The 121,896-nt window shown below is 40.7% G+C and overlaps 4 protein-coding genes across 14 annotated transcripts in view; 2 read left to right on the plus strand and 2 right to left on the minus strand.

Moving 5' to 3' along the window:
• The window catches only part of atrn (attractin), a 97,980-nt gene extending 61,903 nt beyond the window's left edge, over positions 1–36,077 (minus strand). For both annotated transcript variants that reach the window (XM_077620386.1, XM_077620385.1), the window contains exons 1-11: positions 35,577–36,077; positions 30,684–30,767; positions 21,239–21,352; positions 19,743–19,871; positions 19,306–19,502; positions 17,393–17,561; positions 10,786–10,876; positions 10,430–10,679; positions 6,714–6,897; positions 6,490–6,644; positions 2,337–2,421 (exon numbers count right to left, since the gene is read on the minus strand). In XM_077620386.1, coding sequence (XP_077476512.1) covers positions 2,337–2,421; positions 6,490–6,644; positions 6,714–6,897; positions 10,430–10,679; positions 10,786–10,876; positions 17,393–17,561; positions 19,306–19,502; positions 19,743–19,871; positions 21,239–21,352; positions 30,684–30,767; positions 35,577–35,821 — 1,703 coding nt within the window. In that variant the 5' untranslated portion in view covers positions 35,822–36,077. The remainder of the gene's footprint in view (positions 1–2,336; positions 2,422–6,489; positions 6,645–6,713; positions 6,898–10,429; positions 10,680–10,785; positions 10,877–17,392; positions 17,562–19,305; positions 19,503–19,742; positions 19,872–21,238; positions 21,353–30,683; positions 30,768–35,576) is intronic.
• Positions 36,078–39,485: 3,408 nt separating this feature from the next.
• On the minus strand, positions 39,486–50,870 carry vps29 (VPS29 retromer complex component). 3 transcript variants are annotated; one of them, XM_077620383.1, is made up of 5 exons: positions 50,702–50,779; positions 48,522–48,533; positions 41,297–41,488; positions 39,864–40,099; positions 39,486–39,799 (listed from the first exon to the last, which is right to left on the minus strand). In XM_077620383.1, exons 1-5 carry the CDS (start codon positions 50,702–50,704, stop codon positions 39,682–39,684), a joined length of 561 nt encoding a protein of 186 aa, XP_077476509.1. In that variant the 5' UTR covers positions 50,705–50,779; the 3' UTR covers positions 39,486–39,681. The 3 variants fall into 3 exon arrangements, with proteins under 3 accessions (XP_077476509.1, XP_077476510.1, XP_077476508.1); XM_077620384.1 differs by lacking the exon at positions 48,522–48,533 and having other exon boundaries at positions 50,702–50,870; XM_077620382.1 differs by lacking the exons at positions 48,522–48,533; positions 50,702–50,779 and adding an exon at positions 50,512–50,695.
• A 144-nt stretch (positions 50,871–51,014) lies between these two features.
• On the plus strand, positions 51,015–60,229 carry eif5 (eukaryotic translation initiation factor 5). 2 transcript variants are annotated; one of them, XM_077620381.1, is made up of 12 exons: positions 51,015–51,128; positions 51,575–51,828; positions 52,314–52,413; positions 53,200–53,494; positions 53,579–53,660; positions 54,560–54,732; positions 54,805–55,035; positions 55,110–55,271; positions 57,097–57,258; positions 58,045–58,209; positions 58,282–58,425; positions 59,791–60,229. In XM_077620381.1, the coding sequence occupies exons 4-12, from the start codon at positions 53,423–53,425 to the stop codon at positions 59,878–59,880; spliced, it is 1,281 nt and encodes a 426-aa protein (XP_077476507.1). In that variant the 5' UTR covers positions 51,015–51,128; positions 51,575–51,828; positions 52,314–52,413; positions 53,200–53,422; the 3' UTR covers positions 59,881–60,229. The 2 variants fall into 2 exon arrangements, with proteins under 2 accessions (XP_077476507.1, XP_077476506.1); XM_077620380.1 differs by lacking the exon at positions 52,314–52,413.
• A 2,183-nt stretch (positions 60,230–62,412) lies between these two features.
• On the plus strand, positions 62,413–121,664 carry mark3a (MAP/microtubule affinity-regulating kinase 3a). Of its 7 annotated transcripts, none has more exons than XM_077620441.1 (18): positions 62,413–62,966; positions 70,731–70,916; positions 71,000–71,053; positions 82,661–82,709; positions 89,911–89,976; positions 97,932–98,002; positions 99,013–99,069; positions 101,963–102,199; positions 102,262–102,402; positions 106,106–106,205; positions 107,100–107,212; positions 107,279–107,426; positions 108,185–108,399; positions 109,426–109,529; positions 109,669–109,803; positions 111,262–111,531; positions 112,166–112,192; positions 120,847–121,664. In XM_077620441.1, exons 1-18 carry the CDS (start codon positions 62,916–62,918, stop codon positions 121,193–121,195), a joined length of 2,373 nt encoding a protein of 790 aa, XP_077476567.1. In that variant the 5' UTR covers positions 62,413–62,915; the 3' UTR covers positions 121,196–121,664. The 7 variants fall into 7 exon arrangements, with proteins under 7 accessions (XP_077476567.1, XP_077476568.1, XP_077476569.1 ...); XM_077620442.1 differs by having other exon boundaries at positions 102,262–102,381; XM_077620443.1 differs by lacking the exon at positions 112,166–112,192.
• The last annotated feature ends 232 nt before the right edge of the window (positions 121,665–121,896 follow it).

A 121,896-nucleotide genomic window follows, 5' to 3' on the forward strand; every position in this document is an offset into this window, starting at 1 on the left:
AAGTGACAGGGAAATGGCCAAAATATTTACAAGAAATGGCATGTGGGCTTTACCAGCTATCAGAGCATCTCATACAATTTCTCCAGACATTGCATTTTCTACTTGTATTGTATATTTGAAAAAAAAAATTAATTAGTGGCAAATGAAAACTTATTTTTAGACAGAGTGCTTATACTTGGAAAACAATTTATTGGCATGGCAGCCCGGTGGTTGAGAGATCAAGGTTTCAATCCCAAGTTCTGACCTTCCTGTGTGTATTCTCCGGGTACTCAGATTTCCTCCCACATCCCAAAAACATGCACGGTAGGAACACTCTAAATTTCCCCTAGGTATGAGTGTGAAAGTGAATGGTTGTTTGTCTCCTTGTGCCCTGCGCTTGGCTGGCCATCAATGCCGGGTGTCCCACGCCTAGTGCCCATAGATGGCTAGGATAGACTCCAGCACCCCCTGCGACACTTGTGTGGATAAGTGGTATGGAAAATGAATATTTGAATTTTTTGCACCTCAAGTCTAATTGTAATGTTTTTTTCAGACTATTGATTGAAAAATAATTATAAAAGGTTCACAGAGATCCATAACTATTTAAAATGTGAACATAAAATAATAGTGGTTTGTCCTGGCACAGTTGAAACCCAGGAGGTTTTAAAATTGTAGGATTCAGAAGGGAGAAAAATTAGTAAAAACAGCAGACAACAATTTATTTTTCATGCGACAAGTGTACTAAATTGAAAGTGCTTCAGTGGTTTCAGTGATGACGCCAAGAGATGTGACCCAAAGGACCCCAATAATTGAGTGTTAATTAGCCCACACCTAATCTTGCAAAATATACAGCCAGGAGTCCTTCAAAAGTCATTCACCAGAAAAATTGATGTCATTAAAATAGGATGCGACTCACATTAAAAGTGACTGAGGAAGATGCTATCATGAAAATTGTGTGTTTTTTGTCATTTCAACACTTTTAAAAATTACAAAAGGTCATTGAAGTCTTTTAAAAACATTGTTAGGCTGTTGTGAATCTGAGTATTATTAAGAGTATGCATGCACAAGGGAATCTAATGAAAAGAAATGATTAAAGCGGCAATAGAGGTGACGTCGGCGCCACAGTGTTGTGGCAACATGATGCGTTCGGTACTCAGCTCTCTCAGAGCCATATGCCCACATTAAAAAAAAAACTATATGGCCTGTGAGCCATAGGTACCCCCTACTCCCAGACTCGGGTTGGTTCGTGGGACGCTTTAACGTCAACTTGATTTCACGTGGGCCAGACCATTTTAGATATAATATTTAGATTTTTTTTAATACATGGATTAAAAGAACTGGATTAAAAGCCCTGAATATTCAGTTTTTTATAGATCTAAAACAGTGTTTATTTTAGCTTTTTTTATATTTTTATATTTTCCAAAATTATTTTTGAACTAAAAACACAAAAAAATGATTTAAAAATTACAATTATTGATTTAAAAGGGGGAAAATCAGGACATTTAATATACATCGATACTATTCATTTTAATTTGATCCTAAAACTGAAAGTCGGCACTCATGATTTACTTTCCCGGGCCACACAAAATGATGCGGCGGGCCAGATTTGGCCCCCGGGCTGCCACTTTGACACGTGTCCTAGACTATGAGGGACTTCAGCGCCAGACAACAACAGTAGAAACAATAGTATGCCAACTAGGGTGTTCCACGTCACCGCCATATTGGAAGTGTTTCATTACAGACATCAATAATCAATATTTTTCTTAACACTTAAATGAAAATTTAAAGGCATGAACGAAAACCCTTTGAAATGAATCAACATAAGAATAAATAAAAATGATAATGAATGCGAACAGAAATATAAAAATTAACATCAATCTTAAAACAACTAAAAACTGCATTAATAAGATATTAAATAATATATTTATTTAATTCTGGCATTCCTGGTTTTCCATATTTAAGTTTCTAGTCAAGATATTGAAATTATAATACCAAATGGGAAGATTTTATGTTTCATTATTGTATGACAAAGTTATGAGCAGTTTCAGGATGTTAAAAAAATTGACGTCAGTGTTGAAAATTCAAGATAATTTGATAAATGCAGAGAGACAGCATGATGAATTTGCAAAGCAGTTTGTTGACATTACCCCAGAAAACTGCCAACCACCGCCCCTGTGGTTCCCTGCGGTAAAATATTCATGTACATACAGGACTCTCAACATGTTTTCATGACATGTTCATATGTCTCTTAATGCCACATATGTATTATTCACGCATTGGCCTATTTTTTGGAGAAAAAAATTCTCAACAGTAACATATGCTGCATTAATATTTAATTCAATCGGTTTTAAACGTACCCATCGCTGGCGACCGCCGAGTGGCCGAAGCGGTTTACATCATTCAAGAGTTCTGGTCGGGTGAGCGTTGTCCATTCATCGCATGCTGGAGGAAAAGAAGGGATAAATAAAATAAAATAAATTATTGAAAATAACTTTTTCAGTGCTATTGACGAAGAGTTGAAATGGCATGTTCCAAAGTAAGATTAATAAGAAAGAATGTAAAAAAAATCCATAATGTTTGTTCAACAATTATGTTTCAGTCAATTGCCGCCAATGCCATTGAAGAGTATATGTCAGGGGTGTCAAACATACGGCCCGCGGGCCGGAACCGGCCCCCAAGGAGGTTCGATCAGGCCCGCAGGATAATTTGAAAGTGGAAAAAATGCATAAAAGACATGGAATTAATATTTTTAATTCGCTGCAATTCATGGATTATCCGCTAAGGGGCGCACTCTTTCCATCAGAGTAGAAGACAAGCCGCATCACTGAGACAGACTGAAAACAGCAGACGGTATCAATGCGCCATCTGCTGCTTATTACGACGTTGTTAATACCATAAATTTTCAGTATGTATTGTATGTGTATGTATGTTTCATGTATGAAGTTTACAGATTTACAGGACAGGCGAACACTTTCTTCATTACACATTTAAAATCACTCTCCTTAGTTTGTAAGGTGCACGCAGGGATTACATTTAGATTTTATATGCGTATGTGTAAGTGGTTTAAAAATTCCTTTCTTTAAAAGTCTCATTTAATCTTAAAGTGCATTACTATATTTTTCAGTACCAATTAAAGTGTTGTGCCTTTGTACAATCAGTGGGATCAGTTGCAATGCATATTTGTGAATGATAAAAGTAAATTGCACATTTGTCTAAGGAAATATGAGGTGTTTCATGAAATGTTTTGTAAAAGGATAGTTCATTAAATTTCAATATTTTCCTAATGTTCTTGTGCTTCTTTACACCAAAACAAAGGAAAGACATGATATTTTGGTTATTTATAGCAGAGCATGGTATAATTTTAATGGTCCGGCCCACTTGACATCTCCCTAGGCCGTATGTGGCCCACGATGCGAAATGAGTTTGACACCCCTGGTATATGTGATACTGTATCCACAATCCTCTGCTACATTAGAGTAGCGCCACTTTACTATTTACCTTACAAAGGCAAACTGTGCTATCTGGTGTCCGATGGCGGTACTGCTAGGAGTGGGAGTCCTATTGCGTCACTGTTGCAAAGTCAGGATAGGCCTTCAAATTGCAGCAATGATTGGGAGCGGCTCATCCAGGAATGCCAATTAGTCCGATTTGGCAAGGCAAGCTAATGAAGACAACCCTAGAAACTTTTACTTGTAATCAGTTCAATCAGTAGTTAATAGCTTGGGTTTTTCTGGGACCAAAGGGTCTTCTGCTAAACTCCTGGCTGTGACTGTCCACTGGCGAAGTATTTCTGGGCCAATTACACTGAACGCTAATTTGCCCCCAGTGGATTGATTGGCAGCACCTTGAATGGCGGCAGCATGACTGATGTGTGAATGTGTGCATAAATAGATCAATTCGAAATTTTAAATCACCTTACGATTCTGGTCTGAAAATGCCCCAGTATAAATAAAGAAATATCAAACTAACCACTATTATGATCAATTAATAGTTTCAAGACATTTATTAAATTTGAATTGTACAAAAGGTCAACATTTCAGTCTCTCGACAGGAAACATACTTCAATTTCAGGCCCAGTAAATTGATACTCTGTATTATGTCAGGTCTCGATTATAATTAAATTTTTTAGTTATTGTTATTATTACCGTATTTAGTCGCATATAAGACGCACCCTTAAAATTGCCTTAAAATTGTTGAATTTTACAATTTCTCTCGCATAAGACGCCCCCCGATTCACAATTTTCACCTCCATTTTATGGTTTTAATAGGGAGTACAAATGTGTTACTCTGAAGGGAAAATCTTGAGAAAAATCATCGCACGTGGTATTTCTGGGATACTGTATGAATCAAAAGCACATTATTCGGGTCAATATTATAAGGAAGTTAATATGCCTGTTTTTGTAAATGCAAAATATCAAATTATTCAATTTGAAAAAAAAGTAAGTCTATCTTGATGAGAACCCGATTCTTATTAATGACATAAATTACAATTTTCTTACAAGAAGTTTAAGATGCTACGGCGGCCAAATTGCTTCTAATGTTGAAATATCTCGATTTTTTTCGACCGTTCATAATACTGCAATAGTTGTCACTTTCGAACAAGAAATAAAAGGAAAAAAATCAAAGCGGAATTTTGTTTTATTTCATAATCACAAATGCACAATCCTTTCCTTTCTGTGTTCCGAAAGGGAGGGTGTTGTCTGCACGTAGACAAATTCAAAAAGGAAGTAACTTAAGTACAACCAGGAAATATGCCCATAGCGGTATACGTAGTGTTCACCAAGTCTCTGGGTGCAATAATAGCATACACATTACGCAGGTATCAAGGTTTATATTTTAACGATCGACCGCAAGACCTTCGATCAGCCTTAACTATTGTGATGTGCTGACATGGTAAACACATCGGTCAGAGCACGTTTAGCTACGGTAAGATGGCGGCGCCCTTAGCGAGCAATAGCAGGCACAAGTAAGTGTAATCGCGTCTGGCCAGTCAGAGCACGTTTAACTACGGAAGATGGCGACGCCCTGAGCGAGTAGTGACTGGCAGGTTGTTCAATGTAGGAGCTCTGTTGACTGTACAGGAGTGAGTTTTTTCCATGTTTTATGCAAGTTACGGTTTATTTTTTCCTTGGATTATATTCATATACGTCAAAATACATTTTGTTTAGCGTTTTATCTGTTTATCTTTTCTCTATTTTGAAATAAATGATCGTATCGGCCGCATTGTCTTGCGTCATGACGTCACGGCGCCATTGCGTCATGATGTAATTGTGTCATGGCGTCGTCAAAATGCAGTTTCATGCATGTCGTGTTTTTCGGCGCATAAGCCGTACCCTCGATTCAGTCACCATTTTTTGTCCGACAAAAGCGGCTTATATGCGAGTAAATACCATATGCATGCATGTGCATTTATGTGTGTTTGTATATATGTGCTAATATGTGTATGTGTGTATGTATATGTATATGTACACGTATGTGTATGCGTATGTGTATATATATTTATGTATATATATATATACTTTAGACACGCATATTTATTTATATATTTATTCATGTATTTATTTATTAACTTACTTATTACCTATCTATTTATGTCTAAAATGCCTTTCCTATTCCTGCATCCCCACCCTCTTGCTACAGTGACAACGAAATTTCCCGAATACGGGATGAATAAAGTTATCCAATCCAAATACGGTATTATTACAATTCTAGATTTTACAAATGATAAAACTAAATGAAAATGAAAAAACAAAAATACTATAGTTTATGCCCCACATACACTCGCATATTGATTTTTTTTATCATTAAACTCTTTGCCTGCCATTGATAGATGCCCAATCTTTGTTTCTTCACCCTTCAAAGTAAAATCTGATTTTTCATCTTGTGACATTAAATGGCAACAGTTAAATTAGTGTCCTATAAAGGATTAAGTCCTATTAAGGAGTAAGTCCTCTTCATCGGTAATTAGCACCACATTGCAGTAGCTTGACAAATTGCCGAAATCTCATGTAGTAAAAGTAGGACTAATATTGGTGAGAACTCTAGGGCCATCCCTTATAATAGAAACTAAGTGTAGGCGAAACTCAAAATTTCACAAACTTTATACTCTGACATCAGGAAATTCTCCCTGGAGAAAAACACTTGAAGGAGGGTACGTGTTTGTACTGCGGAAACTATTGCAAATCTTAGTTGAGGGTCTTTTGTGTGTTCTATTAAAGTGAAGGAGACTTTGAGGAGTTCAAGACTTTAAGGATATCTTATGGACTAATTTAAGATTGATTTACTAATTGATGAATCTGCCGATCATTTATTCAATTAATTGAAAAATCATTTAGCCGCTCTCATAAAATGTTTATCCTTATATTAAGTGGCTAGTATGGGAAATCTTCACAACCAACTGATACTTTAAAACAAGGTTGCAGTCTAAAAGTTCCTAGCGGTCATGGCAGTGGAAGTTTGTATGTAATGTGTAGGTGGTGTTCATGTGGGGACTGCTTAGCATGTACCAACCCAGGCTGTAGGCCAAAAAGTCTGAGGAGAAGCACTTCGCGCCGTGACTCATGGAGGTGTCATTGTGAGTGTTTCCCCCAAACACCAGCATGGTGGCACTAAGTATCACTGCTGTGTGGAGGTACCGATAGAAGCCACTGTCCCTCAGGATGGTCCTGCCAAAAACACCAAAACATTAGAGTAAGGACAAGCACCCACCTTTTAGTCAGCTCAGGCACTCTCACCACTTCCTGGTGTCCACGTCCAACCGGTAGAGGTCCCCAGTCAGGCCACACTTGTTGAGGCTGAAGGCCTTGTAACCTCCGTGCACGTAGATGGCTCGGGTGGTAGCGTCAAACACGCTGCTGTGGCCATAGCCACCCTGGATCAGAGCTCCATCTGTGGCCGCCACGCTCCACTGGTTGTGGTCTGCCCAGGGAGCATAGAGTGGCAAAATATTATAAGATGGTAGGGCAATGTTTCAAGAGAGTAAGACTATGTTGCATTATGGTATCCAGAAGTTTTAAGAAGCTATGATCCAGGTCTTGTGACGTTTGAAAACTGTGTTACAGTTTTCAGAATATCACCAAGTCTTGACATGAAACAATAAAATACAGCAACATATAGATGGTATCACCGACTTTCAAGATTGTATATTTGATTTATTCTCACCTTTATATTCGGGCATTTTCCTGAACATTTTAGAGTATTCTGAAGTTTCAAGATGGTATGACTAAAATTCAAGATGGTGTATCCTATCCCAGGGGTGGGTAAACCAGTCTCCAAGCGCCCCTGTGGGTGCAGGTTTTTTTTGAAGTTCCAAGACTGTATACTAAAATTTCAAGACAGTTTTCTGAAGATCTCAGATAGCAGTGGCGGGCCGTCTATTTCACACCTAGGCCTTCAGTAGTGCTACGTCTGAATCAATCCAACCCTCAATAACTATTTTATGGCTATAAAATCTTTACTGCAGCTACAGCTGCGAATCATATAAAAACATCAATAATAACCTCATAAAATAGAAATATTTAGGAATATAGCCACATTTTACTCACCAAAAATCTGTTTTATTTGTACACAAAATCCATCCTCCTTTCTTTCCTCAAGAAGATTTCAATTACTCTGTCGTACAGATTATCCGTGCGTTTCAGTTCCATTAAGAAGTTCTTTTCCATTGCCATCGAAGCTAATGGCGAAAGTCGAGCCTATCCTGTCGTATGTTTGGCATATGTTTTTATTCGATTTAGGCCTGAAAATGTCCGTTCGACAGAAGCAGTGGACACCGCCAAACACAAATGTGTACAGTTGCCCCATGCTCTCACTCAGATTTTTCTGCTGAAGGAAGTCAAGGAGATCAGTGGGAGATTTTCCTGCAAAATCATCCATGGCATAGATTACAGTCAGTTCTGTTCTTAGCCGAGGCAGATCGAAATGTGTTCCGTGCCTCTGCGTTAAGCTGGAGAAGGCATGTCCAGCAGTGCTTTGGTGTCTCGTTGCTGCCTTGGATAGGCAAGTCAAATACAGACGCTCCCCTACTTACGAACATTCAACTTACGAACAACGGTACATACGAACATGTCTGCAAATTGTGTTTAAGTCCAAAAATGTTCGCAAGTCCAATTTTGTATTTTCGGAGTAGTACTTCTTTCCGCCGCTAATACCGACGCCTGGCGCTGTGAGAGCTCAGCTCACCCAGCATCTACCTTCTTCTTCGTTGCAATGCGGAAGTGCGTGAATGTATCTCCAGTGTGCAAAGAACCTTTTTCATTTGTATCATTAAATATCTCATGCATCCAATATTGAATATGGTTGGTAAAAAGCTAAAGGCTTCTATTGAGGGAGTTGCAAGGAAGAGGCAAGCCATTTCATTTGAAACGAGTGGCAATAATAACGAAGCTTGATGCGCGTGAGAGTGGTGAGCGTTTCACGGGCATTGAATCGTTCGACCGTCAGTACCATTTATAAACAGAATGATCGAGCAGCAGGACCCAAATATTGAACGTTGCACAAAGTTTGCAAATCAATTGAATGATGCCATACAGTGCTACCGCATCATTTATGATGAAAAAAAGAAGAAAACTGTGCAATCGTCATTAGGTCGCTTCTTTTGGCCAGTTTCTAATACATAAATCTCTCTCTCTCTCTACAGTACTGTACATATTCTCTCCATTTTATTACATTTTTTTTTTCAGTACAAACCAATGCGTGTTACTTATACAAGCCTTAAACATACAAATGCACGTATATAAACCTTCAATATACTTATATCGGCCTTAAACATAAATTATAATACAAAATATAGCACTGAATCAACTTACAAACAAATTCAACTTATGAACAATCGCTCGGAACCAATTGCGTTCGTAAGTAGGGGAGCGTCTGTATACAAGTCCAGTTTTGCTCCAAACACCATGTCAATCTGTGGCAAATAACAAGCACTCCCAGCAATATAATTTGCAGTGTTCCTCGGAGCCTGTGAGCCAGGGGTACCGCTCGTAGTTAGTGGACTGAAAGTGGCGGAAAAACCTTTTTCCCGGTTTTGACAGGCTTGCTAGCTTCGGAGTTGTCCGACCTTTCTTAATGATGTCCGTTTTTTCTTGAAAAGTCCGTCTTGAAAATGGCTTTGACAGTAAAACCAAATCCTTTTCTCCTCCTTCAGCCATTGTGGGTTGACAAAACCGCTATTAAATCAACACAAAAATATATTTGCTTGTGCAGCTCGCGACAGATATAGTTTGCTAGCTCTGGCTAGTACACTATCACTAGCCAATCATAGTTTGTGAAAACCCTGAGGCTTCCCTACGCCTGCGAGAAGGCCTTGGTGTTGCCTAATCGAAATCTGATTGGTTAAAGCAACAGTTTTATCGACACTTATTTTATGTTACAGGGACCGCAGAACTGATTGTGAAGGCCTCCAGGAAGATTTCTGACCCTGGCAACAAATAATGGCTGAAATGTGATTGGTTAAATACTTAGATATGAAAACACACCGCAACCAGGGGAAAAGGAATGATAGGAAGCTGACAATTCGGAATTATTTAATAAATATTCATGGACAAAACATAATTAACATCAGTCTGTGCTTCAGATATTTTTTAGGCTAGCAGAGAAGGCCTTGCAGGCCCTGATGGTCCACCACTGTCAGATAATAAGACAAACTATGGATTTCAATGTCTGAAAATTAGATCTTTACATTTTTCAGGATTTAATTATGAAGTTTCAAGGTAGTAAAGTCAGGTTTCAAGGCAGTATGCCATCATAGTATGACCAGGTTAGAAGGTGGGACATCTGAACTCAAGATCAAATCCTGAAGTTCTGTTTTCCTAAAATTTGAAGATGGTATTCCAAAGTTTTGAGATACTATGACAAAGTTTCAATATTTTCAATCCCCGAAAACCATCATCGTATGTTTTAAGATGGTATACAGAGATTCCTTGCTACTTCGCGCTTCGCACACAGAGAGACAAACGACCATCCGGACTCCCAATCATACCGCCGCCTCCGGGAAGAGCGCGCAACGAAGTCAGGCGAGTGAACCTCTACACCACGAGGTGGCTCCTATTTTTATTTTTTATTTTTTATTATGATTACCTTTTTTAAGTTCATAAAAATGTGAAAATCCATGCTGAAACTCGCAAGCGGAAGCAACTCCCCTGTCTTACGCTTGCTACTAGGACTCACCACTGAAGATTTTGACCCTACATCGCGAAATTTCACTTTTCACAGGGGGGTCCGACCCCCCATTAACCACAATAATTGAGGTATTACTGTATCCAATCCCAAAATTGCATTTTAAAGTTTCAAGGTGACTTAACATTCAAGACAGTATTCTGAAGTTTCAGGATATGTTTGATCCCAAGACTATATTTGGACATTTTAAGATTTTATCTTAATTTTTCAACATTATAATTTCCAAGACGGCTTGTAAAAGCCTAACCCAAAGAAAGTTTAGGTTACTCACGTATATTGTACTCCTGCACGAGGCTCATATATCCGTAGAGAGGACAGTGGCCAAAAAGAACCAGCATGACGGGATCGTCTCCTTCTCGCAGGGGGGGCACCACATGGGCCGAGTGGCCCACCACAGCATACAGGTCTTTCGCACGTGGACTCAGAAGAACCCATGTCTGGTTCTGAAGATGGAACACCCACAGCTGGCTGGACACATTCCCTGTAGAGTCTATCTTTCCACCATACATGTACACTTTGCCCTATGCAAAAGAAAATATTGCCCCTTGTTAAAACCTACTTCAACTTCACAGTAGAATTGGATCACCTCTATTGCCATTAATAGCAAGAGATGAGGACATAACTTACCTCATAGAGTGCCACTGAGTGTCCGTATCTAGGCGGTACAGTGTTGACGGATGGGTCCAGCATCAGCGACAATTTGCTGCTTAAGTTAAACCTAAAAACCACAAAAACAATATTTAAAAAAAATTGAGCTATGAAATTCATTAATTTGGACTTGTTTTGTATTAACTCAACAATGCCATTATAGAATGATAAACGTTAGTTTTATTAGAATTGGGCTGGCACTGAAACTACTACTACTACAACCACTAACAACGGCCCAAGGCATCGAAATCCACTTATACGAAGAGAGGCTGGCACCAATCATTCCACCAACGGCACTAAAACATGATACAGTGGTACCTCGTCATACGACCGTTCGTCATACGGAATGCTCGTCTTACGGGGGAAATTTCGATCGAATAATTCGCCCGTGATGCGGTCAAAGTTTCGTGATGCGACCAAGCCAGGTTGCCATGGCATTTTTTTTGGCATATCTTTCGTGTATAACAATATTTACGAGCACCGGATGAGCTATTCAGACCAGGAAACGCACAACGCGCATGCACGGTGAAAAGAGGGCTTTCTGGGTAATGAAGTATACTCGTGCTCGCAAAAGTATCCCCGGTAGCAACTCTATCATAGGCGCCGTTCGAGGGATGCGAACACAGATGCTACAAGCTAAAAGGAGCCGCTAGCCAGCTTCCCTGAAGCTCCCATGAGCAGCGGGGCGATCGCTGATAAAAGACTGCTCGTTGGCTGCTCATAAGAACATCGGGGGCACTGGCTCGCAACAGCATCCCCGGTAGCAACTCTATCATAGTCGCCGTTCGAGGGGATGCGAACACAGATGCTACAAGCTAAAATGAGCCGCTAGCTAGCGCCCCTGTAGCTCTCATGAGCAGCGGGGCGATCGCTGATAAGACTGCTTGCTGCTCGTTGGCAAGTGGTCGTGCGTTCTCCGATTGTGAGGACATTTGTGTGCATCATTTTCGGAATATTTTGAAGGGAATAGTACGACAGCAAACAGCCCATCGATAGCGAACGTGAGGGTGGAGTGTTTGTTGTTTACGAGGGCGTTGTGTGGAGGAAAAAAAAAACCGAAGCCCCTCTCCCCTCGGCGAAATCCGGCCAATTTTAGTTAGATTAAACACTTTATTTCTATTAAACCACTCGTTATTTATTACTTTGTCAATATATGGCGAATTATAAGAAATAAAACTTTTTTTTTCAATCCAATATCCTGTTTCTGGTGTTTTTTTCAGAGAGTTGGAACGAATTAATTTGTTTCCCATTCATTTCAATGGGAAACTTTACCTCGAGTTACGAGTAACTTGTCATACGAGCTCAGTCCCGGAACGGATTAAGCTCGTATCTCGAGGTACCACTGTAGTTCTTTCACTGCAAGCTTCTCCCGTTCAAAATTGATTCATGGGCAAAGAAAAAGAATTGGTTTCTATTCAAAATAATATCTTAATTTAAGAAAAAAACATACATTTTATATTATCTTGCTGTTTTGTTGTCATTTTTCTTTTACTGCCAGTTCCTCCCATTCAAAATGAATGTTACGGAACAAGTTCTGGATAATTTCATAAGTAGAGGTACAACTGTATAGTAAATATTTGACCTGGTCCCTGCACTAACAAATGTGGCCCCCACAGTTGGTAAAAGCTGCCTTGGAAGTCAGCATTCGGCAGAACGATGCACTGTGTTCTGCTACCTTCTCAGAGGCATCAGTGTCAAGCACCATCAATATTTCCTTCGCTGTTGACATCATCTAGTCCACATGTGTCAAACCGATTCCGCGAGGGCCGCAGTGGGTCCTGGTCTTTGTTCCAACCGATCCAGTGCCGACATTTTAACCAATCAGGTGTCTTCTAAAATAGGTAGCACCTGACTTTAATTAACTGATTACACTTGCAAAAGGTATCCTCTTGTTGAGTTGGAATGAAAACCTGCACCCACTGCGGCCCTTTGAGGACCGGTTTGACACCCCTGATCTAGTCGGTCCTGGGTCGTGGAGGTCTAAAGTCTGCTTTTCATAAATTTTAACATGGAGAAGGTCCTTTTACATTCCACCTGTGTTAAGACAAGGTCAGTAAGAATTTATATGAAAGACCTCTCAGGGTGTTTTCTATGCCTGTTATTCAGCACTGGGTCATTCGTAGATCCATGCTAGTGTCTGAAGATATTTGGAGACAGGGTTCATTTTCTGAACCGCTTTATCCTCAGTAGGGTCGCGGGTGGTGCTGGAGCCTATCCCAGCGACTTCGGGCCAGAGGTGGGGCACACCCTGTATAGGTGGCCGGCCAATCGCAGGGCACAAGCAGACGGACAATCACTCAAACTCACCCCCAAACCTAGGAGAAATTTAGAGTGTCCAATCAAACTCCACACAGGTGGACCAACCTGGATTTGAAGCCAGGACCCCAGAGCTGTGAGGCAGACATGCTAACCACTCAAGCTCCCGGGCCGCCCTAAACAGTGATTGCCATTTCAAATATACTTAGCGAATATCTGTGCTGTCATCATGGTTTCATATTTAATAAGTACTTTCACATATTCTCTGGTTTCGGCCGAACAGCAGGCTCCAATGTGTCATCTTCCTCGATCCTTTACAATGTGATCACCAGGTCAGTGCATTTTTGGGCTTTCCTAATGAGCCAAAAACGTTGTTCAAAAATTGATCTTTTGCTAACCATAAGGTTTCACCAATTGGCGCAAGGTGTGTATTTCTCTTGTCTTCACTTTTTCCCACAGGTGCAATTGTTTGCATGAATTCCAGATGAAAACGGCTACATCACTGAACAATGAAAACAGTGATACACTTTCCACAACAACTTCCATTGTCTCCATCAACACAAAGTTAAGCATGTGTACATAACACCATATGTGGACTTGCTTAGGAGAATATTCACATAGCAATGCAGAAAAACCCTTTTATTGTCATCCTTCGAAGAGAAATGGTGTAACACAGGAGACTGTCACTTAACTGAGGGCCAATGAAGAATGATGCCGGCCACCGGGAGTACACACAAAATAGAGCTTTCTGAGTAGACTGGACGGCTGCAAGCATCTGTGAGGGTGGATTTTTTCAGAAATGTGAGCTCTAGGTGACGTTACAGCGGATGCCGTCGCCCTTGTCAGAAAATAGCGTTCTGGGGGGACAGGACGGCAGGTAACCTCGGTGAGGGTGGATTTTTCCAGAAATGCGAGCTCGGGCAACCTTACACCGAGCGCTGTGGCTCTAATCCGAAAATAGATCCCTCTGAGCGGACAGGAAGGCTGGGACCCTCGGGCTAGCTGAACTAAAGGTGGATTTTCCCAGAAATGCTTCCGTGTGCGACCTTATGGCAGACGCTGTCGCCCTTATCAAAAATAGACATTTCTGAGCGGACTGTACGGTCGAGAGCTGACTTGGAACAAAGCTCTCAATAATCTACCCACCAAATCATCATCTTCAATTCACCTTAATCGTACTCTTACTCGACCACTGTCGTATCCTAATAGACCTTCTCCAAGTGTGTAAACTCAATCTTTTATTTGTTAAAGCTGAAAGCAGAGTTGATGAATCAATGTTTTTACATGATGTGCCCTAAACGCACAGCGTGGCTGATTTGTCGTAAGGTAGGACATCTGTCCACGTCATTTACAAACATTATTTTCGGAAGAATTTCCTCCAGCGAGTTTCCAGGTGCTCCCCAGAACACTTATTTTCTGTCATGACGGGAGTTATAAAACATCCACCCATCCATAAATCACGCTTTATCTATTCTATAATCCTTATTCTCATGCTACGTTTATAAGGATTATAGAATAGATAAAGCGTGATTTATGGATGGATGTGTGTGTGTCTCGCCGAGTCTTTGCGTCACCACAGGAAAAAAAGATGTTTCGGGGAGCATAGAATAGATAAAGCAGGATTTATGGATGGGTGGATGTTTTATGTTAACATTCTCATGCTACGTTTGTCCAAACCGTGCATCGTAGAGAGTTGAATTTTTTTATGGTGGCGAGAAACGACTGTCGGATCGATTGATTGAATTTCTTTACCTTCTCTAATTGTGTAAACTTGAGCTTTGAACATTTGCAAGGATACGTTAACTTGCTGCTCTCTTGTGGTAGTTTTAAGCATTACTCTCTCGGTGCAGCTTTTCCTCTTTATTTTAAGCTTTTGCAAGTCCAAGAGTTAACTAGTTTACAGTCTCCTTACTAATTATTCCTCTCTACTCTGTCCTCATTTTACTCAAGTGATCCCGGAGCCACAACTGCAGGTGCCGGACACGTCACATATCACTCCCTCCATCGAAACGATGTTTGTATGGCTGATATGGAGTGTTAAGGGCTTGGTGTTAGCGGAGACAAACCAATTGTCTCGCCCTCCTCGCAAGAAGCTGGCTTCAGTGACATCCGATTGGCCTGGCCTGCTTCTAGTCAACAGCGCACGAGAAGCTAAAAAAAGAGCTTGTGAGTGAATCATTAAAGAAAAAAGCTAGATAGATAGGGAGCGAGTGGGATAGGCTTGGTGCGTAAATATTCCACCAGGTCAGGTGGAATTTGTAATCTTTTCGCTATTTGGCCTGACATGCACAACACAACACACAGAGAATACTACACACATGAATAGAGTTTCCTGACTCAACAATTCCGACAGTATGAATTTTCTGTGTTCCAAAAATTTTACCGTATTTTCACACCTGTAGGGCACACTGAAAGTCTAAAATTTTCCCCAAAATGGACAGGGTGCCCAATCAGTTGGTGCGCCTTTTGCATGCACTAAATTCAAGATTCTGTAGATGTCGTTGTATGACGCTGACCGCTTGATTGTCGGGGTGCATTTCTTGCTGACGTGCAAAATGTATATAGTGAAAATGTGAACTCTGAGCTTGCCGTCATTCCGGGAGGCTTGACGAAGGAACTACAACCGCTGAACATTGCCATAAACAGAGCATTCAAACAACTTAGGAGCAATGGATGGTATACATAGTTATACAAAAAATGGCAGGCAGCTTCGGGCCAGTTACGCGACAATATGTTAATAGGTTGTGGATGCCTGGGCTCAAGTGTCGGCCAGCACTGTTTTCGAGCTTTCGCCAAATCTGACATCAAGTTCCCGGAATACCCCGGCGACAACTCTGACTCTGACAGTGAGATGGAGCATAGCATGTTGAACGGGGAAGTTGTCCACTTGGCCGAACTCTATATATCGGATATAGAAGATGAGGAGTTTGCCGGTTCTGTAGATGTTTAACTGCTTTAGCTTCTATTAACGCGAGTACCTATTACCCCAATAAACCATAATCAAAATTAGTTTTAGTCATGCTGCCTTTGACAAAAAACACGCTAGCATAATATACGCTGGCATAACATACGCTACCATAAAATACGCGAGCACAAAATATGCTACCGTAACATACGCTGGCATAACATAAACTAGCATAACAATACGCTAGAATAGTGTCATGCTAGCGCCCTTTGGGCTGAAGCAGCTTAGTACAGTAATACCTTGACATATGAGTGCCCCGACATAGAAGCAATTTGAGATACAAGAAAAATTACGAACAGATATTTATCTTGAGATACGAGACAAATTTTGATATACGAGCATACAGCGGACACGAGAGGCTGCTCAAATGAACATCATGGGCACTGTCATTCTCCCCGCAACTCCCTCGTGTAAATGTCTCTACGAGCACTGGGCATAGCATTGAATTTTTTCAGTGTTTTTTTTCCCCATTAGTCAGTGCAGAATGGTGCTTGCTCGCCAATACTAGAGGAGTACTACTTCCCGGGCAAGTTGGCAAGTGGTCGTGCGTTATCCTATTGTGAGGACATTTGTGTGCATCATTTTCGGAGTATTTTGAAGAAGACAAAAGCAAACAACCCTCGATAGGTTCCTTTTAAAAACCCGCTGAAAGTCAGGGCGGAGGCGGGGCAAATAGAGCCAACCCGGGAGAAGAAAGGCTTTTTTAACTTCTTTAAAACAAAATTAGAATTAAGTTTAGTGTAAGGTTAGATTATAGTATTTTTGAGTGTGTGTGTATCGTAATCCAAGTCCATTTAAATTTGTTTATGTTATGTTACGAGTGGGTTGCCATGCAAAAAGTCTCTCTCTTTCTCTCTCTCTGTCCCTCTCTCTCCTTAAAATCCGTCTAATTCTAGTACTATTAAACATCATAACCACTAGTTATTTGTTACTCTGTTAATAGATGGTAATAAGAACAAATTTAAAAAAAAATCCATTCCAATATCCTCTTTTTTTGTGTTTTTCAGAGGGTTGGAACAAATTAATTTGTTTTTAGTTCATTTCTATGGGAAACGTTGATTTGAGATACGAGTAAATCGACATACAAGCTCAGTACCGGAACGCATTAAGCTAGTATCTAAAGGTACCACTGTAGTAAATAGAGAAAAATAACTTTCATTGGCACCTATGAGATACAATTAAACCTTATCTCAATGTGTTGCAATCATATATGGCTTATCTGTGAGAAGAGTAGGTTGTTGATGTTTCCTTAGTTTGAGAATTGTAAACGATAATATGGCAAGTTTACGATGTTGTTTTGTTTCTATTTTGTCAACTGCAGTTAGATGAGTTAATGTGATTATGATGACAATGACTGGGACTCACGCTTTGACCATGTGATAGTCAGTGGCATTGAAGACATATCCCCCGAAGACCCACATGACACCCTTGTCCACCACGGCCTTGTGCGAGGCTCTGGCCAGACCGGGTTCAGGGAAGGCTTCGCGGGTCCAGAAGCCCGAGTCGGCAGGAACTGACACAGAGCAGTCAGGACCTGGACGGAAGAAGAAAACAGGAAGTTTGTGTTGTACAGGCCAGCTCATTGAGAATAAACAACATTAAATTGGATCGTATGTCGTTTCTGCTCAGACACATTTTGTAAGCATAAAACTTTTGTTAGGTTTCCACTTACAGACAGAGTAAGAGATGTTAAGTTACTTTTTCTGTTAGTTTTCATACTTTCTGGTTATAATCCACTTTTTTTAAAGAAGAATTTTGATTTTTTTTGGTGTGTTAATCATCTTTTATTATTGTAGTTATATTGCTTCTTTTTTTATATAAATCCTGATAGTGTGTAATCATGTTTGGTAAAATTCACAGACAACATGATGGTCATATTAAAATCTTTCACTAGTATGTCCACAATGCAAGTAGTAACGCAAAACCTTTTGTGAGAAAAAGATATTGAGTTGGTTTCCATTTCTTTTTTGAGAAGATTTTGTGAACACAACCCTTGATTTCAGTAGGGGGTTTCTAGCCTGCCAGTTTGATTTTGCTTAGCTTTCTGTGTATCGGAATGTTAGGTTGAAGTTTTTGTTCCCCATTTTATTAGGCAGGATTTTACTTACAGTTCTGGAAGTTTCCTATTGGTGGGATAAGATTCTATTTCAGTCAATACTTTTTCCGAGCATAGTACGTATGTTACGTGGAACTCACTAATTCGTATTTTATTTTGGAAGGTTTTGTTTTGAGTCCATTCCCGTTTGAGCTTTGTCCAACTTGGGATCTTCGGTAATGTACGCAATATTATCGGTTTTAACTCCAGTAATCCCTGGAATATCACGGTTTCAACTATTGCGGCTTCACTACATCGCGGTTTTTCTGGGGGAAATATTTTTTTTGTTAATTACATTTTTTTGTAAGTTCATAAAAATGTGAAAATCCACGCTGAAACTCGCAAGCGGAAGCCACTCCCCTGTCCTCCGCTTGGGACTAGAACTCAGCACTGAAGTAAAAAATAAATAAATATGTGTTTTTTTTAGGTTCATAAAAATGTGAAAATCGACGCTGAAAGTCACAAGCGGAAGCCACTCCCATCCTCCGCTTGCTACTAGAACTCAGCACTGTAGTAAAAATGTATTAATTTATGTATTTATTTTAAATAGGGGTGACCCTACTTCGCGGTTTTTCGTTTATCTGAGCCATGTCTGGTCTACATTAACCGCGATAATCGAGGGATTACTGTGTAGTCACGATAAAATACATTTATTATGGTAGGCTTCTACTTCCTGTTTTTGAACCGGTCCTTTGGTCCTATAGTATTGGAATCCGTATTGAGAATTTTGTGAGCAAGTTGGATCTTTAGTGAGTAATGCATTGATTCGAGTTGTTGTAATGTATTTTATTTTTGGAAGGTGTTATTTTTACCCAAATCCTGTGTGTGCTTTTTGTGGATCATCTGTAATATATCCAGTCATCTTTAGTTTTGCCTGTGTTTAACTCATTGGCTTTCTTTGACAGTGAGGAACAAACCATACTTAAAAAAATGTATTCACACTGACCACACAGACATATGAACACCAACATTTAAAGCAAAAGAAACATAACATCCGTCCTACCATTTTAACAGCTTCAATTTTATGATATGAATGAACACACTGTCCGATCTGTTTGAACTGGGACGGGACAGATTTGATGTCTATTGCTGCCAATGTCAGTGAATGAGTTAGCCACGCTTATAATAATCTCATAGTATTTTTAGTAGTTTTCTACTTCATGATTTTGTTCCAGCAACACACCTTGCCAACCGAGCGAGCAGTGACAGGTTTTGTTCCGGCAGCTTCCTCGCTGGGGGAATCCACAGTCCTGGAGACAATAGGGCACATCGCAGGCATCGCCCTTCCAACCATCTAGGCAGCGGCAGCGCGGCACTCCCGTGGCCACGTCCGGGTAGCAGTCGCCTCGGTCCGAGCAGTTGTTGGGACACGTGTTCACTCTGCCGCGACACACACACATACGCACACGTTGCTAAAAAGCAAACTGTGAATACAACATTACAGGCTATCGGATGAATAATTGACGCTGACATCTGCTCTTATGGAATGGGACGGGGAGAAAAAAATCTGTAAGGGGAATTGCAAGCATTCAAAGTTTAACTTTTGACTTCCAGCTTGGGAAAAAAGAGTTTATTCAGTTCAATGATTGACAGAGTTCACTTTTATTCCCCATTGTTTACCTGTAAGAGATGTTAAATCCTGTGAGGTTGTAGGCAGCATCACTGAAGAAGTGCAGCAAGGCGTAGCCCGACCGCGCCGCCACTTCAGGAACGGTCTCGTTGTTGGAACTCTCGGGAATGATCAGACCGCTAACAATAAAAAAAAAAAAAAACTTGGCTTAGCACAGTAGTTCAGAAAGTCGGGATCCCACTTGTGCATTCATGAGTTTCTCCCTCAACCTAAAACAATGTTAATACTAAAATATTTAAAACCTCTACCTATTTTCTAGACATTTCACCCAGTTAATTTTTTTAGTTTTTTTAACATTGGCTTCCGTTGACATGCTAGTCTATTTCGACTGTGAGGGCTGGCAATGATCTTTCACTGTACTCACAAAAATAATTCCTCTCCGCTTGATATAAATCCAAAAAAACAGGTTAATGGGAGTTTTAGTCCAAGTCGTTGAAGTGGAACCCCCTTTCAGCGAAGTACAGCTTTGCGTTCGGGATGCAACAGTTTGTGAAGGCTTTTGTGATCCAGGCTTTCTGGTTGCTCATCCAGTACACAAGCAGCAAGACTTTGTTCTTAGTTGTATTAAGTTCATTTTGTCGTCCTGTGGCCATGCCTGGTCTACAATATCCGCGATATTCAAGGGATTACTGTACTTAACATGGCTCCTACCAGGTTAATTTTGTACAAATGGACGCCACAGTGTATATTCATTTATGCCGTAATGGCGTGCTACTCCTTTAGCATATCAACGTCAATATTTAGGTGTCATTTTGAACAGCGACTCAAAATCCAAACAAACCTGGAATAGCCTTGGCATAGTTTTTTTCACCCATGTGTCTGATGCAAAATTCCTGGCCTTTTATAAATACTCGGTGCGTCATTCTTCTACGCTTCTTTAACTTTTTTTATACCCAAGATTAAAAAAAATTGCAATGTGCTGAAGCCGCAAATTTTGAAGCTGCGAAGTGGTGAAGGATTACAGTATATTTATCTATAAATACACCTGAGACAAACTATGGCAATGCCCTTCAACAACGTCTTGTACTCCATTGGTCCACACGCAGAGAATTTAAGCGTGACATTCAGAAGTGCAATTGTTGAAAACTGCTTCCTAACACCATGATGCTTAGGCTTTTTATCTTCCTCTGGAACTGTTACTATGTCTGTCTGTCTCTTCTTTCTTCCATTGCACACAAAATACGTGAAACATGATGCCCACAGATTGACAATTAAACACATTTCATCCTCACACTTCAGCGTGCTCCATTAGCGCTCTCAGTCTTCCATCACATGACGGACACTCAAATCACATCAGAGGTGTTCAGATTGAGAAACGTCTTGTCCATATCGAATATAAGACTACTTCCCAAATGAGGTTTCAATCTGTTTTGCAGAAATCGGATTTCTGTGCTCTGTGACAAAGCATACTAGAAAAGAGCCAATCATTTTCAATGTCTAAAAAACGGATTTTGGCTGCCTGTCTGGACAAGGCCTGTGAGAGTACCTGAATGCAGCCAGCAGGGGGGCGTAGATGGAGTCTCCATCATAGACGTAAAGGTGGTCCCAGCCGCACTCGGTGGCAAAATGCTCAAAGCGTAAGCGAAGTATGGAATTGGGACTAAAAGACAAAAAAAGCTTCGTTAGGTATTTGTTATCATTTCATCTGAGAATTCCAGTACACTAATACCTTGACATACGAGTGCCCCGACATACGAGCAATTTGAGATAAAAGTTCAAGCAAATATTTATCTTGAGATACGAGACAAATTTTGACATATGAGCATACAGCGGATGCGAGAGGCTGCTCAGAAGAACATTATGGGCACTGTCTTTCTGGTCGCAACTCCCTCGTGTAATGTCTCTACGAGCACTGGGCGGAGCGTTGCATTTTTTCAGTGTTTTTTTCCCGTTAGTCAGTGCAGAATGGCGGAGCTTGTTCGCTAATACGAGAGGAGTACTACTTCCCGGGCAAGTTGGCAAGTGGTCATGCGTTATCCTATTGTGAGGACATTTGTGTGCATCATTTTCCGAATATTTTGAAGGGAAGACAAAAGCAAACAACCCTCAATAGGTTGCATCTGAAAGTCCGGGTGAAGACTCGGGAGAAGAAAGGTATAACAATTTAAAACAAAATTAGAATTAGGTTTAGTGTAAGGTTAAATCACATTTATTTTTGAGTGTGTCTGCATCGTAATCCAAGTTCATTTAAATTTGTTTGTTATGTTACGAGCGCGTTGCCGTGCAAAAAGTCTATCACTCGCTCCCCGTCTCTCTGTCCCTCTCTCTCTCCGCTCCGCGAAATCCGTCATATTTTAGTACTATTAAACACATTTTAGTACTATTAAACCACTAGTTATTTGTTACTCTGTTAATAGATGCCAAATTAGAACAAATAATGTTTTTCCAATCCATTATCCTGTTTTGGGTGTTTTTTCAGAGGGTTGGAACGAATTAATTTGTTTTTAGTTCATTTCTATGGGAAACGTTCATTTGAGATACGAGTAAATCGACATACGAGCTCAGTCCCGGAACGCATTAAGCTCGTATCTCGAGGTACCACTGTAATGTAAATAGGTATCTTTTTTCCCATGAGAAATAAGACCTCATTCACTACCATTGACACCGATAGAAGTCATCGCATTGTCAAGTTTTACAGAAGCAAAAAAAAAATACCGTATTTTCACGACTATAAGGCGCACTTAAGTCTTAAATTTTCTCCAAAATAGACAGGGCGCCTTATAATCCAGTGCGCCTTATATATGAACCAATATTAAAATTGTTATCACGATAAAATAAATCAGTCGATAGGGTACACCATCCTCTACAGGTCTCGCAACTACAGTAAGCAGCCTGCGACTTCATTTTCCCCGTGCGCGGTTCATGCTGGGATATGTAGTTCTTTTGTCAATACACCCAGTATGACGCCGAGCACACTGATTTGGTGCTCGCCGTCATTCCGGGTGGATTGACAAAAGAACTCCAGCCGCTAGATTGGCGTCAACAGAGCATTCAGAGCTAGACTGCGAACTATATATATAAATTTATTATATATGGATCAATATTGAGTCGCAACAGCTCTCGCAACTACGGCTAACAGCCCCCGACTCTATTTCCGGTGCGCGGTGAATGCTGAGCTATATAAAACGGCGTTTCATTTTGGTTGTGCTCGATCTAGCACATTAATTCTATGTTCACCATCATTCCCAGTGGAAGTCTCAACTGCGGTCCGAGCTTTCAGGAAGGCAGAAATTACTGACCCGATTAATGACGACTTTGGTGACACGAAGACGTGCGTGTTGGATCCCACATTCGCCCACCTGTTCAACATGAGTTATTATGCTATTGCTGTGTCATGAAAATACTGATACTTTAACCTCGGAGAAAATAAAAAAAAACTGTTGTTTATTCATGTTGGGGTGAATGGAGTTGTCAGAAAGCTGATTTGTAATCCATCTAGTGGATGCATAACGTAACCCCAGCCTCTACTGTTGACCCGTATAATGCGGTGCGGTAGGCCAGTGTAATGCGGAGCGGTGCGCCTTACAATGCGGTGCGCCTTATATATGGAAAAACATTAAAATGTGTCATTCATTGAATGTGCGCCTTATAATGCGGTGCAAATTAGTCGTGAAAATACAGTATTAGAAGTTTGTCATGCAGAAATTGTTAGTTGAATGTATTTTTTCTCACATAGTCATACCTCTACTTACGAAATTAATTGGTTCCAGAACTTTTTTCGTAACTTGAAAATTTCGTAAGTAGTGCAATACTTTTTATGTCAATTCTCTCATTCGTTCCACTGTCCACTACCACTACAAACTACACCCTTTAAAATTGGTCAACATCTCCCAATTTTGTAAGAAAGATGTGAGAAACCCACACAAATGAGAGAAAATGATCATAACATTATTTATTAATGTCACAAAATGAATAACAAATATATATACACAATGTACCCGTGTTGAAACGCATGGGAACAAGAGAAAGCTACTGGGATGCAACATAGAGATATCACACAAACATGTATATATACAAAATCTACCCGTGTTGAAACGCATGGGAATAAGAGAAAGCTACTGGGATGCAACATAGAGATATCATGCAAACATGTACACATTTAATATACACAGCATCAACAATTCACACAACATTAATCAACAAAAAACATTAGTCTTTTATGATTTCTTTGTAATGTAATTTTACACCCATTTTATAAGTTGCTACTGGTTCTTTCTTACTTCTGCAGTGCTGGTTGACGCAAATTTTGGGAAAAAACGATACAAAGACGATTGCCAATGAGGACTTTTAATAATGTTTCTAAAATGCAGACAAACGTCGTCAAAGTGGGCACGACTCGTGAAAACTTTTTCAAGATGTTTTTTCCAGGGAGTCAGAAAGTTTGTTTCTCCCCCGTTTTTTTTCTGATTTGTGCTGTTGGGATGGTGGCTGCTTCCTCCTCGGCTGCCTACTTGTTGAATTCCTCGTGTATTGCAGAGCGTTGCATTTACTCATGCTCCGTTGAGACGTCGTTCAGGATGTTTTTCCACGAAGTCGGAAAATTCGTTTCTCCCCCGTTTTTTTTCTGATTTGTGCTGTTGCAATGGTGGCTGCTTTCTCCTCGGTTGCCTTCTCATTGAATTCCTCGTGTATTGCCAAGCATCGCAATCACTCATGCTCCGTTTTGGTGCACATCGACCAAGTAACTCGTCAACGTCCTTATTACTGAGCATGCAGCCCATCCGTGTGCGGTCAATTGGTCGTCGGTCTTTTGGTCGCCGTCGATTGGTCGCCGGTCTTTTGGTGGCCGGTCTTTTGGTCGCCGGTCTTTTGGTCGCCCGGACCGCGACAACGGGCATTAAAAAAAAAACGGCGACCAAAAGACCGGCGACAAAACAAGGTAAAACAACACGGTCTACGCATCAATAAAAGCCAACAATGGCCCTGAGCAGTTTTACTGAGCCGACGTGTGAGTGTATAAGAGTTTGTATGTACATGAGTTGTCCCCTTAGGAAGGTACGTCAGTCAGGGTCTTAACAAGTTCTCCAACAAAAAATAATAAAAGTACGGGAAATTTGGAGCTTTTCTTTAGCCTAATGATTAATAGGGCATTAAGTACGACTAAATAGTAATTCGCAGTTTGTATTTAGGGAATTTGAGCAACGATTTAAATGGTAATTATCAATAACCTTCCGGGCGACCAAAAGACCGGCGACCAAAAGATCGGCGACCAATCGACCGTGTACCCAGCCCATCACCTGCCCCCGTGGCACAATTTCGCCCACAAAAGGCTGCGGTTCAGGTCGAGGCACTCAGGCACAGCTTCCCCAACCATAAATAAGTTTAAGCAGACAATGGGTTAAAGAAAATGGACAGTTGCCATGAGACAGCCAATGAGAGACCAGTATATGGTGGAGTGAGCTTCTAAAGCGAGAATTAGTGCATCCACGACAATATTTTCAAAATAATATAACGGATAAGGAATGCATGAACTTTTTAGGGGTTTTTGTAACTTGGATATTTTTCTTATCTCAAGACACTCATTTGCATATAAAAAGCTTTTGTAACTTGGAAATTTCGCACCTAGAGGCATTTGTAAGTAAATGTATGACTGTTTATATATATATATATATATATATATATATATATATATATATATGTGTGTGTGTATATATATATATATATATATATATATATATATACACATATATATATACATATATATATACATATATGTGTGTATATATATATATCAGTGGCAGGCCATCAGGGCCTTCAAGGCCTTCTCTGCTGGCCTAAGAAATATCTGAATCATATTATATTTTGTCCATCAATACGTACTTATTATTCCAAATGGTCTGTTAGCTTCCTTTCATCGCTTTTCCCCCTGGTTGCACTGCTTTCAGATGTGTGTTTTCATATTGAAGCATTTAACCAATCACATTTCAGCCATTATTTGTTGCCAGATCAGATCTGCCTCAAAGCCTGCACAATCAGTTCTTGCGGGCTCTGCTGCATTAAACTAGACTGTTGCTTTTAACCAATCAGATTTCGAGTTGGCAACCCCACAATGATTTTTCATAGGCGTTAGCATTTTGCTGGCTGGCACATGTCATTGCTTTCACAAACTATGATTGGCTAGTAGGCGGGCCAAAGCAGTACTGAGGCAGCCGAGATCGCAAACTCCACCCACTATGGCCGACAGAAGCAAAAACAAATAGATTCTGTTTGCTCACAAAGCTATTTTCTAGACGGACTTTTTCAGGAAAAAAATGGACATCATTAAGAAAGGGCGGTCAACTCCGAAGCTAGCAAGCCTGTTACAGCCGGGAAAATGGTGTGTGCGGCACTTTCAGCGCGCTAACTTAGCTCCACAAGCAAATAGTATATTGTTGTGTTGATTTAATGCCATTTTCAAAACAGACTATGCCGGAAATATGACAGCACAGGCTCGACTTTCATCATTAGCTTCGATGGCGATAGGAAAGAAGGAAGAAAGAAAGGAGGATGGATATTGTGTAAAAAGGATTTTTGGTGAGTAAAATTACAAATATGGCTATATTCCTAAATAATATTTCAATTGTGGGCCAAGTTCTGATATCTGAAAAGCTCCAGTGTTTGTATTTAATCACAAAATGCTGCTAGGAAGTGGATTTTACCCCAGTTTAATTTTGGGCGTTTCACCATTGACTTCCATCGCTGTCTTTTCCCGGGAAAAATCACCCCCCTGGCCTGGTTGTAATGTCTAAAAAGCTCCAGTATTTGTATTCAATCAATAAATGATGCTAGGAAGTGGATTTTACCTAATTTTAGTATTTTAGTGCATTTTTTGTCATTTCACGTATGGACGTATCGACGTTCATCGCTGTCTTTTTACCGGGGAAATGATACTCCGGGCCCGGTTCTGATGTCTAAAAAGCTCCAGTATTTGTATTTAATCAATAAATGCTGTTTTTGGCTGGATTTTACCCCATTTTCGGGCAATGTTTGCCCATACGCCATTGACGTTCATCGCTGTCTTTTCCCGGGAAAATCACCCCCTGGCCTGGTTTTAATGTCTGAAAAGCTCCAGTATTTGTATTTAATCATGAAATGCTGCTAGGAAGTGGATTTTACCCCATTTTTGTGCATTAATTTATTGATTATTTTTTATGTGTCGCAGCTGTAGCTGCAGTAGAGGTTTTATAGCCATAAAATAGTTTTTGAGGGTTGGATTGATACGTTGAAGGCGCTACCAGAAAATGCACCGCCCGCCACTGATATATATGTATGTATATATGTATGTATATATATATATATATGTATATATATATATATATATATACATATATATATATATATATATATATATATATATGTATATATATATGTATATATATATATATATATATATATATATATATATATATACATACATACATGTATGAGACGCTCCCCTTCGCGAGTCAATGCTGGCGGCGATGAATGTCAATCAAATCAATCAAAAGCCTTTATTGTCATCATACACGGCTGCGTATAATGAAATTGGTGGTGCTACTCCACAAAGTGCGTTTTCCCAGTAAAAAAAAACAAATACCGTAATTACTCGAATATAACACGCAGGTTTTTGCAAAATAATTAATTCCAATAGTTGGGGGTGCGTGTTATAATCAAAAACTATTTTTTTTTTTGTGTCTTGTTACATGGCCCTTAGCCTGGTGCTTTTTCTTGCCAAATAAATTGAATTGAAATTGAATTGAATAAAATAAATTACAAATTTTCGATCGAAAAAAGCATTGTCAAACTCACTTTGACGCACGGATTTTACGTCATCTCGTAGAGCCGACGCACGGATTTTACGTCATCTCGTGAAGCCGACGCACGGATTTTACGTCATCTCGTAAAGCCGAGACGACCACTGCCCCCCTCTAGCCTCGTACCCGTCTCAGTTCACCCTCTCTCAGTTCAGTGTTATAATCAATAACTAAAATAAATTACAAATTTTCGATTGAAAAAAGCATTGTCAAACTCACTTTGACGCACGGATTTTACGTCATCTCGTAAAGCCAATCGGATGATGTGTTGTGGGAGGAAGAGGAAGTGGATGAAGGAAGCGTGGACGTTGATAGGATTCTCAACGAAGAGATGTATGAGAGGACAGACAAAGAGAGAGAGGAACTTTTCATTTGAAGGATTCTAATGAATAAATTTGTTTGAACAAAACAATCGTGAAACGAAGAAAAAAAGGTAAGATTTCTGATTTTCGTCAGCGGGAAATTTTAGGTGCGCACTATATTCGATTACTGCGTTTTTCCAGATGTTTTTGGCCCAAAGTTATACCTGCGTGTTATTTTCGAGTGCGCGTTATATTCGAGTAATTACGGTAGTAATATAAAAGTATAAAAAGTCACATCCTGGCTAGGTAAATTCTAAAATATTGCACAATCTAAGATATTGCACTTTGTTATTGCACACCCCCAAGTTATTGCACAGAAGGGATTGTGTGTTGTGCTAACGCAAGTTCAGAGTCCTGATGGCTGTAGGAAAAAAAACTGTCCTTAAGTCTATTTGTCCGTGCTTTGGGAGACCTGTAGCGTCTGCCAGAGGGCAGCAGCTGGAACAGGTTGTGACCAGGGTGGTATTGGTCCCTGACAATGTTCCCGGCTCTGCTGAGGTAGCGAGGGCTAGCAATGTCATCCAGTGAGGGCAGAGAGCAGCCGATGCTCTCCACAGTGGCTGTATAGAAGGTTACCAGAAGCTTAGTGTCCAAGTTGTTCTTACTGAGTACCCTCAGGAAATGGAGTCGTTTCTGGGCCTTCTTCACCACTGCCGTAGTGTTGGTAGACCAGGAGAGCTTGTCCGTGACGTGGACCCCCAGGAATTTGAAGGACTGGACCCCGTCTACACATACAGACGCTCCCCTACTTACGAACATTCGAGTTACAAACAACGGTACATACGAACATGTCTGCAAATTGCGTTTATGTCGAAAAATGTTCGTAAGTTCGATTTTGTATTACGCGCCTTTTTCCAAGTAGTGCTTCTTTCCGCCGCTAATATCGATGCCTGGCGCTGTGACAGCTCAGCTCACCTAGCATCCACCTTCCTCTGCCCAGTTCGTTGCAATGCGGAAGTGCGTGAACGTATCTCCAGTGCGCAAAGAACCTTTTTCATTTGTATCATTAAATATCTCGTGCATCCATTATTGAATATGGTTGGTGAAAAGCGAAAGGCTTCTAGTGAGGGAGGTGCAAGGAAGAGGCAAGCCATTTCATTTGAAATGAGTGGCAATAATAACGAAGCTTGATGCGCGTCAGAAAGTGGTGAGCGTTGCACGTGAATGCAACTTGAATCGTTCGACCGTCAGTACCATTTATAAACATAAAGCTCGAGCAGCAGGACCCAAATATTGAACGTTGCACAAAGTTTGCAAATCAATTGAATGATGCCATACAGTGCTACCGCATCATTTATGATGAAAAAAAAGAAAACTGCACTCGTCATTAGATAGCTTCTTTTGGCCAGTTTCTAGTAAATCTCTCTCTCTAATGTATGTTTACAGTACTGTATGTATTCTCTCCATTTTATTAAATGTTTTTTTTCAGTACAAACCAGTCTGTGTTACTTATACAAGCCTTAAACATACAAATGCACTTATATAAACCTTCAATATACATATATAGGCCTTAAACATAAATTATAATACAAAATATAGCACTGAGCAACTTACGAACAAATTCAACTTATGAACAATCGCTCGGAACCTAACTCGTTCATAAGTAGGGGAGCGTCTGTATATATATACATAACTTCCTTATGATATTGACCCAAATAATGTGCAATCCAGCAGACAATCCTTTCGATTCATACAGTATCTCAGAAATACCCCGTGCGATGATTTTCCTTAAGATTTTCACTTCAAAGTAAAACATTTGTACTTCCTATTAAAACCATGAATATGTAGGTGAAAATTGTGAATCAGGGGGCATCTTCTACCAGAGAAATTGTAAAATTCAACAATTTTAAGGCAATTTTAAGGGTGCGGCTTATACGCGGAGGCCTCTTATATGCGAGAATATACGGTAGGCAGTGTTGTTGTATTCAAAAACAGTCAGAAGCAGGTTGATGATCAACAAATGTTTGCCTATTACAAAAGCACTAGGACCACAATCCCAGCATACTTTTAACAATTATATGACTATTAAATTATCATTGAATTAGTGCTGCATAATATGGTGATATATATTGTCAAAACGCTAAAACGTTTTAGATGTCTTTCGTGATTATTTGACGGCAGCCTCGCTAAACCATGAGAAGGAAGTGTTGTGGGTCCGAAAAAATAGGCTTTCATTTGTGTTGTTCATAATGAAATGTGCATATTAGAGCCATTGTAGTTGGTCCTCGATAACATGGAAAACTGACTGACTCATATAGTGGTGGGGGGCCAGAAAGCAGTGACGGCACCTGACTAGGGCATCGTGATGACAACAATGTGTGTTTCAAACACGCCTAAAACAAAAATGCGCAAAATCAGATCAAAAGAGTTTCTGCCTACAACTCAACAGCTTCTGTCCAGGTTTTCAGCACTTTCTTTCAAAAATATTTTATGAATTTTAAAAAAAACCTCAAAATGGCTTTAAAGCATTTTTAATACATTTAATATTTATGGCAGGTTGTATCAGTTAGTAGAATAATGGTGAAAACATTCATTCATTTTCAGTACAGTTTATCCTTGTCAGGCTCATGGGCTACTGGAGCCCATCACAGCTGATTTTATCCACATTCCACAGAACTAGATTAAATCATATCTGTTTAACTATGGACACAAAACTCATCTCCACACTCCCGTTCAAAAGCATTATCGAAAATAAAATGTGGGATGTAATTTTAAGCAAGAAAAGACCAGAATTGATTTTTTTTTTTAAATTAAATTCCTTTTTGTCGATTTGCATGTGAATGCAAACCGGACTCACCGTCCTTCTATAAGCCAGGTGCACTTGGTCTTGTGCTTGTAGTTGCCAGGTCCGTCCGACAAGAAGCCAGAGGACGCTGTTAGCCTGGAAGACAGACACCCAAAACACATTTTAAAATGATACTAAACTACAGTTGTACCTCTACTTACGAGATGATTTTTTTCGTAACTCAAATTTTTCGTAAGTAGAGCATGAAAATGTGAGAAACAGACAAAAATGAAAGAAAATGATGAAAAAATGATTTATGAATGTAATGAAATGAATAACAAGCATGCAAAAACTGATGAAGACCTTGTCAAAATGATCTCAGTGAGGAGTGAGGAAGAAGAGGCAGCGGACAACAACGAGAATGGGGATGAAGAAACTGGTCTGTCTTTAAGACATCTACAGGAGATCTTCAATATGGCACACAGTTTGCAACAACGGATCCAGGAGATTGATGACAACATGGTCGGAGCCATTGAATTTGGCAGTCATCTTGACAGTGTCATGTCCTAGTACAGGCATGCCCAAACTACGGCCCGGGGGCCACATGCAGCCCATTAAAAGTTTTAATCTGGCCCGCCGAACTTGAAAATATTAAATTAATAAACCTTGTTATTTTTTATTTTCCCTGCAATTCTAATGTTTTCCACAGATGGCACTGTAGATGCATTGGCTTTGAGGTGAAGCGTAGGCCTATTACTTCACGTTTGCAATTTACACTCTGACCCTTCCCGACCTATCAGCCTTTCTGCTAAGACGAGCGGGCCTAAGAAAAGGAAAGTGGACATAAAATTTCAAGTGTTCAATACGGAGTGGACAACTAAATATTTTTTTACTGAACACCGATCATCTGCTGCTTGCCTAATATGCCAAGAAACTCTTTAGAGCAGGGGTCACCAAACTACGGCCCGCGGGCCGTATCCGGCCCGCCGGCACATTTGGACCGGCCCTCTGAACAATACCAGAGACGCTATCGGATTTATTTATTTATTTATTTTTAATTTTTTTTTAATTTTTTTTTTTTGGGGGGGGGATGCGGCCCGCCGGCACATTTGGACCGGCCCTCTGAACAATACCAGAGACGCTATCGGATTTTTTTTCTCCTATTTGGCCTTGAAGACTGGGACGTTTTAATCTTGTGTTTGGTTCATTGCACCCCTGCTGAGCCCACAAATCATCCCAGTGAAGCGGGGCTTCGCATTGCTTCTTTGGTTACACGCGCGGGGAGAGTGTTTCCCTTTGATGCATGCGGGTACGTCCACCGTTGCATGCACGAGCAGTGTTACCGAGACATCTGGACGATCGCAGGTGAGGGCGAAGCCCTGGGACCATCGCGGACTATTCAAGCATATTAAAACTGCAACCTGTTTGAGAACGGAATAATGGCGAAAAAGTTAGGTGAGAGAAAAATTGATTCAGAATGCAGGGTATTTAACCTGGAGTGGACAAACAATTATTTTTTTGTTCAATGCAAAGAAAAGGCTGTTTGTCTCATTTGTCAAGAGACGGTGGCGGTATTCAAAGAATACAATCTTTGCCGACACTATGAATTCCGTCACAAAGACAAGTACGATAGATTGCAAGGCCAAATACGAGCAGACAAACTCTCAAAGCGAAAAAGTGGACTACTATCTCAGCAGAACCAGGCATCCGTTCGGGCCAGCTTTTGGGTTGCTAAATTGATAGCAAGCAGCGGTAAGCCTTTCACTGATGGAGAGTTTGTTAAGAAATGTATGGATACTGTCGCGGAGGAGGTGTGTCCCGAGAAGAAAGATGCATTTAATGCCGTAAGTCTGTCGGTGAGTACAATGACCAGACGCGTTGAAGAAATCGGGAGTAATGTATATGCCCAGCTGCAGCAGAAGACGAAATAATTTGACTTTTTTTCATTAGCACTGGATGAAAGCACGGACGTGCAAGACACAGCGCAACTGCTCATTTTTATTCGTGGAGTTAGCGCAAACTTTGAGATTTGCGAGGATCTGGCAGCCCTCCAAAGTCTCAAAGGGACTACAACGGGAGAGGATATTTTTGACAAAGTGTGCCAAACCATGGAGAAGTTGGACCTGGACTGGTCAAAGCTAGCTAGCATCACGACTGACGGGGCTCCTAGCATGGTGGCCGAAACTCGCGGTCTAATAATGGGACGCATGAACCGGGAGTTGGAAAAAAGGGGTCTCACCGCCCCGCTACGAGTCCACTGCCAAATTCACCACCAAGCACTGTGCTGCAAAATGTTGACGTGATTCTGTAATGACGGTTGTGGTGTCGTGCATAAACTTCAGAGCAAAGGGAGAAGATTGTGCATGGCACAACAGAAAGTTAATGTTCCATGGCTTTTTTTTCTATGAAGAACCCAGAGAGAGTTATTTAGTTATTATTTATTTCATAAATAGTGTTATTTATTTCCTGTTTTTTCTGTGAAGAACTCAGAGAGGGTTATTTCGTTATTATTTATTTCATTAATAGTGTTATTATATGTTTCCTGACTTTTTTTCTGTAAAGAACCTGGAAAGGGTTATTTGGTTATGTGTGGCTTTCTGGAAAACAATAAAAAAAAATTAAGCTCCCCTACGATCGTCACACTTTTTCTGTTACAAACTGACACCGGCCCCCCATCAGAGAAGGGAAAAGTTATGTGGCCCTCACAAGAAAAAGTTTGGGGACCCCTGCTTTAGAGTATAGTATTAGCCGGCACTTTGCCAAGAAGAATGCTAACTATGCTAGTAAGCTGTCAACAAAAGAAAAGGAAGCTGATGGTCAGAAGTTGGCAGCTATTAAAAGCTCAACAAAGTTTTTTTCCACCGTCAAACTGCCATTCAAGAGTCAAGTACTAAGGTCAGTTTTATGCTATCATTCAAAATAGCAAAGGCCAGCAAAACACTGTCTGAGGGCGAGTTTTTAAAGGAATGTATGGTGGACACAGCAGGTATTTTGTCCCCGGAGACCAAAGACAAATTTGAGAAAGTCAGTTTATCACGGCGGACAGTGACTTGCCGTGTGGAACTAATAGATGAAGATATCAAAAGCATCATAAACAAAAAGACAGAGCCATTCACATTGTATTCTTAAGACACTGCTCAGCTTCTAATTTTTATCCGAAGTATCAACGACACTTTTGAAATAACGGAGGAGTTATTGACAATGGAGTCTCTGAAAGAAGAAACAGGGGGAGAGGACTTGTTTGACCGGGTGTCTGCTGTCATTGAAAATGTGAAGCTCGGATTTTGACAAAATTGACAAGTCACTTCAGCTGGTGGCAAGACCCCAAAACTGCTCCATTGGATATACGAGCATACAGCGGACGCAAGAGGCTGCTCATGAGAACAGCATGGGCACTGTCTTTCTCGCGGCAACTCCCTCGTGTAAATGTCTCTACGAACACTGGGCGGAGCGTTGCATTTTTTCCATGTTTTCCCCCGTTAGTGAGTGCAGAATAAAGGGAACAACAATTGTATACAAGTGGCGGAGCTTGCTCGCCAATACGAGAGGAGTACTACTTTCGGCCAAGTTGGCAAGTGGTCGTGCGTTATCCTATTGTGAGGACATTTGCGTGCATCTTTTTCGGAATATTTTGAAGGGAAGACAAAAGCAAACAACCCTCCTTTTAAAAACTCCAGCTGAAGGGTGGGGCAAATAGAGCTGGAAGAAGAACGTTTTTTTTACCTTCTTTAAAACAATATTAGAATGAAGTGAGTGGTTAGCGTGTCGTCCTCACAGCTCTGGGGTCCTGGGTTCAAATCCAGGTCATGTCCATCTGTGTGGAGTTTGCATGTTCTCCCCGGGCCTGCGTGGGTTTCCTCCGGGTACTCCGGTTTCCTCCCACATTCCAAAAACATGCATATTAAGATGATTGGACATTCTAAATTGCCCCTAGGTATGGGTGTGAGTGTCCATGGTTGTCCGTCTCCTTGTGCCCTGCGATCGGCTGGCCACCGATTCAGGGTGTCCCCCTGCCTCTGGCCTGGAGTCAGCTGGGATAGGTTGCAGCACCCCCCACGACCCTAATGAGGATAAAGCGGTCCAGAAAATGAGATGAGTGTGTCTGTATCGTAATCCAAGTTAATTTATGTTACGAATGTGTTGCCGTGCAAAAAGTCTCTCTATCTCCCCTCCGCGAAATCCGTCTAATTTTAGTACTATTAAACATCATAACCACTAGTTATTTTTTACTCTGTTAATAGATGGTGAATTAGAACAAATAAAATGTTTTTCCATTCCAATATCCTGTTTTTGTGTTTTTTCAGTGCTGAAACGAATTAATTTGTATTTAGTTTATTTTTATGGGAAATGTCGATTTGAGATATGAGCAAATCGACATACGAGCTCAGTCCCGGAACGCATTAAGCTCGTATCCCAAGGTACCACTGTATTTGTCTACAACAGTGGTCCCCAAACTATTCCAGAAAGGGCCACAGTAGGTGCAGGTTTTCGTTCCAACCTGTAAGAGGAAACCTTTCCACCAATTTGGTATCCTAGAAGTGCAATCAGTGGATTGCAGTCAGGTGCTTTTTTTTCAGCAGAAACATCATTGGTTAAACTGTTTGTGTTGGATCGGTTGGAACAAAAACCTGCACCCGCGGCGGCCCTGGAGGACCGGTTTGGAGACCTCTGGTCTACAGAATCAGATGATCTTGGTATAATTTTGCAGATTTCAATTGGCTCTCTACATTTGTGCCATTTTTGTTCCATTGCCTTTAGAAGTGTTGATCCACATACATTCAGCTATTGGTATGCAGCAAATGTTGCATTTTCGTGGTTCAGATGATAAGAAGGCACCGCCATGTTACTCAGGTAAAAAGACATGCGCTTTAAATTATGTTTACGCGTCTACGTCCAGAGTGGGTAACACGAGCAGGGTCTCACAAAACACAGTCTGCCGGCGTCGCTACATTACGAAGCCAATACCTGAATCTTCCTCCGCAGTGCTGGCACTGGTCCCCGACCCAGCCGGGGTAACACACGCAGCCGCCCGTGGCTGCGTTGCACTCGCCGTTCACACACGGCTTGTCGCACTCCTTCAACACCGCCCCCGAGCCTCTGGAAAGCCCCGCCGCCATCACTAACGCTACCAGCAGCCAGGCCACTGGACTCCAGCCACCGGAGCCGACAAGACAGCAGGCCCATCGCCCGAGCCGCGCCGTCCCGAACATTTGTCTCGTTAAAAGATGGCTGCTAGAGCCCCTGGGCGATCCACTGGCTTCGCGGTGTGTGGCGCCGCCACCGCCGCCGCCTCTCGACGGGGAACGAAGAGCCAACGCGTCGGTTGTGCTCCTTTGGGGGGGTGATCGTGCAGGGTTAGGGCTCCATGGCGGGTTCTGAATTACATTTTTCCAGTGGCGGTGATGCTGTTTGGGTTTCCCAGTTCGCCGCACCGAGACGCATATTGACGTCTAGAAGTGACGTCATGTCGGCGGAAGTGCCTGAGAGGAGGTCAGGAGGGACTGAACACCTAGCAGCTAAATATATAATTGTTTCATTTTTTAAATTGGCGGTAATGGAGTAAATAGATCTGCCATATAAAAAAATCTTCAGTTTTTACGTTCACCACTTCGCCATATTAACATATAGATTACAGTAATACCTTGAGATACGAGCTCGTGTCAATTTAATCAAATCAATTTTTCCTATTGAAAATAAGAAAATACAAATTAATACGTTCCCACCTTCGGAAAAAAAAACAGGATATTACAATGGAAAAACATTATTATTTGTTCTAATTCACATTATTATTAATATTGTTATTATTGTTGTTATTATTATTGTTATTATTATTATTGATATTATTATTGCTATTATTATTATTGCTATTATTATAATTGCTATTATTATAATTGCTATTATTATAATTGCTATTATTATTGTTATTATTATCATTGTTATTATTATTATTATTTAATCACAAAGCAACAAATACCTTTCTACTGGTTATGTTCTTCTCATTTTCTGAACTGCTTTATTGTCACTAGGGTCACGGGGGGTGCTGTAGCCTACCCCAGCTGACTTCGGGCCAGGGGCGGCGGACACCCTGAATTGGTGGCCAGCCGATTGCAGGGCACAAGGAGACAAACAACCATTCACGCTCACACTCATACCTAGGGGCAATTTAGAGTGTCCAATCACCCTACAATGCAAGTCTTTGGTGTGTGGGAGGAAACCGCAGTACCTGGAGAAAACCCACGCAGTCCTGGGGAGAACATGCAAACTCCACGCAGGTGGACCGACCTGGACGAAACGAACACTCGGTTCTGAGGCATGGAGAAGCAGTAATTTATTTCCGCCTCGAAAGCTGCGTTGGAACAAATTAACATCTTTGCCTCGCTTATTACACAAGAAGGTTAAAATTTAGTGTAACGTAAGATTAAAACTTATTTTTAAGTGTTTATAGTAATCTAAGTTCATTTAAGTAAAATTTCAAGTTTATGTTATGTTACGACGAGCACATCCGTCAAGTCACTCTCCTGTCCTGTCTCTTTCTCGTCCGCACTGTCTGTCTGTACTGAGTAATGTCACATTTTAGTATTGAATATCATAACCACTAGATAGGTCATTGTTACTGTGAGTAGGTGGTGAATTATAACCAATAAAAATATGTTTTTCCATAGTAATATCCTGTTTTTTTTTGTGTTTATTTCAGAGGGTGTGAACGAATTAATTTGTATTTAGTTCATTTCTATGGGAAAATTTCATAAATATACATACGAGCTCGGTCCCGGAACGCATTAAGCACATATCTCATGGAATTACTGTACTAAAATGTGACATTATTCAGTACAGAGGCGGACGAGAGAGAGAAAGGAATGGAGAGACTTGACGGCAATGTGGTCGTAACATAATGAACTTTAAATTTAACTGAAATGAACTTAGATTACGGGTAGCAAGAGTTCCCTTTAGTGTTGCATATTCTACTATCTAATTAAAACCATCATAACCTCAGTTTTCCATGGTCTATCGGTTGCAATTAAGACCTGGGAGAGAGTTTCAGTGCTACACTTTCAAGTAATGTAAAAAGTAATGGTGAAATTGTTCATTTTTTACAGCACTTTAAAGATGCCTCATGATTGATCACGCCGACGTGAACATGGCACTAAGACGATCAATATACAAAGTAAAACATTTTGTGCCGTAACATAAACATAAACTCTAAGGTGAACTCGTGCCCCCCCAAAAATCTAAAACAGGGGTGGCCAAGTCCGGTCCTCGAGTGCCGTTATCCGCTCTGTTTTCCATATCTCCCTCCACCAACACACCTGAATCAAATCATCGGGATTGGTATCAAGCTTCTGGACAGCTTGCTGATGAGTTGATTATTTGATTCAGGTGTGTTGGTGGAGGGAGATATGGAAAACAGACCGGATTGTGGCTCTCGAGGACTGGAGTTGGCCACCCCTGATCTAAAACAATAAATAGAGCAGGGGTGGCCAAACCGGTCCTCGAGGGCCGCTGTGGGTGCAGGTTTTTGTTCCAACCGATCCAGCACAGACATTTTGACCAATGAGATTTCTGAAGAAAACAAGAAGCACCTGACTGCAATCCACTGATTGCACTTGTAGGACACCCGATTGGTGTAAAGGTGTCATCTTGATGGGTTGGAATGAAAACCTGCACCCACTGCGGCCCTTTGTGGAATAGTTTGGACACCCCTGAAATAGAGAAAACACGAGTCTTTTTTTTGACATTCATCCTGCTTTTTTCATCCTGTTATTTTGACATGACAAGTGAGAGTATTTCGACCAATAAAAGTAGCAAGATCTTTTATTGTCGGACTCGAATATTGCGGGTAATGTAGACCAGACATAGCCGCGATAATCGAAAAATCGCGAAGTGGGGTCACCCAATATATATATATATATTTCTTCAGTGCTGAGCAATGTTCCCTCTAAGCTGCGCACGTGCGCAAATGCGCACTACTCTCGCCTTCTCTGCGCACAGCAAATCATATGGAGCGCACAAAATAAAATCCCTATCCCGGGCCGCCCATTCATAGATATTAATCATTACTTTTTATTATTACTAAATCATTTATGTGTAGTAGACATACACCTGCTTATGGCAGGTGTGATACTGGTGTGTGCCCATAGCGAGCAATGATAATGTTGCTCACACCGGTACTCAGTGTGCTCAGGGAGGTTGTCTTTCTGCCCAGACAAACAAAAAATTAGAGGGAACATTGGTGCTGAGTCCTAGTAGCAAGAGTGGCTTCTGCTTCCGAGTTTCAGTGAAGATTTTCACATTTTTATAAAGTTTGAAAATATATGTATATTTTAATAATTAATAGTGGGAAAAAAATCGCAAAGTAGTGAATTTGCGATGTGAAGACGCGATAATCGAGAGATTACTGTATGTGAGTGGTTTGTCAGATCATGTATCAAAAAGGAGGGGCAGGGAGTTTCCGACATATTTTTAAAAAGCACCCTATCAGTATTTATTACATTTACAAATCAGACACTATTTTCGAGTTTTATGAGATTTTGATTTTGAAGTGGGTTCATTGTAAGTGCAGTACTTGACACATGGTTTTGTTTCTGAAAACGGGATAGTTACATTATCCCAGGTAATGTACTCAAAATAAAAAAAATTACCAATAATGACAAAATGTCAGTCGGCCACATCCGGAAATATACTGGCTTTTATTTATAGAATTATTTCCACTCTGTACTCGTGATGCAGTGAAAGAGATAAGAATATTCGTTCTATTTCGTTAATGCTAATACAGTGAATGAAGTAAATTTGTAAAATCTGAACACATTAATGGATCATCATAATTTAAAATCTTTAGAAAAAGTTTTTGGGGGATCATTGAAGACAAATTAGGACTTGAAGATTAATCATTTATTCTGTTTGAAGTGGAAAGGAATGAGAAGGAAGCTGAAATTTTTGCATGACAAATAAATGTTTGTGTTCATTACATTTCAACTGCAACACCAAGAAAGAAAGAAAAAACAATGTGAAAACTGAGCTTGAAGACAGACAATGTCTCCAAGTGGATGAAAAGAAAAGCGCGTGTTGGTAATTATGACTTTTTGTACTCGATTCGTTCCACTTTGACGTCGTCTCCAATTAGTTGGTAGACGTACGTCACCACTGTCGACGCCTGGATGTCCATCAGCACAAAGGACGGGATTATGTTGCTGTGAGAAGACAACATTTTCAGGGTTCATCCTAAAAAAACATGTGATTAGCGCCTCCGTGTACCTTTCCAGTGCGCTGTAGGCTCCAGTGGCAGACCCAGGGTTGATGTAGAACTTGTTCTCGTTCTCAAATGCCTCAAACTTGTGCGTGTGTCCCGAGATGAGGATGTCGACATCCAGCTGCCGCTGCAGTAGCGCCAAACTGGCCACGTCCCCCCATGGAATCACCTGGTGGCCGTGAATTAGACCGATCTTAAATTGCCCCACGGTAACCACCTTCTGCTCCGGGTAGTTCAGGTTCTAAAACAAAAATAATGGAGTTGCAACTGAATGAAGTTGTAGACAGTCAAGTTGAATTTCGACTTGTAGGAAATATATTTTAGTTTCAGCAACAACAAAAATAAAATACAAATGTACTGCAGTTGTAAAAAACTAACTTTTAGTCCCAGAAGTTGTTTGTAACAAATATTTTTGTATTTTTAAGAAAACTTGTAGTTGTATGAAAAAAAATGGATATTTAAAAATGCCTCGTCATTGTCATCTTATCCATTGCATGAAATACATTTGTAATTACAGCTGAAACAAGTTGTAAATAAACTAACCTGTGGCTGTAGAAGTAAATCTGAATTTGCAGTTGTCGGGAAATATTTGTATTTAAAGTTAACAAAAAAATCTATAGCTGTAAAAAATGCTGTCGTTTTAAAAGGTAAATTTGAACCAGGGAAATAGATATTTGTAGTTCCAGCAAAAATGTATTTAACTACCATATTTTCTCACGTACAAGCCCTATTTGTAACTAAAAAATGATGACTAAATCAAGGGTATGGCTTATATGCGCACATGACTTGCTATATATACTCTTTTTCACCAGTAGATGTTGGCAAATTAATATTTACTATTTGTTGGTTATTTTCTGTTTTGCAGTAAGAAAACAACCGTTACTGGAAGAATGACTAACTTCCTTATGATATTGACCCTAATAATGTTTTTGATTCATACAGTATCTCAGAAATACCATGTGTGATTTTTCTTAAGATTTTCCCTTCAAAGTAACACATTTGTACTCCCTCTTAAAACCACGAATATGGACGTGAAAATAAGGAGGTGCCTTATACGCGAGAAATTGTAAAATTCAAACATCTTAAGGCAATTTTAAGGGTGCGGCTTATATGCGAGTAAATACATTAACTTTGTGGTAGACTTAAATATACGGTCATAGTTGCAGCAACAAATCCATTTGTAACATAACTAACTTGCAGTTGTCGAGGTGAATTTGAACTTGAAGTTGAAAGTTCAAAGTTTCCTGATTCAAAATCTACCAGTTAGCTTTTCTATAACTACATGTTCATTTTGCTACACTTAAATTTGTTTTTCTACAAATATAAGTGACCCTTTAATGAAATGGCGCTAGACTTTGTAGTATCATGAGATATTGAATTGTGGTCCATATACTCGTTGGATTTTGTCAGAATGGTGATTTACAGACGTTGTAGTGACCTCATCAAAGTCCCCGCGTACGATGTGGACGTCCCCAGCGAGCGTCTTCAGGTAGTCGTAGCTCTCCTTAGTGCAAAGGTTACCAGTGCAGAGGATATGTTGGATCTTTCCCGGCACCAGAAGCTTCTTGAACTTAGCCGGTAATGTGTTGCATCGGTGCGGGATGTGCAGGTCGCCTAACACCAGGACTAACTGCGTAGAAAAGAGATGCTTTAGACGCCGAAAAAGAGGTCTCCCTGAGGGACCCTCAGACAGGTAGAAATTGATTGACTGTCCGAACAACAACTGTTTGACAGCCAGTGGGAGAGCAGGCCTTAGCAGGCCTAGTTCTTAGTCTCACAGAAAACTTTATTGCAAACTTTACCAAAAAGCAAGAAAAAAAAGAATAGCAAATGGGCAGAATACCTCAAATAGTGGCTTCCATTGACTTCATTTAGGTTAAAATCAGTATAGCGAGCCCTAGCCCAAATATTTTGAACCCCTCCTAAAAAGTACGGAACTCCAAGGCCTTTTTTTTGGCATACGTAATTTAGAATTTAATATATGATCGCAAACACACAATCCTATTCCCAGGTGAGGTAAATCTCAATGTTGTTTTCATTAGCAATGACTAACAAAAATATTTCAATGTACAACATTTTTTAATGATGACGACAAGCAAGTGTTTTGGTTGACTGTACAGACTGTAAAACATAACAGATTAGTAGTTTTAGTTTTAAGAGACAAACATGCAATATTGTGATCACAATACATGACAGTTGCTTAATGTACGCAAAGTTAATATGCCTGCATCTTATTGTCCTTAATTATAGTGTGGAGAAAGTGCCGAGTTGACAATAAAGTTTTAGCTTGTTTGCGCTGCTGCGGTCTGCATGTTATGTTACAGGAAGAACATTTGGGCATATTTTAATAATGCAACATGTTCTTCAACCCGTATCTGGACTGTCTAAAACAGGGGTCTCGAACTCAATTTACCTGGGGGCCGCTAGAGGCCGAGTCTGGGTGAGACTGGGCCGCATCAGGATTTCCACAAGAAAAGCACTGATAAAACTTTCCAACGTTATCAAATATCTTTATTTTTTAACAAAAAATAATGAATTAAATACATTAACTTAAAGATGAATAAAAAATAAATCAATCAGTAATATAAAACCAAATAATACTAATGAGCATACAGTAGATATACACTGGCTGGCTAAGTAGAGAAAATGAATTATTTTTATTCCGTTTCAAATGTCTGTATTAACAGCTCTTTAACCTTTAACTTTCTGAACTTGAATGGAACATTGAACATGAAATATTCTGAACATGGCTTCTTTTGCCTACTCCTTGCTGCTAGAGACCTGGCAGCGCTTCTTCTCACATAGTCACATTTGGCTTGAGGGAGGAAGCAGTGGAGACCCTCAGTAGAGCTTGAAGATGCTCATCAGTAAGTCTGGACCTGTACTTGGACTTATTGAAGTTCAAGGTGGAGAAGAGCTTCTCACACAAGTATGTGCTCCCAAAAAGGCACATGGTCCGCTTGAACCTTCGGGAAAGTTCAGGGAAGCTGGGGGTCAACTCTCTCAAAAATTGCCCAAGCTTGTCTGCTTCTCCACTCACCTCCCTGAACTTGGCTTTGAGTGCAGAGTTGCACTGCAGGTCCATGAGCTCCATTTGAAGCTCAGGAGGGGCATCTTGCACATCAAAGGAGAAGGGGTCCGCAAAAATTTGAAATGTGGCTTTGTGTGTCTTGAAGTCTGCAAATCTGTGATCAAATTCCTCCTGTAGCTGCGAAATGGCCTCAACATACTTCTCACCACTGAATGGTGTGCCTGCATCCACGAGAGCCTTGCATGCTGGGAAATGGCAAAGGTTTGTCTGAGAGAGCTGGGCTTTCCATAACACAAGTTTAGTGCAGAATGCTCTCACGTTGTCATAGGCAGCACTGACAAGTTGCCCCTGGCCTTGTAGCTTCTTGTTCAGTACATTAAGCTCATGTGTGATATCAACAAGAAAAGCCAAGTCCATGAGCCATTTGGGATCACTTAGCACAGGATCAATCAACTCACAAACAGCGTAGCTAGCTTTGACTGCTGCATTACTGTCTTTGGTAGCCTTCTTGAAGAGATCCTGTTGCCTCAGAAGACGTGTTTTAAGACTGGCAACCTGGTTGGCTCTCTCATCTCTCTGGTATTTTTCGTACTCCTCAGCATGTCTCATAGTACAATTACGTTTCAAATTGTATTCCTTGTGCACCGCAACTTTTTCAGTGTAAATGAGACACGTCGGGGTGCCCCTGTGTTCAACAAAGAAATATTGCACTCCCCACTTTTCTTGAAACTGTCTGTGCTCATCACCGACCTTTCTCTTCACGGCAGGCTTTGAAAGAGACATCTCTGGGGCTCTGTAATATGTTTTTCCACTTGGAATGAGTCTCGGGTTGATCTTTCACATTCAGTCGCGCGGATTTGTGGCGCATGTGCACTTTCGCTCTCCGTTTCAATCGCGGAGATGGCTACAGACACTGACACAGGCTGGATCACGGATCATAGCGCCTCATTCAGTTCTATGCTGAGAGCAGCGGAGGAGTGTGCGCGCCGAGCGGAGTGATCGGCCTCACGGCTTCTCCTCCGCCCAGCTGATTGGAGGAATGAATGAGTGAGTGAGCGAGGCACTGGACAGCCCGGCCGATGTCCCGCCCTCCAGAGCCGTATACCTCACCGTGATTGGTTCATTCAGCTCCGAACCAAAGTTCCCTCTAATTTTTTGTTGGTCTGAGCAGAAAGACAACCTCCCTGAGCGCACTGAGTACCAGTGTGAGCGACATCATCGGTACTCGGATGATTCGCCTAAAGACGTTTTGCCGACGGACGTTTGACAGACGGGCAGGTCGCCGAATGGACGTTCATTCGGCCGAACGGAGGTTTCGCCGAAACGGGATTCGAACGCTCGCCCCGCCGGATCGTGTGTGTACAAGTTTTTCAACCTCGGCCCGCGGGCCATATACGGCCCGTTAGGATTTTTAATCCGGCCCGCCGCCGGTGTTGTCCAAATTATAGTAAAAATCAATGTTCGTCTACCATCAATGGCAGTCCGGGAATAAGCACTCTTGGGCAGGCAGATGTAGCAGAACCGAGCCGTAAAATGACAGCAATCGGGTCAAATCCATCCTAAAACAGCATTTAATGATTAAATACAAATACTGGATGATATCGCGATGGAGGCAAAAAAACGTCTATAGACGTCCATTCGCCAAACGGCTCAAAATGCTCTCAAATTCGGTCAAATCCAGCTGAAAACAGCGTTTAATGATTAAATACAAATACTAGTATTTGTATTTAATCATTAAACTAACAAATACTAGTACGACCTGTCCGTCTGTCAAACGTCCGTCGGCGAAACGTCTTTAGGCGAATCATCCGGTCACGACATCATCATTGCTCGCTATCGGCACACCAGTATCACACCTGCCACAAGCAGGTGCATGTCAATGTTCCCTCTAATTTTTCATGTAAAACATGCTGTAAAACAAGAAAAACATGAGTGGACAGAGCTACTGCCACTGGCTGCCACTTAAACGGCGCCATCATGGGGAAAGGGGTAAAAAAAAAAAAAAAAAAAAAAAAAACTAAAAAAAAAAAAAAACGATCTTTCATATTAAGACGGGGGCCGCAAATTATCGTCCCGCGGGCCGCAGTTGGCCCGCGGGCCGCAAGTTTGAGACCCCTGGTCTAAAACATATCCTCTGTCAATGTTCATTCAAAATTGTTGGATACTTTTTGGGGGGATTACAATACTTGATTTTTTATAGATGAGAAAATGATATATAATGTAGTTTCTTCAAAGTAGCCACTGTTTGCATTAATTACTTTTTTGTGCACTTTAGACATTTTATCGATAAACCTGAAATGGTTTTTACTTCACAGGTATGACTCAGAGTTTTTAGTCACATTTCTTGCTTCATCAATGGGTTTAAGACTATCATTTGTGTGGCATTGAATAAGGTCTGTCCAAAACTTTGCCCTGTATTATATTACTGTAATACCTTGAGATACGAGCTTAATGCGTTCCGGGACCGAGCTCGTATGTCGATTTACTCGTATATCAAATAAATTTTTCTCATAGAAATCAACTAAATAAAAATTAATTTGTTCCCACCCCAGAAAAAAAAAACTAAAAACAGGATATCACAATGGAAAAACATTTTTATTGGTTCTAATTCACCATCCACTAACAGAGTAACAAATAACTGTCGAGTGGTTATAATGTTCAATACTAAAATGAGACATTATTCAGTACAACGCTCAGTGTGCGGAGGGGAGAGAGACACTTTTTGGACGACAACGCGCTCGTAACATAACAAACATGAATTTCACTTAAATGAACCTAAATTACGTTACAGACACATTTAAAAACAAATTTTATTCTTACCTTACACTAAACTTAATTCTAATTTTGTTTTAATTTTTTCACTTTTCTACTTGGCTCTTTTTGCCCCGCTTCGACCTTCACTTTTAGCCAGAGTTTTTAAAAGGAACCCATCTAGGGTTGTTTGCTTTTGTCTCCCCTTCAAAATATTACGAAAATGACGCACACAAATATCCTCACAATAGGATAATGCAAGACCACTTGCCAACTTGTCCAGGAGCTCCTCTTGTATGGGCGAGCCAGCTCAGTCACGCATACACTACTCATGATTTTCAATTATTTTGTGCTAAATATTGATTGCCATGCTTTTTCTTCGCACTACCCTTCATTGCACCTGCTTACTTTGGACCCACTAATTTTCCACTTAATTCTGCACTGACTAACGCAAAAAAACAGAAAAAATGCAACGTTCTGCCCCCTGCTCATAGATATCTTTCCAGTAGGGAGATGCGGCGAGAAAGACAGTGCGCTGTTATCATAAGCAGCCTCTCGCATCTCGGCCACCTGGCTGTCTCGTATGCTCGTATCTCAAAATTTGTCTCGTATCTCACGGCAAATATTTGCTCGGAATTTTACTCGTACAGTGGTACCTCGTCACACGACCGCTCGTTATACAATATTCTCGTCTTACGACAGAAATTTCGATCGAATAATTCGCCCGTCATGCGATCAAAATTTCGTGATGTGACCAAGCCTTTTTTGCATATCTTTCGTGTATAACAATATCTACGAGCACTGAACGATTAATTCAGACGAGTTTCTACTACGCATCGACCAGGACACGCACAACGCGCATGCGCGGGCAAAAAGAGAGCTTTCTGGGTAATGAAGTATACTCGTGCATACAACGCCAATAGGCAATGGCACTCTTTCTCAGAATGAAACTTCATTACCCACAATCAATACATGGGTAAGCTGAGATGTTGCATTTCCTGTTATTATTATTATCTAATACAAGGAGTATTATATTACTTCTCGTTCGCTGCTCCTAAGAACATCAGCAGCACTGGCTCGCAATTCCCTCTTTGTAATGTTTCTGGTCGCAACGTCGTTCAAAGCGGCTGTGTTCAGAGCCATTTCAACGAGGGAGTTGCGAGCCGGTCTTTATGAGCAGCGTAGCGATCGCTAAAATGTACTACAAGACTATTTCTCGTTGGCAAGTGGTCGTGGGTTATTCTATTGTGAGGACATTTGTGTGAATCATTTTCGGAATATTTGAAGGGAATACGTAGTACAACAGCAAACAGCCCATCGATAGCGAACGTGAGGGTGGAGGCGTGGCAAACCGCCAACCCGGAAAACGAAGGTAACAAAAGATTACAACAAAATTAGAATTCAGTTTTGTGTAAAGTTACATTAAACGTATGTTTGAGTGTCTGTATATATTAATACAAGTTAATTTAAATTTGTTTGTTCCGTTTACGAGTGCGTTGTCGTGGGAAAAAAAACGAAACTGAATTTCACTCGTATCTCAAAATTCTCGTATGTTGGGGCACTCGTATGTCAAGGTATTACTGTATTGATATTAATCTAAAATGAATCTGGACATGAATTGGGTCCATAACACCCAGCGTTACTTAGCTCAGCGTATGATAAGAGTAAATTGATGATTTATACAAGTTATTGGGTAGAATCATTGCTTAGATTCTTTTTTTGTTGTGTCTACCTTGTACTAATCTATATCTATAAAAATTTGGGTCCCTATTAACAGCGTTAAAAAGCTTTTGTGTGTGATCCTTTTTATAGCTGATTCAGTAATTTGATAATTGTTAGATACATCATGTATTGAATGACTTGCATGATGTGGATAAATATTCATCACAAAATTCATGGATTATCCAAATAATCATTTGTCGCATTTCCTATCCACCACCTGCGGAACAGAGGCATTGAAACGAGGATGCCACTATTTGAGGATAAACAGCTATTAGGAAAATTCAAGAAACACTTGGAAAGAGCTTGTTTAACCCAATCACTGCCATTGATGGGAAAGACACCAATTACATTTGAAATGGGAGGGGCTGGAAGCAAATGTTCAATTTACCCTCAATTTTTAACCATTAACATTGAACTGCCCATTTTCTGCACCCTCATTGTGAAATTTAAAAAAACACAAACAATTCATTCATTTTCTGAAACGCTTATCTTCATAAGGGTCGCGGGGGCTGCTGGAGTCTATCCCAGCTGACTTCAGTCACCAGGCGAGGGACACCGTGAATTGGTGGCCAGCCAATCACAGGGCACGAGGAGACAGACAACCATTCATGCTCACACTCACACCTAGGGGCAATTTAGAGTGTTCAACCACCCTACCAGGCATAATTTTGGAATGTCGGAGGTAACCAGAGTACCCGGAGAAAACCCATGCAAACTCCACACAGAAGGACCGACCGGGGATCGAACGCAGGACCCCAGAACGAGCCAACCACTCAACCAGCGGGGCTCCCATCGAAACTATTCACTACTTTTAAAATCAATTAAATTAAAAAAAATAAGTTGCCGCTTACATAGTACAAAACCTAGAAAAAAATGAGAACATTATTTCTTAATATATTATGTAATTCAACTGTGGTCAAGTGATCCATGCTACGCTGTGATTGGTCAGGCTGTGAAATCTCATTTACATGCTCCATTCATAATTCTGCCTTAGTTATTTCAGAATTTAGTTGAATGCAGTAAAGAATAGAAAGATGAAACAAGTTAAGCTTTGAGCTGAAGGTGTGTTTTGTTACATTTTGGTGCTAGTAAGGGCCAAGTTAGTCGTTAGAGAGCCAGCAGAGAGCATCTGTCGCAGGAAACGCAAAGCGGTACTTACCCGGTGACCGGCCTGGTTGATTGGAGACAGGCAAGCGGGATGGAAGGAGGGGGATATGTGTGTGTGAATAAAATGACATAAGAAGGAATCATTAATACAACAAACATAAAAAGGTGAAGGGGGAGAAAAAGACAAGAAATTGTTGGGACTATAAGGGGGCTGAAATTTGAAATTAACAGTGAATGGACAGACTGATTAAGATTAACATAAACAAAATAAATCAAATATATGATGTGATTCATTCACTTGTTAATAGTTAGTGATTGTGGTGAAACAAGGGTGGGTAATGTCTTGATTTTTGAAATGGGCAGCTCCCAACTGAAGATGTAAAAGTTAGTGCTCGATATTGGGCAATTTCAGATGGAGCTGTGCTGCTGACTCATTACGTCGAAGAATTCAATGTTGTTGCGACTGCTATGCCTCAATTTGTGGGCTCTTTATTGGTAAGAAACACACACACCAGCACCAATGCAAATTTAATCCCTAACCCTTTATTGCGAACAGAATTAGTAGGCAAATGAGTATTTTGACCACATCATCCTATTTATGCTCTTACTCCAAGCTGTATAGGCTCGAAAGCACACTAACAATTAAGCAGATGAGGTGATGTGCAACGCTGTAATAAGAAGGGGTAAAGCAGTCTTAAAATTGCCAAGCTTCTGAAGTGTGATCATCCAACAATCAAGTTTCATTCAAAATAGTCAACTCCCTGAGTGTAGTCGCTACTGCACGCAATGTTGATTGCGAACAGATCAAAACACTGACAGAATCCAAGAATAGCAGGCTTTTGACTGTCCTTACAAAGAAAGGTGGCTATATTGGTCACTGATTTGTTTTTGAATGTCAGAAATGTATATTTGTGAATGTTGAGCTGTTATAGTGTTTTTTCTGGTGAAAATAAATATATGAAATGGGTATATAAATATCTTTTTTTGCTAAGTTCCCTAAAATTTTGCACAGTAAATCACCTGCACACAATGATATCCTCCAAAAATACAGGTACTCCTTTTGTATGCACTAAATTCAAGATTCTGGAGATGTCACTATATGTCGCTGATAGCTTGACTGTCTGGGTACATTGCTTGCTGACACGCGTTATTTATAAAGTGAAAAGGCATGACAACATTCGCAATCAACAATGATGTTTTCGTCTGCTACCAGTGAACGAGACGAGATCGGTTTTACAAAAAAAAATGTACTTTTTAAAAACTATTTTTCCCCATACAAAAGTTGTTATACGGCGTACACAATTTGAAATGATCAAAAAAAAGTATAAAATACGGGAAAAACGTATAATTTGACAGTAATGGTATTATTTGTATCATTTCCTCAAAATTTTGTGATTCCAATCGTGAACGAAATACATATTAAAATACAACCTAATATATATATATAAATATATATATATACATATATATATATATATATATATATATATATATAAATATATATATATATAAATATATATATATATATAAATATATAAAAATATATATATATAAATATATATATATAAATATATATATATAAATATATATATGAATATATATATATATTTTTTTTTTTACAGAGATACATGACTATATCAAAAATATTAGAGGAATACCAATTAATCAATTACAATTTAGGATTCCATTAACAGAGTCATAGTCCATATAGTGTGAGGCCAGCCTTGTATTCGAGCATTTAAATAATAAAACAAAAAAAGTTAAATTACACTTAACCACCAAAATGAGCAGTCAATGATTCTACCAAGAATGAATGAAATCCGTTAGATTACGTCACATTGCTATATTTTATGTCAACCTAGAACTGTCTGTTAGCTTGTTAGCACAGAGTGCTAACCAATTCGCGTCTAGGAAAAAGTCACTTGAGCATCAAGTGGGCCACACATACATCATTTCGGTGTAAATGCCTTGACCAATAATGCATAAATAGCCAAAGTAAAGAGCTAAAGTCTGTTGATTTAGCTCATTTTGTAATTTTGTACCACTTGACGTGCAGAAACTGTCATGTGACCGCCGATCCATCTCAGACTTGTGGCGTCACCTCATAAGAAAGTAGCGTCGCTTGCCTGTCCGACAATGACTTATTTATAAAAGGTCCAGTGAAGGCTGTACTCTAAAAACACAGCATAATTGGTGTAAATGTGCATGTTTAGAGGGTTGCTTCACACTTACCATCTTCAATTCCGCTGTTGATGATCGTCAAATTGAGGAAGCCTACGTATCACGTACATGCGTGCTACGTCATGTTGGCGGCCAATGAGAAACGATAAAGTAAAGTAATCTAGTAGACTTTCTACTTCTGTTAATATAATGTCAAAACAAAGGTATTAAAAACATGCGTGCCTATTACCGTAAATATTGACACATTTGTTTGATTTTACGTTGTTGAAAAACAATATAATATGATATTGATTTATTTTTTTCGGTATGTTGCCTTTGTTTGTGCTTCAGTATTTCAAATGTCTGTCTTATTTTGTTGCAAATGTCATTGGCGGAAACAGAAATGTGTGCTGCGTATTTCCGACCGTTTACTATTCAGTGGTTAAAATGACGTGTGGATCATCCAGCAGTAGTTCGCACTTGGCGGAACATTCTAGAGGTGAGTCCCAGCAGTTTGTTCATCCATTACACGTTAGATACGTTTTCTCGACATGAATTACATAATGTCACCGTCGCTGTGAAACAGTTGAAAATTATTGATCTATATTGGATACATATCCATTTTAATTTCGATATCGAATTTATATTTACGTTCACTGTGTCAAGATAGTAACGACAGCACACTTCTTCGCCTTGGTAGCATCTGGGCTCCGACTATTTCCTGGAAGACGAATACGGGTGGCGCTATTTCCAGTCTTGAAATACTGGTTGTACGTTAATAAAGAAAAAAAAACTAGAGTGATTGTTGATAACTAGCCTTGCTGTGATTTGTTTCAACCACATTTAAACCCTTGAGATCGTACATTACGTTCACTGCGGAATTAGTGGATATCCTTGTATAAATAAATTGCTCACTAAAACTTAATCCTTTCTCCGTGTCTTAAGGTCAACACAACCGAACATATTTAGGATACAGCGGCTGACTTTTTTTGACTGCTTCGAAGCCCTTTTTGCGCATCCTTTCATTTTTTCTAAGCGAGAGAGGTCCCCTCCTCCTTCTCATCTTCCCCCGTCACACAGCACCGAGAAGCCTGCCTGCTGCCTGCAATCGACACAAGACCAGCGGCAGTCATCGACATCGTTCACTGCGCCTCTTGGGACGATCAGCGTTGTGTTTATGTCTTTATTTTGCGAACACGGTAAGTCCATAACGATACTTTTTTAGTCTTAATCTACATGAATGGAATTTCATAGCTACGGGCTCTATTTGTTTAGTGTGGCACTATCAAAATGGCGTCTCCCAGTCACTCGTGTGCGTTGGCCCAGATGACGCACTCTGCACCATGCTAGGCTAATGAGCTAAGCTAAGTACTAACCTGCCCCTTGAAATAGCTTCTGGGCTTTGCTCCAGCGCCTCATTTAATGGCGTCCGGCTGAAAATAGCCAAAAGGCCTTTCCAATAGTTCTGTAATAGGCACCAATTTAGCAATTGGTAAGGCCGGCATGTTTGTGGCCTTTATAACAATTGGCATTGTGTGGAAGTTCCACGCTTTTGCCCTTGCACAATCAATGGGCCTTTCCAAACATATTTGACATATTTCAAAGCCAGAGAGGTCATTGACAATTTTGTTTGTTCGTTTCTTCTGGTCTAATCTACTCTCGTGCTTTCTGTTGGTTTGAACAGTATGCATGTGTTGTATCCTGGTCAGCAGATTCTTTTCATTTGCTGGCAAAGAGCACAAACTTGTCAGGGGAACGTGCTTTTCAACTAGGTTCATTTTAAGGTAGGCAAGAGTTTATGTGGGTTGAGGAATAGTCAGTCAAATTTTGAAAAGTCAAATAGGTTGGAAAAACGTAAAATCTATATTTCCAGAATCTTAAAATTTTAAGAAATACATTATGTGACGCTTTTGTATATTTGCAGTAGGTCTAGGACCCATGATTTAACAGGTTATGGGATTGAAACCTGCATATTGAAAAAAATATGTATTTCAAAAATGTATACTGGGTGGACTTAAAGTTATTAACATTAATGTGCTTGTCCTAGGAACTCCTTGTGCTCCCCTCCAATTTATCACAAATTTCACTGATTTAGAAATATTTCCTTGTCATCAAATCTTTAAAGATATGATTGCCTACCAACTTGTTTAATGGATGTTTTTTTTCCTCCATTGCTATGTCATTCCAAGGATGAGTTGCCTGTTGTACAAATGTAAAGTCACAATCGTGACTGGACTTTATACAGTCGTACTTCGACTTATGAAATTGTTTCCAGTACTTTTTTCATAACTTCAATATTTTGTGAGTAGAGCAGTACTTCATATGCAAATTCTGTAATTTGTTCCACTGTTCTCAAAAATTATCAAACTAAAACTTTTAAAAATGATCAGTGGCCCACTTTTGTATGAAAGTCGAGCTTAGTCCCGTCACGCTTTAAGCTCGTATCTCATGGTACCACTGTAATGTCATAAATCTTTAAGGAACGTAACATTGTCCTAATCCTCCTGTTTCGCTAATGGGCATTTTCTAATAATGCCAGTTTCCTTACGTGAAAATGTTGTGTGTTACAGAGCTGTTGCGCAGCCGTTGGAACCTGTGTGGTGGAAATCTAGCCTTCAAGCGGGGAGCTTGCGGCCACAGCGGCACGGCGTTTTTCATGTCAGAGAACGAGCGCGCTTGCAGTCGTTTATGTCATCCCCTCTTTTCCAGACAGAAGATCCCGGAAAGCCCCCAATCACGATCCTCTTATTATTTCACTGCTGATAGTAGCGTCTGTCGCTTCCTCCAGCCAACATGTCTGTCAACGTCAACCGCAGCGTGTCAGACCAGTTCTACCGCTACAAGATGCCCCGTCTGATCGCAAAGGTACTTGCACCAGACCCAGGAAGGGCCTACAGCTGATTTTCAGTTTGATAATGTTATAACATCTGTATGCATTTTTTTTCCCAGGTGGAGGGAAAAGGGAATGGAATTAAGACGGTCATTGTCAACATGGTTGATGTTGCAAAGGCGCTAAACAGGCCTCCAACATGTATGTCACTAAATCCCTTGTCTTTAATTTTTTTCTTTTTGATTCATTCCAAAAAAAATATACACACTTTTCTACGTACATAGTTTTGTTAGATATCATATAGCAGACAAAGACTGATATTTGAGAAGTGAAATGAAGTTCATGGGATTGATTTACCGAAAGTGCAATTTCTTAAACAAAAGTCAGTCGATGCATGAATTTGGTCACCCTTTGTTTTTTATTGGTTTGAATACCTTTAGCACTTATTGGAACTCAAAATTTGTTTGGTAAGCTCATTGACCCCTGAACTACATACAGAGGTGAAGCCAATCATGAGAAAGAGTATTTAAGGTGCCAGTTGCAAGTTATTCTCCTATTCCTTCTCTTACAGATAGATATAGGCAAATGTATATAGATAAATATATAGACATAGATACTATAGATATGGATAAATATAGATACTATAGATATAGATACTATAGATATAGATACTATAGATATAGATACTATAGATATAGATACTATAGATATAGATACTATATATATAGATACTATAGATATGGATAGATATGGATACTATAGATATGGATACTATAGATATGGATAGATATAGATACTATAGATATATGGATATATATATATAGCAGAGCTGCCAACCTCCGTCGACCCCATTTCAGGAGTAACCTTGTCCCATTTCCGGAGTTTATCCGGAGTGAATGCGATTCACCTCTTGCGTTGGCCACACCTTGCTGTATCCTCTTATATCAAAATTTGTCTTATCTCAAATTACTCGTATGTTGAGGTATTACTGTATATATTACAACATTTATTAATTGACCTCTTTTGGATAAATAACTGTAGATTGGTTGTTTAGCTCTGATGCGTTGAAAACCTTTATCCCTCCATTTCTTCTTTGTCAGACCCGACCAAGTTTTTTGGCTGCGAACTGGGCGCCCAGACCCAATTTGATACCAAAAATGACCGCTACATCGTCAACGGCTCGCATGAGGCCAACAAGTTGCAGGACATGCTAGACGGGTTCATCAGAAAGTTTGTGCTGTGCGCCGAATGCGACAACCCGGAAACTGATCTGGTAAACCTATCGCCTTCAGAATGAAAGTATTGGCTGCGAGGGAGTAGCTGATTTGTCTTGATTCTCTTCCAGAATGTGAATCCCAGGAAGCAAACCATTGGCACGTCCTGCAAGGCATGTGGTTACCGCGGCATGCTGGACACTAGACACAAACTCTGTACTTTCATCCTAAAAAACCCGCCTGAGGCCAGCGAGGGTGGGTCTGCCACTGTTAAAAAGAAGAACCGCAAGAAAGACAAGGAGAACGGCTCCGGAAGTGGAGAAGCTGGAAACCAGGAGAACTTTGACGCCCCCGATGCGGTGGTGCGTGAGCCATCCCTCCCGGTGGCAACACTGCTGACTTGGCATCTCCTGACTGACGTCTGCATTTGTTTCAGGACGGAGATGACGATGATGACGACTGGGGGGAGGAAACCACCAAGGAGGCTCAGAGAAGGAGAATGGAGGAAATCAGTGACCACGCCAAAAACCTGACACTTAGCGAGGACCTGGAGAAGCCGCTGGAGGAGAGAGTCAACCTCTTCTACAACTTTGTGAAAGTCAGTTACACATACAAATAACCATGTTACGATTATACAATATCAATTATTTAAACAATGATGGGCTATTTGCCTTATTAATTTTTAACTTGTATGTACTATTCATTTCATGTTTAATTTTTCTTATTAGAATGATTTTCTTCGTGTGCCAGGAAATAACACAATCTCGTATCACATTACACAGACAATAGAGAAGGGTGTCATGCTGAAAATGTAACGACACATGATATTGACTTTCGTTTTTTTTTAAATTTAAAAATACTAATGAATCTTTTCAGCCCACTTTCACTGTTATTAGGCAATGCAGATTTGCCTTTAAGAAAATATTTCCAGCCCACCTTGACTGTGTTATTAGGCTTCACTTATTCCCCTTTAAGAAGGGACAGCCAGTGTGATTGAGAGGAGTCGTGGTTACAGAAAGTCAGAACCACGTTGCCTTCCAACGGTACGGTTTAATCTATCAACACTACTGTACCTACCCACACTATTATGCACTCTTACAACAAATATGCCTGCCAACATAGTGAGTAAACTGCGCTTACAGAATTTGAAGTGTCTGCTGTCAGTTGCCTCATAGTCAAAATCCTCTGCACTTCTAATTGTGGCATACTCCAATAGCACGTTATCTGTAATTGTCAGGTCTAAAAGATGACATAATTCAGGGAGGTTATCTATTTCTACAAACATTTCCCCCTTCTCCACCCTCGCTCTTAGCATAATACACAGTCGTACATCTACTTACGAAATTAATATCTTCCAGAACTTGTTTTCGTAAGTTTGATTTTTCGTAAGTAGAGCAGTACTTAATATTTAAATTCTGTAATTCATTTCACGGCCCTAAAAAAATTTACCAACTAAACCCTTTAAAAATGATTGGTGTGTCCCACCTTTGTACTGAAGATGTGAGGAACAGACAAAAATGATAAAAACCCTATTTATTAATATACTAAAATGAATAACAAGGATGCAAAAGCATGTTCTACTCGTGCAGTACTACAGTAAGGATGAAGGTAACGTTAGCACATAAACACACCAACAACTTCAAATTATGAATTCTAAGCAACTTGGGACTAAATAGAACACCAAAGGACTAACAGTCTCCATCTCGTCAGAGGCCATGCCAAGGATTCGTCGCCTTTAATGCTCCCTTCTGCTTCAATTGCGGCGCAATGCTAGTACGGCCATATTACCTCGCAATATCAGACAACCGCATGCCACTTTATCTTCTTTTTTCCCATTGATGGATAACGACCTGCTTATTTCATTCGCACCAATATTTTAAATAGAGAACTCTGACGACAAACGGCGGTCAAAACAGAGTTGTTGTTGTGGGTGGCTCCGTAACGGATACAGGGAATGCATTTGCGTTTTGGGAATGTCGTAACTTGGAACATGTTTTCATATGTTGTGACGGTCATTTGCATATCAAAGTGTTTCGTAAACTGAAAGTTTGGTACCTAAGAGGCAATCGTAATTAGAGGTACTACTGTGTCTGATGGACGAAATATATTTAGCTGGGAGGGGAGATATTTACTCTCTCAAACATTTAATTTTTAAAGACCAGAACATTTTATAAGGACAAAAAATAATGGAAGAACAATACCTTGGTACATTGAAAAATAGAGGAAGGGGAAGAAGGAAAGGAATTGGTATTAGTCCAATAGTAGACTTTTCCAAAAAGGCATGGTCTTGAAATCAAGTTTTAACAAACGAATCTCCCTCACTAGGAGAGCAGTGGTAGGAAACCTATGACTCTTGAGGGGTCACCCTGTAAAAAAATATTCCAAAGTGGTTCCTGTAGTTTTTTTTTTTTCTTCCCCTTCAGCAAAGGAAGGAGAATGGCACGGTGGGCACAGCCGACAAGGAAATCCTGGCTGAGGCGGAGCGTCTGGACGTAAAGGCCATGGGCCCGCTTATCCTCAGCGAGCTACTCTTTGATGAAAACATCCGTGAGCAGCTCAAGAAGTACCAGCGTCACTTTCTGCGGGTGCGTCCAGTTTGGATAGAAAACTTTGTTGCTGTTCACTCAAATCCAGTAGATCAGTTCCTGTTGATTTTGGGGTATTCCCACTTTACTTCCCATTTAATTTGACTCAATTTGAAGGTCCCAACTGTAAAAAAAAAAAAAAAAAGATGTGTATGTATATATATGTGTGTGTGTGTGTGTGTGTGTGTGTGTGTATATATATATATATATATATATATATATATATATATATATATATATATATATATATATATATATATATATATATATATATATATATATATATATATATATATATATATATATATATATATATATATATATATATATATATATATATATATATATATATATATATATATATATATATATATATATATATATATATATATATATATATATATATATATATATATATATATATATATATATCTCGCTATCTCTCGCTATCTCTCGCTATCTCTATCTCTCTCTATCTATCTCTATCTCTCTATCTATATATATATATAAATAATCTGGTCTAATTTGAAAAGGGGCTGTATGGAAATGTTTTCCTGAGCAATCGCAACTATATGAGAAAGATGACAGAATTTTATATTTGTTTCTATTTATTTAATTCCTTTCAATCTGAATTTTTGACATTTTAAATGTTTTTGGTGGTTGAAACAAATAGATATTTTCAGGGTGGGTCAAAAAACTGTTTTTGTGAACATTGGGTTGAACCATACTTGGCAAAACTTCCCCACAAGTTAACATACTAACATGTTGTTGCCTTTTTTGTTTCAGTTTTGCCACAACAACAAGAAGGCCCAAAAGTATTTACTGGGAGGCTTTGAGTGTGTCGTGAAGCTCCACAAAGTCCAGTTGCTACAGAGAGTTCCCATCATCCTCAAAGATTTTTATGATGCCGACCTCCTGGAGGAAGACGTCATCTTCGCATGGGCTGAGAAGGTCAGAATTGTGTGCTCTTTCAGCATGTCGACGGTCGGCGATTGTTGACCGGTTTGGTTGACTGCGCCATAGGTTTCCAAAAAGTACGTCTCGAAGGAGCTGGCCAAAGAGATCCACGCCAAGGCTGCCCCCTTCATCAAGTGGCTGAAGGAGGCAGAAGAGGAGAGCGAGGGCAGCGAGCAGGAAGAAGATCAAGACGATGACGAGAACGTTGAGGTAATCGGAGATGTCAATGGAAGAGCGTAACTATTTAATTGGCGATGATGGACGTTCACTCGTGGCTCTTGTCATCCTTGCGCTTTTAATTTAAATAAATTATCACTAGTAGATTTCCACTCCATTTGGACAACAGTTGTTGATCTAATGCCAACACTCCAATGGACTGGATGTCTATCATTATCAATGGCAGACAAATAATAGTTTTTTTTTTTTAAATTATTACAGATGTTTTCTATATTAAAAATAATTTGATTGTTCAAAAAATAAAATGTCTAAATTAAGATTCATTCAATTATTGTATTTTTGATGAGAAACATCATATCTTTTGTAAAATATTTAAACTATTTCAATTTTAATTTATTTTTCAAAAAGAGGAAATTGGTAATATTTAGAAATTTAAAAAAAAGTGGTTTGGGAAATTTCTTTATCTATAATTCTTATAAAGAGTGATTTATGGGTGTGTGTGTGTGTATTAAGATTCTCTCGATATCTTTGTCCAAACCCTGCAACATAGAGAGTTGACATTTTTTATAGTGGCCAGAAACAGCTGTCGGATCCTAATAGACGAGTGATTGAATTTCTTCACCTTCTCGAAGTGTGTAAACTCAACTTTTTTTTTTTAAAGCTGAAAGCAGAGTTTATATATGAATCTTTGTTTTTACATGATGTGCCCTAAACGCACCGCGTGGCTGATTGGTCCACCAGCGAGTTTCAAGGTGCTCCCCAGAACACTTTTTTTTTCCCTGTCGTGCCAGGAGTTATAGAACATCCACCCATCCATAAATCACGCTTTATCTGTTCTCTAATCCTTATAAAGCGTGATGTACGGATGAATGTGTGCGTGTGTGTCCACCTGGAAACTCGCTGGCGGAAATTATTCCCGAAATGACGTTTGTAAATGACGCGGAAAGGCGAAGACGGGGCCCCCCTGCTTGTTTTTAAATAAAGGAGAATATATTTAAAAATATCAAACTGGGACCAAAATATATATTCTTTGATTTTTAATTGTTTAAATTTGTATTAAAATAAAATTAATATTTGTAACCAGTTAAAAAAAATATTTGACAACAAAGGAACGTCATATATTACTTTTAAAATTAAACCATAAAGGAAGAAACTGGTAATCTCATTGATTTAGTCATCATGAAAGCAAATTATTACCTATATGATCAACCAAAATGAGATACCTGGGTTAAAAAGCAATCGTACGTACACTTGCATTTTTGTTTAATTAGATGTAAACCCCAGTAATTTCTACGTGTGCTTAATTTTTTGTATTAATCGTAATGATAATTATTTGGCAGCCTACAAGTCAATGTGCAGGATTGTTGGTTAAAAGTGAATTCCAAATTTGTTCATCAGGTGGTTTATTCTTCATCGGCCCGCGAGCTGAAAGTGGAGACGGTGAAAGCAGAAAAGGAAGAGGAGGACATCGATATTGACGCCATCTGAGACAGTAATCATCGCGACTACGATTAGCATATTAATGACAACGCTTTCTTGTTTTGTGGCTTTGACTCCGTTTTGAAAAGGCTTAGTAACTCCTCCCACTTTCCGCCCTGTAACCACACCCCCTGCTTTGAGGCATGTGCACGTAAGCTAGTTGGCCGCACATCACTCTTTTCTATTTTGTCACATTGACGTGCGTCCCGGCTGTGAAAATGTTCCGAGTGATGCAATGGTGGTGCTCGTTTGGGGGGATTTTAATCATGCGTTTTCCGGGGATCACTGCAGTGCACTTTTTTTTGATCCCTTGTATTTTTCCAATCAATAAAGAAAATGAATGTTTTGCTATCCACAACAGCTGTACTCATTCTTATTGCATTCCACTTGATGACACCATGTATAGATCAACCGGTTATCAGTGCCGATATTTGGACATGTGACATATATCGGAATTGACCGATATGAAGAAATCAATTTAAAAGAGGGTTCTTTCAGCTCAGATGCAGCTGTGCCCGTCTCTTGTCTCTCCTGCTTGCTATCACTCACTAACAAAAATGACCTGCACATCTGCTAGTCAAAGTCGACAGCTTTAATGTTGCAACTGCTATGCTCCAATTTGGTGGCCTTTATTGGTAATAAACACCCATGCACAATGTAAATTTAACCTCTTAAACTTAGATGTCTTGCCACTATACAAATAAAGTTGTACATTCAATAACATCCACATAAGTTGAGTTTGAGTTTTGCGTTTGATTTAATAAGGAACGGCACATAATGAACATCAGTAATTCCTTGCGATACGAGCTTAATGTGTAATGGGACTGAGCTCGTATGTCAATTTACTCTTATCTCAAATCAATTTTTCACATGAAAATGAACCAAATACAAATTAATTCGTTCCCACCCTGAAAAAAACACCAACAATGGAAAAACATCTTTTTATTGCTTTTAATTCACCACCTACTCACAAAGTAACATACCTATCTAGTGGTTATATATATAAATACATATTTATATATATATATGAATGTGTGTATATGTTTATATACAGTTTATCGATAAATAAGGATAATTGCAATCATTAATAAGAGGATCATTTGGCCGAGGTTCTCACTAGGGTCGTGAGGGGTGCTGGCGTGGACTCCCTGAATTGCTGGCCAGCCAATTGCAAGGCACGAGAAAACAAACAACCATTCATGCTCGCCCTCTTAAAACTAAGGGCAATTTAGATTGTCCAACCAGCCTACCGTGCATGTTTTTGGAATGTGGGTACCTACAGAAAGCCCACACAGGCCCAGGCAGAACATGCAAACCCCACACAGGTGGATTGACCTGGATTTGAACCCAGAACTGTTAGGTTGATGTGCTAACCACTCAGGTGCAGTACAGCCATATAACTAATATTTAATAAATACACTTCTTGATAATTGTGCTTGTGTACTTGTATTTTTCTATAGGCGTGAAGCTATGTAGTATGGTACTAATAACAGGGGTGATCCTACTTCGTGGTTTTTGTATTATCGCGGCCATTATCCGCGATATTCGAGGGATTACTGTATAATGTATACTTGTGAAAATATTCAGCCCCCTTGAACTTTACAACCTTTTGTCACATTTTAGGCTTCAAACAAAGATATAAAATTATCTTGTCAAGAATCAACAAGTGGGACAGTCGTGAAGTTGTACAAAATCTATTGGATTTTTTTTAACCATTAAAAAAACTGAAAAATGGGGCAAATCCCGGTCGGTCTACCTGTGTGGAGTTTACATGTTCTCCCACCAATTCAGGGTGTTGTCCCCCACCTCTGGCCTGAAGTCAGCTGGGATAGGCTCTGGCACCCTAATTAGGGTAAAGTGGTTCAGAAAATGAGAAAATATGTTTAAATTGAGTAATGTTAGTGGAACAGGATTTTTTGTTCCTCAAGATGAATTTCACGCTTAACATTTTATAAATCTTACTGTGAAAAGTGCGTAATTTGGGGAATGTGAGAAATAGTTCTTTGTATTTTTTTCTTGAATAAATATATATTGAGCAAACTGACAATTTGAAGTGGCAGTGGTTTTAAACGGGCAAAAGGTGTGGAAAGAAGAATAATGTTGACCTATTGTGTAGATTAGAATTTCATAGCAGAACATTTTAGACATTTTATGTCAAAATTGATGAATCTTGGAAATTATTCCCAAATGAATTGAAAATGGTTGAACAGTTTGAATTGGCAGTGATTGGCTGGCAACCAGTTCAGCGTGTATTATTGTGTACCTACTGCCCACTGTAAACTAGGATATGCTCCAGCACCCCTGACCCTCTTGAGGATAAGCGGCTCCAAATATGAATGAATGAATTGGGTATAAGCACTGCATATATATATCTATTTTTTACACGATTTACGTTATACGCATGTGTTGTATCGTTGTCACTGATGACTCAATTTGTGCGTGACAGCGAAAAGTGAACCGCAAAATAGCGGGGCTTTCTAGAGGTCTCGGCGAGTTCCGGTATTGACGAAAGCTCATTTGTCCAAGCCCGACAGAGGTCCTCGAACGCCTCTTAATCCGAGCCCAGCCGCTGAGTACTAGGAGCCATTTTGGTCCCACCTAAAATCACACGGAGCTGCGCCTCCACTTCGGGCCGCTCGAGATGGACCAAATCGTGCCGAGGTCGAGGATTGACACCTGCGAGCCAGTTTGAACCCCCCACGCCCCCTCCCGACGACAGAGCCCCCCCGCCGCGTGACATTGGAGGCCATGGTCCGTCGCTGTTAGGCGGTCTTGAGTGCGAAAAAAAGCCCGGGGCGTTTTTTTGGGAAGTGGTGGAGGAATAGCGCCTCTGTGAAGGTTGGCGGAGTTCGCTTGGCCCCATAGGGTCTCGGGCCAACTACCGTTAGTATTTTTTTGGTCGTCTTTGAGCACGTAAAGTGTTGTTTTTGTGGAGGTCGGGCTTCACACTTGGTCGCAACTCCATGCGACTGTGCCCCCCTTCCGTCACCGCGGGATTGAACGAGGTGTCACCGGATTGTGGGCCGCTTGCCCTCGCCTGAAACATGTCAACCAAAACCCCTTTGCCCACCGTCAATGAGAAGGCGACAGAAAGTGTGAGTATCCGTTCGTTACCAGTTCCATTCACACATTTTTCTGCATTTCTAGCACAGAATCATAGTGTATTGTTCTCTCACACAGACTTCGTAAACAATCCGCTTCCTCCTCGGCCCTCCCAAAAGCCCTGCTAATTCTAGTGTGTCTTTTCGGTTCAAGTCTTTTTTGGTCACAATTGTATTTGTCGTGGACACGTGTCTCGTTTTGGGGCGATAGTTGCTGATTTTGGATGTAATGGTGAGACTTGCGAAGGCCCCAGACGAACAAAACTACAGTACAGTACTTTGCCTGTTGGCTTGGCAAAAGATTGAGGGGATTGTGTTCTGGCTTCCGTATGGCTCTTCGAGGTGTCAATCAAGGGATTCGACCAGTCAAATTTAGAATACCATTTTATTCCCTCCCATTCGTGACCAGCAGAGCTCCCTGTCTGATTTACTGCTCAAAACAAGCGGTGTTAATAGCAGCATTTCCGGGTTAGCTTGTCAGAATAAATTTATAACTATATTTAGCATGTAGGGCATCAGTAGTACCTTCTAGCACCTTCTGTTGGGGTTTACTTTAAATGTAAATGTAAAAAAGGGAAATTACACGTATTGTACAAATCTATACTTACATGAGGCATGGGCGTTTTAAAAAAGTATAAAAAAGAAACAAATGGTATAAAATATAATCTTTACCTTCTCCTCTATTTGTCATTCCTCAAATTCAAATCACTATGCAAAGAAAGAAACTAAATAAATAATTGATTGAATAACTATTTGCTCAAATTCCCTTTTAAGCAAAAAATACAACAAAATAATAGTAAGTATAGTATTTTTTGCAATCATTGAATTGAATTGAATGCTTTTATTGTCATTATACTAGTGTCGCGATCTCTTCCGGTATGCTATGTTCCCGGTGAAAGTTGCTAGAAATCTTATTTCGCTGCTCGTAACCGATGTCTAGTAAGTCTAAACGGTTATAACTGAATTTAAAGTCCGGTTTTGCCGAACAACTCGTGACAGGACACACAAAACACTTGAAAAGGGTGCACAAGTAGAGAGAGCTTCTGACTGCTCCTCGCGCAGGCGCCGCCATCTTGGGGGAAAAAATAGAAATGTATAATTAAGTTATAATATTGATTTATCTCCAAGGCCTACTACAACTCACTTTGTTTTAGAAACATCCTCACATATAATGCTAGTAAATAGTGAAGAACCCTGTTGAGGTGCTCAATTGGGAATTCCCATACTTTACCTACACTAATCCCTCGTTTTTCGCAGATAATGTAGAGCAGACATGGAAAGACTATAATGCAGGGGTGGCCATTAAGTAGATTGCCAAGGAACTATCGGTAGATCACCAAGGAACTATCAGTAGATCGCCAAGGTGCTATTGATAGATCGCACGACAATAACATTCTGATCCCTTCCATCTGTCGGTATCCTTTGCTAGGGTCTTATGAATTTGGCATGCCTGCAGTAAACTTTAGTATGAATTGAGAGTGGATTTTCACCCCCATTCACTGTCGCTCCCATACATGTTGATAGAGTCTAATGGAAGGTATGCATATACATACACAATTGCTGAGCTTTGTCGGTGGCCTGTAAAACAATAAAATAAATACATTAAAAAAAGGTAGATCGTGGAAGCTTAACTCCTTGAAAAGTAAATATTGGAGGAAAAAAGTTGAACACCCCTGCTAGAATCTATTAATATCTAAATATAATCTATAAAAAATGTAAATACTTTATGTACTGTACTCACAGTGAAAATAGTTCATCTGCTTGATTTAAATAATAAAAAGGTTATTGGAGCTTTATTCCAAGTCCTCTTGGTCAGATTCGAGAGGCATTTTTCTAGGACATATATTGCTGTTGTTGTTGTCTTGAGACTGTAAAGACGATTGCCAAATTCAATGGCTGCGACCACGTTATCATCCGTCTCCTTTTGAGTGTCCCCATGCATTGTGTTGATGTCCTATTGTCATGCCAGCTTGATGGCCGTATCTATGGCGTAAATCCATCATAATGTAAATTCAACAGAGTTGGAGGCGGGGTGTCTTAGTCCACACGAGAATTTGCATTTCCGCACTTTGGAAGATGCGAGCTTCGGGTGGTGAACAGGAGCATATGCGCCCTGGTGGCACAGTGAAAGCTGCAGCGCTTTGTGGAGAAGAATGGTCGCTGCTACGTGCAGCACGGACACCTGGGCGGAGAGACCAGCCGTTACACCTTGGATCTCTTACGAGAATTGATTTTTATTAATGCACAAGAGGCGTGCATCTCACTTTTAAGTGCATGGTGGACCCCATTAACATTAACAAGATTCCTACCAGCTGAATTACCGTATTTTCTCGCATATAAGCCGTATTTGTTGCTCAAAAGAATGATAACTTAATCCAGGGTACGGCTTAAATACGGATAAGTTAGACTTGAAATGCACGAAACTGCAAGGTGACAAAGACAAAACGCCTTAACGCAAGACAATGCCGCCAATACGGTCATTTATTTCAAAATAAAGAACAGATAAACAGCTAAAATGTTAAACAAAACTTATTGAATGAAATTCAAGAAAAAAATATCTTGCTGAAAACGTGAAAAAATTCACTCACTTGTGCCTGCCACTGCTCACTCAGGCGGCGCCATCTTACCGTAGTTAAACGTGCTCTGACTGGCCACAGTGAAGTAGCCTTGATAGATGTGTTGTCTTGATAGTTGTTAGGGCTGATCGAAGGTCTTGTGGTCGATCATTAAAATATCAGTCTTGATCCCTGCGTAATGTGTATCTTGTGCTGTTATTGCACAGAGAGACTTGGTGAACACTAGACCGCTACGGACACACTTCCTGGCAGGCAACACCCTTTCGGAACACATAAAGGAAATGATTGTACATTTGTGATTAGGAAATAAAACAAAATTCCGCTTTGATTTTTTATCTTTTTATTTCTGGTTCGAAAGTGACAATTGCAGTATTATGAACCATCGAAACAATCGAGATATTTCGACATTAGAACCAATATGGTCGCCACAACATCTTAGACTTCTGGTAAGAAAATTGTAATTCCTGTCATTCAAAAGCATCAGTTTCTCCTCAAGATAGACTTATTTCTTTTTTCAAATTGAATAATTTGATATTTTGCAATCAAATCCAGGTCACGTCCATCTGTGTGGAGTTTGCATGTTCTGCGTGGGTTTCCTCCGGGTACTCCGGTTTCCTCCCCCATTCCAAAAACATGCATGGTAGGCTGATTAGACGCTCTAAATTGGCTCGAGGTATGGGTGTGAGTGTGCATGGTTGTCTGTCTCCTTGTGCCCTGCGATCGGCTGGCCACCAATTCAGGTATGAGTGTAAATTAAAATTAATCGTGATATTATGATGATTGTGTTTATGTCTGGCATGCCCATGAGACTAGTATCAACCACGTTACCAGGTAAATTGAAGTAAATAAATGAAAATGATTTATTTCAGAAAAAGAAATATTGCAAACTTAACATCGCTCTGCGATATGGCATTCCATAGCATCTTGATGATATTGGCCAGTTCTATTCCTGTGTATTTCTTGTAACTTTCTCTTGATTTTTGGCTATGTTTGTACCACTACCTTTTATTACAGGGACATTTTCTGTTAATTTTGGGCGATTTTCAGGTCTGTTCTTATGTCGCGTCGCCTCTTGTTGATTTTGTGTTATTTTCATGAACTCTAAACTGGTTATAGCCCTTAATAACACTCAAAAGTTGATTAAAATAAAAAGTCTGAATATTTTTATGAGTGCCCTCTCAGAGATTAAAACATTTACAATTGTTGTGGCTTTATTCTGAAAGGCCATTTTCCCAGAGCAGTTAATGGCTGGCCGCCAGCTTGATGTACGTCATGGATTAACCCCCCTCCACCTGTTCCTTTCCTTCCTCTCTAACTCCTTCCCGTCCCGAATCGAATCGTGTGGGTTGTCAGTGGAAGTGTCGAGTGGCGTCTAGGGACTCAGGTCATTGTCCAGTGCCGTTTTTCTGCGCCGACATGACAGGCTCACAGGAGGCACTGCAGCCTCTTGAGTAAAAGGCGGAAATTTGCTGATCTTTTTATTTTTGGAAAAAACTAATAATGCGATGCTTTTTTGATGTTTCCTGTCTTATCGTTTCCTTTATTGTTGATCTGGTTAAAAATGGTAGCCAAAGAGTTAAACCAAAATGTACTTTTTATCATCTGGTATAGCTAAAAGTTAAATTTTAACCCTTTATTCAACACTCTTATTTTAAACACTATGTTAAAAAAAATCTACTTCAAAATGCTTTAGGGGCCGCAAGTAATATATTTCCATTTTTCAGTTATATTAATTTATATGTTATTAACATTTTATTCGGTTTCTCTGTGTGTTTATGAACCTTTTAAAAATGACAAAAGTATACCAATTTTGTATGACATGCATATGCAAAAACAGAGCAAAAATACAAGAAAACGATTTATATTAAGTCGTCAAAATGATGCTACAAAACCAGTCCAGCTCTTCTGCACTATCTCTCTCTTTCATGTCACTCACACGGAGCGGCAAGAACAGCATTTAAATCAACATTAGAACCAAATTCTTTGTAATATGCAAACAAATAATAAATATAATAACATACCCACCCCAATAATACACCCACAACTTCAAATTATGTTAGGCACACTGAGGAAAAACTCTGTGATGAACGTGGGGCAGCACAAGAATCAGGAACTCGTTGCCCGAGAGACAAGGAGGGTCATTTCTTGACTCACTAATTACACTGACAGAATGGCTCCTCTGCTAAACTGGCTGGCTTCTACAGTGCGCTAACCTTGCGCATTCAAAGACTCACTGTGAATGGGAGGCCAGCGAGGTGTTGGGAGATAATAGGAAATGAACACCAGCACGACAATTTAAAAAGAAAAATATTGTATACAGGAAGTGCTTGTAGCGTCGCTGTGTGGATGTTGTGAGCGTGGTGAGTGGCAAGTCAGCCTTTTTTGCCTGCTAAGACCAGAGAGGCCACTCCAGTGCAACATTCTCAAATGCTGCTATATCAAGTATCTGATCTTTTGATAGTGGGAGAGTTTTTTGTATCCTGGAACGGTAATTTGCATATTAAAGTGTTTCGTAACTTAAACATTTCCTATATACTAGAAGCATTTCTAAGTCAAGATACCACTGTATTTCCTTACATAAAATTATACTGGAATAAAAGATAATAGATGAGCGAAGTTTAGTCTCGTTTTAGCAACAAAAACACTTTAATATTTGTGGAGAAAATCTCTTTTAGAACAATTAGTTTGTAGTTTTAGTTCCCGAAAACTTCAAGAACCAGCGTATTTCCTTGGACTGAATATGGAACGACAACTGTGAGTTTCAGCGGTATCTTTTAAAACAACTAGTTTGCAGTTTTAGTTCCAGAAAACTTGAAGAACCAGCGTATTTCCTTGGACTGAATATGGAACGACAACTGAGTTTCAGTGGGCGTGAAGAGGACATGCATTCGGGTGCGGTTCACTTGATACTAACCCTTGCCAGTTTTGATACGGTCAGTCCCGCTGGCTTTTGAAAAAGATGCCTCTCCAACAAAACCAATAAATGTGTCGTGAGAAGCGCAGCCAGCAACTAAGTTGACATGACCACTGACAAATCAGGTCCAGATTTGTTGTCAATGAGAGAGGCTGGCAGTAAATGATGGGTGGTTGAAATTTCCCATTTGAGCTTGAGATGAATTTCAAATACTTATGTAATCATTTTCACTTTTTAATGTCTCCCATTTTGGGATGGTAGATTTCCCCTTGAAGCCAAATTTCGATGGGATCATTTTCTCTTTAACGTGTTCACCTCCGTTTTTTAGTATGAAAAAAATCCAATTTCAACAGGATACATTTCAGTTTTTAAAGTGTAACCTACGTTTTGTGTGTGTGTACGTGTGTGTGTACGTGTGTGTGTGTGAAAATATGGTGTATATATAAAAAAAGTTATTAAAAATGTCTAAATCTACGCAGATGAAAAATGGCGAGTGCTTCATTGGATTGGATTGGATAACTTTATTCATCCCGTATTCGGGAAATTTCATTGTGACAGTAGCAAGAAAAGGCATAGTAATAAGTTAGACAGTACTGTCGCAAACGCCGCAGAACAACGAAGCAAAAGCAAAAAGTACAAAGCCAATCAAAGTCAATGGGATCATTAAGAATCACCAAATCAAATCATTAAGACAGGAAAGCAGCAAAAACACAAAACGAGCAAGAGTGGACGGAGCTACTGCCACCGGCTTCCACTTGAACGGCGCCATTTTGGTTGCGGTAGCAAAAACGGATACAGACTCAAAAGACGTAAAGTTGGACAAAAACTGGAACCACACACAGGAAGTCTTCCACAAGATGGGGAACTTCTGCAGACTGTGACCGAGGTAGAGAATATGCAGAGTCACTCTTCCAAGCTTATCCGCACAGTTCCTCAGTAGTCTGGAGCTGAAGACAACAGTAGCAGAGTAGAGCCCCTCGACTCCGTTGCTGGTAAGTGCCGACAGCTCTTCCATCTTATCCCACGATGGAATGGTTGGTCAGAAGCGTTGCCTCTTCTCCCGGCACTTTTGTCCAGCTCCGAATCTCCGGCGGCACAGAGGGTTGCTCCTTCTGCTGCGTATTGTAACAGCTAGTCCCATGTGTGTGACAGCGTAGGCATGGCTGAATGGTTCCAAAAAAGAAGTAGCCGAAAGAAGCCAGGCTAACAGAACAAGGAAAGTTGTAAAAACATTAAAGTATAAAGTACAAAGTAAAGTAAAAAGGAATGTATTAAGAAATATTAAAATGTAATTAAAAAAAGATAGAAGGGCTGTAAAACACGAAAAACATAAGTGTACAGAGCTACTGCCACTGGCTCCCGCGTGAACGGCGCCATCTTGGCAATTCATCTCTGTGCCGAAGAAGGAATCTACAATAGAGGGAGAATGGGCGTGGCAAATATCATATGCCGTATTAATTTGAGTATAACGCACACACGTGAATAACGCGCACCCATAATTTGTGACTAAAAAAATGGTATAATTTTTTTTCTTCACTTTTTCCCAGCTCACACCAAGGATTGCACGGATACTGGTAACTGGCCCGCCATTGTGCCATTAAAGTATTCAGCTGGTATGAAACTTTTTAATGTTAATGGGTGCCGCCGTTAAAAGTGACACACAGGAAGTGAACGCTTTCCCCCCCTGGGGATGCATGCGTGTTGTGGCGATCTGTTTGGTGCAAATAAATAAAAATAAATTGTTATGAGGTTAAGAGTTCTGAGGTGTAGTGTATGGTCTCTGCGCCCAGGTTGCCATGCTGCAAATTGCAGCGACCGTTATTCTACTCGAAGCGCTACCGCTTTCCTTTGGCCATAGGCGTGCATGTGCTGTTGTTCACCGCCCGAAGCTCGCATCTTCCGAGGTGCGAAACTGCAAATTCTCGTGTGTACGAAGACACCCCGACTCCAAGGAATATAAAAATGAACCAGCATTACAAGGGTTTTGTGCCGTAGATATGGTTGGGAAGCTGGCATGGTGATAGGACGTCAACACACTGCATGGGGCCACTCAGGAGACTGATGACAACATGGTCTTAGCCATGAATTTGGCAATCGTCTTGATAGTGTCAAGACAACAACAACAACAGCAATATTTGTACAAGGAAAATGCCTCTCAAATCTGAGTACTCCAAATCCAAATGGATTGGCCATCTTATCATTGTCAATGGGAGCAAAGGGAATATTTTATAGTTCTGAAATAATACCAACTGGTTGGTTGTCTTGCAGCACACGTCCTCTCACAGCAATGGCCGACAGGAGGTCAGCGGCTCCCGTTCGTCCCGTTCGGGCGTACGTTCGCGTAGCGACGAGCCTCAGCAACCTCACGTGGGAAACTACCGCCTGCTGAAGACAATCGGCAAGGGGAACTTTGCCAAGGTCAAGCTGGCCCGACACATCCTCACTGGGAGAGAGGTGAGTGGACATTCATTGCGGATGGCCTTTTTTGTGGGGCTTTTCTTTGAATGTTTGTCTCTTGCTTCTTCTTTGCTGCATAGGTGGCCATTAAAATCATTGACAAGACGCAGCTGAATCCAAACAGTCTTCAGAAGGTAATTTGCCAAAATAGCTCTTTAATATTGACGCTATTTAGGACTGTCTAATAAATTGACTAATCAACTAAAAGTACAGACAGTTATCGATTTAAGACTATGCGAGGTATGTCTATTCGACGTTACGACCGCAAAAGTCATGAAGCATGACAGTTCAGTGCGAATGTTGCATATGACCAGTGATTCTTAACCTTGTTGGAGTTACCAAACCCAACCAGTTTCATATGCGCATTCACCGAACCCTACTCCAGTGTAAAATAAATTATGATTTCTTTTTCAAATTCAAGATACCGTAATACCTCTTCGAGCGACACCTCTATTTGAACGGCAGCCTAATAGAACGGCACTTTGGTGGAAGAATTGAAAAATAGAACGGCACCCTCTAATTGAACGTCACTACGGGGCACAAATTGAAAAATAGAGCGGCATGCCGGTGAAATAGAGGTTTTACGGGAACACGTCATGTTTGTAGTATAGTAGAAAATTACCGGGTATTTTAAACTTCCGCAGAGCTCGATAAGAACATAAAAATTTGGCAATCATGTCAAGCGGTTCCGAATATCAGGATGCACCCCCTTTGAAGCGGAAGAACTACGACATAAACTTTAAACTGGAAACTCTTGCGTACGCCGAGGAATACAATAAATCAAAGGCTGCAAAAGACAAGAAGGTTCCTCGTGCATTCATCCAACATTGGACGGAACAGAAAGCACAGCTCGAGGCTCTGTTGAAGGCATCTTCGTTTCATCAACCAAGCGACTCCAAGGAGCCGGATGCCCTTTGAAGGACAAGGGTTTCGACGAGAAGCTCATCAGATGGGTTCGTCAGCAACGTCAGAAGAAGCTCCGCGTCAGCCGCATGCTAATCCAGAAAGAGGCGCTCACTTTTTCGACCGACGAAAATTTCAAGGCAAGGAATGGCTGGTTGGAAAAGTTTTTGCTTCGCCAGAATTTGGTCTCACGCCGCCCGACGACTACTTGTCAGAAAGAGCTGGAGGAGTATGCTGAGAAGATCGTGAATTACTTATTGTTCGTCGAACAGAGCCGTCACACCTCCAACTATACATGCATTTTTGCTGCCGACGAGACGGCCGTTTGCATGGATTACTCGAGCAGTCTTACCGTTGAGAATGAGGGAGTCCGAGAGGTCCCCGTGAAGACTGGTGGTCATGACAAGTTCCACGTTACTGTCATGCTGACCGCTCGATCCAACGGATTTAAATGCCGACCGTACGTCCTACTCAAGAACAAGCGACCAATTAAGGAGATTGTCACCAAGTTCAAGAATACGCTCCATCTTTGTTGGGCCGTCCGCTCCTTCTTCAATGACGATCTGACTTCTAAGTTTCTGCAGTAGATCATCGGTTCTTCTGTTTGGCAAGCGCCTTCTTGCCTGGGATTCATTCCGTTGTCACATTAGCGATGCCACCAAGAAGCAATTGAAGAAGCTCCAGATTGAAGTGGCCGTGATTCCAGGAGGCTGCACCAAATTTGTACAGGCCCCCGACATCTACTGGAACGGCCCATTCAAGGCCAAAGTCCGACAGTTATACGAGAACTGGATGTTGCACGGCGAGAAGAGCTACATACACCAAATTTGGCAACATGCGAGCACCAACAATGGAAGTTTATTTGAAATGGATTGTCGATGCTTGGGATCAGCTGCCGAAAGATCTAATCATTCAGTCAATCAAGGGATGCGGACTGACCAACGCTCTCGACGGCTCTGATTTGCAACTTCTCCAGCAAGCACGAGTCAATGCTGGCGGCGATGAATGTCAATCAAATCAATCAAAAGCCTTTATTTTCATCATACACAGCTGCGTATAATGAAATTGGTGGTGCTACTCCACAAAGTGCGTTTTCTCAGTAAAAAAAAACATAAATACCGTATTTTCTCGAATATAACACACAGATTTTTGCTATATAATTAATTCCAGTAGATGGGGGTGCGTGTTATAATCAATAACTAAAATAAATTACAAATTTTCGATCGAAAAAAGCATTGTCAAACTCACTTTGACGCACGGATTTTACGTCATCTCGTAAAGCCGATCGAAAATCGGAAAGCCGAGACCACCACTGCCCCCCTCTAGCCTCGTACTCGTCTCAGTTCACCCTCTCTCAGTTCAGTTTTGGACATTGTACAAGCAACATGGCATCAAAACGAGCAAGTTATACCGCAGCGTTCAAAAGAAAAGTCATCAAAGTGGCAGAGGAATTGGGCAACAGAGAAGCTGGAAGAAAATTCGATATTAGTGAAGCTAACATCCGTGGTTGGAGGAAGAAGAAAGACTCATTATTGAAAGAAAAAGCAACAGCAAAAGCATCAGGACGTGGAAGAAAAGCAATGTTCCCAGAGTTAGAGAAAGAACTTCTTAAAACGATTGCTGAGAGAAGAGCTGCAGGGTGTCGAGCTGCGTATCCTCGCCCTGAAAATCATGAAAAAAACCAACAAGGATTCCGGCTTCAATCGTCTGCATGTTGGTGCTATAAGTTTATGCAACGGCACGACCTATCTGTAAGAAAGAGAACGTCAATTGCCCAAAGGATGCCGGAGGACTACGAACATAAACTGATGGAGTATCAGCGGTTCATAATCAAGATGAGGAAGAAGCACCACTATGCACTTCGGAATATAGGAAACGCTGATCAAACCCCACTGACTTTTGATCTGCCGAACTCACTGACTGTGGATTTTAAGGGTGTAAAGTCAGTCACCATCAAGTCTACAGGAAATGAAAAATCTCGCTTCACTGTGATGCTTGGTGCATACGGGGATGGCTCCAAGATGAAACCAAATGTCATCTTCAAGCGCAAGACCCTTCCGAAGGATGTTGTGTGAGATGTATGAGGAGACGGATGAGAGGACAGACAAAGAGAGAGAGGAATATCTGCAGAGACTATTTAAAGATTCTGATGCGGACTCTTCATTTAAAGGATTCTAATGAATAAATTTGTACTCTTGATGAACACTTGTAGTTTAAACACGTGATAGTCTTTTCCATTGTGCATATCTTCAAATCATTTATCTATTCAATTTGTATGTTCCTTTTCTTGTTTGAGAATGACAATAGATATTTGAATTAAAACATGGTATTGTCAATTGAAATGTAGTCAATGTTCAAGGAAGTCTAAAAGGTATTGCAACATAACATGTCTACATGATATGTTTGTCCACTCTGTGTATCATCTATTGTCCTAAAATTCAAACGCATAACTCCACCAACTGCACGACACTCGACACGCTCGTACCTGAAGATTTCTCTATCCGGTTTTGAACAAAACAATCGTGAAACGAAGAAAAAAAGGTAAGATTTCTGATTTTCGTCAGCGGGAAATTTTAGGTGCGCACTATATTCGATTACTGCGTTTTTCCAGATGTTTTTGGCCCAAAATTACCTGCGTGTTATTTTCGAGTGCGCGTTTAATTCGAGAAAATACGGTAGTAATATAAAAGTATAAAAAGTCACTTCCTGGCTAGGTAAATTCTAAAATATTGCACAATCTAAGATATTGCACTTTGTTATTGCACACCCCGAAGTTATTGCACAGAAGGGATTGTGTGTTGTGCTAACGCAAGTTCAGAGTCCTGATGGCTGTGGGAAAAAAAACTGTCCTTAAGTCTATTTGTCCGTGCTTTGGGAGACCTGTAGCGTCTGCCAGAGGGCAGCAGCTGGAACAGGTTGTGACCAGGGTGGTATTGGTCCCTGACAATGTTCCCGGCTCTGCTGAGGTAGCGAGGGCTAGCAATGTCATCCAGTGAGGGCAGAGAGCAGCCGATGCTCTCCACAGTGGCTGTATAGAAGGTTACCAGAAGCTTAGTGTCCAAGTTGTTCCTCCTGAGTACCCTCAGGAAATGGAGAGGTTTCTGGGCCTTCTTCACCACTGCCGTGGTGTTGGTAGACCAGGAGAGCTTGTCCGTGACGTGGACCCCCAGGAATTTGAATTACTGGACCCTGTCTACACATACTCCATTTATGAGGAGTGGGGCCAGATCTGTGCTGCGTTTGCGTAAGTCCAGGATTATTTATTTCGTTTTTGTGGTGTTTAGTGTGAGATTGTTCAGTTTGTTGACCTCATCTCTGTAAGCAGACTCATCCCCTCCTGAGATGAGTCCAACAACAGTGGTGTCATCGGCAAATTTGATGATGGAGTTAGACTGGAGGGTCGGTGTACAGTTGTATGTGTACAGGGAGTACAGCAGAGGACTCAGTACACAGCCTTGAGGGGAGCCAGTGCTCAGTGTAATGGAGGAAGAGAGGTGGTTACCAAGTCTAACAGTTTGTGGACGGTTGGTTAAGAAGTTCTTAATCCACTAGCAGATGGAAGAGGATAGTCCAAGGTGGGAGAGTTTGTCAGCCAGAATGTCCGGTATTATAGTGTTGAAGGCTGAGCTATAGTCAATGAAAAGCATCCTCACGTAGTTCCCATGGTGCTCCTGGTGGCTCAGTGCTGTGTGTAGAGCTACGGCGATGGCGTCCTCAGTGGACCCATTTGCTCTATAGGCAAACTGGTGACACTCAACTGAGGGAGGGATTGTATCCCTGATATGGTGGGCGACCAACTTTTCAAAGCACTTCATGATCACAGGCGTAAGTGCAACAGGTCTATAATCATTCAGGCTGTCAATGGTTGGCTTTTTAGGGACAGGGATAATGGTGGCAGATTTCAGGCAGGATGGGATGCTGGATTGTTGCAGGGAACAATTGAAGATCTTTGTGAAAACACCAGTCAGCTGGTCAGCACAGGCTTTGAGCACCTTCCCAGGTACTCCGTCAGGGCCAGCAGCCCTCCTGGTATTCACAGTCCGCAGTACCTGTCTCACTTCATGTTCCTGAAGCTCCAGTGTACTGCTGCAGGGTGGTGGTGGATGTGTTGAGACTAGGTCTGATTTGTCGTTTCGCCATTGACGTCCATCGCTGTCTTTTCCCAGGGAAATCACCCCCCTGGCCCGGTTTTAATGTCTGAAAAGCGCCAGTATTTGTATTTAATCAATAAATGCTGCTAGGAAGTGGATTTTACCCCATTTTAGTGCATTTTTTGCCATTTTGCGTATGGACATATATGGACGTATCAACGTTCATCGCTGTCTTTTTCCCGGGGAAATGATATGGTCGTCTTATATTCGGGCCAGTACGGTAATGATAGCCAATGAGTTAATTTATTCAGTAAAATTAAACCATTGCAAATGAGAAAGGTTGTTAATGTTTTTCGTTAATTTCAATGATATCCGATGTAATTTTGACGAAGTGCTTGGTCAATAATAAATCAGTTCATTTTTCAAGCAAGGTCACAGCAACTCTACTATGTCTATGTGGATCAATGACAGCCAATGATTTAAATGTTCCATAATCCTATCTCTTTGTGATACGCTCATGTCTCTGTTTTTCCAAATTTAGGAGCATTGTTTTTATGCAATTATTTTTTTAGTTCTCAAGACTCTTTGTTTGTCTTGCATATCTGATCACTTTGGGTTTTATTAGAGTCATGATTTGGAGCTACTTCGATCCTGTCAGGCTCGCTAAGAGTTGGTCTGTTGGGCTTTCGCCCCCACCGGTGCCATCCCCAATCCCCCGGTGGTTTTCCATCAGTTTTTCCAAAGCGCCATTGATTTGGCACCTTTTGTGTGTCAGAGACACCCCCTCCAAAAAAGCATCGAGTCATAACAGAGGAACTGGTACTAACACACAAAGCGCCAACACGGATTTGTCACGACACACGATTTCCTTCAATGTTTATTTTAAGAAACTGAAGCCGCCTTGAAAGATTCCAAGTGCTGAAATTGCTGTCGTGTGAAGCTATGGACACACAAACATGGCTAGTCCCAGTAATGATGAATAGTTTACAAAACCCAAGAGAGAGACGATTGTTCGCCATGGATTGAAAATGCTCTCTAATCCCGCAGATTTGACCTTTTGTTCATACCTTCTGTTGACTGGTTACACAAAACAGCTACCACCTGATCCCTAAGAATCGAGCAGGCTGGTTGCTAATGATCGTCTTTTGGTTCCACTGAATGCAAGAAAGGTCCAATCAAGGGTATGACCATATAATGATATGGTGATACTTTGCAATAGTTTGTTTCCCAAAAGGTTAGTGATATGCCCCTGCTAAGAATCGATAAATCCTGTCACCCCCCAAAAAAGGATTCACCTGTTTGCTCCAAAAAAAATTCTCCATAATACTGTTTTTGGCTGCTATTTATGATTTGAGATGTAAAATATTTTTTTCTGGTGTGAGACCAATAGGTATTCATTGCGCCTGCCTGTATTATGTTATGCACATAATATGTAATGTTATTATTTTTTTGTTAAAAACTGTTAATCAGACATGTTTTTGTACAGACTTAAAAAAAAACAAAGTATTTGGAATAAGTAATCATAAAGTCACACACAAATCTCATCGATTTACGTACACACGAAGAATGATTGCTGAGGTAGCAATTCCGCGTATACAGTCGTATCTCTAGGTACGAAAGCCTTTGATGTTCACATGTCTGTCCCAACATATGAAAACCAGATCCAAGTTACGAAATCCCCTAAATTGTAAATGCACTCCCTGTATAAATTATTTCATTTTGAAATAATCCTGGTAACATTACTTACATTATTGCAGCCTATTTTACTTCCACTCGGAGCCTCCCACAAAAACAACTCTCTTTTGACCGTCGTTTGTCGTCACAGAGTTTTCTATTTAAAATTATAGATGCAAATGAAATGAATAGCATCGCTAGACAATTAAAGCAGAAGGAAGCATTAAAAGTGACAACTCCTTGGCATGGCCTCTCTGTACTGAATGACAAGATGGAGAGACTTTTACTCTCTTGGAGTTCTTTTTAATGCTAAGTTGTTTTGAATTCATAATTTCAAGTTGTTCAGATGTGTTTATGTGCATGTTTGTGTACTAACGTTAGCTTCTTTACTATACTGTACCACTGCACAAAATAGAGCAAGTTTTTGCATGCTTGTTATTCATATTAATCCATTAACAAATAATGTTCTCATTTCTTTCATTTTTGTCTGTTTCTCACATATTTCATAAAAAGTGGGACACTTTGATCATTATTGAAGTGTTTAGTTGGTAGTTTTTTTTAGTAAAAATTCAAGTTACGAAAAAAGTTCTGGAACCAATTAATTCCGTAAGCAGAGGTACGACTGTATTGTGTTTCAAACATTTCCAGTCAAACCCCTGAAGCGAAAAAACTCAGTCTCTTGTCACACTGTCGGAATGTCCATGCATTCTTTATGTAATGCTTGTAATTTGTGCCAAATCATCTGTTTTGGTCTAATTTTGTTTATGGGCCCGCATACCTGAAAAAGTGTTCCCATGGCAGCTTTGTCGGCGGGCTGGGTGAAATGCGCTTCACATGTTTAACGGTCACTAACTATGCGTTTTTATAAGTTGGTGATTATTTTTGTTTTCCATGGTATGTGGTCATGCAATTGTTTATATTTTAATGCATTTTTTCCCCATGTTATCCATACGATCACTACCAGCTCTCCCGGTTCAAATATATTGGAAAAACAATTTACTCAGGTCAAATAGCAGCCAATCAATTCATTTTGTTCATAGTTCTGTAAGTCGATGTTAAAATTATCAGTTTTAATGTGAAACATCACCTTCCCCAGTGTATCCGCGGTCGGGTCATGGGGGCAACAGTTTCAGCAGGTAAGCCCAGACTTGGCTCTCCCCAGCTATTTCATCCAGCTCTTAAAGGGGGATCCTAAGGCGTTCCAGGCCAGCCGGAACACACAGTCTTGCCAACGGGTCTTGGGTCGTGGCCTCCTCCCTGGCGGATGTGCACGGAACACCTCACCAGGGTTGCGTCTGGGAGGCATCTGAATCAGATGCCCGAGCCAACTCATCAGCCTCCTCTTGATCCGGAGGAGCAGTAGCTCTACTCTGAGCCCCTCCTGGATGACCGAGCTTCTCACATCCGTAAGGGAGAGTCCGGACACCCTGTGAAGAAAACTAATTTCAGCCCCTTTTAGTGCTGGATGATTTGACAAGAATTGTTATCACAATTAATAGGATCAGTCTAATGATAGTTATCACAATAACTCTCACATCCTTTGTCTTCCTAATTTGAAACTTCATTGAATACGTAAATAAATTAATTTCCTCGTTATACAATTATAAAAGTAACTACATGACCTTACTTTAAACAAAGAGAACATAAAATAGGATTTTAAAGTGTTTTTGTTCTGTTGTGCAATAAAGTTAAATCAACTCCCTCTTTACACTATGAAAAATAATGAATAGAAAAACCTTCAGAAATTTTGACAAGCATCCTTATTTGTATCCATTTGCCTTCAAATCTAAAGTTGATGTGCAATATGAAATAAATAAAATAATCAAAGGAAAACATCACAATTGACAAGCAGACTATTTTCAGCCTCACATAAAGAAACGATGTGGCCTTTAAAAAAATACATGAAATAAGAAGCTCCATGAACCCGTTTGAACTCAAGTTAACAAGTTTTTCATTTTTGCAATGTTTTCATAAAATTTGCATAAAATGGGCGAATTGCTTTATGAAGTAAGCAAAGAATTACCGCTGTCCCCAAATGAAAAGAGTGTGTTAAATGAGTTAGGGAAATTTTCAATAAAGCTGCTGTTTGTGCACAGGTGTTTTAAGAGGCATTTAAAAAAAAGAAAGATCCCTTCCGAATCTTTATTTAGAAGAGCCATACACTGAAAATTTCTCTCATTGGCTTCCCATGATATCTTTCCCTCTGTGAGCCAATCAATATCCTCTGAGATATTAGAGAGAGATTTAAGACTGTGGACTGATGTCTTGAACCTAAACCTGCAGGCTAGAGGGTTGAGAGGGTATGTTGAGCGATCCCGATGTTCAGTCAATCGTGTTTTCTCTCAAGTGTGCCTTGCGTGCGTTCATAAGTACAGATAAAATACACAACAGGGAGACTTAATCTTTTAGTGGGTAGACTTGGTGTTGCCCTGCATTTCATAATTGCTTATTTTGGTTGTGTTATAGTCCTTTCGCTTTCATGCTCTGTGTGTGCAGCTCTATCCTTAACCCTGCTGCCAAATCATTAGCCGTTCGTTCCTCACCAACTTCCTCGACCACTGATTGTTGGTCTGGAACATTCATTCACGCATCAGCGCCCCTCTTCTTTGTGGTGTTCGGGTGGTGTAATTGGAGTTTATCTTTATCGACTTTTATCGAAAGTTTTTATTATTATTGTTGAAAAAAATTATTTGACGATAATCAGCCTTATCATTTTGTCACCCAGGTCTACCCGTTTGTATCCAGGATCTTGTTCTTTCGGCCACAACCCAGAACTCGTAACCATACACGAGGGTAGGAATGTAGATCGTGAATAGAGTACTTCACCTTTCAACTCAGATCCTTCGTCACCATAAAAGACTGCTGCAGAGTCCGCATCACTGCAGATGCCACACTGATCCACCTGCCAATCTTGCGCACCATTGTTTCCTCACCCGTAAACAAGACCCCAAGATACTTAAACTCCTCCTCTTGGGGAAGGACCTCATGCCTGACCCAAAGATGTCATCCCACCTTTTTCCGACTGAGGACCATCGTCTCAGATTTGGAGGTGCTGATTTTCATCCTGACTGATTCACACTATGTTTTGAATCATTCTAGTGAGAGTTGGAGATTGCGGCCTGATGAAGCCAACAGATTCACACCAGCTGCAAAAAGCAGTGATGCAATACTGAGGCCACTAAACTGGACCCCATGCCATGACTGTGTCTAGGTATTCTGTCCATTAAAGTGAAACAGTATCGGTACCCTGTACTCGCCACAAGAATCCCCGTGCGACACTGTTGAACGCCTTCTCCAAGTCCACAAAGCACTTGTCGATTGGTTGGGCCAACTCTGTTGCCTCCCCAAGAAACCTGAGTTGATCCACTGATTCCCTGGCCAGGACGAAACCCACACTGCTCCTCATGACTCCAAGATTCAACCTCCCAGTGTACTCTCCTATCCTGTACCCAATAGACCTTCCCGGGGAAGCCGAGGAGTTTAATTCCCCTATAAATTGGTACACACCCTCCGGTCCCCCTTTTTAAAAGGGGATCACTATTCCGGTCTGCCAATCCAGAGGCACCATCCCCGATGTCCAGGTGATGTTGCAGAGGCGTGTCAACCAAGACAACCCCACAACATCCAGAGCCGTTAGAAACTCCAGAAGGATCTCAGGTGTTGCTATCGCAAAGCTTTTTAACCACCTCAATGACTTCAACCACCGAGATCAGAAAATCTGCCTCAGAGTTTCTAGGCTTGACTTCCTCATGGGAAGGTGTGTCGGTGGAGTTAAGGTCCACCGATTCATAACTTCAATGTCAGTAATCCTCAATCACGCCCACTCCAGGTCTCACTGTCATGGTTTGCCATGGGTGACCCTACCAGGGCCACAAGGCCCCAAACAACACAGCTCTGAGGATCATTGGGAGACACAAATCCCACCACCGCGATAAAATGATGATTCATTGGGGGTCCATGTCATGGTAATTACAAACTAGGTTCGATAAATTTGAGTTATAAAATTAAAGTTTTTGTTTATTTGTTGAACAATTCCAAAATATTTATTTTGCGTAGTTATTTCTTCATAATTAGGGACTGACAACACAAGTAGGGGGGAAAGATTTAATTCATTCAAGTTTGGTGCTTCGCTTTGTTGGAAATAGTGGTTACTTTTACTCAGCTTTAACTTTGTTTTCCTTTAATTTTCTCCACCTTTTATATTAACTGCATCCTTTATAAAAGGTTGGAGGACACAAAATGGGGGAAATACATTTTCGGTGGGAAAAAAGACTTCAGAACATTCTTAAAAAGAAACTTGTTATATTCAAGACTTAAATTTATCATGTTGCAATATGAGATCACTGAAAATGTGGAGCTCGCCATGTTAATAATAAAAAGTCATCATGTAAGCTGTGTAAAATGTAATGAAGCTCAGACCTCCCAGTTGAAATGGATCTGAAGTTTATTGCTTTCGATATCTGCGAATAGATTCATATTCACTTTCATTTGTGGTTACCATGAAAGTGAAAATGTACACATTAATATGTGAACCTTATCATGTAAATGCAGAAGTTTATCGTGTTAAAAAGTTTCAATCGAACTAATGTTTAAAAGCCCCCCTAGTCAAAATGGATTGGACATCTGTCACCGTCATACTCACTCCGCCACTTTAATTTATGGTTACGTTCTTCACCTCTTTTTTTCCCCCCAATTGACATATATTTTTCCAATTGACGGCGAAATACATCTAATTCGGTGGTTGTTTTCCCCCTTCTACTGTGAATTTGAAATGGATTTGTCACCGGTAGATGTACAATCCATTGACCTGTGAGGGCTGACCACGAATTTCCCTTTGCTTCAAATGGATTGGACTTCTTTCGCTGTCAATGACAGCTAGCAGGTTAAGGGCAATTTTTTTGTTGTTTTAATAAATGTATTGCAATCTATGTGATCTTTTCTTTGACCTAATAATAACTTATTTTTTCTTGTTTTTTATCACTTAATTTGTTTCCTGAAATATCAATTTTTCTTTTAATTGATGGTAGCTTTGTGTTGTCGTGTATTGACTCTCACTATGTATTTGCTTTTCAGCTCTTCAGAGAAGTTCGAATAATGAAGATCTTGAATCATCCCAACATTGGTAAGTAGATGTTGTTTGTACTCTATAATCACATTTGTATCTGTGAAATCAAGTCACATTTGACAAAAATGTCTCATCTCGATTTTTTCCATGTACTGTGGTACCTCGGTTTTTGGACGTCCAACTTTGAAAAAATCGTTGTTCGAACGAACATTTCGCCTTTTTTTAAAAATTCTGATTTCGACCGGAAATCCAGAACTCGAATGCCCCTGACAAAAGCCGGAAAATGACAACGCACGCGGGGCGGCCAGCTGACGAATGACACGCTTTGTTTTTGTTCATAGCGCAGCCTCTGTATGCAGACGTCTCCCGTTATTGACATGTTTGTTGGGGTTTTGTGGTTTGGCCGTTTTTCCTTGTGCGTCCTGTCCATGTGATTACCCATTAGTTTAACCTGCTGTGTCTTTCCTGCTCACCTTGCTTTGTGTGACCCAGGTGTTTCGAATTGACTTGTCAACCCCTGCCGGTCTATTTCAACCCTTGTCGGAGTATTGTTTGCGTCGGGCGTGTGTTATGTTGGTGTGCTTACGTTTTTTTTCCCAGTGAGTTAGTTTCGTTGTGTTTTACGCCAAATATTTGCCCCTCAATATTGCTTGTTTGAAGTTATTCTGCACTTTTGTTAATAAAAATAAAGTTTATAGGCTTGGGGCCGAGTGGCTACAGATATGGCAATGCACTCCCCAGCTGACCCTACTCTACTACTAAAGCATACATTTTAAGCCAAAAATAAATATATTTCTTATAATATTTCATTATATAAAGTATTTAAACTATTTAAGCCAAAAATAAATATAATTCTTATATTTTTTTATTATATAAAGTATTTAAACTTTAAGCCAAAAATAAATATATTTCCTATAATATTTCATTATATAAAGTTTTTAAACCATTACATTTTTACTATGCAGTTATTATCAGGAGAAACTAAAAACGTGCTTTGAAAAGCCCATTTTTTTAGGCTTGGAACGGAATTATTTCTTTTTCCATTAATTGTAATAGGAAAAATCGATTCAAATTCAGAACAAAGAAAGAAAGCAAAAGCGGGGATGCCGGGCAGGCCTAGCTGCTAAGTTAAGGAAACAACCGCACAGATCACCGCTTCCGAGTATCTTCTTGACCAACGCCAAATCCATCCCCCACAAAATGGACGTGTAAATACACAACGACTGGTGCTGCAACATTAGGATCATTAACACTCACTGTTCCCCTGATTTAGAGTTCTTGGCAGTTCGGTGCAGGCCCTTCTATCTACCTAGGGAGCTAACGTTCGTCATTGTAATGGCTGTTTACATCCCACCGGATGCTAACGGCACGGCACTTAGCCTCCTGCTAGCGACTGTAAACAAACAGCAGCTTGACCGCTCCGATGGAGTCTCGATTGTCGCCGGGGACTTCAACAAAGCATGTTTAAAGACTGTTCTGCCTAAGTTTATCCAGTACGTGAAGTGTCACACCAGGGGAGATAAAACTCTAGACCAGGGGTCGGGAACCTATGGCTCGCGAGCCATATATGGCTCTTTGGATGATTGCATATGGCTCGCACACAAAACAAAATATTCTCACTTATTTTAATCCATCCATCGATTTTTCACTGCGCATGTCCTGTTCAGGGCTGCAGGAGCAATTGTCAATTATTTTAATTGGATGATACTGGCCTACAATTTGCCGTTGCTGGGTAAAACAGGTAAACTCCCCCTTTTGAATCAGTCTCGGTCATTAGCTCAAAATTAACCCTTCGACGAAGAAGATGGTGAAAAAAAAAAAGACGACGAGTATCGTACATTTCAGGACGAATGGACCGAAGAATTCGCCTTTGTGGAGAGAGCGGGTTCTGCGGTGTGTCTAATTTGCAATGACAAAATTACATCGTTAAAACGGTCAAATGTACAGCGGCACTTCGACATGCGCCATGCCACCTTTGCATCAAAATACCCCGCGGGAGATACCCGAAAGAAAGCGTGCCAAGAGCTTCTGAGCAGGGTGCAAGCTAGCCAGCAGCAACTCCGCGCATGGACACGGCAAGGTGACTATAATTCGGCTAGCTTTGCTGGTTCTTTAGCAATAGTGAGGAACGGGAAACCATTCACAGATGGCGAGTATGCTAAAACGTTCATGCTGGATGTAGCCAATGAACTTTTCAATGATCTTCCGAATAAAGACAAGATAATCAAATGGATACAAGACATGCCTCTGTCGGCAAGAACTGTTCATGATCGTACCATCGGGATGGCAAACAAAGTGGAGGAAACGCAAGTGAAGGACATAAATGAAGCGCCGTTCTTTTCTCTGGCTTTGGATGAGTCAACAGACGTGAGCCATTTGTCGCAGTTCAGCGTGATTGCAAGATATGCTGTTGGTGACACACTGCGCGAAGAAAGTCTTGCTGTTCTGCCATTAAAAGGGTCCACAAAAGGTGAGGATTTATTCAAGTCTTTCATGGAGTTTGCTCAAGAAAAAAGTCTACCTATAGATAAACTTCTCTCAGTGTGTACTGATGGTGCTCCGTGTATGGTGGGGAAAAACAAAGGATTTGTGGCGCTTCTCCGTGAACATGAAAATAGACCCATCCTAAGTTTCCATTGCATTATACACCAGGAGGCACTTTGTGCTCAGATGTGTGACAGGCAGTTTGGCGAAGTGATGTTGCTGGTCATTCGTGTGATCAACTTTATTGTTGCCCGAGCCTTAAATGATCGCCAGTTTAAAACACTGCTGGATGAAGTTGAAAATAACTATCCTGGTCTGCTTTTGCACAGCAATGTGCGTTGGTTGTCAAGAGGGAACGTGCTTAGCCGTTTTGCGGCTTGCCTGAACGAAATCCGGACTTTCCTTGAAATGAAAGGCGTCGGGCATCCTGAGCTAGCCGACACCGAGTGGCTCCTCAAGTTTTACTATCTCGTAGATCTGACTGAACATCTGAACCAACTCAACGTGAAAATGCAAGGCATTGGAAATACAGTGTTATCCCTTCAACAAGCTGTATTTGCTTTTGAAAGCTGGCGCTTTTCATCACGGATCTTGAAACAGGTCGTTTACTACATTTTGAAAAACTGAGCCAATTTAAAGATGCATGCACAGCAAGTGAGCCCATTCAAAACCTTGATCTCCACCAGCTAGCTGGCTGCACATCCAGTCTCCTACAGTCCTTCAAAGCACGCTTTGGAGAATTTCGTGACCACACTAGTCTTTTTAAGTTCATCACCCATCCAAATGAGTGTTCACTGAACACAGCCGACCTGAATTACATCCCTGGTGTCTCTGTCAGAGATTTTGAAGCAGAAGTGGCTGACCTGAAGGCCTCAGACATGTGGATGAATAAGTTCAAGTCACTGAATGAAGATTTGGAAAGAATCACACGACAGAAAGCGAAGATGGCGAGCAAGCACATGTGGACAGAAATGAAAAAACTCCAACCCAAAGACCAGCTGATTCTCAAAACTTCTCAGAACGCGCTTCCTGTCACATACCACACACTGCAGCGTGTGAGTATTGCTGTATTGACCATGTTTGGATCTACGTATGCATGTGAGCAGTCATTCTCACATCTTAAAAACATCAAGTCCAACATAAGATCACGTTTAACGGATGAAAGCCTCAACGCTTGCATGAAGCTTAACCTCACCAAGTACCAACCTGACTACAAAGACATCAGCAAATCCATGCAGCACCAGAAGTCGCATTAATGGTGAGTGTAACAACATTATTTAAAAGAATACATTCAGAGGCTTATTATACTGACATTTAGTTGAATTCACTTTTAAAAATATTATATGGCTCTCACTAAAATAAATTTTAATTTGTTTTGCTTTCATGGCTCTCTTAGTCAAAAAGGTTCCCGACCCCTGCTCTAGACCATGTTTATTCTAACATCAAACATGCTTATAGAGCCACACCCCTCCCTCACCTTGCTGGATCCGACCATCTCTGCCTGTCCCTCACCCCCTCATACACCCCACTCCAGAGGCTAACAAGGCCACAAATAAAGATAATAAAAACATGGCCAGAGGACAACCTTTCTCAGCTGCAGGACTTTTTCCCCCATGCCATTTGGGAACTTTTTGAACACCACAACCTCCAGGACTAAACGGACACTGTACTTTCCTACATCAAAAACTGTACGGACACTGTCACTGTTAATAAACGTATCTGGGTTTTTCCTAACCAAAAACCCTGGATGACCAGTGAGACACAGGCACTCATCAAATGCCGTAACACCCCCTTCAGGTCACAGGACAAGTTACAATACAATGCTGCCAGAGCAGACTTAAAGAGAGGCATTAAAAAGGCCAAGGCAGCATATACAAGGAAAATTGTGGAGCACTTCACAAAAAATAACCCAAAGAAGATGTGGCAGGGAATACGACACATTACCAATTTCAATGACAATAATGTGTCTTTTAACGCAGATGCCTCACTAGCAGAGGAACTGAACCGTTTCTTTGCCCACTTTGAGACTGACAAATCAGATTCAGTCTCAACATATCCACCACCCTCCAGCAGTACACTGAAGCTTCAGGAACATGAAGTGAGACAGGTACTGCAGACTGTGAACACCAGGAAGGCTGCTGGCCCTGACGAAGGTGCTCAAAGCCTGTGCTGACCAGCTGACCAAGATTTTCAATTGTTCCCTGAAACAATCCATCATCCCATCCTGCCTGAAATCTGCCACCATTATCCCTGTCCCTAAAAGCCAACCATTGACAGCCTGAGAGATTATAGGCCTGTTGCACTTACGCCTGTGATCATGAAGTGCTTTGAAAAGTTGTTCGCCTGCCACATTAGGGATACAATCCCTCCCTCAGTTGACCCTCACCAGTTTGCTTATAGAGCAAACAGGTCCACTGAGGACGCCATTGCCGTAGCTCTACACACAGCACTGAGCCACCTGGAGCACCATGGGAACGGTACACGGTCGATTGGTCGCCGTTCTTTTGGTCGCCGGTCTTTTGGTCGCCCGGAAGGTTATTGATAATTACTATTTAAATCGTTGCTCAAATTCCCTAAATACAAACTGCAAATTACTATTTAGTCATACTTAATACCCTAGTAATTATTAGGCTATAGAAAAGCTCAAAATTTCCCGGACTTTTATTATTTTTTGTTGGAGAACTTGTTAAGACCCTGACTGACGTAGCTTCTTAAAGGGACAACGCATGTACATACAAACTCTTATACACTCACACATCGGCTCAGTGAAACTGCTCATGGCCATTGTTGGCTTTTATTGATGCGTAGACCATATTGTTTTACCTTGTTTTGTCGCCGGTCTTTTGGTCGCCCGGACCGCGACAACGGGCGACCAAAATACCGGCGACCAAAAGACTGGCGACCAATAGACCGCACACGATGGGAACTATGTGAAGATGCTTTTCATTGACTATAGATCAGCCTTCAACACTATAATACCGGACATTCTGTCTGACAAACTCTCCCACCTTGGACTATCATCTTCCATCTGCTGCCGGATTAAGAACTTCTTAACCAACCATCCACAAATTGTTAGACTTGGTCCCCACCTCTCTTCCTGCATTACACTGAGCACTGGCTCCCCTCAAGGCTGTGTACTGAGTCCTCTTCTATACTCCCTATACACATACGACTGACTGTACACCGACCCACCAGTCTAACTCCATCATCAAATTTGCCGATGACACCACTGTGGTCGGACTCATCTCAGGGGGGGACGAGGTCAACAAATTGTCTTGGTGGTGTTTGGTGAACAATCTCACACTAAACACCACGAAAACTAAAGAAATAATCCTGGACTTTCGCAAACGCAGCACAGATCTGGCCCCACTCCTCATAGATGGAGAATGCCTAGACAGGGTCCAGTCCTTCAAATTCCTGGGGGTCCACGTCACGGACAAGCTCTCCTGGTCTACCAGCACCACGGCAGTGGTGAAGAAGGCCCAGAAACCACTCCATTTCCGGAGGGTACTCAGGAGGAACAACTTGGACACTAAGCTTCTGGTAACCTTCTATAGAGCCACTGTGGAGAGCATCCTGGCATACTGCATTACAGTGTGGTACGCTGGAAGCACGGCTGCAGACAGAAAAGCCATGCAGAGAGTGATCAACACCACCCAGAAGATCATCGGCTGCTCTCTGCCCTCACTGGATGACATTGCCAGCCCTTACTACCTCACATTGTCAGGGACCCATACCACCCTGGTCACAACCTGTTCCAGCTGCTGCACTCTGGCAGACGCTACAGGTCTCACAAAACACGGACAAATAGACTTAAGGACACTTTTTTCCCACAGCCATTAGGACTCTGAACTTGCTTTAGCACGACACACAATCCCTTCTGTGCAATAACAATGTGCAATATCTTAGATTGTGCAATATTTTAAAATTTACCTTGGCAGGATGTGACTATTTATATTTTTATATTACTTATTTATTATTTTTTTTGTCGGAAAACACTGGAGTAGCACCACCAATTTCGTTATACGCAGCTGTGTATGATGACAATAAAGGCTTTTAATTGATTTGATTTGAAAATCTTCTAATTTAAAACTGTCGCCTAAATTAATATTATAAAGTCGTTCTCATCAAAGTTTTATGAACAGGAACTAAATAATCCCCCCAAATTATTCCAAAATCTATTTTTTCACACCAATCTAACGCCATCAAAGTTGATGTCTGCAGACCTCGAACAGCTTTCAGTTCGACTGATGTTAAAGTATTTAATGCAACGTTTTTTAACCTTATTTTAATTTTTGACTTTTTCTCCCAATATTACGCAAAAAGTAATGTGCTCACAGAGAATTTACGTCACCAAAAGTTGATGCCCCTGAAACCAAACTACCTCCGGTTCACGTACCGTAAAAACAGGAAGATGACTTAAATTTCGTAATATGACGACTTTATTTCCTCATATTACTTGCGAGAAGAGCCGTTTGTGCTCACAGACTTAACGTTGACAAAGGTTGAAGCCCGAAAAACCATACATAAAAATAAGCAACAAAATGACTTTAATCTCATAATATTACAATTTGAATCTTGTTCTAGTACAATCTAAGATTTCATATTTCGATTTTAATCTCTTAATATTAAGATTTCTCTCTTGGGTTATTACGATGTATGACTTCTTGTAATTTCCCGCGGCACACCTGAGCATCGCTCACGGCACACTGGTTGGGAAACACTGTTCTAAAGGTCCCCGTTCTTCATGTGTGTTTTTTGTGTGTGTTGGCAGTTAACCTGTTTGAAGTCATTGAGACAGAGAGGACGCTCTACCTGGTCATGGAGTACGCCAGCGGAGGTAACGGGCCGCACACTCAAACGCAAAGTTGTTTAAGTTCAATTTTTGTTCAATCTAATACATTTGTGAAAAAGCAGTGCATGGAAAACACAAAATTCCCATTTTTTTGTTATACATTTGCGCTGCCACAATGAATTGACTTTTCAACACGTAGTCGATGATCAAATGAATCAGCAGCTATATTTCTTTATTTTTGGGCATTGTGATCAAATGTCCAAATCTTTATTCTTATACCCGTAGCTACATAGCCTCTGTTGGCCGTCAGATCCATGCATGCATCGCCCACAGGTTGCGAACAAGAATGGCTGCACCAAGTCGCTTTGCGCCGAAATCGTTGACTTTTCACACGATACCACCAAGAGTCATTGAATGAGATCGGTCTGGGGTTTTGTCATTTTCTCTGACACTTTCAAATACAATAATCTATATTTTCAGGCTTGATTTTATCAGCTCTAATTTAATGTTAAACAATTAATCCAGTGGTTCTTAACCTGGGTTTGATCGAACTCTAGGGTTTCGGTGAGTCGGTCTCAGGGGTTCAATGGAGCCTCTGCCATGGATGTCAAGACACATCATGTCTATTCACATGCCCTGCTTGACCATCACTGGCTGCAGATGACCCCGTGACATTGCAATGCTTAGCCAATCAGTTCTGCGAGGAATTTATATATCTTGAATTTGGGGGGAAAATCATCTTTTCTTTTACACTAAAGTAGGGTTCAGTGAATGCGCATATGAAACTGGTGGGGTTCAGTAGCTCCAACAAGGTTAAGAACCACTGAATTAATCAATGTGCCACGACTCCATGTGCTTCAACTAAAGTAGCTCTGTTTTCTTGCTTTATTCTTCTTTCCATAAAAAAGATGTATGTAGTCATAAATAATTGTTTTGGACATCCAAAATCAACTTTTCCTTATCTATATTGGTGTAGTTTTTGGCACCCCTTTTAATTATTGTTTTAGTATTTTGGATGAAAAATAATCTTAGTCCTAATCTTGGTTCACATTGAGAGGAAAATGATTTTAAGCATATGTGGCGGTCCGTGCAATTCACACATCTGCGACACATAAAAAGCATAAATAATAACCTCACAAAATTGAAATATTATTTAGGAATATAGCCACATTATACTCACCAAAAATAGTTTTTCTATCGCCATCGAAGCTAATGCTGAAAGTCGAGCCTGTCCTGTCGTATTTCTGGCATACGTTTTTATTCAATTTAGGGCTGTAAATGTCCGTTCCCGGTTGTGACAGACTTGCTAGCATCGGAGTTGTCCAACCTTTCTTAATGATGTCCAGCTTTTCTTGAAAAGTCCGTCTTGAAAATGGCTTTAACACGAAATGTGCAACAAAATCCATTTCTTCTCCTTCAGCCATTGTGGGTTGACAAAACTGCTATTAAATCAACACAACAATAGATTTGCTTGTGCAGCTCACTACAGGTACAGTTTGCTAGCTCTGGCTTGTACACTCTATCACTAGCCAATCATAGTTCTAAATACAAATCTGGAAATCTGGTCTTTTCTATTTATTTACATATCCAATTTATTTTATTATTATTTTTTAATCATTATTATTTTATTTAAATTGAGCGCTCTGGGAAGACAACACCGGGAGCCTTGGTGAAGGTGGATTTTTCCAGAAGTTCGAGCTTCAGACGACCTTACGATGGACGCCATCACCCTTATCCAAATATAGAGCCCTCTGAGCGGAGAGGACGGCCGGGAGCCTCAGCCAAGCTGAGGGTATATTTTCCCAGAAATGTTGAGTGAGGTGTGAGCTCCGGCCGACCTTACGGCAGACGCTATACTCAATAACCTGCGCGTTAAATCATCATCTTCATCTCATCTCATTTTCTGAACCGCTTTATCCTCACTAGGGTCGCGGGGGGTGCTGGAGCCTATCCCAGCTGACTTCGGGCCAGAGGCGCGGGACACCCTGAATTGGTGCCGATAAGTGAAGTCCCGATAATCGAGGGATTACTGTATAGTAAAAAGAATAGGGGTCATCCTGCTTCTCGGTTTTTCGATTATCGTAGCCATCTTTGGTCTACATGTCCAACCTGAATCGGTGGCTAGGCAATCGCAGGGCACAAGGCAACGGACAACCATGGACACTCACCCATACTTAGGGGGAATTTAGAGTGGCCAATCAGCTAACCATGCATGTTTTTGGAATGTGGGAAGAAACCGGAGTACCCGTAGGAAACCCACGCATGGACACCTAACATGCAAACTCCACACAGGTGGACTGACCTCCGACCTGGATTTGGACCTAGGACCCCAGAGCTGTGAGGCCGATGCGCTATCTACTCAGCCGCGGACCGCCTCGTAATGAATGTTCATATTTCAAATTCATTTTGAATGCATTAAAAATGGATTTGATGTCTCATTCTGTCACTGGGTGTGGTTTTCATGCACACTGTCTGATTTGTGAGTGTTATGTAAACGTTACTTCCTACTGTGAGGACGTGTACGGTTAATGGATTCGCATCAGTTAACAATCAGGATGTGTCTGTTTCACAGCCCGGGCTACAAATGGAAGTCCCCTTTGGTGTAGAGTGCGCATGCCCGCCTGCAGTCTTGACGCAGATCTGACGTAGTAAAATACTGTATGCTAGAAACCAGTAAATAAGCAATACTAGAAACAAGAGAAGATGGCAACTACGCGTGAAGCTCTCGCTAAAACAGTTTTGAGACTTAGTTTTCTTATTGAAGAAATTAAATTTAATTGAAGAGGAGCAACAATCTAAGTGAATCTAACTAAGCGGTTTGTCCACACTTCCCTGCATTGGAAGAACTTCTTGGATGCTTCTTTCAGGGTATGTTTCATCCTCCACCTAAGGTGAGGTGGAGTGAAAATGTTTATGTTTTGGCTAGACACGCCATCACAATCCCTGCTTCAAATGCGCATCCAGCAGGAATGAACTCTTAACTGAGAGGACACTTGTAAATTAATTTTGCTAAAATACTCATGAAGCACAGTATTATGCTTAGTCAAATGAATGTTAAATACATGCCAGTTATGGACCAATGAAGTTCAACACGCTGTGTTGTATGCTGTTGCGGTGCTGCTGAGAGAGAGGCAATGAAAGAATCACGTTTGCTCACAGTCTGTCTGATGTGCATTTATAAATTTAAAAAAGTTCACAATAATAATAATAATCGGACATAGGCCCTGTCGTCATTATCACAACACAAAAGCCTACTTGTCATCACACGCAGAAACTGCGTGTGACGAAATTGATGGTTCTTCTCCATAAGCTACGTTTAATCGGCAAAGACCTAATAAGTGTAAGTTACGGACTTGTAATTTGTCATTCCGCTGTTGAGGATACAGGTCGCTTACCTCTCGCTTACCTATCACTGTCTTCCACTTACCTTTCCTCAGTCAGCTAGTAGGAGGCAGATCACCAACCAAACATCTGTTCATATACCGCAGAGGGGAATGTGTGTTATGTTAGTGCGAGTTTAGATTTCTGATGGATGTGGGGAAAAAACTGTCCTTAAGCCTATTTGTCCGTGCTTTGTGGGACCTATAGCGTCTGCCAGAGGGCAGCAGCTGGAACAGATTGTGACCAGGGTGGTAAGGGTCCCCTATGATGTTCTTGGCTCTGCTGAGGTAACGAGGGCTGGCAATGTCTTCAAGTGAGGGCAGAGAGCAGCCGACAATCCTCTGGGCAGTGTTAATCACTTTCTGCATGGCCTTTTTGTCTGCCGCCGTGCTTCCAGCGTACCACACTGTGATGCCGTACGCCAGGATGCTCTCTACCGTGGTTCTATAGAAGGTTCTCAGAAGATTGGTGCCCAAGTTGTTCTTCCTAAGTACCCTGAGGAAATGGAGTCGTTTCTGAGCCTTCTTCACCACTGCCGTGGTGTTTGTAGACCATGAGAGCTTGTCCGTGACGTGGACCCCCAGGAATTTAAAGGACTGGACCCTGTCTACACATACTCCATTTATGAGGAGTGGGGCCAGATCTGTGCCGTGTTTGCGAAAGTCCAGGATTATTTCTTTAGTTTTCGTGGTGTTCAGTGTGAGATTGTTCACCGAGCACCACGAAGACAAATTGTTGACCTCATCTCTGTAAGCCGACTCATCCCCTCCTGAGATGAGTCCGACCACAGTGGTGTCGTCAGCGAATTTGATGATGGCGTTAGACTGGTGGGTGGGTGTACAGTCGTAGGTGTACAGGGAGTACAGAAGAGGACTCAGTACACAGCCTTGAGGGGAGCCAGTGCTTAGTGTAATGGAGGAAGAGAGGTGGGGACCAAGTCTAACAGTCTGTGGTCGGTTGGTCAAGAAGTCCTTTATCCAGCAGCAGATTGAAGAGGATAGTCCAAGGTGGGAGAGTTTGTCAGTCAGAATGTCCGGTTTTATGGTATTGAAGGCTGAGCTATAGTCAATGAAGAGCATCCTCACGTAGTTCCCAGGGTGTTCCAGGTGGCTCAGTGCTGTATGAAGAGCAATGGCAATAGCATCATCAGTGGACCTGTTTGCTCTATAAGCAAACTGGTGAGGGTCAATTGAGGGAGAGATTGTATTCCTGATATGGCGGGCTACCAACTTTTCAAAGCACTTCATGATCACAGGCGTGAGGGCAACAGGCCTATAATCATTCATGCTGCCAATGGTTGGCTTTTTGGGGACAGGGATGATGGTGGCAGATTTCAGACAAGATGGAATGATGGATAGTTGCAGGGAACAATTGAAAATATTTGTGAAGACTCCAGCCAGCTGGTCAGCACAGGCTTTGAGCACCTTCCCAGGTACTCCGTCTGGGCCAGCAGCCTTCCTGGTGTTCACGGACCGCATTACCAGTCTCACTTCCTGTTCCCGGAACGTCAGTGTATTGCCGCCGGGTGGTGGTGGGGGTGTTGAGACTGGGTCTGATGTGTCAGTCTCAAAGCGGGCAAAGAAACGGTTCAATTTCTCCGCTAGTGAGGCATCTGCATTAACAGACATATTATTGTTATTGTAGTTGGTAATATGTCGTATTCCTTGCCACATCTTCTTTGGGTTATTTTCTGTGAAGTGCTCCTCAATTTTTTTGGTATATGCTGCCTTGGCCTTTTTAATGCCTCTTTTCAGCTCAGCTCTGGCAGCGCTATATTTTATCTTGTCCCCTGATCTAAAGGCGGAGTTACGGCATTTGATGAGTGCCTGTGTCTCATTGGTCATCCAGGGTTTTTGGTTAGGAAAAACCCGTATTCGTTTATCTGTAGTGACGTTGTCAATGCAGTTTTTTATGTAAGAAAGTACAGAGTCCGTGTAGTCCTGGAGGTTGTCGTGTACAAAAAGGTCCCAGTTGGTGCGGGAAAAACAGTCCTGCAGCTGAGAGAGTGCGTTGTCGGGCCAAGTTTTTATTATCTTTATTTGTGGCGTAGTTTGCCTCCGGAGTGGAGTGTAAGCGGGGGTGAGAGATAGGCAGAGGTGATCTGATCCAGCTAGGTGAGGGAGGGAAGTGGCTTTATAAGCATGTTTGATGTTAGAATAGACATGGTCAAGAGTTTTGTCTCCTCTAGTATTACAATTTACGTATTGAATAAACTTAGGTAAAACAGTCTTTAAACACGCCTTGTTGAAATCACCAGCGACAATAAAAACGCCATCGGGGTGGTCAAGCTGTTGTTTGTTTACAGCCGTTAGCAGGAGGTTAAGTGCCGTGTTAACGTTAGCATTCGGAGGTATATAGATAGCCGTTGCTATGACGACATTTAGCTCTCTTGGTAGATAATAGGGCCTACATCGTATTGCTAATAACTCTAAATCCGGGGAACAGTGAGTGTCAATAATTTTACTGTCACAACACCATTCATTATGTATATACATGCACAGTCCTCCTCCCTTGCTTTTGCCTGTTAATACTTTTGAACGGTCGTTTCGAAAAAGCGTTCGGCTAGCTAGCGATACCGCAGCGTCGGGGATATGCGGGTGTAGCCACGTTTCTGTGATGATGATAATAATATTACAGTTTCTAACATAGCCATTTGACCAAAGTCATATGACCTGGCCTCTAAACTTTGTTACCATTCGAAGGTGGGCGGTCATTCCTCGCAGTTGAATCCACTACTACTTTCACGTATATCTTCAATCCGTCATCGAATCAACCAACACCATGTACACGACTTGTATGACTGCAGACCTATTGAAATTTGCATAGATCGCCCTTTAAAATTTGGTATGCTTTGTGCATCTATCCGCAACCAAATAGTTCAATCAGTGCCGTTTAAATGTGTTTTTTGAAAGGACAGGAAACAAAACATTAAAGATTTTTTGTAGTCATGATTTGGGCAACTGAACTCCATGAACTATAAGAAAGTTTTGTTCTCCAGATCCGCCCCTCAACCCTCGGAATTTCTCAACATCCATCAGAGAGAAAGGTCACATCGGGGAAAGCAAATGTTATTATCACCCGAAAGTGGTGCTCTGATGCCATTAGTTTAATAAAGTCAATAGAAACGCTGTGTTGGTTCGGAGCTGGAGCTCCCCTTTTGCATTGGAATGAGATGATTAAACAAGAAGACAGTCGCATGTTGCCTTGATTCGAACTTCCTCAAAACTGAATTGGGCTTCTACTACCGAGGCAATCAGGGATGGTGCTAGCCAGAGGCGGGGTCAGCGCCTTGAAAATGGAGCCCTTGCTTCTGAGAGTGTTATTTGGTATTTGGAATATTTTATTTTTATTTGTTTATATTTTATGACCTATCCATCTATAAACATGACGGAGAAGGCGAGGCACTTTTCATTCAAATCACAATTAGCGTGAGTCAAATCATTTTGGTGATGCTACCAAACAATTTAATTTAACAAACCAGCACTAAATCAGGACCAGGTCTGGCTAAACTACGACTATTATTTAACAAGATATGTGTATACGAGATGTGTCTATCTATACAGTGTCGTGAAAAAGTATTTGCCTCCTTCCTGATTTCTGTGGATTTTTGCACATTTATCTCACACACAGGTTTCAGATCATGAAACCAATTTTACAGCTTGTTTCAGATCACACCACATTTCAATAGGTTTTAAATCTGGAATAAGTATTTGCCCCCTTCCTGATTTCTGTGGATTTTTGCACATTTATCTCACACACAGGTTTCAGATCATGAAACCAATTTTACAGCTTGTTTCAGATCACACCACATTTCAATAGGTTTTAAATCTGGAATAAGTATTTGCCCCCTTCCTGATTTCTGTGGATTTTTGCACATTTATCTCACACACAGGTTTCAGATCATGAAACCAATTTTACAGCTTGTTTCAGATCACACCACATTTCAATAGGTTTTAAATCTGGAATAAGTATTTGCCCCCTTCCTGATTTCTGTGGATTTTTGCACATTTATCTCACACACAGGCTTCAGATCATGAAACCAATTTTACAGCTTGTTTCAGATCACACCACATTTCAATAGGTTTTAAATCTGGACTTTGACTTCAAAACCTTAACCTTATTTTTTTAGCCATTCAGAGGTGGACCTGCTCGTGTGCTTTGGATCGTTGTCATGCTGCATGCTCTAAGAGCGGTGGAGTTTGAGCAGACAAACTGAGGGTCGGACATTCTCCTTCAAAATTTGCTGGTAGAGCACACAAACTGAGGGTCGGACATTCTCCTTCAAAATGACAATAAAAACATTCAATTCAAAAAGAGGGTTTGGAATTTTTTTGTTTCATTTGATCATTGATAAATTGTGGAATAATTATGGGAGCCCTAGAAGAGAGGTGGAAGGAGGTGAAGAATTTTCCTAAATGAATTTGATTAATAAATCATGGTATTTCTGGAAAAAGGCAATCCTAACTGAATTTATGGTATGCCATATCTCCCAAGAGCAGCTTGTGCCCTACAGGGAGGCCCCATTTGTGGCCAAAGCACCAGGCAATGCACACGCAGGACACACATCTGCCCTCCATCTTGTCTTGTGTCATGCCACTTACAGTACTTCTCTTTTACAGGGGAGGTCTTCGACTACCTGGTAGCACATGGAAGAATGAAGGAAAAAGAGGCCAGGGCTAAATTTAGACAGGTACTCTTGCATTGTTCTGCTTTCAAACCTCCACTGTCCTTTCCTGATAGATTTCAACCAAATCTTGTAAGGTTAATGTGTGTGTTGGGTCAGCTCTATGAGATCATTTAATCCGTTTTGCTTGCTTTCAACACAAAGGAGTGTGTGTTACACATGGGCGGCTAGCCGGAGCGGGGACACATGGGCGGCTAGCCGGAGCGGGGACACATGGGCGGCTAGCCGGAACGGGGACACATGGGCGGCTAGCCGGAACGGGGACACATGGGCGGCTAGCCGGAACGGGGACACATGGGCGGCTAGCCGGAACGGGGACTAATGGGCGGCTAGCCGAAACGGGGAGTAGCGAACGGCCTGTCGGGACGGGAACACGTGGGCGGCTAGCCGAAACGGGGACTTCCGAACGGCTAGTCGGGACGGGCACCAGTGAATGATCAGCTGGAACGGGGGCCTGTAAGAGGCTGCCATCCTCGTCCCACATTTGAGAACGGCCGTCGTCATGTGAGCCTGAAGGCTCGCCAGTCGGCCCGTCAGGTGAGCCTTCAGGCGCCGGAGACCTCGCCCTGGGTACATGATTGGTCGCAGGCGTCGTGGCCCCTGTCTTGGTGGTGGAGCACGCAGCGTCTGCACGGGCGCTCGAGCACGCGGCATCGGCATGCGGCGTTGGCACGCGGCGTCGGCACGGGCGCTCGAGCGCGCGGCGTCGGCACAGGATAATCTAATTTAAGTGCTGTCTTGAGTTATGTAACCATTATTTAGTAGTCACTAAATTGTTTATCTGCAACTGAATTTAAGGTTAGTTGACCTGCCCAAAACAATTAGCGCCAATTTGTTGCCTGGTCTTGATCATGTCCATTTTGACTGGTAGGGGCTAGCAGTAGACATCTATTGCCTTCAATGGCACTGAGACATATCACCCAATGCCAGCCATCTAAAATAAAATGTTTTGATGTCTGTTGCTGTACTAGCTTACTGTGAACAACTTATCATATGTTGTTGTGTGGCTTTTGCAGATTGTATCAGCGGTGCAGTACTGCCACCAGAAGCACATCGTCCACAGAGACCTGAAGGTGAGAATGCACACGCAAACAACCTCTCCGAACTGCCTAGAGGCTACGGCAGCAAAATTTCAGAGCTGAGCTGGCTGACATCGCTGGCTCCTTCAAAAGGCTTTCCTCCATTTTGTATTTCTGCGTAACAAATCAATATTGATGTTCCCGCCACTGCGTTGCCTCTATGAATGATCCATGAGCCGTAGACACGAGTGCTCTTTTAGCCAACATGCCTCCGAACATTTCGTGTGGTGGGACGTCGGTCATGGCATGGAAGGATTAAATACAAATAATTAATCTAACATTTCATTTAAAAAAATATAATTTAGTATAATTATTGTAATATTATAATATGTAATTTCATATGTACTTGCAGGGTTCCGTCAGGTCCTTTAAAAAGCATTGAATTCGAATTAATGTAATTATGGTGTTGAATTGACTGTAAAGTCGAGCCGGTACTGAGCTTTTGGGCAGATGAGGGGTGGCGACCCAGCTTCACGTGCTGGGGTCGGTTGACCAGAAAGTCCTTAATCCAGGAGCATGTGGAAGGTGGGAGCCCCGGGTTGGCCAACTTGGGGATAAGAATGTCCGGTCTTATGGTGTTAAAGGCTGAGCTGTAGTCGATGAAAAGCATTCTGACATAGCTCCCTCTTTTCTCAAGGTGGCTCAGTGTAGCGTGGAGGGCGGTGGTTATTGCATCTTTGGTGGATCCATTCAGCCGATTTGCAAACTGATGTGGGTCGTGGATGTGGGGAAGACAGGCTTTGATGCGTTTCAGTACCAATTTTTCAAAGCACTTAGTGATGATTGGTGTGAGACCTACTGCCCAGTTTGTTAGCGGGTGACTTCTTAGGTACTGGGATGATATGAATGATAATAACAGTTCGATTTGGTATGTTATTTTTATTTTTTTACATTTTATATCGATTTTGAGCGAATCGCATTCACTCCTGATGACAACAAAAAACTCCGGAAATGGGACAAGTGTACTCCGGAAATGGGGTCGATGGAGTTTGGCAGCTCTGTTTATTCAATCTGAACGACTAAAAGATATTTTCACAATTAATGAAATAAATATGCAACATAACTGAAAAAAACTTAAAACTAAAACTAAAGGGCAGGAGTTCTCCGGCTCAGTATTGTCTTTAATAAATGCAAATAAAAATGTACTTTTTTAATTTTATTTTTTTAACTAAAATAGCTTAACAACTGGAGATAGGAAAACAAAGTTAAATAAAATTTGCAGAGAAATATTAACCAAACAATAGTCACAATTTAGCACCACAAGATTTTGGTGCAAAAACCAAAGTTGTTCAACGTGCTCTCCAGTGAGACTGTTTCTCTTTGGGTCACACATAGTAGAACTTCACTGAGGTTTTGCTCCCTTGGGACTGATGAGGGTGGTAAACTAAGAACTTTTCTTGCTTGTTTGGTGAGATGGTTGAAGCGCCATTCATTCTGTTTTCACCACTGAAGTGGATCCACTTGCCACCTGTAAATAACTGGCTACTTCAGGTACAGGTAGTGCTGGCGCTTTGCAGCTGTTCATCAGTGTGGGGTGTCAGCTCAGATGTGAACATCAACATGGCTACTAATGATGTCTGTTCTTTCCATTGGCCTTTGTGTGTGTTACCATGATCCCATAATCCTTGTGGGTCCCGCATTCAGCAATCTGCTCCTCCACATGAATGCCTGCTCCTCCATACTGGCTCTATCTGTTTTAGCATGCTCCTCTTGAGAGGTCTGTAGTGTAGAAGTGTCTACTTTCAACCAGTTTTTGGACTTTTTCATTGTTGTGGCAACGGAGAACGCGTGGCTCTTATATTGAAGATCTAAGAGACAGGCCAGAGCCATAGGCTTTATGTCCTCTAATTTTAAGAAACGTTTATCTAGGCTCTCCCTCACGATTTATTTAATTTACTAATTAAATACAAATGTATGATTATTTTATATAATTTAAAAAAATATATATTATCTTAGTCTTTAATTATGAAATGAAAGTTAAAAGAACGAGTAATTGCTTTATTTTACTGAATTAAGTTGAAAATTATATTTTAATTACTGTTAGGTTTTTAGCTATTTAATGAATACATAAAATAGATAGTTTTTCCAAACTATAAATAAATATAATATTCAATTGCAGTGGTACTTCTGCTTAAGAATGTCTCTACAAAGGAAATAATGAGATTAGGAAAAGCCTCAAAGGGAAAAATATTGTCCCAAGATACAAAAAAAAATAGTTATGAAACGTCAAATAAAATGAAACATCTCTAAATGTAAATGTAGTGTTTAAAAAAAAAAAAAGGTATTTATTTATTTATTCTCGGTCGGGTTCCTCTCCCATTGGCTATCTCTCAACACCTCGGTGGCCTCCCATTGGCTAGAAAGAAGCTACGTCTCTATGATGTCGGATCTAAGGTTAAACGCGCGCTGTAAGCGGATGTTAGAGCCAACCCATGCGGGGTAGCAGCCACTGGGTCCGACGGGGGAACAACTCTTGTCCGACCAGAAAACGGCCCACTCCAGGTGGACGCCAGAGTTGGCTCGAAATGCGGTATTAGCCCCTAGTTGAATTTGAGCTCAACTATCCGACCAAAGTTCCTCTTCTGGGCACTTTTTAAAATATTTGAAATGTTTATTGTATTAAAAATTGTGGAAAGAATTAGGCCAATTCAATGTAAAATATCTCTCTACATAAGAAAAAAATGAAGAAACCACTTCTGGAACAAATTAATTGCATAAGCTGAGGTACCACTGTTCATATTCAATATTGAGTTAGTGTCTTATTTTAATGAATTGCAGTTCCACCGGATCAGACATCCAGTGATGTCTCTGGCATCAACGAGTTACGTCAAAGTTCTGTTGCTAAACAAATTGTAATGGAAATTCATTATTGTTTTCCCTCGACTAGGCGGAGAACCTGCTGCTGGACGCTGACATGAACATCAAGATTGCTGATTTTGGCTTCAGTAATGAGTTCACGCTGGGCAACAAGTTGGACACCTTCTGCGGCTCACCGCCGTATGCTGCGCCTGAGCTCTTCCAGGGCAAGAAGTACGATGGGCCCGAGGTAGACGTTTGGAGTCTAGGTGTTATCCTCTACACGTTGGTCAGTGGCTCGCTGCCTTTCGATGGACAGAACCTTAAGGTAAGGCCCACATTAGAAGCTCGCTAAAACCCACCGGCGCTAAAATTCAGCCACCATTGCAGGAACTTCGTGAGCGAGTGCTGCGAGGCAAGTACCGGATCCCCTTCTACATGTCCACCGACTGCGAGAACCTCCTCAAGCGCTTCCTTGTGCTCAACCCAGCCAAGCGCGGTACTCTCGAGGTGAGGGAGGACACCCAAAACGTAAATATGCCTTTTCCCTTTCTTTTTGACCTCATCACCAGCACGTCGTCTACTGCATCTTTCCCTGCACAACCTCCGATCTCTTCACAAGCTCCATAACTTTCCTGAATAAACTCATTCTTCATTACGTGCTTTTGTTTCCTTGGGCGCAGTGTGAGTGAACAGAGTCGCACGACAAAACGGTTTTGAAGTGCACATTTTTATTTCTCTTCAGGACAGATTAGTCACCTATACATTATCAGGGGTGGCAAACAAGTTAGACACAAAGAGAAAACATTTTAAACAGTGCAAGCCAAACAGCTACACTTGCTAAAATAGACACACACACACACAAAAACACAGAATTAAAACCATATTATTCACCATGATACTTTCTTACCCTTCCTGATTATTTGTTTTAATGAGTCCTGATGAATTTGTGTTTATAAAAATAAGAGAAACATGAAACGCGACAATTCATGCCACACTAATATTGGTATCAAATGTAAAATTCATAACATTCAAATACTGATAAGGACAGGAGAAGGAACGAGTATTAGCGAGTTGGATTGCCCAAGTGAGTTTGGTGAATTTATTTGGAGTGGATGAGACAAGCAACATTGTAAATAATCCGTAAACTAAATTTGACTTATTACAACAACTTGGTGAAACAAACCCTTCACATCACCTCTCTGTGATGTCGAGAAATATGTCGTCACTGAACGACGAGATAGTTACTCCCTGGGTTAAAGGCAAAAAAAAATTGCAGCATAGTGATGGAGTCGATTATTTTTCAAAAAGCAATGGCTATAATTAAATACCTTGTTATGGACTGTGGGAGTGAATGTTGTTTGAAACAGCATCCCTGACTTTAAAGCATCGCATGGGTGGTTCGACAAGTTTTAGAAAAGGATTCCAATCCACTCTGTCATGCGCCATGGTGAAGCATCAAGTTAAGACGAGGCAGCAGAAGAATTTATTTGTAAAAAATCGAACAACTTGTCATTGAAGGATGGGTATTTTCCACAGCAAGTTTTTAAATATGACAAGACTCTTTTGAAAGAAGATGCTTCACCTCACCTTTATCACAGTTGAGGAGAAGAAAATGTTTGGCCACAAGCCCTTGAAGGACCCCCTTACACTTGCTCTCTGTTGCAATGCCAGTGAATATTGATTAAGCCCCTGCTAGTGTACCACTTCGAAAATCCCTGAGCCTTAAACGCTCACAAAATCCTGAAGGAGGAACTTAACATAATTTGGAGGGAAAACACCAACAACTGAGTCACCTGACAATTTGTTGTTGAGTGGGTGAACTTGGTGATGAGCCCCCTGGTGAAGAAGTTACTTGAAGAGAACAACCTCCCCATCAAGTGTCTGCTGATTCTTGAAGTCTGCCCTCAACCTGAACCTCAGCCTCTGGTGGATGAAAATGTGTCACCAGGACATTGACGAGTTGGTCGAGGGGCACCAAGAAGAGCTCTTAACAGAGGGGTTGAAGACGATGCAATGCACGAGGAATTCAGAGAAGAGGCGGTCTAGGAGGAAGAGCAGCCATCATTCTGTCAGCGTGAAATAAAAAATTTGCTAGCAAAATTTCCCGAACTTCCCGAATTCCCGAGGAAAGTGTTTATGTGCCGTTTTAGAGAAAAATAGTGAAATGTTGTCAAAGCCAATCGTTGTTTCAGCAATAGTTCACAAAAAAGTTCAATTTGATGTTACATTCTTGTTTGAATTCATAATTTGAAGTTGTTCAGTAATTGGTTTTATGTGCATGTGTTCGTGTGTTTCGTCTGTTGCCTAACGTTTGCCCCCTTCACCTATGCACTCGTCTTTCAACGCTATTTTTTTTTGCATGTTTGTTATTCATTTTAATGCATTAATCCATTTCTTCTCATTTTCTTTTGTGTTTCTCACATATTTCTGACAAAATTGGTACTGTTTGATCATTTTTGAAGGTTTTAGTTGGTAGTTTATTAAAAACCGTGGAACAACTTAGAAGAATTACACTAGTATAAACTTCCCTCCAATTTTACAGATAATGTAGACCAGACTTCATAGCGTCCATATACCATACTTGCATGTTTTTGCCTCTATACCAGGGGTGGGCAATTATTATTTCTCGCGGGCCACGTGAGAAACATAAAATATTGTGAAGGGCCAGACCAAAACATGTAAAAACGTACGTGCATTGACCGCGTTGCTAACAAGCTCCTCCGTAATCTTGAAGTCCGTTATCCCTCGGACAAATACGATCAACTGGGCTGTGTCTCTGACATCGCAGCTCTCGTCCGGAGCCAAGGAGAAAAATTAAAAACTTGCCACTTTATGTTGTAGCTGAAGCTCCAGGTTCCCCGCAATCCTCAATCCTCCTTGTCACGGTTCGCGTAAATGCTTTTTTTCAGGGCATATTAGTGCTGCAGCGTCCACCAAGCACTCTTTGACAAATTCCCCTTCGGAGAATAGCTTAGTGCTTTTAGCAATTTTGTGAGCTATCACAAAGCTTGTCTTGTTTGGTGCACCCCTGGATCTGTGACGCTTGGTAAAAAAAATCCTTGCTGGTTTTGTAGCTGAGCTAGCAAAGCATCCGATTTCAAAGCCTTTTCAGTATCGCTTTTTTTTTTTGTATTTCTCCGCATGTTAACTCTGATAATGCTGATTCAAATTGTAACCTTTAAACACGGCGATCTGCTCTCCCCACACTAAACACATGGCTTTATCACTAATTTCAGTAAATAAATACTTAGTTTTCCATATTGTGTCAAAAACCCTGCATTCAGCACCAATCTTTCTTTTTTGGAGGGCTTAAGTTTCCGTATTGGGTCATTATGCACATGAAGATAACAATGACTTGACAATAAAAGCAATGCCAGTTTAGTCCATGCTTGAGGTCAAATTAGAAATTATGTTTATTTTGTAATTTCCAATCAACCTTAAGCGGGCCGGACTCAACCAACCATGGGGGCCCATTCAATGCCCAGGTCTGGTCTATACAATATCAAGTTTATTTATTAAATGTTACAGTTATATATGCATATGTAAATACTGTAATCTATTAGTGTTTAAACATAATCTGTATATAATAAATGTGTAAATACTCACAATTTTCGGATAAGAGTGACAGCCACCCCCCGATGCCCGCCATTTTTCTGATTGTCGAGCGATGAACTGAAGCCGCAAAGTGCTGAAAGATTACAGTACTATTGTATCTCGGAACAATAACATACCTAACAAACCGTTTCGTACCCTGAAAATTTGTGTGTTGATGCATTTGTCAATAGAGGTTCCACTGTTTTTGTAAAATAATGCTATTTTTATGAAAATTTAAAGTTATGAAATCACTTTTTGAACGGATCGATTTCGTAAGTAGGGGTAACACTGTAGTTTACAAGTAATTCTGGGCCTCCAAGTTCCCTTCAAATCTTTTGTACTTTTTTGGAAGTATTGATGCGTAATTATTCTTAAATCGTATTCAAGTCTTAAAATCTCTTAAATTCGACTCGTTGAAACCTGCAAAGACCCTGTAAATGTAAAAGCATTCACGTCCGCTGATTTGCCGGCGCGTGCCATCTCCACATAACACGTTTGACTCGATCACTGCTAATTAGTTTTTATCCTGCCCAATTTCTGACAACATTGATCTGATGATGCATATTAAAACAAACATGGGCGTAATTTCCCTTTATGTGAACTGCATAGAACTATTTTGTCTTTGTGTTTGATGCAGCAAATAATGAGGGATCGATGGATCAACGCGGGATTTGAGGACGATGAGCTAAAGCCCTACGTTGAGCCGGAATTGGACATCACTGATCAGAAGAGAATAGGTAACAAAGAAATCCTAAATGAACAATGCATTAGTACTTTTAGATTAGATAAAAATAAAAGTATGAGAGGAAATAAAGGAATGTTTACAACTACGGCGATCCCCAAATAATTCAATATGGATAATTTTATATTGCTAAAAAGGAGAATTGTGTCTGTCTTTTTCCCCCTATTCCCTAAATCCAAATTTTTGGGGACAATTTTAACTAGAACTGGGCGATAAAACGCTTTCTATTGTGATAACAATTTTTGTCATATCCCCCAGGACTAATTATAACAATTAGTACTCCCATGAATATAGAAAATGTTATTTTTTTAAATTTTTGATGTAAACATTACTAAATAGGGTGGCCCAGTGGCGCAGGTGTTAGCATGTCGGCCTCATAACTCTAGGGTCCTGGGTTCAAATCCAGGTCACGTCCCACCTGTGTGGAGTTTTCATGTTCTTCCTGGCCTGTGTGGGTTTCCTCTGGGTATTCCAGGTTCCTCCCACATTCTAAAAACATGCATGGTAGGCTGATTGAACACTGTAAATTGCCCTAAGGTATGGGTGTGAGTGTGCATGGTTGCCCGTGCGATCGGCTTCAAGGTGTCCCCCCGCCTCTGGGATATTTTTAACATTTATATTCCAATTTTTGAGACATTGTACGAATTACATTTGTATGTGTTACATTGTCATTGATGACACTAGACACATGATCCATTTGAACTGAGAGGAACTGGCAGCAATTGAAGAAACGAACAGAGATTTTGCATGTTTAATATAAATTTGATTGACTTCAACAACACATACTCGGTCATTACAATACGTATTAGTATGTTTATATTTTAAAATTATTGTTTCCCCCTTTTTATTAGTGAAAGTCGATTTTGTTAACGCAATTACATGTGTACAGATGTGATGGTGGGCATGGGCTACAATCTAGATGAGATACAGGAGTCCCTAGCCAAGATGAAGTACGACGAGATTACGGCTACGTACCTGCTACTGGGTCGCAAGGCCTCGGAGGTAAGCATCAACCACGTGCCTTTCCGACAGCCCTGCTGTCCTTTTCTAACCTTTGTCCACCCTCAGCTGGATCACGGCGACTCGGCATCCAGCAGCAACCTGTCGCTGGCCAAGCCCAGACCCAATAGCGAGCTCAATGGCCAGTCGCCCTCGCACCTCAAGGTCCAGCGGAGCATCTCCTCCAACCAAAAGCAAAGACGCTACAGTGAGCAAGGTTGGTTTACAGAATCTCTTACGACGTAAAACAATGTAGCATTCCAATTTGCACCAACATTAAAACCAAATAGACCAGTAGGTAATATTGAATATAAATTTAAATCACTTTCTACGATTGTAGTAATAATAAAGTGCATTAGTCAAAATATTAGATGAAAAATATTGGTAAGTCAACCATAATGTTGGGGGGAATAAGTTTAGAGCCTTTAATTTCATAAGATATTGGGAGAGAAATCTTTGCCAATCCTTACCATTGGTGTACTCCAGAAGAATATTGTTAGAAAATCGTTACACTGTAATTTATGCACTCCAAAGCGCACCCGACTACTAGCTGCACAGCCCAAATTTCACAAAATCTTAAGAAAAAACCATATTCCATATAATAGCCGCCATCCTATAGTCTGCATGTGTCTTCTATAAAGGATGTTTATATAGATTGATGTTATTAACCAAATTAACATATACAAGCCAAATGCATCCTTTGCATGAGGGGGCCATCCATACACGTCTTAAAAATCCCCACGGTAGGCTACCTGATTAACTCAGCGCTAACATAGCAGCTTTACTTTTGCACACAGTGGCTATCCGTTCTCTTTAAATCGGTTAGAACGGCCTTGGCTAGCCTTGAACTGTTCTTTTGTAAAGAGATCATTTATCGGACGGAGACTTCCTCGGCACTCAATTGGTCAATTTAGCAATCCACTCTTTCAGTGCCATTGCAGTCAGAGACTTACCATGTCCCTAATCCCTTTCCAGTGGGCCACAACGCAAACGCTGGCACGACCCACCCCAAGCGCAGCCAAACAGCCGCTGTCGACAACGGCAAGGACGACGGCGGAGTTCAGCTGCGCAAATCCGGGGCGCCAGGTAGCCGCGGCGTCCCGCCTGGCAGCCCGTTGCTTGGCAATGCCAACAACCCCAACAAGGCCGACATACCCGACCGCAGAAAAGGCGCCGCCGTTGGACAGACTGTGAGTGTGCTCAAAGATCATGTTGCAGTGCTATACTATAGATGGCAGCCTGGGAATGGGAGGCATTTCCGTCAATGCAGCCAATTTGCTTTTTAGGGATGCCACAAAAAATCGATGCATTGACCACTGTTTATATAGTGGATGAAATGTTATAGGAGACACTGTGGACTTCAACCTGTTCAAATCCACAAAGTAAAATATTTTTACATTTTAATTAAGGCAAAGCAGGAGTCTCTGCGAGAGCTTTTTGGCGCACAAGGAACATGGTGAATGGGAGTTCTCATCTATTTTTCAGAACCGCTTTATCCTCGTTAGGGTCGCGGGGGTGCTGGAGCCAATCCCAGCTGTCTCCGGGACAGAGGCGGGGGACACCCTGAATCGGTGGCCAGCCGATCGCAGGGCACAAGGAGACGGACGACCATGCATACTCACACCCATACCTAGGGGCAATTTAGAGAGTCCAATCAGCCTACTGTGCATGTTTTTGGAATGTGGGAGGAAACCGGAGTACCCAGAGGAAAGCAACGCAGGCCCAGGGAGAACATCCAAACTCCACACAGATGGACATTACCTGGTTTTGAACCCAGAGCTGTGAGGCCGACGCGCTAACCACTCGTGCCGCTGGGCCGCCCTTGAATGGGAGTTGTGACTGCTTTTCTTTTTTTGTACAAATATGCCGTGTTTCCACACTGTTCTTCCTTGTCGTTCTTCTGCGCCATTTTCTACACTTTCTTCTCTTTCTTCGTCGTTTTCTTAGAGGATGCTACAGCGTCTACGCCACATTCCGCTTACGAGTTTCAGTGCAAATTTTGAAATTTGTAGGAACATTTTTTTGATTTTGGATACTGAAAATACTGAGATAGACTGAAGCTGCGCCCTTGGAAACCACAAAGTGGCGAGGGATGACAGTAGGTGATACAAGATGACTCATCTCAAAATAATGGGCAATTCAACAACTATAAAAACGTTTGGCTGCTACAGCCCTACATCACAGAAAATCTTAATAATTTTGTTTTTGGCCCACAGAACAGCACGGCGTCAGCGGGGATGACACGCAGGAACACGTACGTGTGCAGTGACCGAAACAATGCCGACCGCCTGTCCGTCATTCCCAACGGGAAAGAAAACAGGTGAGAAGTTAGCGGAATTGGTATTGTCATTTCCGGATCACTTTTCTTTTCTTTGGCTGCCTTGGTTCTTTTACTTTGGCCTCCTCTGACAATATTGTCTGATTTTTGTCGCATTGGGGGGTGGCGCTTGGGGTTCCAGCATGAGCTCTGTGGCCCGTGCTGTCAGCCCCACCCCATCCCTTCGGTGCCAGGCAGCCGGCCCTTTGTACACTTGCCACGTGGGCTGGGCCACGCTGCCTCACTCCTACTACGGGTTGGACTACTACCCGTCCAAGTAAGATGACGGGGATGCACCCCCACATTACCCCATGCGAGTGTCGCCCATCTTTCTCCTGATGTCTGAGCCTGCCGATCGGCCATTGAGCCGTGTCCTTTTCTTGCGCTTCAGCAGCATGCCACAGATGCACCAACAGCCTCACAATCCCTTTGAAATGGCCGAAAGTTTTTGTAAATTTTCAGCTAATTCAGCACAACTTTGCATAACGCAGTCTGGAAAAAAAAAACATGAGTTTCTCGTAATTTTACAAATCAGTTTAAAATGCATTAGAAATTTGTGAACAATAATTAACATTAAAAAAGATTTCTTCATTGTATCAAAATTACACTTATGAACGAACAATAGCTTTGTTTGCTAACAGTTGATATCAAAATTTTAATTTTACAAAACTAAATCCAGGAAATAATTTTTCATTAACTCTTTAGATTTAAATGTAAGAGAATGTTTTTTTTCCTGTTAAAAAAATATAATTGTCCATGGAGAAAAAGACATTGTATTTTAATTATAAAACAAATGAATTAAATTTCTCTTGGGAACCCACCCCAAAAAAATACATCTAGATATGTTCACACACCATCTTTTGATTGGCTGTTTGGAGCGTGTTGAGTCACTGGTGCTGTCGCTTGAGGTGTCCAAATGTTTTTTGATCCAAAAATCTTTGACTTTTCATTCTTTTCCTGATCTTGTCCTCCTATTTTTCCTCTCTTCAACTTTGACCACATGTTTGTGAACAACCTCCAACCTCTTATTGCCGTTCATATTGTCAGTGTTGTATTTCTGATCTCTGTACAGTTAAGCAAATAAATGAGTAGAGCAGCTGTGGTAAAGTGACCACCCATCTTGCACACGAAAATTATTTCTAAAAATCTAAATGCTTTACATATTAGCATCCATGGTACATGTTTGTGTTTTAGGAGTCACATAAACCCCAAAATGTTAATGTTTTTTTTTTTGTCTCCTCATTTTTCTAAAGTTTAAATAACATCACTCATATTGTTTAGCGCATTGTGGTCTCCAGGAAATGTTCATATTAAAGGCATTGTGGTAGTGGTCCTTGCTAAAATGAAAAACCAAGTGACTTATATAGTGGTAGGGGCGGGCCAGAGAGCAGTGATGACATTGGGCTTCGACTCGTGCGTAAAATTGATTTTCATGAGACTTTTTTGGCTTTTGATGATTTTTTTTCTCTCGCATTTATTACCAAAAGGTACTGGAAAAGTAGGATAAACCACTGTGGCTAGGTTTAGGAAAGGAAAAAATGTGAAGAAAAGTATAGTTTATAGTTTCTTAAATGTTACAGGATACAGCATAAATTTGTAATTTAAAGATCCAAAATAGTCATTTGTTGTCTGCATTTTGTCTGCTGAAGCAGAACTTCTAAGTCACATTCACACAGATAATTCCTCCGTTTTCTTTTTTTGTGATATTTTCACACTGGTTTTTGTTTTCCCCCAGTGTGTCGGTGTCTCCGGGCGGTCAGCGCAACCCGGTGGCGTCCACTCACAGTGTAGCGGCGGCGGCCACACCTGAGCGCCTTCGTTTCCCGCGTGGCACGGCCAGCCGCAGCACCTTCCACGGCGGGCAGCTGCGCGATCGCCGTACGGCCACCTACAATGGGCCGCCCGCCTCGCCCACTCTATCGCATGATGCCTCGCCCCTCTCGCAGACTCGCTCCCGCGCCACCAGCAACCTCTTCTCTAAGCTCACCTCCAAGCTCACACGCAGGTTAGTAACCTTTGCTATGAAATTATGTTTTGGAATTTTTTTTACTCGTTTACTTTTTCCTGCTTAATGCGGTACGCTAATACATCACTGCTCAAGTGCAGTACGTGTTAAACTTCAAAGTTTGTTACATTTTGCATATAACCCTTAATAGGGCACTTATTCAACCCATTGGCTGCCACTGATGGCAATAGACATCCATTTCATTTGAAGTGGGAGGGCTGCCAGCGAATGAAACGTTCATTCGCTGTCAGCGCTCCCACTACAAATGATTGGACGTCAACTAGCGAGAAACTAATTTAAACTCACAGATGAAGGGTGAAGAGCCACATGATTAGATTTCTATCATTCTCAATGGTACTAAAGGAGTTCATCCTATGATTTTCTTTTTTACATACAGAATATTGATATTGAGAATGAATAGCAAATGATTGGTATGTAACTTACATTAAAATAACTACAATAACTTGATAAAATTCTACTCTAGTGGTGATCAAACAGAGACACAAGGGGTGCATGCGTGCGACCAATCATTTCGGTTGCTTTTTACGCTGCCCCCGTCACTGCTTTTTCTTGTTGCTGTTGTGCGCATCACCAAACTCTGACGATGTCTTTTGTTGTTGTTATTCTGTTATAGAAACATGTCGTTCAGGTTTACCAAAAGGTAGGACCAGTAATGCCTGCGCTGTCGCACGCCACTAACACGCCGCCTGGCTGCCCTCGCAAATATACATACTCGTTAGCCACAACTGGCTTTTTGCCGTCTTGCACGGAATACCACCCAAAGTTTTTGGCTGGATGGAAATAAGTTTTGAAGGAAGGACCACAAATACAGTGTTTTGGTGGGGCCATGTTGGTGAAGTCCATGCTGTATAAAGCAGGGTTTGTCAAACTCCTCTTTGCAACGGGCCACGTTGTAGTTATGCCTTCAGTGCAATTATGTCTGCCAACTGGGGATGCCACTATTTTTCAACTAATGAATTTCCAACTATTTCAAAAGTTGTTAATTTTTAGAGATTTTGTCCACCTGAGAATTGTTTTGAGCCTTTTAAAGAAAATCAGCTTATATTTTTCTTTAGTTTTAATACACTCCGTGTGACCCTTGTCAGGATATGCGGTATGTATAATGAATGAATGAATAATTTAACAAATTCAAATTGATTAATGATCCCTCTCTTACTGGCTAATTTAGGACCTAGAGAAAACAATAAATCCGGAATTTAATTAATGTTTTTATTCTGCCCTGGGACATAAGATCATTTTTAAAAAGGGATCTGAGGATCGATTTGATTACATTTCTCGACTATAATTACAAAATTTCCTTCTAATGAATCATTGAATAACAGAAGCAATTTTAAAAAAAAAAGCGAAAACTCAAGAAGTGGCAGTGTGTTGACGTCCTCGTCATGCCAGATTCAGGGCCGTATCCATGTCGTAAATCCTTCATAATGCTGGTTCAGTTTTTTATTCATAGTGGTTACCACTTGCTTGCTGTCCTTGGAAAAAGATATTGTGGCCATCGCCGAATGTTCAGTTCTTTCTTGGTAAAACGCACAGTAGATTCATTTAGGCCGCAATGGCGTTTTTTTCTTGGCGCTTAGGAGGCATTTTGAAGGATGATTCAAAATCCAAACAAAGCTGGAATAGGCTCAGCGTAGTGTTCCTCCACAGATTATATGCGCAATTCAAAATGTAATCCGAAGAAACCAGGAAATGGCAATATGTCGTCCTTCTATGCCTTTTTTATTATTCGGCGCGTCATTCTTCTATGGTGAAATATGGCTTCTTCAGCACCGAAAAAGAAGCGGAGCTCTGACTTCCACCATTTTTTATCCTCCGTCTTCCGCTTGCGATTTTCAGCATGAATTTTGACATTTTAGGAACTTTTTTTATCCTTAATGTAAAAACCCACAAAGCCGTGAAGTGGTGAAAGATCACAGTAAAAGACTTGGAAAGACGAACTTCAAATATTCCTTTTTTTAAGTCAACTTAAGTGTTTATTTTTTATTCTTTTTTTGGGAGGGTGAGAGAAACAATAAATTCCCCGATTTCTCTAAATCTCAATCTTTCATTGAGGACTACCCCTACTGCATCCTTTTATGCAGCTATCTGAGAGAGATCTGGAGAGATATTGTTTAAACAGTGATCCCACCAAATTAATATACAAAAGATCAATCAATATTCTCATCTAGATATGCTGATTTGTACAAAAGGTTTTTTTCCTTGTAATGTCTGCAACCTTTTAGCAACAAAATGGTCAAAAATGTCAAAATTGCTTTGGCTTTTTGATTGCTTGAGGCTAAATGGAATTGATTGTGATCATAATATCTTGATAAATGAATAGATGGTGTTGATTTGAATCAAAATTGAATCGCGGCAGACGTAAACATTGGACAATATTGTATTTATTTTATGAAGACAGTCTAAGCTGGGGGTCAGCAACTCTAGGTTCTGGAGCTGCATGTGGCTACTGTTAGTGTTCTTGATTTTGTTCTGAAAGATTTTGTGAAGTAAGTGACAAAACATAGACAAGACATTAATGAAACTTCAATGGTCAATTCTCTTTATTCACAAGGGAAAAGACAACTTTCTCGTGATCTAATTCCATCTTAAAAACTCTCTCCCTCAACCCAAAGTGCCCGTTAATTTGAATATTTGTGGGTGGGTTTCAGTTATAAAGGCGGGAATGTATATTTTAAATATATCACAAACGGGAATGTATATTTTGAATATATCACACCCTTTAGCGCTCTCTTCATTTAAAAAAATGGGGGGGGTTATATTTTTTGGTTTTATATGGTTTCTGTAGGAGGACAAACATGACACAAACATCCTTAACATTTTCCAATGCTGTAAGAATGTGTTGAATAAATATTAAATTTCAACGTTTCTGTCAACAAAGATTTGCGTCAGTCTGCAACACACGTTTCTATTGCTAGGGAGGTGGCTGTTGTAAACAAACCGGTGGCTGTGTGATGGGTTATAGATCCCAAGGAGAAAATAGAAAAATAATAGAAGAAAACTGGAAAATTAACATTTCTTGGACCAAATCATTTGCATTCATTGCCAATGCGGAAGGATTGCCTGAATTTTTGCTTTGTAGCGAGAAGTTGTCAAATAACAAAAACAGTAATGTGGAAAGTCATTTCAAGGTAAGGCATGCTACATTTGCAGCCGAGTACCCAGTTGGGAAAGAGAGAAAAAAGTGCAATTGTATTACTTTTTTAGAATTTAGAAGATCATCTCCAAACTCCAGTACTGCTGCAAGTCTTGTTGCAACCCGGGGGAGATAACACAGCGTGGAAAACCATTCGTTCACTGATGGTGAAAGGGCGGGTTATGCACGTCCATTTTGTTGTTGTTTTGTCGAATGACATCAAAAATCCGATTTCCTTATTACATTTCTTTAATTTCATCAAAGCAATGAAACATAAATAATTAATATTGTAGTAATTGGATTGGATTGGATAACTTTATTCATCCCGTATTCGGGAAATTTCATTGTAACCGTAGCAAGAAGGGGGGGAATGCAGATACAGAAGAAAAAAAACACAGTTACAAGTTAGACAGTACAGTCGCAAAGGACCCAGAACAACAAAGCAAAAGCGCAAAGCACAGACCAAAGCAAAGTAAATGGGATCATTAAGAATCACCAAATCAAATCATTAAGACAGAAAAGCAGCAAAAACACAAAACGAGCAAGAGTGGACGGAGCTACCGCCACGGGCTGCCACTTGAACGGTGCCATCTTGGTTGCGGTAGCAAAAACGGATACAGACTCAAGAAAAAGACGTTGTAAAGTTGGATAAAACTGGAACAAAGTTAAACTTGAGGCTTCATACTACCACAGACCAGTCACGTGGTCGTTCTCTACAGAATTTGCTGCAGGGAAAATATAAATTTAAACATGTATGCTCATGATGTATTTTTAGCCAACTTAGTCATTTCCATAGTAGGCTAATATACAGATAGATACAGCATGTGTTGCCTTCAATATCAGACTTTTAATTTTTTTCGGCTCCAGACATATTCGATTTTTGGGGGGGAGTCATACGGCTCCTTCAACATTTTGAATTGCCGACCCCTGGTCTAAGCATTTAGCAGTCTAAGAGAGCAAAATACAAAAAGTGAAGAAAGGGGGCACAGATGTGTCTGAAAGGGTAGCGCACCATCCTTAATGACATTTCTTATAAGAACTCAAATGTAAAACTTGGAGCAGGCTGTAAACATATTGATTTTGGTGGTGAAAGTCAAAGTTTTTATTTTAAATTGTGTGTAACGTAAATTGCTGTTTTAAAGCCATCCTGCAGTAGCAATCACTGGTACTGAAGACTTTTAAAATGGAAAAACTGGTAAATGGGCTTTCACTTGCATACCGCTTTTCTATCTTATTTTTTTTTACTTTGCGCTCACTGATGTTTTCAAATGAGTTGTTTTCATTGTCAAAGCTGCCTAGGGGGCACTGCAGCCACTTAGGCTAGCAGAGGAAAGTTTGAAGGTGTGATTGGTTGTTGAATTGTAATTAGTCTGTGTTGTCGTTGCTACTTTGGACACGTGGATGTGTTACTGTTTTAATACCGTGACACTATGCCATCCACATTTTCTTCTTATTGTTTTTTTCCGCCTCATTGTCTTTTCACGCACCGGTCAGAGTTTCCACTGAGTTTGAGCTAAACGTTAGGCTCGAGGGCTTGCTTGAGGTGAGCCACGCCGAACTCCACTGGAAAACATCATTGTCGGAAATTGAACAGTACAGCAACAATTAATTATTCCATGGCCATTATGGTGCTATGAGGGGTGTCAAACTGGTCCTCAAAGGGCCGCAGTGGGTGCAGGTTTTCATTCCAACTGAACAGCAGAATACCCTTTGCAAGTGTAATCAGTTGATTAAAGTCAGGTGCTACTTATTGTAGAAGACACCTCATTGGTTAAACTGTCGGCACTAGATCGGTTGGAACAAAGACCCTCTGCGGAATCGGTTTGACAGCCCTGTGCTAGAGGAACCAGGACTGCTTTAAAAAAATGTTCACCCTAAGCACACAGTAAAAATTAAGGAAGCACATCAACTTTCCTAAAAAAATGTTAATAATTAAGTAATTAACTGAAAAGAATATTTGCAGTTAAAAAAAATTAAGCATTTTTAATTTTAAATCAAATCAAAAGCCTTTATTGTCATCATACACAGCTGCGTATAATGAAATTACATATTTTTATTTAATAATTACAAATGAAAAAAGTAATAACAGAAAAAGTTTCTTTATACCTATTTATTTAAATGTAAATAAAATAATAAAGTTTTGACATTTTCCTTTTATATATTTTTTAAAAATTAATACAGTGCTACCTCTACTTATGAAATTATGAAATTCAAAAGTGGTTTCTTAAAGTCCCCCAGAGACTTATTTTACATTGAAACAGGGTAATTCGTTCCAATCATACTTAGGGTCCCAATGCTACGCTCAAAACCCTTTAAAATGAACAGAGTATACTAATTCTGTAAAAAATGTGTGAAACTAAAAAATATTTATTAAGCCAATAAAATTATTAAGAGAGCTAAAGACATTTTCCATTGAGGTGGATGGGCAAGTGCGTATGTTTGGCAATTGAATAAACATATGTACACACGCACGTAAACACAATTTAACTTAAAATTATGTTTGGTGAAATATTGACCCGACGACGTTTGCTTTTGCTGACTTTTCATAATTTTTCTAAAATGCACAAGGCAATTGTTGGGGTGGGGGTGGGGTTGTGTGAAAAGTGTCTCTCCTGCCCTCTCTCTTGTCCGCGCACTGTCTGTCTGTACTGAATAATATCACATATTAGTATTGAAGATCATAACCACTAGATAGGTATTCGTTACTTTTTGAGTAGGTAGTGAATTAGAACAAATAAAAAGATGTTTTTCTATTGTAATATCCAATTTTTGGTGTTTTCTTTTGGGAGGGTGGGAACGGATTAATTTGTATTTAGTTCATTTCTATGGGAAAAATTGATTTGAAATATGAGTAAATTGACATACAGGTTTGGTTCTGGAATTTATTAAGCTCTTATCTCAAGGTATTACTGTACCTCATTAGTAAGATGTCTGTGCTGAATTGGTTAGAAGAAAAATTAGGTTTGGAGACCAGCGGGGTGTTAGGAGATAGTCAATGGGATAGCAACTCTATCACGACAATTTCAAAATAAAATACAAAGATAAGAAAATTATTTATTAAGTTATAAAAATAAGAAATGCAAAGATACTTTCCAATAGGGTGAAATTGCGAGTGGCACATGAGTACACGTGTACACTCGCCTATAAACCACAACTTAAAATAATGTTACACACACTCAGATAAACTACGACGAAAAAGGGTCGAAGGCACATTAATCAGGAACTCACCACTGGCCAGTGCGACACCACGGTCCTGGAAAAAGGATTGAAAAAGTGGGTACAAAGGGGGCTTTTGTTCAACCATTCGCACTCATACTTCATCGGGGGCTGCTACCCCATTTCAGGCCTGGAGCTCGCTATTCTTGGGTCGGGCTCAGTCCCAGTGGCGGCTATCCTGCACAAGCTAGCAGTCATTCGCCCCCAGCACACTGCCTTTGTTCGGGCATTATTGAGCTACCTGCTAGCGAATGGGAAGCCAGCAAAGTGTTGAGAGAGAGGCAATGGGAAAGCAACTCTAGCATGATAATTTAAAAAAAATAAAACACATATGGTGTATTTATGTTCGGAGGGATGTTTGATTTCGTTTTATGCTTCGTAAGTTGGATTGATTTTTGTATCTTGGAACAAAATGGTTCCCATCAAAGCTTTTTGTAACCAGAGTATTTTGTATGTAGAACTATTCATAAGTAGTGGTACCACTGTATATTTACATGTTTGTATTTTTAAAATTACATTTTTTTTTACTCATGTAATGCTTTTTGATCCATATACATTATGTCAGATGTAAATTGGGGCATCAAGTGATTACAAGCCTCAAAAATAAGATTTGGACCTTTGTTAGTCGCCCGATGTCCCAGTCCAAAAGGATTGGACATGTATCGTCCCCAATCTAAATCAATGAGTTAACCGCCTCAGAACTTACAACTTAACTTGGTTTCTCTGACGCTAAGGTTACTCACTGACCTGTCTGCCTTCTAAAGACAAACACGCTCAAATAAAGAAAATATTAGCTCTCCTGTTCCGTCCCTGATGTGCCCATTTTAAGTTATATGCTTAAAAGACTTCCCCAGCTCTCCATCACTTCATTCGGCTGCATAACGTCGATGTCGTCGCGCTTGTTTTTATTTTTATTTTGTTCTATTTTAGCTCTTTTGCATGTTGCCATGTCGACCTTGAAACCCCCTTTACCAACACTTTCTGCCCCTTTCATCTCGAGCATGAGTTCTCCAGCCTCAGATGATAACGATGCTTCCAGATGCTTGTTTTCATGATACAGTAGAATCGCAGAAGAATGTTTGCGGGTATTTGATGGGGAGTATCAATCACCCACCATCAATCGATGCCATCTTGTGTAATTCTTGTCTTTTGTAGTTGATATGACATGACTCTTTCTTTTGCCTCGCTCTAGGTCAGCCTCTAAATATTTTGTCGCTAATTTTTGCAAAAAGAAAGGTGCCAAGTTTTATTAGACCAATTGATTCATTTATTTTGTTTTTGGCATTTCAAAAATGTTTTCAAAAGCAAAAGAAAGATTAGCCTCGTCCAATGTCATCATTTTTTGGGGGGCATTTTCGAGATGTTTGCAGGGCGGAAAAAAAAATATCTCCACCAAACCTCAATCATTTTCAATTAAGAAAATGTTAACACAATTAGGCGAGCTTTGCTATCATGATTATATGCCCATCTTATACATGGTTTATTTATTACCCTATTTCAGGATGCAAAGTGAGCCATCTCCGCTTCAATAAATTACATTGTGTGTGGTGAAAATTTGCTTAAAGTAGTATTTTCACAGAATTTAATATTTCTACAAATTCGCTTTTCATGATCAGATTTCTTGAATACAAATAAGTCTTTACTTTTCTGGCCAAATCTCAGATTTTGTGACCATTAATGAACATTTTGTGGGAACCGACTAGTTTTTATTACCACAATATAGCATTTTTTGGACATAAATATATTTCATGGCTATGATTTTATATCTGTTGTCAACCATAGATCTTTTCAAGGCCATTATGTAGCATTCCTTGGACACAAAAGAGCATTTAGTGGCTACAATTCAGGTTTTTGGAGCACAAATGAGCTTGTTTTGCATCCGTCTAAGTAGAGCTGGGCGATATGACAAAAATTATCACAATTGAAAAAAAAATCAGTCTATCAATAACCATCATGTCTTTTTTTCAAAATTTAAACTGTGAATAAGTAAATAAATTACTTTCCTCCTCATTCAAATATGAAAGTAACTGTTACCTTACTCCATAAGAAAAGAGAATATGAAATATGATGATTTTTAAAAAGTACTTTTGTTGTTCTGTTGTGCAATAAAGATCAGACGACTCCCTCCTTGAAAAGTACAGAATAAAACCTGCAGAAACTTTGACAGGCGTTTTTATTTTTATAAATTTGCCTTCAAACCAAAAGTTGCTGTGCAAATGAAATAAATAAAATAATCAACTGAAGACATCATTGGCAAGAAGACTATTTGCAGCCTCATAAAAAGAAAGAGTACATTTACCTCACCTATGGCCATTTACAAAAACTAAAATAAAAAAAGTTGGATGAACTTAACCCATTTTAACTTAAGATAACAAGTTTTAGATTTTTGCAACTTTTTCAGAACATTTACATAAAATAGGGAAACACCTTGATATCAAGTAAGAAAAAATATTACAGACTGTCCTCAAACGAGGACTGTGGGTTAATGGCATTTTCAATAAGGCGTTTAAAAAAAGAAAGAAAGAAAACGCAAGGGAGAATTAACTTGGATCTTTTATTCGGTGTTGTCCTGCATCTCATAATCGCTTATTTTGGACGTGTTTTTGTCCTTTTTCGTTAATGCTCCGTGATAGCCTCTATTGCTAACATGCTAAAAACACGTTTCCTGTTCATCCTCTTCTCCTGAGCGTTGGTCTGGAACTAGCGTTCATCTCGCTACAGCGCCCATGTTCTCTCCGGTGGTCCAGTGGTGTAATCGCAGTTTAAAATTATAAAATTTTTATCGAATGTTTTTTAATATTGTTGACAAAAATTATTTCACGATCATTATCGTCATCATATTATCGCCCAGCTCTACGTCTATTGTATACGTATTTCGTAACTGTGTATATTTGAATGGGATTTTCAACGACTGAAGGCCCCTCGGGCACTTGTTTGCGTTGCAGTCGCCACGTCCCCGGCGGGGAACCCAAAGGCGATGGCAAAGACGGCAAGCCACGCTCGCTGCGCTTCACCTGGAGCATGCGCACCACCAGCTCCATGGAGGCCTCCGACATCATGCGAGAGATCCGCAAAGTGCTGGACGCCAACAACTGCGACTACGAGCAGCAAGAGAGCTTCCTGCTGCTGTGCGTGCATGGTGACGGCCGGGCCGAGAACCTGGTCCAGTGGGAGATGGAGGTCTGCAAGCTGCCTCGCCTCTCGCTCAACGGCGTGCGCTTCAAGAGGATATCGGGCTCTTCCATGGCCTTCAAGAACATTGCCTCCAAGGTCTCCAACGAGCTCAAATTATGAGCGCACGCACGCCCCAGCGTGCGTCTATTTAAAGCTGTACAATCATCCGCGTAGCAACTTTCCAAATGTCTCCTTTTATAAGAAACAACAAGACCACAGAGTATGTATCGATTCTAATCCATCGTCTTTTCTTTCCCTTTTGGGCAATAATCACTCCCACCGCCCACTAATAGCTCGTCGGGGGCCACGTAGCCACTTGATTTGTGTCCACGCAAAACAAGAACGAGTTCCAGTCTTATTTATTTTCTTTTTTTCCCCTTTAAGGAGTAAGATTAAAATCACGTAGCGTTTTTTCTTCTTTTCCATGTAAATAATAGCTCACACAGAAAAATACCGTTTTTTTTCTTTTTTTGTATTTGGGTTGAAAAGGTTATTAAAAAAGAAAATAGCGAAGGTGGTGAGCAGCGTGTGCGTTCGTAACGGGTCGCATCACAAGGACTATTAAAAGTGTCAATGTGTCAACTTGAAAGTTGTGTTGCACTTTATTTATGTTGTTATGAATCATTTTTCCCCTACAGTGGCAATATGCAAGTTTTGCTCTTCAAATATTCGTCAATGGCCCTAATATTTTAATACACCTTAAAGAAACATGTTTTTTGGAAATACTACATCTGATATGGTTGTAAATGCAGAGCTGCCCACTTTATCCAGACAAGCAACGCAAACTCCGGGACTCTGGACAACCAACCTAAACTCCAAAA

The sequence above is a fragment of the Stigmatopora argus genome, chromosome 15 (assembly GCF_051989625.1).
Source record: "Stigmatopora argus isolate UIUO_Sarg chromosome 15, RoL_Sarg_1.0, whole genome shotgun sequence".
Taxonomy (NCBI): Eukaryota; Metazoa; Chordata; class Actinopteri; order Syngnathiformes; family Syngnathidae; genus Stigmatopora; species Stigmatopora argus.

Excerpts from the sequence above, each read along its gene's own strand:
- eif5 (XM_077620381.1), top strand. The coding sequence starts at position 53,423 with ATGTCTGTCAACGTCAACCGCAGCGTGTCAGACCAGTTCTACCGCTAC. Across the intron at positions 53,661-54,559 it reads GCTAAACAGGCCTCCAACAT|ACCCGACCAAGTTTTTTGGC; the intron begins GTATGTCACTAA and ends CTTCTTTGTCAG. Across the intron at positions 55,036-55,109 it reads TTGACGCCCCCGATGCGGTG|GACGGAGATGACGATGATGA; the intron begins GTGCGTGAGCCA and ends CATTTGTTTCAG.
- mark3a (XM_077620441.1), top strand. The coding sequence starts at position 62,916 with ATGTCAACCAAAACCCCTTTGCCCACCGTCAATGAGAAGGCGACAGAA. Across the intron at positions 102,403-106,105 it reads TGAGGGAGGACACCCAAAAC|CAAATAATGAGGGATCGATG; the intron begins GTAAATATGCCT and ends TGTTTGATGCAG. Across the intron at positions 107,427-108,184 it reads AAGACGCTACAGTGAGCAAG|TGGGCCACAACGCAAACGCT; the intron begins GTTGGTTTACAG and ends ATCCCTTTCCAG.
- vps29 (XM_077620382.1), bottom strand. The coding sequence starts at position 50,535 with ATGACAGTTTCTGCACGTCAAGTG. Across the intron at positions 41,489-50,511 it reads CAGTTTCTGCACGTCAAGTG|TTAGTCCTGGTGTTAGGCGA; the intron begins GTACAAAATTAC and ends TTTTCTACGCAG. Across the intron at positions 40,100-41,296 it reads TACGCGGGGACTTTGATGAG|AACCTGAACTACCCGGAGCA; the intron begins GTCACTACAACG and ends TTTTTGTTTTAG.